The sequence below is a fragment of the Alligator mississippiensis genome, chromosome 2, assembly GCF_030867095.1.
Source record: "Alligator mississippiensis isolate rAllMis1 chromosome 2, rAllMis1, whole genome shotgun sequence".
Taxonomy (NCBI): Eukaryota; Metazoa; Chordata; order Crocodylia; family Alligatoridae; genus Alligator; species Alligator mississippiensis.
In genome coordinates, this window is record NC_081825.1 from 18,779,839 (window position 1) to 18,901,549 (window position 121,711).

General features: G+C 41.4%; 1 protein-coding gene across 8 annotated transcripts; it reads left to right on the forward strand.

The window, feature by feature from the left end:
- Positions 1–4,876: 4,876 nt before the first annotated feature.
- Positions 4,877–117,733, forward strand: NSD2 (nuclear receptor binding SET domain protein 2). Of its 8 annotated transcripts, none has more exons than XM_059721487.1 (23): positions 4,877–5,003; positions 24,191–24,816; positions 52,699–52,864; positions 60,728–60,894; positions 61,480–61,971; positions 72,667–72,811; positions 73,823–73,900; positions 75,393–75,511; positions 78,238–78,319; positions 79,300–79,424; positions 94,585–94,716; positions 96,025–96,148; positions 97,070–97,270; positions 98,552–98,731; positions 99,751–99,907; positions 100,659–100,864; positions 101,560–101,663; positions 102,353–102,622; positions 102,891–103,007; positions 104,854–104,995; positions 105,700–105,806; positions 111,877–112,081; positions 113,835–117,733. In XM_059721487.1, the coding sequence occupies exons 2-23, from the start codon at positions 24,220–24,222 to the stop codon at positions 114,101–114,103; spliced, it is 4,185 nt and encodes a 1,394-aa protein (XP_059577470.1). In that variant the 5' UTR covers positions 4,877–5,003; positions 24,191–24,219; the 3' UTR covers positions 114,104–117,733. The 8 variants fall into 8 exon arrangements, 7 of the variants coding, with proteins under 7 accessions (XP_059577470.1, XP_059577473.1, XP_019334314.1 ...); XM_059721488.1 differs by lacking the exon at positions 4,877–5,003 and adding an exon at positions 5,205–5,439; XM_059721489.1 differs by lacking the exon at positions 4,877–5,003 and adding an exon at positions 5,747–5,826.
- Positions 117,734–121,711: the final 3,978 nt, after the last annotated feature.

Consider the following 121,711-nt stretch of genomic DNA (forward strand, 5'->3'; position numbering starts at 1 on the left):
TGATTCATTTGAACAGAAAGTACATGCAACATTTTGCTTTTAGGAAATACTTATGCTTCTGTCCTGAGTTTATCCCATGTAAACAACACCCTTCCATCAAATCTTAGACTGACAAGGGAAGAAAAACATATGAGAATCATTAAATGTAGGGATCTCATTTATCATTAACATATGCAGAATAAAAATCTGATTCTCCTTAGTAAAATTGCACCCGTAGACCTGAACTGAGTGTAATGTAGTGCAAATATGTCCCTAAGAGTGGGTAGCCAACTTATTTATATAAGTCCAGTTACTGGTAAGTAAGGAAGGCTTTCCATTTGAATGTTTTCTTGTGAGAATCACCAGTATGCTACACCTATCTAAACATACCTTGATGCTTTTTATAGCAAAAGAAAAGATGTATATGGATATACTGGAAGCGTAGTTATGAATTTATACATTCCAGCATCTTTTATAAATCCTACTTGCTACTCCATCTGAAATAATTTTTAATTGGAAGAAATTGTCTGAAAATATGCATAGTTAAAATGCAACAGAAAAATTATGAACTTCAAGAGAAAAACCTAATACGATACTTAATCCGTATTTGCCCATGTCTCATGATTCTTTGCACATCTTTATTTCAGTGCAGGAAACGTTCAAGAATTTAAGCAGTCTCGTATAGGTCTCACCACTCTTGTACTTAGCATAGTTTTTTCCGAGACTATTTTAAAAAGTATTACAGCATCTTCATTGTTGTGGACAGATCTTTTGCAGCACCTTTGAGATAAAATCTTTAAACATCCAACTATTAACGTTTCAATCACCCAATGATTCAAGTTTTCATTACTAAGCAATTGGCACTTAAAACTTTAAGTACTAACTACTTAAACAGCTAAATGCAATCCAAGGGAAGATGTACCATTAAACACACCTGTAAAAACCCACCAGGGTTAAAAACTAGAGAAATAAGAAGGTCAGGTTAGGTAAACAACACTGACACCAAGGCTGACATCCAGCTTACACATACAGGCCTGTTATTAAAAAAAGTAAAAAAAATCTTATGGACTAACAAAGAGCAAAAGGACCCAGTTTGGAAAAGATTTACATGTTAGCTTAACCTCTCACACTGCATGTATTCAGCATGTAAGGCTATGGAAGACTGAACTCGACTGATTTATTTTCATTTGAGGAAACAATTCAAAATTCCATCCAAGGCATACATTTTCAAACCAGAAAGGACTATGAGATCCCCATGATGCACCTACCACAAGCCAGTAATTTGAGCTGGCACTGTCTTCTCTCCTCTTGTCTGGTCTTTTCTTTGACTTTAAAGGGAGTTAACAGCAGAATTGCAGTGTCCTGGGTCAGACCCCAGGTCCAGTGTCACACCTTGGGCTTGGGCCCACGTCCTACAGCTGCACAGGAGGAGGCCTGTGTCACACAGGGGCAGAGAGCAGATGCTGACAGGGAGGGTGAACTGGGTATGAGCAGGGTTTTTTCCCCGTCTCCTTGCAGCCCCCAGCCTTTGAGGCCCAGGAAGTCCTGATTCCAGTGTTGCCAACTCTCATGATTGTTGGCATTGTTCTTAAAGTCTGTGCTTTGGGAATGTGAAAAACTTAGCTCTTTCTTATATATATGCATATAAATATATATGAAAGACAAAAACTAAGGTTTTCACATTCCCAAAGTGTAGGCTTTTAGAACAATGCCAATAATCATGAGTTGACAATACAGATTTTCCTTGCTTTATGTGGATTCTGTATGTGTGAATTTGCTCTTATGCGATGACCCTTTTAGTACCAAAAATTTGTTATATGAGAGGTAAATTCACTCTTATGTAATCGGTGTGGTGAAAGCCCGCAGTTAGCCGCTTTGTGTGGTGCATTGCAGGAGTGATGCGCACCAAAATATAGTTTCCTGTGTGGATCCGTGCTCCTCGCTCGTTATCCACGACACGTGTTTCTGTAGTTGTCATCCCCATGATGGCTTCTTAGTGTCCCGCTAGTTTACCTCCTACCGCTCTTTGTTACATTGTAAAGTGGATTCCCTTTACGTGAGTTCAAGTTATCTGTCGCTTTCCAGGAACGTATGTACAGCATAAAGCGAGAGAAACCTGTACTGTGATTCAGGAACAGTCTAAACCAGTGGTTCCCAATCTGTGGTACAGGTACCACCAGTGGTATGCGTTAACAGATTATAATTTTTTAAAAAATTTTCCATATTCCAATCCAGATTAGCCAAAACAAATTCCAAATCTATGAGTCAGTCCAGAACCATAAGTGGCCCTACTACTGGCAAACATCCTCCACCCCCATCTGGGGCTTCCAACATTTCCAAAACCTTTGGCAGGCATCCTACTCGCAGGCCCAAGCCCACAGGCTTGGGGTTTGGATGCCCCCGAGTTTCACTTGCCCTTAGCCATAAGGCCGCAGAAGCAAGCTAGGGAGGAGTCTCCCCTTTCCATAAAGTGAGTGTAAAGCCAAGACCTTTCCACTCCAGCAGCTAAGTGGGAGGTTTACTATACGTTACCTCAGCAGGCCAGGAGGATAATGGTGGAGGATGTTTGCCAGTAGTAGGGCCACTTATGGTTCTGGACTCTCGCATTTGGAATTTGTTTTGATTAATTTGGCCTGGAATACATAAAATTTAAATAAAACAAAAAAAAACCTTGGCCTATCGAAGGCTCAGATCAAGCGTAGTCTATGCTTCCCTAGCAAGGGAAACACCGTGACCACAGAGGTGGTCTTTCTAGGTGCACCGGGGAAGACTGCTCTCCTGGCACAGGGATAGTAGCTGCCAAGGTGATGTATAGCGAACCTCCTACTTAGCTGCTTGAGCGGGAAGGTTTTCATAGATTCATAGTTTCAGCTTTCATAGATTCATAGGTCTCCGCTTTATGCCCACTTTATGGAAAGGGGAAACTCCTCCTTAGCTTCCCCCTGAGGCCTTACGGCTGAGGGTAAGCAAAACCGGGGGCATCTAAACCCCAAGCAGCGTTCCCTCTAAGCTGCGTGGCGTGCCAGGGGTGTGCCTGCATGGCCACCCAACTTTAGAGGGAATGCTGACCCCAGGCCTACAGGCTTGGGCCTGCACGTCGGACGCCCACCAAAGCATTTGGAAACATCTGAAGCCCCAGAGATGGGGGTGAAAGATGTTTGCGGGTACAGCTTACTCTCACTTTATGTGGGTTCTGTATGAGCCATGACTTTTTATACCAAAAATTCGTTACATGCAAGGTAAATTAACTCTTATGCAATCAGCGTGGTAGAAGCCCGCAGTCAGCTGCTTTGTGCGGTGCCTGGTGGAGTGACAGGCATGAAAATATAGTCTTCTGGGTGGATCTGTGCTCCTTGCTTGTTGTCCGTGACACGTGTTTCTGTAGTTGCCATCCCCACGATGGCTTCTAAGCGTCCTGCTAGTTTATTTCCTACCCCTCTCCCTGGTCCATCAACGAAGCCTTCACCATCCTCTCTTCAAACCAGCTAAACATTCACCACCACCCTGTGCGCGCGTGTGTGCACTGTCTGCTGTTGGCGAGTACCAAAATCGTCTTGCAAAAGCGGTAGAAATGGGTCTGGGAGTCAGTACAGTTGAGGTCTTGGAGTATCCCTATTTGTTACAACGTAAAGTGGGTTTCCTTTATGCGAGTTCGAGTTATGTGCTGTTTTCCAGGAACGCATAAAGTGAGGGAAACCTGTAGCGTGGTCCTGCCTCTTGGACTTGGAATTCGCTTGGGCCGAGTTGGCTTGGATTAGGGAAAATGTAATTAAAAAAAAAAATCCAATGTATCAGAACATTTTATGCGAAGTTTTCCAGGAACACATGTACCTCATCAAGCGAGGGAAACCTGTAGTATGGTTCTGCCTCCCGGATTTGGAATTTGTTTGGGTCAGTTCAGCTTGGATTAGGGAAAAATTAATAATAATAAAAAAATCCAGTGTCTCAAAACCTTTTAGCACAGTTTTCCAGGAACACATAAAGCGAGGGAAACCCGTAGCATGGTTCTGCCTCCCAGATTTGGAATTTGTTTGGGCCGATTTGTCTTGGATTAGAGAAAATTTAATAACCCCCCCCACCCAATGTAGCAAAACATTTTATGCCCCGTTTCCCAGGAACACGTGAAGCGAGGGAAGCCTACAGTATGGTTCTGCCTCTGGGATTTGGCATTCGTTTGGGCCGATTCAGCTTGGATTAGGGAAAAAAATCTAATAAAAATTAAAAAAAAATCCGACACATCACAACACTTGAGGCACCTTTTTCCAGAGATGTATAAAGAGGGAAACCTATTCTGTGGTTCTGCCTCTCGGATTTGGCATTTGTTTGGGCAGATTCAGTTTGGATTAGGGAAAATTTAATTTAAAAAAAAAATTACGCTTTGCTTTCCAGGAACACGCCCCGCATAAAGCGAGGGAAACCTGTAGCACGGCGCTGCCTCTCGGGTTTGGAATTTGTTTGGGCCGATTTGTCTTGGATTAGAGAAAATGTAATTACCTCCCCACAAAAAAACCACCCCAATGTATCAAAACATTTTATGCCCCGTGTCCCAGGAACGCACGAAGCGAGGGAAACCCGCAGCGTGGTTCTGCCTCTGGGGTCTGGCATTCGTTTGGGCGGCTTCCCCTTGGAGTCGGGAAAATGTAATGTAAAATAAATAAATAAATAAAAAAAAATAAAAATAACCCCCCCGCCCGAGGGCTGCAAGCAGGGGCCGGGCCGGCGGCGGCGGGGCCGGTGCTCGAGGCCCGCGCGTGCGGGCGGCTCCGCGCGGGGGGATTTGAACGAGCCGCTCCGGGGCCGCGCGGCGGCGGCGCCCAATCAGCGCGCGGGATTTTTCGCGCTGGTTCTGGCCGGCGCGGGGGGCGGGGCCGTTGCCGCCGTTGCCGCCGCCGCTGCCGCCGCGTCTGGTCGGTGCCGCCGCCGCCGCTCGCGGGCTCCGCGCTGCCGCTCGCCCCGGCCCGGCCCGGCCCCAGGCCCCAGGCCCCGGCCCCGCCGCTGCCGCCGGAGGATGCGCTAGGGCACAGGTCAGTGTCGCGCCGCCGCTCCCCGCCCCCGGGCCGAGCGGGACCCGCCGTTCATCCCCTCTCAGAGCGCCCCCCCCCCCCCCCCCCCCAGCAGCGAGGCAGGCGGGCGGGCGGGCGGGAGGAGGCTGCTGGAGCCGTGGCAATGTATGGAGGGGGAAGCCATGTTTGATTTATTCCTCCAGCAAACACTGGTGCGAGGATCCCTCGGCTCCCGCCCGCCGCGGCTCGTCCCGGACCTGCCTCGCTCTGGCTTTGGGCGGCCGCGGAGCCGGGATCGCGTCCTCCCCGCGCCGCGGGCGGGCGGGCGGGCGCATCCGTTGGCGCGGGGACCCGGCCACGCTGCCCGGCTGCCTCGGGCTGGCCCCGGCCCCGTGGGGCTGCTGCAGGAGCGGGCGAGCCTCCCCCCCCACTCCCGCCCCAGCGAGAAAACAGGCTTGTATGGCACCCGGTTGCGGCGGGAGCGCTGGGCGGCCGTGTCGGGGCGCTGCTGATTTTTATTTTTATTTTCGTTCTTTATTTTTCTCCCCCCCCCCCCCCCCCCCAAGAGTTTCCTGGTTGCTTCTTGCATTCAGATGAGCTTATCGTGATTTTTTTTTTTTTTTTTTTTTAAATGTGAAGGTGCCCTGTTGGGAGTGAGCTAGCCAGGTTGGGAAGGAAGGAAACACGGCTTGGGGGTCTCTCTGGGCATCCTGCACACGGGGTGGGGGGGTGGAGCTGGGAAGTTATTGTCAGGGATTTTGCAAGGTCTTATTTGCAGTTGATGCATCAAGGTCTGTCCCAGTACTTATTGCAATCTTGGATGTGGAGAGCGCTGCTGGATCTGGTAGGTTAAATTTTGGTCTAGAGCCTTCTTGCAGTCTTGAACGTGGAAAGCGCTGCTGGATCTGGTAGGCTAAATTTTGGTATATAGACTTCTCCCAGTCTCTTGAACGTGGAAAGCGCTGCTGGATCTGGTAGGTTAAATATAATAAGTACATATCTCAAATCTTGAACGTGGAAAGCGCTGCTGGATCTGGTAGGTTAAATATAATAAGTACATATCTCAAATCTTGAACATGGAAAGCGCTGCTGGATCTGGTAGGTTAAATATAATAAGTATATATCTCAAATCTTGAACGTGGAAAGCGCTGCTGGATCTGGTAGGTTAAATATAATAAGTATATATCTCAAATCTTGAACGTGGAAAGCGCTGCTGGATCTGGTAGGTTAAATTTTGGTATATAAACTTACTACAATCTTGAACATGGAAAAGCACTCCTAGATCTTAATACATTTAACCTACCAGATCCAGCAGCGCTTTCCATGTTCGAGATTTTATTTGTATATTAAATCTTGAATGTGGAAAGCGCTGCTGGATCTGGTAGGTTAAATTTGCTATCGATGCCAAAATGCTGCTGGAATTTGAACTTAATACAGAAACTCTTACAGATTTGTGTTGCAGTAGGAATTGTGCTCAGGTAACCAGAACAAATCAACCCGAATTAACTCTCCAGTACCATGTAGTGAAATGACTTGACTGGTGGGATGTGCTTGCTTGATAAAAATGCTGTCTTGGAGGGCTAGTCGGAGCTCAGATCCTTAATAGCGTGGGTCACAATTTAGATTTTAGTAAGCCTTGAGGTCACATTTGTCAATAATGTGCTCTGGAATTTATGTGTCAGCGGGGAGCCAGGAGGAGGGTTGATGAGAATCAAGGTTCTTTGCTGATTTATGAGTCTTCAGTGACACCTGTAGTAATACTAGTCCTTTCGTTAGGTTAGAAGGCTACATGTTCAGAAATAAGCAGTTTTAAACGACCAGTAAAACAGCAGTTTATCAAGTGTCCTAAGTAAATAGAAGTGCTGGGGGGGGTGTATTTGGGTGGGTGGTCTTTGATGTGTGGAGAGTAGGGCAACTAGAGGTAACTCTGGGATTCAAATATATCAAACCCCAAATATCAGGATTTTTATAACTCTTCTTAAATAAGTAGGAACTCAAATGAATGGTCATTGCAGAAAAAAAAAAAGTATTGTTAAGAGACTGTTTAGTGTCTCCTGAGGTTGGGACCATAATAAAGATCCAGAATATTATATACTAGCTGTAGCATGCTTATGAGATGCTGGGTTTAATGATATGGGAGTTAACTGGTATTAGGCCTGGAAAGGAAAAATAAAATGGCTAGGGCTCCTCCCCTCCCCCACTCCTCTCCCTTCCCCTCCTGAGGCTTGGGTAGATGGCCACCCCCCCCCCCCCAATGTTAGTGCTAAGATTACATATTAGCCAAAGCTTGCTGATATGGAAAAATGTACTGTTACTTCATGTCATATTGTTTGTGGCCTGTTTTGCTTTGGATATGACTTTCCTGGGACTGGTATTGGTAGGTATCCAAAGCTAGGCTTTATCCTAATGATTGTATTAACATGCATGGAGCCCTGTGCCCATGTGGGGCGCGCTGAGTTTCTTGGGACTCCACACAAGTGTAAGGCTTTGCCTGCTCCACTCAGACTGCTGGACTGAGGCCTTAGTCTATGCCTAAAGAGTTAAAACATGGATATGAGTCATAAACATGGTGGCAGTTTAGCCACCTCCATTTTTTAAAAATCTTTCTGGTGCTTGTATAATTGGAGCACTGTTTTAAATGTTAAGCATATATCTTACACCTAGCAAATTCTGCAGAACACAATAAAGCATCTTTTTTTAATAGGGAAAAAAAATTAAAATCTTCCTTAGAGCTGTGCATTGTGGGATACAAGAGATCTTAGCTGGTAATCCTGTAAACAGCACGCCAACCTTAATATTAAAGAAATCTTTCTAATAGATTAATTCAGTGTTTACCAGAATTGTTTCTGAATAGTGCCGTCCAGGTTTTGGCACTATGCTGATTGCTGTACTATTTTAGTACTAATTTGAATCCCTTTTATTACCTTTCTGTAAATAACAACTTGCTAAGGCAAATAAATGAGAGAGTTCTGTGATTTGGTATGTTTCTTTCCTACGTCAGAGACCCGAATTCATAATTTTGGTGTGTATTACCTTTTGACCAAGGAAGAATGGAAGTGCTGAGGCAGAATGAAGTGGATAACCAAGTCTGTTTCTACCAAACATCTTATTTTCCAGTCAGTTAAGTGGCTTCAAAGCTTATATGTGTGTCTTTACTGAAGTGATACAGCTAAGGATGAGTTGCCAAATGTGGGGTAGAGGGGAACAGTGCCTTAAATTGGGATTTGTATTTTCTAATTACAGGCTCATTTAGGAAGTCAGAGCCCCTTTGGTTCATGCCTGCAGGTAATAGGAAGAGAGTCTTGGTGAGACACTTTAATGGTGTCTGCCTCAGTCTCTTCAGATTTATAGACTATCCATATGTTGCAAATTAAATAGGTGAATTTTATCATTTACTTAAAGTAGTAAATGAATAATTGGAGTTCTTTATGATTAAGAAACATATTGTTGAAGGAATACGTAAGCTGCATAATTGTAAGATGCTTCTTCAACCTAAAGGGGTCCTATCATCTTCCAAATAAACTACTCCCGTAGAAATTGTTATCTATGATCACTACAAGAAGCACCTGAAATAAATAAAATTGCACAAGTATGATAATTTTTCTGCTTTTGGTGACCATTTTGCATTTGACAGAAATGAAAACAATCAGATTAAAATTAGAAGAGACAGTGTAGCAAATGAAATTGCTTTAAACACATTTATTAAATTGAGTGGATTTCAAGTTGTCAATCACCTTTTAGTTGTCAGAATGATTATTTCTTATTACCTTGTTTATCTAGTAAAAATTAACAGTTTTCAAAGTGAGATTGTTATCGTACATGAAATTTTAAGATGGGAGTCCTGGGTTTATTATTAAGCACAGATCATTCTATATTCTCCTTTTGCCAGTCTGAGTGAGTGAATAAAGTACTCAAGATTTCTGAAGAGCACGTCTTTACGTTTGAATTCTCTGTACCTGATGGGTTATAGATAAATGTATAGTACAACATGCATCACTATGCATAGAGGCAAAAAGCTAATGATGAATTAACTTTTCATTGTTAATAAAATAGAATGTCTGAGAGAGAAAAAAGCTACATCTTTCTCTGTGGGACAAAATAGAATAGATTATTCTAAAAAACAATAAATCTTTTAAATATATTTTGTACCACAAACATCTGTAACTGCTGAACCAAAAATAAATTTTCTGCTATTGTGTTTGGCTTTAAAAGAAAGTGTGGATGTTTTTCAGGTAATCCAGTGGAGAAATGGGTAATGCAGCAAATGCAGATGTTGTAGAGTATCTCTTTGAACATTTCATAGGGGTATATACAGGGACAATTGATATATAGTCTGTGAAATTAGACATAATTTGGAACCAAGCAATAAATTGTAGGTGGTTTTGGTAAAGTTATGAGAATTCCCCAGCGCGTGATCGCCATGCTGCCAATCTTTTGGCGTCTGTGTTGTAACTCACTGGGCACATCTAAACAAGACGCTTATGGCGCATTAGCCTAATAACACTGTGCAGTAGCCTGGCGGTTAAAAACCGTTTTAATAGCCTGCCTACTGCGTAGTGTTATTAGGCTAATGAGCAGTAAGTGTCACAAAATAACCATGCGCCAGTGCTACTGTTCAGTAACTCTAATTACAACACATTCAGTTAGTCCTTTATTAAGCAGGTACTAAAATAAATGTGAAGTATCTGAGGCGCATTAATGAACATGTAGGCACGCCCACTATTAAAATGAGGGTTGTTGCTAAACTCCAACTTCTGTGTCTCAGACTTGGAGCTATTTTGTGTTACTAGTCCTTAGCTAAAATTGAGGAATGGCTTCTCCTGTATCTATAGGTGTAGATATAATATGGAGATGGAGGGGCATGAAACACCAGATATTGCAGTCATGATTGTGAGAGCAATGCTTAGCTTGAAAGCTAAGTGCTGATTTTTTTTTTTCCTAACTGCTTACCATCTCATGGTACCCACTTGAGAAATGATGACTAACTTAAATACACAAGCTTTTTTTTTTTTTTTTTTTAAGTCTATTAAACTGCTTTGTAAAATACTCTTAATCAAATTGAAATGGACTTGCATAAAGGCCTTTATAATTATAACCTTCCTGTGTCTGTGGAAGCCAGCTTTAGATTCAGTCTGCTGAGTGAAGCCTTTGCAACAGTCCTAGCTCTGCTGCTTCTCTCAACTGAGCAGACAAAATTCGGGATTAAATCAGTTTTGTAAAATGTGGTGGTCTTTACCCAGCATCAAGCCTTCCTGTGAAAGCTGAATAGCAAAATACTCAACATTTAAAATTTCAAATCAAGAACAGAAGGCATACACAACTTGTAATTTTTGTAATGGATAACTGATCGTTATTTTTAAGTTTTGGGGTCAAGATTCCATTTTTCCTTTGCAACAATTGATGTTTTTCTCTTAGTCGTGATTTAAAAAAAAAATATCCAAGAAGTAGAAGATAGAATATGCCACAACAAAAGTTCCTTCAAATGAGAACAGCTGGGGCTAGGTAAGATCTTAAAGGAGGCATGATTTAAATTGAATTTGAAACTTTTTTTATAGCTGTATATTGATGGAAAACAGAGGAAATGGCAGATGAATAAAAACCATAGTCAATAAGAACAATGCACGTTCATAATGTTTTAGTGTACCACCATGATTGAGTTATTGCCAGCCTTGTGATAATGAAGAGTGAATAGAGTTTTTGCTGGAGTATGGATTTAGGTTATGGAGCAGAGATGTGTGAGAACATACCAGATGATCTAGTTCTGGAACTTACCAGTCACAGCGCAGATGAGTAGAAAACCTGGCTGAACTGACATTTGGGAAAGACCAACTGAGATGTTGTGTGTTTACAGATAAATGCCCAACTTAGTCCCATCAGAAAGTAGAAACATGTTAATGCTAAAGAATCAAAGCCAAAGTAGAAACCTGGTCAGTAGTCTCATAAACATTGAATCTGATATGTTAAGGGGGAAAAATAACTGCTCTTGAATGAGATTTTTTCAATTAGAAATAATGGGCTACCATGTTTTATTGCAGCTTTTTAAGGTAAACTCTAAACATAGACTTGATTATCCAAAGAGCAAAATATTACTGAATAAGATGAACTGTGCATGAGTCAATGCAATATTTGTGTTGGATAAGGTCAGGCAACAAGAAGAAAATGTGTGAACCTCTAGTTGCTTTATTGTTAATGATTGTACATATTAATCACAAAGGGGCAGTTGGAAGAAAGTTCTGAAGAAAACATTTTCCATGCTTGTTCAATAGTACTCGCTTTTACTTTTTCAGTTAACTGTTTCAACAATGTTTTAATTCTAATTGTAACAGACCATTTTAGTAATGGTTCACACTTCCATACCTCCATTTACCCAAGGATCTCAGTGCCTCACAATATCCTTTAAGCTTTTCAACACTTTTTTTGTAGTATGGTAATATTATTACTACTTTTATAGATGCATTAGTAAGTGGAGATACAGAAATTGTGTGACCTAGGGATGTTGCAGATTTCAAAATAAAACCCAAAACTTGTGACATTTTCCAGCCATTGCTCTGTTTCTAATACAAAACAGTCTTGACTTCTGATCATTACATGTCGCTTATTTTATTGCAAAGCAGGTCTTGTGAATCTGAGCTTTTTTTAAATGTAAAACCTTGCTGTATTTATGATCATGGTGATTGAAATTGAAGCACCGGCACAAAATCCAAGAGCAAAAATTTAAAAGCAGGTATAAAATGGATAACCAGAAATGCTTACCCAATCTCTTTACTAGTGGAACTTCCTGCTTCTGGATGTTATGGAATCAAGTAGGTTAGATCAGGGGTGTCAAACTCAACTGACCTCACAGTCCTCAGAGCAGGCCCAAGGGCACTCTTTCCCCTGACACTCTGGATCCAGTGCAGGCAGTGTCTGTCTCAGACTGCCTGGGGTGGGCGCCACATGTGGTGCAGTCTGGCCAGGGCAGGCCCCACATGTAGTACATCGTAGACTGACCAAGAGCGGGTGTAGTGTGTGACTCATGCCTGCCCTGGTTGGACTGCATTGTGTGCAGTGTCCCTTCCAGGATCCGTGCAGCACATAGCAGTGCCCCCCCACAGCTGGTCCTGGATTATGCATCATGTAGAGTCTGCTCCAGGTAGTGCATGCAGTGCCTGTGGGTGCTATATGCAGCATAGGTCCTGGACTGGCTGGGATGTGGCGCATGCATGTCCCATGCCCTGCCCATAGAGGGCAGCACCAAGACCTGGGTGACAGGTTCCATGGGTCAGATCCAGCCTGTAGGCCAGATCCAAAATTAAACCAGTAAAAACTGCATCAGGAGGTGCATAACAGGATTTACTCCCAGAGCATAATCTTGTTCCTTTTCACTTCTGAAGAATAGAAAAATGGTATTATAGGAATTTTCATCTTTTAGTTTAATTTTTCTGATCAAAACTTTTTGTGAACAAATCATGTGAGAATGTGTGTGTATTTTTTTTTTTTTTTTAAACTTGAATTGACTGTTAATCTGTGGTAGGAGATAGGGGCAAAAATATTCTGTGACCAAGGCAGGACATTCTGTATAACATCAGGAGAATAGGCAATGGGATTGTGTGTGGCACAGAAAGCATTTTATGTTGCCTCACGGTTGGGAGGCATGTAATTAAGATATGCCTGTATTGTCCCAATAATTCATCTTTTATATTGTTCATCTTCCTAAATGTAACCTGCTTTGTGGTCTGTAGTTTAGTCTTGGTCTAAAAATTAGTGCTTCTGACATACCTATATGTTGGTCACGGGAGTGTTTTTTTTCAGTGCCAAAAAACTGGTGTACAATCATCGATATCAGTATCTGCATGCTGCTACTAAAAGCACAATTGGGCTAGGTCTGCACAGCTGACTTAGGCTAGCTTAGCTGTGTTGATTAGATGCATGAAAAGATGTGCCCCTTGACATCGTAATAGTACTAGTAGAAGCCTCTAGTGTGGAGGTAGTGAAAGCACAGATTCACCAGCACTTACTCATAGACTACGTAAGAGAAATAAAGCATAAGGAGTGCTCTGACATACCTACAGCTTTGTCAGTATAGCTGTGTCCACGCCAGAAGTGCTTTGTAAGTGTTAGTATACTGGTACAAAGTGAACAGACATAGGTTTTTATTGATATAACCATGTATTCACCAGAGGGTTTCAATGTTACATCTATATTTGTATAAGTATTGGCAAAACTCTCCTAATACAGAAAAGGCCTTAAAACTCACTCGTTCTGCTGTAGTGCCTATTAGAGTTGTCACACTGTGTTACATTAGGGTGCTTTTGGCCTCCGAGCCTGACTGAATGGTTGAACAAATTCCAGTTAAATGGAAAATGAGTGGTTGGAACTCCAGGGGGTATGGAGAAAATTCCTTTGTCATATTTATTAATCCAATTACTGAGAGGAGGGCAGTAGAACTGGAGTAATAGGCACACACATTAAAAAAAATTACAAAATACATTTATGTTGATTAGCCTATTGGGGAGACTGTCCTAGATGTCTTGTGGCTGTAAGCCCATTGCTGTGGATGAGAATTTCTGTAGAGAAGACAGGCCTCACTTTGCACTCCATATGCACACAAGGCTCTGTCCTTATTGGGATTTATGCAGGCACCTTATTTCGTGACTTGTATATTTGTTCTTTCCTCTCCATCCACTTACACTTAAGAAATGTTCACTGCAATTTCACCAAAAAGTCATGTGCTCTTCTTGGCCACATCCAGGCAAGGTGTAACACAAGCAGCAGAGACATCTGACAGATTTAATGTGTTTCAATCTGCTGCAGAGGTGTTTTTCATGGGAATAGTGGGCAAAGTCCTGATTTTGCTGAAGGAATATGTATGGTGAGAAGAGTGATTCTCAGGCTTTTTAGGCTCAAGGTAGTCCTCAATCTACTTAAACCATCTCTCCATAACTTCTGTGAATTGAGTGGGGCACCCCATTTAAAAAACTAACTTATTTACTATAGTGATTACTTCCTTGCTGAGGGGCTGGGCAGTAGGGGCTGAGGAACAGGGGTGCAGAGACAAGCCTGGGCTTCTCTGTTTAGCTCCTCACACTTGACTTATGTTTTCTACCTTGTGGCACACTTCAAAGAATCCCATGGAATCTCAGTGTGCCCTAGCACCCTGGTTGAGAATCACTGGGTTAGAAGGTAGAAAGGAAGTTAAGAGAGGAGGCTTGAGAGAGAAGTGGAAAAAAAGCTGCCTGCTGTATCAGCAGGTTAATTAATTTGAGATTATACTCTTTGTAGGACACATGGAGACTAAGAACACAATAGAGAGAATACTTGGACACCTTGTGGGAGGCAGCTGTCCTATCATTTGTAAATGATCCCTAAGCAACTGGAGAAGCATGTATTATCTAGCCTTTCTTTGCTAAACAGGTGCTGTGGAAAATAAAGGAACCCTCAAACAGAAGTTTGAAAATGGTACGATTGGGGAAAGAGAAGAGCTGCCTCCAGATGTTTGCTAGATGGTATCCTAGATTTCCTGCCAAAGCATAGCTGCTCCCTGCTTGTAGCTTTGGGCTGGAGGAGTTGGGGGGCATGTTGATATAGGAATCTGAGGTGCTATCTTTGGATCCTTTAGTATCTGCTATTTCTGGTAAATGTGAAGCTGCTTTTGCTGTGCTTCAGGAGAATGGCAGTTCTTTGTTCTTCTCTCTTTATGCTTGGGTGTCATGGGAAGACTCCTTTTTCTTGTCATGAAGATGTAGAGCCCCTCTCTTCCCTGTATTTGTTTTGTTGTCCTGCCACTGTTGCGATCCATAACGTTGTAACCAGCAACCCATTTATGAGAATCTACTTTTTCAGTATAGCTTCCCCTTCTATTGAGTGGCAGGAACGTGACATGGACAAGGTTTTAGGAAAAGTTTCTCTTTCTACATTCTGAAGAAATTCTGTTTCATCCCGTCTCTCACTCAGTCCCCCAGCAGTTTTTCTAAATGGCAGCAAAGTGAAGTTGATTAGATTTTTTTTTTTTTTTTTTAAATAAGTATTTGTGTGTGCTACAGCCGCTGAGTAATATGGGTTTTGGCCAAAAAAACTCTTCATTCCCATCAGAAGTTCAGGAACCAGTGATTCTTTCCCTTCCTTTCTCCCCCAGTAAAACAGTTAATTGAAGAACATCTTGCATTTGAAAGCTTGTCTAACTTTATCCCACCTATGCAGTTGGTCCAATAAAATGTATCGCCCTATAAATCATAAAAATGTGGAACCAGAAGGAGCTGTAAGATCATCAAGTCCAGTCCCCTGCTGTGGGCAGGAAGTTATGGGCTCAGGTGAGCTCAGCAAGGTACCTATGCAGCGTCATCTTAAATACCTCCAAGGAGGGTGATTGCACCACCTCAGCTGGAAGTGTGTTCCAGATTTTGGTGACTCTTATAGAGAAGAAGCTCTTTCTTACATCTAGCCTGAACTTACCCTTAATTAGCTTGTGCCCATGGGTCCTTGTCCTCCCTTGGGGTGCCTTCCTGAAGAGTTGCTCCCCTAGATCCTGGTGCTCACCTCTGATGTACTCTTTGGCAGCTATCAAGTCACATCTTAGCTTTCTCTTTCTCAGGCTGAACAGGCCTAGTTCCCAGAGTCTCTCCTTATAGGGCCTATCCATGCCCTTGACCATACGAGTGGCCCTTCTTTGTGCCGTCTTAAGCTTATCCATGTCCTTCTCGAAGTGTGGTGCCTAGAACTTGACACAGTATTCCAGCTGAGGCCTCACCAGTGCCAAGTAGAGGGAGGAGCACCTCCCTGGATCTGTTGGCCACGCATTGGTTGATGCACACAACTGATGAGTTCTGTTTGCCCTTCTGGAAGCCTCACTGCGCTGTGACTCATTCATCTTTCGCTCAGTCATGACCCCCCAGGTCTCATTTAGATGCTGTGCCAGCCAGTGGACCACCACCCATCGTGTAGTTGTGGTGAGGGGTCTCCCTAGCCAGGTGAGGGACCTTGCACATATTCCTGTTAAATTTCATCTGATTTCGTTCCGCCCAAGATTCCAGTCTGTCATGGTCATCCTGGGTCCTGGCCCTATCCTCCAATGTGCTTGTGTTTCCCCACAGCTTTGTATCATCCTTGTCCCTTGCATAATTCCTGGACCGTTGCAGCTGCAGCATCACTCTAGCAGTGATTTTCAACCTTTTTCCATTTGCGGACCCCTTTGGGGATTTCAAATGCAGGTGTCTGGACCCTTTTGAATTGTAAGTGAGTATTCACATACATTTGATTGATCATAGTCCTCTTTTGTGGACTCCATAGACATAGCCTGCGGACCCCCAGGGGTCTGCAGACTACAGGTTGAAAACCACTGCTCTAGCGCTACCATCCGTTTCTCTTTGCATTCTAGTTTGGGAATAAATTACAACTTCCCTGTTTTAGGAGCAAATGAGTGCATACAGCCTCTTCTCCAACCCCCCCCCCCCACTGCACTGGCTTCTTTTTCTAGAGTGTTCGTACCTTGGGACAACTGCTGGTTCCCTGCTCACTAGCCTAAAGCAACACAGTTCCTTCTCTTTAGGTTTGGCAGCTCTGGTATTGCAGAAAAGCTTAATGCAGAGATCTTTAGCCCCCTCCTGGTTCGGGGAGATTTGTGACATGTTTACATTTATTACCTTTCCTTCACAGTAGATTTTGAAATTCTGCTCCCTCTTTTAAAAACTTAACATTGGAACTATATATTAGCTATATTAACAGAGCCCCTTTCAGTGTAGTTTAGTACTTCCTGATACTTTTGTTATACCTGTACTGGCCAGTAGAATCACAATCATACTGCTCAAAGCTAGATCATCCCAGTCAAAGCTTTGTCCAGCTGGGTCTTAAAAACCTCCAAGGATGGAGATGGCACCACCTCTCTGGGTAATCTGTTCCAGTGTTTTACTCAAAAATAAATGCCCAAATGTGCTTACTTTCTCTTCAGGTAAATACAGATCACCAGATTCTGTCTTGATTAAATATTAGGCAGACAAGGTTCTTTGGGTAGATGTGATATCTTTTATTAGACCAACTAATAAAATTGGCCAGATCTGAATCCGAATCGAATACTTCCCTATTTGCGCAGGCCTTATAGGCAGACAGGGTTCTTTGGGTAGATGCGATATCTTTTATTAGTTGGTCCAATAAAAGATATCACATCTACCCAAAGAACCTTGTCTTCTATAAGGCCTGTGCAAATAGGGAAGTATTCGATTTGAATTCAGATCTGGCTGATTTTGGAAGACAGTGATTTGATTTGGTGATTCAGATCACTGTCCCCATTCGATTCGACCGAATCGGAATCAGAGATTCGGCGCTGATTCAGAGATTCGGATTGGCTGGGGAGAGGCAGGCACTGCCAGGGGGCTGCAGGTTCTCCCGCAGCTCCCAGGTGGGGAGGAGCCGCAGGAGAAGCCTCTGTGGGTGCCTTGCTTGGCCCAGCTGCCACGGGGGAGAGCGGTGTGCAATGCAGGTGTGGCTCGCTCTGGGCAGCAGCAGAGCATAGCTACCATGCCTTCATCAGTGCTGGGAGCAAGGGCTCTGCCTAGCCATCGCTTGTCAGCTGGTGCAGGATGCAGGCGCGGCAGCGCTGGGAGCGGGGACTATGCCCTGCTGCTGTTGCTTGCTCCCTTCTGCCTGGAGCGAGCTGTGCCCACATCTTGCTCTGCCCTGGCTGGGCAAGCGGGAGTGGGGCAGAGCCCCCACTCCCAGCGCTAATGCGCTGCCCCCCCCCCCCCCCCCTCCAGCTAGGCAGCTTGGCTCCATCCCAATCCCTCCCTCCCCCACGCCCTTTCCCTCCCTCAACCCCAACAGATTTACCAGGTGGAGGCAGCTATGTCAGCTGCCTGTTTAGTCTATGGCCAAATCTCCAAAGCGGCCAAATCTTTTTCTGAATCAATTTGGATGCTTTGAATTGGTTTGGAGCATTTAATTGGTCTCCTGATTTCAATTCAGGTTTGGAGATTCGGTCCCTGAATCGGGCCAAATCTCCGAATCGAATTGGCTACCGAAGCTTCGCACAGCCCTACTGCCTACGTCCTTAGACCAACATACAACCAACAACCCTTAAAGCATGGAAGCTATTTGGTTAATTATTAACATTCATACAATTTGAATGCTTATCCCAACATTTTAGAATTATTATATATAACAAAGCTAAATGCCTTGCTGTATGTAGCTGTGTTGCTGTTCTGGTTAATGTAAGTCCTTTCTATCAGGTGTGTATAGCCCTTGCAGGACAACTCTTGGGGTTTAACTCTTCCTCCTTTGAGGCAAGCGGAAAATACTTGCTTTAACATTTTGGTAAAATTATTTCTAACTGCTTTTCTTTTATCCAGGTGAAAGTGGATAATGCTGTAGAAAGTTTTTTAGATGCATTGTTTTGCACTTGGATAACTAAAATATAACATTACATTTGTATAGAGTTGTTAGTCACTGGTGAGTCACAAGCTTCTGATTGATAGAGGAAACTGGTTTATAAAAATACTACTGATCACATTTCTAATGTTTCCAAATCTTGTATTTTTCTTGAGGAAAGTCCTTTTTATTAAAATATGCAGTAACTTTGCACTCTTAAGGACCTGGGTTCTGGCTCTTATGTTAAGTCTGTGTTGTGCTATACTGTAAGACATGTAATGCAGATCTTGTTTCATTTGGTGTTCTGAATTTATATGCAAAAGCGTTTGAATAAATAAATGACCAGGATATTCAAATGCAGTATTTATTTAACAAGAAGTCTCAAGCCACCCCTAATCCTCTTACTCATCAATTAAATCACACACATGAGTTAATTTAATACTGACTTGAGGATGGGCACAAATGTTGAATAGTCACAAAATGGATGAGGGAAGAAAAGTTTTATTGCAAAGCTGTTTTTATCTCGTGTCTTTTCTACTCCAATATATATATTTTTACAGAAAACATTACCGCCTCTATTCGCTCCTTTTTGGTTTTGTTTTTATTTTTTTTTTCTTTTCAACACCAGGTGAAAGGCTCATTTGTGGATATCATAGTAGCTTTTACGGATACATTTAAAAAAAATTATCCATGGTTCATTACATGAAGGGCACCTTCTCATCAATTCATCTGAGAAGCAGTTTTCTTGAAGTACAAGTGGTATTTAACAATGAAACTTGTGTTGATTATTTTGCTCCAGCTCTTCCTTTTGGTAGAAATGGATGGAATTTGACTATCCAATAATTTCTGTTGCACAGAAAAGCATTTCTGTGCAGTTCTTGCGAATTAGTCACTGAGGAGGCAAAAGGCATAATACTAAGAAGAAAAAAACATGCAAATACATAATCTGGACACTGAAATATAAGAACATATTTTGAACAGGTGGAATAAGTATTTGACATTTGGTTGTCATATGATAGACACATAGCTATTTATTAAAACTATTTAAAAATATACACAAAGTAAATTATACTGTAACCTGTATATACAGAGCCTGCTGAGGAAGATGGTAGTGGTTGGTAACTGGTTATTTACCTATTTTAAGGTACTAACTTGAACTCATTAGCTCCTACTGCTACTTTTCCAGTCTTCTTTTCCAATCCATGTGGAGCGCTCCAAGCCAGAAAAGAGTTAGCATTTGCACTTGGTGCTGCATCATGTTGTTTTCTAACAGGCAGGACCACAATGAATTTAAACATCTACTCTAGTGCCAAGCCCACTCACAAATACAGCTGCTTCTGGACCTCATTCCTGTAACATTGCTCAGCCAGATCCCTCTCTGCCGATCTTGCTTCACTTAGCATTACTCACATCCTTTTTACGTTAGACTTCCATCCATCTCCCCAAAGCACATAATATTCTTAGATTCTTTGGTGCCATTGACTGTCTTGGATCCTCCCCTTTTTCTTCAGCATTGACTCTATGGCTCCCTCACAGCTTCTCAAATCATTTACCCTTCTGGCTCATTTTACTCTGGTCCTGTCTCATGCTCCTTCCTTTTTTTTTATTTTGTTCCTCGTGTTCCTGCCTTCACTGCTGATTATCTCTGAAGGGATGTCAGAGACCATGCAGAATTTATTCACTCCATGTGTCTTCTCCTTCAGTTTTACCACTTCCCTTACTGGTCCTTTTATATTTCACTTCTGAGGTTAGTGGTCATAGTCTTTGCCTCCTGTCTGCTACTTTTTGACATTTTCCCCCTTCCTATGTTTCTTTCTTCATGTCAGTTGACTTTGAGGGGAAGATAGATCAAACATTGTTTCCCTGCATCAGCTGACACCTCTAATACATGGCAACTAGCCTTCAGATTAATCATCTCTGCATGATACTGTCCAATTTCAGGTACTTGCTTCCCTTGTCTCTGTCACTTCTTATTCTCCTTCTCACCCTGATCTTTGTAACTTCTGGTGCCCTTAACTCTTAGTAGAAATGCGGTCTTATTTTCCGTGTTTTAAACTCCACGCGCTTTTTCCCGTATCTGTATTTCAGACAGTTAGCCTTCTTCATGTCCTCATCAGCTTGACCCCATGAGCCGAACTGTATCTACAACTGCATTCACTAAAATCTCTAGCAGTTGTCTTTGTCCCTGCTTCCATGCTTCCATCTATGATCTTGTGGAAGTTCTTAATTTATCCTTAGTTTTTCTTTATGCATCATTTCAAGTTGCTGGTAAAAAGCAGTTTTGCATTGGTGTCTTCAAAAAACATTGAGGAAAAAAGTCAAGTGTAACTACTAAATAGATTGTAAGCTCCCTGAGAGATGAACTGCATTTGCCACCCACATCTATCAAGAATAGATATTTAATCACAGAATGGTGTTGTCTCAGATTAGGGTTTCACGGTGAACCGTGGGTTGTAAAGAAAACCCCAAACAAACAAACCAACCAGGTAACTAAAAAAAATGCTTAATTGGTCTCCCCCTTTGCTAACGCACATAATTTCTGTATTGGTCCTTTTGTCTCTAGGGGAGGAGAATACAGAGCAAAATTATGTTCTTAGCTTTAATTTGGCATGGGAGTCTTTTCAGAGACCCGTAAAGAGCAACTTTGAACTATCTATATATGCATTCACTTCTTCCTCATTATTTTTAATTTTTTAAAAATTCTCTAGATATTCTACCCTTTTTGATCCGTATAATATTTAAATTTAAATGCCTGTAATTTTTCATCTCTTTATAGACCTACATTCATTGCTAGGTAGGATAAGCTAAGTTAATTGAAATAACTGCCACTTTTTCTAGTTGTCTGGTTTTGTTTATTTCAACTTGTTGTCAGGTGGCTTTCCATTTTTGAGAAATAAGCTGTGAAAATCCATATTGGTTTAAAAGAAAAATGTTAATACTGCAGTATGATAGTGAAAAACCAGACTAAATGGTATTGTAGATAAAATACAGACTTTCTAATCTGATACCTACATAGTCGCTGACCAAATGCTCAGTTAACCACCAGAGGGCGCCAACAGCTTCAGGTATGTAGTACACATTTTTAGATAGTTTTCTATGTAATGAGTTTTGGGATACTTGCTTTATGCTAAGGAAATTCAGCTATTTAAACTACTGCTTTCTATTGTGTACTGTAAGTTTCTTCTAGTAAGAATTTGTGAGGGAATAAATACAAGACTAGTTATAATTTGGTTCCTTGTTATAAAAATAAGGGCTCAAATGCAAATGTTATTGCCATTGCAATAATCTTGGACTTCCTAGTTTATTCTGTAATGGCTATGCTTCCTTGTGTTGATTGATTTGTGTAATTTGGCTGTGATTATTATTACTGTGAGAAGCAATTTATGGTAAGAAATCTGAATCAGAATGTGAAACACTGGGAAGTACTAACTCATACAAAATGGGTTTTAAGGTTTATTTGACTCAAAAGTGGAACCTTAATTTTTAGAGTAGAGTTTCTGAGCTTGCATGGGCTTTGGCTTTTTTCAACCTCTATCTGTACCTCTACAGGCTTTTCCTTTTGGTTGTACTTATTTTATTTCTTTTTTCATCTCCTTTCCTTTTATTTTTAACTCTGTCCTTAGTTTTTCTAAATTCAGCTTCTTTTCACTGAGTGTTTGCAGCATTGTTCATTCTGATTTATCAGCTACTGAATATAAATTGTGTTCACAGTAGTGTTTTGCAAATCGAAGTCTTTCACTCTTTCAGAAGATACCATTGAGAGAATGCTTTTGCATGGGAGCGTGTTTGTGATAATTCATGTGTGACGACTTCTACTTGCTAGAGGGGAAGTGATAGTTTATGGGATGCAAACGCTGCTTTTTTCCCATAACCATAGTTGAATGTAAGATTCTGATAAGTATTTTTTTTTAACCTTCAGAAAAACCCAAAAAACTGTTCACCTTGGCTCCCACCTGACTCTTGATGCTTGTCCCTCCCCCCCCATCCTATTAGGAGGTCATGTGCAGGTAACATCTTGTCTTCAGGCCTATAGTCATTCTAGATCTTCATTTAGACTGGAACAGTGATTGTCTGCTCTGGATTTTTTTCAAGAGCATTATATCTAACAACTACTTTGAACAAAAATTCTTTTTGCATAGCCTTAAATTATCATAGCAAAAATTATGTTAGCTTAAAAAGGAGTAACTTAAAATTGAGACAGGTCAGGGATAACTATATAATAAAACACTGAAAATGGGATTTCAATTAAAAGTATATAAACTGGTCAAACATTACAGCAGATGGAGATTTAGAAAAATAGCTACCTGATACCATGCTATTGTCTGCTGCAACTGTTAGCTGTGGATCACAGGAGGAGTGGCTATTCCCATTGTAGCCCTAAGCAAGGCCAGTAATTCACAAAATAACTGGTGAAGCTGCTAAGGGTATGCCTATTCTTCAGTGCAGAGATTTCTGAGCTAGCTTTAAAACTACATAGAAATAGCCTAGAAGTAGGGTGTGCTGGTATTAGCTTGTACCAACCTGCTGCCTCAACTAGATTGTTGTTGGTATTCAAACAAAATCCTTTTAAAGTTAGCTAGGGTAGCTCTGCATTATCCTGCATACTCAGTCTACACATGCCTGACGTAGCGGTGACCAGAGTGTAATTCAGGTGAGCATCCGTGGAGGGAACTGAGTAAAAAAACAGCACTGACACTGATTTTTCACAAAGTAGTATCAGTTTTCATGCCTAAAGCCAGTTGCTAACTGACAGGCTTTTAGAAGAAAATTCTTGAATAGCAGGGAGCAATTCTATAATTGTCCATTATTGGTTTTCTCGCAGCTTTTTTGAAGCTGTCAGGTATTGGACTGGGCATCTCGAGAGTCATTCTGCTTTGATATAGTCACATAGGAACTTGGCTACTCTGTGGGTAGATGGCTTTATTCTGTTTATTTTGTGATTGGGCAGGGCCTAATGCATTGTTTGAAAGTGTAGATTTTTTTTTAACACTAAAATGGGCTGGTTTAACTCTGGTAATTTTTAGAAATCTGTCTATATCTGATTGTAAAAACATGTAGTTTCACTTGCTTAAGCATCTTACCTTGGTGGGTGAGAAATCGATATTACAAAGTGATGTATAGTCATGTTAAATTTACAGATGAAGTGAGTTTTTGTTGTTTTATGCTTTGAGGAAAGTAATCTTAATTGACATCCATCCAGGTCCCCATAGATGATGTCCCCACCATAAAACTACCACTACAAGTGAAATTAATTGACATCTCTTACTGACAGTTTTTAACTGTAAAGCTTAGGATTAAGTGTGAGGACTGAGCTGCAATACCTCCCTAGGGGTAGTGCTTTGATGGAAGGTGTAGTGCCCATTTGCAGTGCACTGTGAAGAAGCTTCTGCCATGCCCTTGCTGCAGCCATTCAATGAATACATTAGAAACATTGGTCTGTGGGGGTTCCAGTCTGGTTGGCTTTCCTAAAATGGAGGTTGCCAGTTTTTGCTATTAGTGTCTCTAGGTCAAACTTCTTTTAATTCAAAGGCATGGTTTCAAGGTGTAAATGGCTCTGCTTTGTGAGTGGTATGAGCAGAATTTGGGCTGTAGTTGCTTAAAATGAAAACTAAAACATTTTAATTTTGCTCTGTTTGCATATTGCCAAAGCATACGTAGTGAAATTAGTGTGGTGTTGCAAATATAACCAGCAGTTTCTGTGCTAACAGAAACTCTTGTTGGTAGAATGTGTACACTCTTAAAATTGGAATATATTTTTAAGTATAGATTGCAGATTATGCCTATACAGGCATCTTTAACAAGACGCTTAATTACTTTGTGTTCACTCTTATTTTTCTACATTCTAAACATCTTTTCTTTTGTTTGTATTATAGCAGTGTAAGACTGGAAACATCAAGGCTGAATGGACTTTAGCGTCAAAAGAAGTTCTCCACTGTTAACACGAAAAATTAACCACATCAAAATGAAGCAGGTACCAGAGATCCTTGGAAATGCCAATGGGAAAACACAGAATTGTGAAGTGAATCGTGAGTGCTCTGTCTACTTGGGCAAAGCACAGCTTTCTGCCACTCTACAGGAAGGCGTCATGCAAAAATATAACGGCCACGATGCTCTCCCGTTTATTCCAGCTGATAAATTGAAAGATCTAACTTCTCGTGTGTTTAACGGGGAATCTGGGGCCCAAGATGCCAAGCTGCGCTTTGAGCCTCAAGAAATAAAAGGAGTTGGAACACCACCCAACACTACTCCTATCAAGAATGGCTCTCCAGAAATTAAGCTGAAAATCACTAAAACCTACATGAATGGAAAACCTTCATTTGAATCCTCCATTTGTGGAGACAATGGTGCGGAAGTGTCCCAGTCAGAAGAAAATGAACAAAAAACAGCAAACAAGGAGCGGAGAAATAGAAAAAGAAGCATAAAATATGACTCCTTACTTGAGCAGGGTCTTGTCGAAGCAGCATTAGTTTCAAAGACTTCAAGTCCCACTGAAAAGAAGGTACTATTTTTTTTAATTCTTTCTACCATTAATTTAGTAAATTAATTAGATTTAACATTTGCTTGATTTCTTTATACTTAAATACTTGAAATAACACATTCTTTTGAATAGGTCAGTAATGAAGATCTTTTCAACTCTCACCCTACTTAGTACCTTACCTAACACTTCAAATATTAGAGATCCAAAGTTATTCTGTTTTCCCAACTTTGAAATAAATTGAACAATTTCAAAAGACAAATGGTTAGTACAAGTTCCATTTCTTAGCTGAATAACTAAATTGCATAAATTATAACTTTAGCATGTCATATCTAGATATGCCATCAAAGATGTGACACGCTCTTTCTTACAGTTTCAATATTTTTGTGAAATTTAGTTGTTACCGTAGTGTCAAATTTGTGTGTGCGTTTTGTTTTCATTGTTTTTTTGATGTGGACAGTGACATTTGCTTAACTATAGTATATATTGTTCTGCTTTCAGAAGTGAAAAATGGGAAATACCACTTGAGCCCCATTTCCTTTTTTAGTGCAGCTATTTAGGGAATTTTTGTTTTGTATTACTCCTATCACAAGAAAGTATCCTTGTAGTACAGGTTTTATGTTACTCACAAGCTTCTCAATAAGCATTTAGAATAGCTATATGTAGAAACCTGGATTAATACTTATTAGTGGCATGACCAGCAGATAGATGCAATTTTTTGTGAAAATTATGAAATTGTGAAATTTATCTTGCATAAAAATGCTGAATGTTTAAATATCTGAAGGATTATTAATGAACACTTTAAATAAAAAAGGTCACTGCTGTCATGCTGTATTAAAACTGACTTAAAGTAATATTTATACTTTGTTTTCTTCAAACATGTTGGGTTTAAAACACGCAAAAACACAATATTTTGGAAGTTCATATCAATTTTACCATTTTCGTAAGTGTCAGGAAAATAATCAGAAACTATCTGTAATTCAGATGCATACAGGACTGATGATGAACATTAATAAAAGAGCATTCTTAAGCCTCTCCAAATAGCTTAACAAAGGACACTTATATAAAGAAGTATAAAAATATAGGTAAATTACCAAGTTAATTGCAAATTCAGAAACTTAATTTTTAAATTATTACATTTCTCAAAAATGCTGAATTAAAATGATCTTGTGTAACATGAGAAGACAGCCTAACTAAGTGTATAATAAGATTTTTTGGAAAACTGATCTTCAAATTGTGGCCTATAAACAGTGCGATCTGTCTGTCTTGTTATAGCAGAGTCTGCATTTTTTTATTATAGGGTTTACAGAGGCTTTTTTAATAACCAATTACTTTATATGTGTCGACTTCTACACCTTATACAACAATTGTAAACTGACCGTTCCATCCTGTCCTCTGCAGATCTGATTTCTGAAGTCCTCAAAATGTGAGTGGTAGCAAAACCAGAAAAACAAAACGGAAAACTGGAGCCTGAAGTAGAGATGTTAGGAGCCTCATGCCAGACAATGCCTTAGCTCAGTGGTGCTCAGCCTTGTAGCTGGCTAGATGAGTGGCATGGGCCCAGCCTCCGGGCTGGATTCTGTGGGTGGGAGTTGATCTTTTGTGGGCTGGATCCAGCAAGGGTTGGTGTGTTGCAGCGCACTGGTCCCGCTCTGTCCTGGATCCAGCTGTGGCATGACACTGCGCTTTGGACTGACCCCACACTGAATCTGGTGTGACATGGCATGCCAGTGAAATATTACCCAGTGCTGAAGACTTCCGTTCAGATACTAACATTATCTGGTTCTCAGAGCTCCCCACAGGTCCGGCTCTTTGGCAGTGGATTGTGCTAGGAGCACAGAGTAGGGAGTGGAAATCTAAGCAAAAGGGCAGGAGGTAGAAGGGGATTAGGTTGGCATTTGGAGAAGGTGTGGAGCTGAACTTGTGGCACAACTGCCAAAAAGGTTGGCCCCCAGTGGCTTAACAGATGTACACAAGGAAAACCAGTATCAAGATACTGTCTGATTGAATGTTAAAGACATTATTAGCTAGCCAACTTTCTAAGTATAGCCATAATTTATAGCTGTTTTGGCAACCACACACTGGGAACCACTGACCTGAACCTGATAAATATAATTTTTTTTCAATGTATTTCCATATTTGCTTATAAATAGCTGTGATAGAGCTATGGTTTAATTAGTGATGCCGGTACTACACTTTGAACATATAACATACTGCTGCATGAAAGAAGCCAATTTACCAGTAAGAAATTACTCTTCCCAGTATCGCTTTGTCGGCCCACACAAGTGCAACTTCAAAATCTGTTTTTTGCAGTAATTATTAACTAATGTTAGAAAGCAGTATTAGACCGTTGTGAATGCAAACAGGCCCAGATCGTCCATCTGCTGCAAATTGGTATAACTCCAGTGGAGCCGTGTTGATACATGCCAGTTGAAGACTTGGTCCATATCATTTAACCTAAGTTTGTGTGTATTGTTGGCATGCAGAGGCCAGATGGTAGTTATATTTCAGTTTCTTGATGTGGCTGCCCTGGTAGTCCTTGCTCTTATCAAGCCAGGAGTCTTAAATGCTTTGCAGGAACAAACCATCCCAATGTGCAGGAAGACCAGCAAGTATGGTAGAAGACCACCTTGGCTTAGCAGGGAACTCTTCAGTAAAATAATCACAGAAAAGAAGCTTATAAGAAGCAGAAACTTTGGCAAATAACTAGTGAGGATTATAAGGGTATTGCTTAGGCATTCAGGGATGATATCATGAAGGCCAAAGTGCAATTGGAGTTGCAGCAAGCAAGGGATGTGAAGGGGAACAAGAAAGGTTTCTACAAATATGGAAGTAGCAAGAGGAGGATCAGGTAAAGTGTTGGGTCCCTCACTGAATGGGGAGGCAACCTTGTGACAGAGGATGCAGAAAAGGCTGAAGCGCTCAATGCCTATTTTGCCTCTTGTCTTCAAAGACAAGGTCAGCTCCCAGACTGCTGCACCAGGCAGCACAGTTTGGGGAGGAGGTGAGCAGACAACTGGTGAAAGAACAGGTTAGGGACTATTTAGAAAAGCTGGACTTGCACAAGTCCATGGGGCTGGATGGGATGCACTTGAGGGTGCTGAAGGAGTTGGCTGATGAGATTGCAGAGCCACCGGCCATCATTTTTAAAAACTAATGGCGATCAGGAGGGGTCCTGGATGATTGGAAAGGGCAAATATAGTGCCCATATTTAAGAAAGGGAAAAAAGAGGATCCAGAGAACTGCAATTCAGGCAGGCTTACCTCAGTCCCTGGAAAAATCATGCAGCAGATCCTCAAGGAATCAGTTTCTAAGCACTTGGAGGAGAAGAAAGTGATTGGAAACAGTCAGCATGGATTCACCAAGGGCAAGTCAGGCCTGACCAACCTGATTGCTTTTTATGATGAGATGACTGGCTCTGTGGATGTGGGGAGACCAGTGGATGTGGTATACCTTAATTTTAGCAAGGCTTTTGATAAAGCCTTATAATTTCATAGATTTTTAGAGTCGGAAGGGACCTCAATAGATCATCGAGTCCAACCCCCTGCATGGGCAGAAAAGAGTGCTGGGTTTAGATGACCCCAGCTAGATGCCTATCTAACCTCCTCTTGAAGACCCCCAGGGTAGGGGAGAGCACCATCTCCCTTGGGAGCCCATTCCAGACCTTGGCCACTCAAACTGTGAAGAAGTTCTTCCTAATGTCTAGTCTAAATCTGCTCTCTGCTAGCTTGTAGCCATTATTTCTTGTAACCCCCGGGGGCGCCTTGGTGAATAATACCTCACCGATTCCCTTCTGTGCCCCCGTGATGAACTTATAGACAGCCACAAGGTTGCCTCTCAACCTTCTCTTGTGGAGGCTGAAGAGGTCCAGGTACCCCAGTCTCTCCTCATAGGGCTTGGCCTGCAAGCCCTTAACCATAGGAGTGGCCCTTCTCTGGACCCTCTCCAGGTTATCCACATCCCTAGTGCTGCGCCCAAAATTGCACGCAGTTTTGTTGCCCTCAACTGCACATGCTGTACTGCCCTCTACTGCAAAACTTCTCCCACAACATTCTCCCAGGCAAGCTAAGGAAGTACAGGCTAGATGAATGGACTGTTAGGTGGATAGAAAACTGGCTGGAGCATGGGGCTCAGAGGGTACTAATCAATGGCTTGATGTCTAGTTGGCAGCCAGTATCAAGTGGAGTGCCCCAGGGGTTGGTTCTGGGGCCGGCTTTGTTCAATGTCTTCATCAGTGACCTGGAAGATGGCATATAGAGTGCACCCTCAGCAAGTTTGCAGATTGACACTAAGCTGGGCAGAGTATTAGATATGCTGGAGGGTAGGACTAGGATTCAGAGAGACCTAAAGAAATCGGAGGATTGAGTCAAAAGGAATCTCATGAGGTTCAACAAGGACAAGTGCAAAGTCCTGCACTTAGGCTGGAACAGCCCCGTGCACCGGTACAGGCTGGGGGCTCATTGGCTGGGCAGCAGCTCTGCAGAAAAGGGCCTGGAGGTTACAGTGGACAATAAGCTGAATATGAGACAGCAGTGTGCCCTTTTTGCCAAGAAGGCTCATGGCATACTGGGCTGCATTGGTAGGTGTGTTTGCAGTAGGTGTAGGAAAGTGATTATTCCCCTCTGTTCAGCACTGGTGAGGCCCCATGTGCAGTACTTTGTGCAGTTTTGGGCCCCCCACTACAGAAAGGACGTGGACCGGTTGGAGAGAGTCTAGTAGAGGGCAACAAAAATGGGGGGCTGGGGGACATGACTTAAGAGGAGATGCTGAGGCAACTGGGTCTATTTAGACCCAGGGGGAGTCTAAATGTGGGGAAGAGAAGACTGAGAGGGGACTTAATAGCAGCCTTCAACTACCTGAAGGGGGGTTCTAAAGTGGATGGAGCTCTGGACTGTTCTCAGTAGTGGCAGATGACAGAACAAGGAGCAGTGGTCTCAAGTAGCAGCAAGGGAAGTTTAGGTTCGATATTAGGAAGAATTTTCTCACAAGGAGAGTAGTAAAACACTGGAGCAGGTTACCCAGAGAGGTGGTGGAAGCTCCATCCTTGGAGATTTCATTGATTCATAGAAGTAGGGTTGGAAGGGACCTTGTAGATCATCAAGTCCGACCCCTTGCCCTAGGCAGGAGAGAAAACGGGGCTCAAATGACCCCAGCCAGGTAGACATCAAGCCTTCTCTTAAAGACCCCCCCAGGGTAGGAGCCATCACCACTTCCCTTGGAAGTTGGTATCAGATCCTAGCTGCCCTGACTGAAGTAGTGCCTTTGGATGTCTAGTCGAAACCTACTCTCTAACAATTTGTGGCTGTTATTCCTTGTTACCTAGAGGGGCGCTAGGGGAAACAGGGTCTCTCCCAAACCCTGCTGGCCCCCCCCCAGTGAGTTTATAGACAGCTACCAGGGCCGCGCCCCCCCCCCCCCCCCCCCGCCTTCTCTTGTGGAGGCTGAACAGTTCAGGTCCCGTAGTCTCTCTTCATAGGGTCTGCCCTGCTGTCCCCGGATCATGCGAGTGGCTCTCCCCTGGACCCTCTCAGTGCTGTCCACATCCCTCCTGAAGTGCAGCACGCAGAACTGGACACATTACTCCAGCTGTGGCCAGACCAGTGTTGCATAGAGGGGGAGGATCACCTCCTTGTCCCTGCTTGAGATGCGTCTGTGGATATGCACGACAAGGTACGGTTAGCCCTGCCGACCGTGACCTCGCATTGTTGGCCCATGTTCATCTTGGAGTCAATAATGACTCCAAGATCTCTTTCTGCCACTGTGCTCTCAAGAAGGGAGTTTCCCAGCTTATAAGTGTGCTGCTGGTTCCTACTGCCTGAGTGCAGTACCCTGCACTTGTCTGTATTGAAATCCATCCTATTTTTGTTATCCCACCCCTGTAAGCTGTCCAGGTCCTGCTATAATCTGTCCTTTCCTACTAGCGTGCCCACCTCACCCCAAAATCTTGGTATCATCAGCAGATTTAAACAGGCTGCTCTTCACCCCGTCATCCAAGTCACTAATAAAGTCCCTGGGGGACTCCGCTGCCGACTTCCCTCCAGGTCGAAAAAGACCTGTCCACCACCACCCTCTGAGTATGACCCTTTAGCCAATTTGCAATCCATCTGACTGTAGGCATCAATGCCACAGTCCCCTAGTTTTTTAATGAGAATGGGGTGGGAGACAGTGTCAAAGGTTGCTGAAGTCCAGAAAGACTACATCCACGGTGACACCTGCATCCAATGCTTTTGTGACCTGATTTGTAGAAGGCAATCGGGTTGGTCTGACAGGACCTGCCCCTAATGAAACCGTGCTGGTTGCCCTTGAGCATCATCTCTGCTGCTGGCCTATCACAGATGTGCTCCTTGATGATCTTCTCAAAGAGCTTCCCCAGGATTGAAGTAAGACTAATGGGCCTATAGTTGCCCGGGTCCTCCCTCTTCCCCTTTTTGAAGATGGGGACCACGTTGGCTTTCTTCCAGTCATCTTGCACCCGGCCAGAGCACCAGGAGTGCTCGTAAAGCTGTGCCAGGGGCCCTGCAATAACCCCTTCCAATTTCTTCAACACCCTGGGGTGGAGAGCATCTGGACCTGCTGATTTGAACATGTCCACCCCCTCCAGAAGCTCTCTAACCCAGTCCTCCCCAACCTTAGGCCTGGCGGCATTTCTCCCGAGTCCGTCTGGAATCCTGGTGGGGGAGTCCCGGTCCCTGCACAGGAAAATGGAGAATTTGTTAGAGAGATCTGCTTTCTCCTCTGGTGCAACCACCAGATTGCCAAGCATATCCTTCAGGGGCCCCACATTACCCGGTGCTTTCTTCATTCTCCCTATATAATTAAATAAGGACTTTTTATTATCTTTGATCCTTGACGCTAGCCCTAGCTCCGTATCTGCTGTAGCTTTTCTAACAGCCCCCCTACAGACCCGAGCAGCGAAGGTATACTCCTCTTTAGTGATAGTCCCTCCCTTCCACCAGGTGTACGTCTCCTTTTTGGCAATCAGGCATTCACGAATGGTTTTTAAGACTAGGCTAGACAAAGCTTTGGCTAGGATGATCTAGTTGGGGCTGGTCCTGCTTTGAGCAGGGGGTTGGACTAGATGTGACCTTCTGAGGTTCCTCCAGGCCTAATTTTATATGTTTCTATTATCCCACTGGATTCTTTATTGAATGAAAATTTCTTTGAGGATCATCAGTTTTCTTCTGGTGGCCTCAAGTAAAAACATGTTCCCCTCCCCTCCTTCCCCCCAAGTAATTATTTAGTGCCCTTTCCTTACTCTGAGACTATGAAACTTCTTACATTTTTCAGGCTTTGAGCACAAAGACAGCCTATTTACTATATGTAGGAGGCTACCTAAATCACAGTGGAAGTGTGATGTGTAGTAGCTCTTAATCTTAACCGTGCTCTTTTTGCCGTGCACTCCCCTCCCTGCCCGTCCCCACCACTCATTGGTGGAGGCGTCCTGTGGTCCTGCTGCTTGCTGCTGATCAGCCAGAGGCAAAAACCTCAGTTTTAAATATGCTACAGTTTTTGCCTCCTGCCGCTGATTGGCCAAGGTGCCCCGGGAGCCCCAGTGCTAGTTGCTGATCAGCTGGGAGTCAAAAACCACGATATACTTAATATCATGGTTTTTACCTCCCAGCTGATCAGAAGCAAGTAGTGGGGCCGCCGGATCCGTGGCAAGGTGGGGTGTGTGGCAAAAAGGAAGATTGAAGGAGCCCCTGTGCAGCGCACTTCTGCCGCAATTTAGGCAAGTCCCTAACTATATGACTTAAGCATAAGTCAGCAAGAGGTAGGAATTGAAACAAGGGTTACGTAAGAAGTTAGTATTAAAGCGAATCATTACAGTAGTGGAACAGCCAAGCTGACTGTTAAAACATGTAGGAACTGTGGAACTTCGAAAGCAATTTCTTTAGTGAAACAGATTTTTTTTTTTTAGTGGGATGAGCCATACTTGGAACTTACTTATGTCCCCAAACTTCCAACAAATAAAACTGATACATGTGTAGTCCTCAGTTGCCTCCTGTTCTGTCACAAGAGTTTACCTCATTCTTTGGCACCCAAGTATGCCCAAGTCTGTGCAGTGGTACTAAGCAAGGAGTGTTCTCGAGTGGTCTCTGCTACTGCCCACATGGAACCTGTTTGATACCTGGAGTCAGTGTTGAAATATTACCCAATGCCGAAGACATCTGCTCAAATACTAACAAGCTGACAAAGGTCGATACAGACTTTTTCAGTACTGCTTGCCTCAAAAGTAATGATAGTGATGGTTTCTGCACCAGACAGTGTAACATGAGGTAGATCTAGAGGTGTTAACCTTCCTGGTGTTCCTGGCATGAACATTTTCCTAGTAGTACCAACTGCAGATATTTAGAACTATAATGCCAAAATAATTTTCTAGATTGCATTGTTGGATCCCTAATTTAGTATCTCTATTGAAGGTAGAATATTGATTCTCTTTTTCAGCAACAGATTTTAAAAGTAGAAGAGGTTCATTTCATGCAGAGCGTTCTATCATGTCATCCATATGCATGCAGTAAAGAACCCAAGGCTTGTGGTTGTATAACAAATACAAAACTTATAGATAGAGACCATCCCTTCCCTTCACTTTTGTATGCAGTTCTCATTCTTGACAAGACTGGGTACCCCAAGGTTTCCACGAGGCTGGAAACTAGCTTTCTTGCCTCCTGCAGTTACATCTTGTTCTCTGGTCTAGCAACAGCTGACTCTCAGCAAGTGTAAGTCACTGGAGAAGCCTGTTGACTTGCTGTGCGTGCGTCCACTGCTATCATTATCTTCATCCAATGAAACTTTGGTCTGTTCCTCTTCTTTGCTTTTTGACTGCCTCCTTCACTGAGTAGTAGAAATTTCAGAACTCCTATCAAGATAGTATTAGGGAAGTCCTACCATTGTTAGAAAGTGCATGTCTCTTTGCTGGACAGAGTGATAAATGAGGTGCTACTAGAACTTACATACCTCCTATGACAGATGCTCACCTTTTTTGTATATAACAGGTCCCAAATAAAATATGTACCTTGTTGCAGAAATGCAGAATAAAGAAAAAGATCTTTCTTTGAAAATGTAAGGAGCAGCTTTTTCAATATGCTGGGGAAGAGAGTCCATAGCCTGCAGCTAGGGTGCTCCACATGCAATACTGCAGCATTTTCTCTCTTCACTTGCAGTTACTATATTTCACTGTTTATAGTGCCACACCCCAATTTTCAGCAGCCGGATTTTGGAAAAAAGGTGTGTGGTGTATGTGAGAAAATGTAGTAGAACAGGGTGTTGCACTGTGGGCCTGTAGTCCAGACCTTTGTCAGAGGGCTGATCCAAGACCCAGAGATCCTGGACCAGCCCAGTGTGCTGCATGCAGCATGTGCTGGCCCTGGCCATGTGCACTGCACAAGACGAGCCAGTTGGGAACATGCTGCATGGGGTGCCTGCACTGGATCAGCCCTCTGTGCTGGACTCCAGGCCAGTCCAGCTCCAGGTCTGGCACATGTCCTGCATGGAGCATGTGCCCTGGACTGGCCCTTTGCATTGCACAGGTTTGGGGTCAGCTTATGTGATGCACAGCATCAGAGCCAGGGCATGCATTGCATGTACCACACAGGCCCTATCTGGGAGCATGCTGGCTTGGGTACATGGAACTGGTTTGTGGGCATGATCCAGCCCACAGCCTGGTGCCACACTCTTCCTCCGGCCCTCTGGGCCAGATCAGTTTGATACCCCTGCAGTTGGTAACTTGTGATATGTATATAAGGTAGACAAAAGAAACGTTCATTCTCTGGGATGAGCTTACCCCACGCTTGGATCTCTTGTAAGTCTCTCAGTTAAGTTTCATGACGACTTTTAAAGAAAAGACATGCTTTAATTTTTTTTTCCAGAATGAAAAGCTAGTGCTTTACTAGCCTGCATTTTAGGATTGGTGGTTACCAGGAATTCCTTTATTGCATACAAGCATGATTACATATATAGAAAAAAATTAGGTGTGAAGCCTTTTGCCTTACTGCAAGAGCTGTAAGAGGAATTAAAATCCCTAATGAGAGAGGGTCAGTTAATAGATTGAGCTTCTTTGTAGACACTGCTTTATGCAATAGATATGGCCAAGTCAGATGATGAAAAGGCATAATGGTTATGATCCTTAGGGATTTCCCAAAGAAGTAGACACTGCTAGAGGATCTTCTTTTTGAGGCTTGTGAGCCATTCAGTAATAACACAAGTAAGTTGTTACTCTTCAAAGGATTCCTGAGCTATTTCTAAATTTCTGGGTGTTTACATGTCACTGCTATAAAGGAAACGTATCCAAAGCAGTCTCTTACCTTTTTGGATAATCCATACCAAGGTTGTCAGAACTTCAAAGGAAGAAAGTGATTGCGTAGACTTTCCTGTTCTTCAGGTACAAGGCACAACTAGCCTATCTTGAGAGAGACTTTGATGTTTTATTCAACAACTGCTTAAAACCATACCTCCAGACTATATCTATCACTATTTTGGGGACTGTTGACTTTTCAAGATACTTGAAACAATATTACTTGGACTTGGATCCTGGAAATCGTCATGATACGTACCTGATAGGTACCTGATCCAGTTTGGGGTTTACTATTACTTGTTATGGATCACTCTCATCAAAGGGTGTTAGAACAGGATGTTGAGTCTCTTGACTCTGGGAACGTCAGGAGTTGTGCACTTCTGTTTCAGTGGAAAAGGACTTTAGTTGTTACTTTTTAATTGGTTCAGACTAGTGACCCTTGCCTTAATAATCTAATGTCTAGATCCTTGGGACTAGTTCATTATTGTTCTTGATGCTTATTTCACCCAAACACTGAGAAATACCAGAGGTTTCTATTGGAAACTTTTGCTTTTTGCATTTTCAGCCCAGGACCCTGAGAATTTTCATGAAATGCCTTGTAGTCTGATGTACTCCTTGCATCTTTTAAATACAAATTTATCCTTACCTTGATTGATTTTTACAAGGGAACTCAACAGACAAAAATATTCAGGATATTCCACAACTGTTGGCCACTTTGGAACTCAAGATCAGTGAAGAGAAGCTATCCTTGGTGCTTATCCAAAAAAATGTTTGTAAGAGCATATCTAGACTCAACAGCAAAAGCATGTGTGTATAGGTATTTGACCACAAAACCTTTTTTTACATAGTACTCTGAAGATTTCACCTTCACAGCATGTAAATGGAATTGACATTGCTTACCTAAAAAGTATATCATTATCTTGATGTGCCAGTCCACATTCCTCCAGATATCATAAAATAATTAAATTGGTGACAGAATCCCAATCAGGTGCAACAGTTTTCTCAAGGACAGTAGTGAGAGGTTCTTCCAATCTCCCCTGGAGAGTATCTCTGTACTATTGTCTCTGAACCAGCGTCAATCTCAAGATTTGTACTCAGGAGAGGAAAGATAACTTCACACAGTGCTCTCAACTCAAATTATTCATTAGGTTTGTGTAATATTCTTTTGATCCCAGGTAAAATGATGCAGGTGATGCTAGCTGGTGAGAGTTGACACCATGAGGTAGAAATAAAAACTTTCTGCTTCTGGGAGGGCTTGAGTCTGGGATTTTTTTTCTGCTTTCATCATTCTTTGAACCCCGGTTCTGAGCTGTTCAGGCCCACTGACCCCTCCCCTACCAAGTATATTATAGAAATTTAGGAGTTTGCAGTAACAGTCCTGATAATACTAGATTGGCCCAGACACCTCTGGTTCCTGGTCTTCATGGGACTTTATATTCATCTCTTAGTAATGATGTTCCTGAACAATAGGAGTATCTTCCACCCAAATCCAATCTCCATTTCCATAGCATGGAGTGTCCTCCAGTGGGGTGCTTGTGTGGGACTCCTGTGGCCTTGTTTGGTCTCTGTCAGTATTATTTTGATGCTTTGAACTCTTGGCATCATGTTCCTTACCAATGTCTTTTGGTAGCATTCTTACTAGTGGTCACACAGGATTGTAGGTTAGTGTACAGTGGTAGGCTGTCTAAATACTTTTCATGGAGAGAAGGCTACACTTAGCATAAAATATTAAATGATGTCTATGGTGGTTGACTTCTGCCTAATCCAGATTATATCTATCAGTGTTTTTCCTTAAATCTCATTCCAGCCAAAACAAAGTGAATTTTTCACTCGGCAAGGTACGTAGGACCATCTTCTTGTACCTACAGTACACAGACTAATTCAGGGTTTTACTTCTGCTGCGTTTGCTTGTTTGTTATGGGGAGAGAGGTCGATGCTAAGAACCCTGAACCCTTTTATTTACAATGATACTGAAAGTGCATCTTGGACTATATTAAGATATGCCATCAGCTAGGTAGTATAGATTTACCAGTTCCACTTGAGCCTATGTAGCTTTTAGAATCATCCTCATTATGTTAATATGTAGAATAGATATTGGAGATCCATAAATATTACCTACAAAACACCATTTCCTGGGAAAGGCATCAAGATCGGATGCATTTTGGAATGTGCTCTTTGTTAGGATCCAGCTTCCTGGTTGAACAAATACAGAATCATAGGAAGTTAGGGTGGGAAGGGACCTCAGGAGGTCATCTAGTCCAACCTCTTGCTCAAAGCAGAACCGTCCCCAACTAGATCATTCTAGCTAAAGCTTTGTCTAGCTGGGTTTTGAAAACCTCCAAGGATGGAGATTCCACTACCTCTCTGGGTACCTTGTTCCAGTGTTTTACTATCCTTCTAGTGAGAAAATTCTTCCTAATATCTAACCTAAACTTCCCTTGCTGCAACTTGAGACCGTTGCTCCTTGTTCTGTTACCTGCCACCACGGAGAACAGTCTAGCTCCATCCTTTTTCAAACCCCGCTTCATTTAGTTGAAAGCTGCTTGTGAAGGAGTGAGAGAGAGTGAACAGAAGCCCGGAGGTGTCTTACTCCTTCACTATGTTTGCCCTTTCCAATCATCCAGAACCTCTCCTGATTGCCATGAGTTTTCAAAGATGATGGCCAATTGCTCTGCAGTCACATCAGCCAACTCCCTCAGCACCCTCAGGTGCATCCTGTCTGGCTCCATGGACTTCCAGCATGACTCCATGCACATCCAGCTTTTCTATATAGTCCCTAACCTGTTCTTTCACTACTGAGGGCTTTTCCCCTTCTCCCCAAACTGTGCAGTCCAGTGCAATAGTCTGGGAGCTGACCTTGCCTATGAAGACTGAGACAAAAAGGCATCGAGCGCTTCAGCCTTTTCTGCATCCTCTGTCACGAGGTTACCTCCCCGATTTGGTAAGGAACCCACATTTTCCCTAATCCTCCTTTTGCTACCGACATAGTTCTTGTTCCCCTTCACATCTCTTGCTAGCTTCAGCTCCAATTGCAGTTTGGCCTTCCTGACTTCATTCCTGCACGCCTGAGCAATGCTCTTATACTACTCCCTAGTTGTTTGTCCAAGTTTCCGCTTCTTAAAAGCTTCCTTTTTGTGATTTAGTTTACTGAAGAGTTCCCTGCTAAGCCAAGCTGGTCTTCTGCCATACTTGCTAGTCTTCCTGCGCATTGGGATGTTGCTCCTGCATTCTCAATAAAGCTTCTTTGAAGTGCAGCCAGCTCTCCTGGACTCCTCTCCCCCTCATTCTGGCTTCCCAGGGGATCCTGCCCATGAGTTCCCTGAGGGAGTCAAAGCCTGCTTTTCTGAATTCCAGAGTCCTTACTCTGCTGCTCTCCATCCTTCCTTTCGTCATGATCCTGAACTCGATCATCTTGTCGCTGCTGCCCAGGTTTCAATCCACTACTACATTCCCTACCAATTCTTCCCTGTTTGTGAGCACCTGCAGGTCAAGAAGAGCACGGTCCCTACTTGGCCACTCCAGTGCTTGCATCAGAAAGTTGTCCCCAGTACTCTACAAAATCTTCCTGGATTGCCTGCATACTGCTGTATCGCTCTCCTAGCAGATGTCAGGGTTATTGAAGTCCCCCATGAGAACCAGGGCCTGTGATCAGGAAATATCGGCTAGCTGTTTGAAGAAAGCCTCATCCACCACTTTCTCCTGGTCTGGTAGTCTATAGCAGACCCCCACCACAACTTCACCGTTGTTGCTTTTCCCTAACCCAGAGAGTCTCAACAGGCCTATCTCTAGTTTCATACTGGACCTCTGAGCACTCATATGGCTCTTACATAAAGAGCAACTCCTCCTCCTCTTGTCCCCTGCCTGTCCTTCCTGCACAGTTCGTACCCATCCATGACAGTGTCCCAGTCGTGCGAGCTCCCGCCACGTCTCTGTCATTCTGATCACGTCTTAGTTCTTTGACTGTGCGAGGACTTCCAGTTTTTCCTGCTTGTTTCCTAGGCTCAGTGCATTCATGTACAGACACCCAAGGTAAGTAGTTGATTGCCCTAATTTCTCAGGAAGTATGAGAGCACCTCCCCTGTTGCCCCCTCCTGCTTTCTCTTCCTCCAGGTCTCCCATTTCTCTACTTACCAAAACTTACCTCAGGGCTTTGGTCTCCATCCTCTGGCGAACCTAGTTTAAAGCCCTCCCTTTTATAGTTTTAAAATCACAATGTTCTGTACTTTTTTGTTGGAAATGTTATGTTCTCTTTATTTTACACTAATTACTGTATTGTTCGAGTGCACATTTTTGGAACATGTTGCAATGGGAGGGTATTTTGATTGCATGCTGTCTTAAGAGATACCGTATGCTTTCTGCTGTGCAAAGCGTAAAATAGTGTTGCTGAAATTTTTCAAATGGCATATGCTGCAGCTCATAATTTAGCAGACTGTAGAAATGGAAGGACAAAACTCAAGTGAGGTAGCTGTAAGAAAATGGTTTCCATATTTGGAGAAGAACTTTTAATTTCTGTTTCAAATCTATGATGGAAACGTTCCATATTTTAGATAACAGGTTGTATCTGTAACCAATTGAATTTAGCCTAGACTTTTCTATTCAAACCTTATTTCTAGACTGATGAAAAAGAATTGTATCCCTGTAGACATGCAGTATTGCCATGGTTTCCAAGATACCTGCTCCTGAAGGATTTGTGCAGTCGTCTTTGGCTGATTTTTGAATAGGCAGAACTATGTTCTAAATATAGAAGCCATTAGTCAAATTCTACTTAATTATTTGGATACTAAATATTGAAAAGGCGGGAGGGGAGAATAGAAAAAACCCCTGAAATGCAGACAAATATGTTAGAATTTGGCAGCTGTTTGTTTTAGAGTCCAGATTTGAGTATTGTTCTGCTTTTAAACGGCTTATCTGTATTGTAATTTTGTACCCAAACACAGATTGGCTCACACTTTTACCTCTCCTCTTTTTTTCCTCCAGTTCTACAAAGAAATCAGATCTTGTATAATAAGTGCAATACCTTGACCTACTAAGAATCGGATGGTAAAGAGTCTCAGTCACAGCAGGCATACTCGAACCCTGTTCCTTAATGCTTTTTTTATCTTCTCTTTTGGAAGCAAAAATTCTTATCTCTACCCTTGTTTACTTGTTATTGCCTAGTTCCTTTTCACATTCCTTCTCTTCTTTTGATAACCAAAACTTGAAGAAGACCCTTTAATATAACTGCATTAAAATTGCAAATGTTGGTTGCTGCTTGTAGTTCAGTATCATATTTACGTAACAGGAATCTCTCTTTGGGCACGTCTATATTTCCAGTCCACATAAGTTGGCTTTTTTCTTTTTGGAGTTAGGGTATCAGGTGTCTTCAGAAGCTATGGTGTAGCTCTTGCTGAACTTGATGAGTTGGCTTTTTTGTAGTCTTGCAGCACTGTGTGCTCAAATGTTTCCTTACTTCTCTACTTCCTCTTAACCTTCCTGTTCCATAATGAGGATCAGGGATCAGGTTTCCTCTTTTAAGCTTCATCCAACCACAGTCATTTCTGGTGGTCACACTCCCTATTTATTCAGCAGAGAATTTCATTTTTTTTCCATCAAGCCTCTAGGTAAGCATCCTCCATCACCTGATCTTCAGTAGTATCTCTTTCTGCTCTGCACTGCTTTTTCTTTTATCAGCAATCTTGCATGTTTGCCAGAAAAGGAGTCTGTTAAGCTACTGAATTTTTCTGGTTTGGGTTGCACCATTATGAAGACCCCTTTCCATATTTGTTTGATGCATAAAGGCTTGTAGAGCGAACCTGCTGCCAGTCATTTTCATTGTACTTCCTTTGTGTGTACAAAGTAGGCAAGACTAAGTTTCTGAATTTTTGTGCAGATACTGTGCAGGGTTCTGCTTCTTTTCTTTCCCATCTATACAGATTTTTCAGTTTTATAAAAATTATAACTATTTTTACAGTTCTGTAGATTTTTACAGTCAGAAAGGACAATTACTTAGTCTAATGCACCTACATACATACCATTGTCTCTGAAACGCTACCTAGTAATTCCTGCAACAAACTTATAATTTACAGTTGATATATAGTAGGGACTGGCTATATAGCTGGTGACTGGCTGCTATATGGTGTTAGGTGAGCCAGACTACTTCTGCCCTTGACATGGTGGCATCAGCTGTGGACCTCGGCAGAGCTTCTTCCACAGTGGGCAGGCAGCATTATCAATTGTGGATGATGTGGGCTGATGATGCCACCCACCCAGCGTGGTGAAAGCTCCTGCCTAGAGCTCTGACCTAGAACCTGCCAGCAGCATCAGCTGTGGACCTAAGCAGGAGGTGCTGCCATGTTGGGCCAGGAGACAGCCTCTTTCTCTGTCTCTCTTCTGTTTCTCTCCCCTTCTCTTCTCTCCAAAACCCGGCCAAAGCTGTAGCTTGCCAGGAGCCCTGACACTCAGCTGTGGGGACCCAGGCAGGAGCTTCTGCGGTAGGTTTCATGTCAGGACTCTGGATTCTGCTGGCTATGCCCACAGCTGAGGCTGTCAGTCACCTGGTGCGCCAGGAGCTCCTGCCTGGGTCCACAGCTGAGCGTTGCGGGGAGCTACAGCTTCTGTAGGGTTTTGGAGGGGGGAGGGGAGGGGAGAGCACAACAGAGGAAAAGAGAGACAGAAAAGAGGAAGGAGAAGAGAGAGGGAGACAGAGATGGATGTTGCGCTTGACAGTTCCCCAGAACTCATTAAGTGGCCCTCCAGCTGAAATAATTGTCCACCCATGATATACAGCATGCATTTCAGAAGAATATTCAGTTTTGATTTAGAGGTTGTCTATGCAGCTGCATGATGGGTCCTGGGAAAGATGGGACCCTCCCCTCCTGGAAGTCCAGAGGCACTCTCTAAACCTGGAAGTTCACCAGTAGGGCTGGGCTCTTTCATGCTTGTCCCTAGTGCCTGCTGTCAGGCCTGTCAGTAGCTGAGGATTGAAGATTGAGCTCTGGAGGTGAGTCCTGAGCAGCCTTTCTGATGAGCTTCAGTCTTGCCTTGCCTATGGACTCAAGTGGTGGGGAGCACTTGGTTGACACTACCTTTGCCATAAGGTTCTATTGCTGTGATACAGACAGACTTTTCAAGACCCCAAAGAATCCCTCACATGTGCAGTCTATAAATTATTTGTCCTTTAATTCTCCTTGAGTACATAACCTCTTAAATACAGATCTTGCCTTGTTTTTGTACCATCCTCTTGCTTTTGCACGCTTTTCCTATATATTAATGCAATAGCATATTCCCATGTTATACCATCTTGTTGGAATTATGGGTCTCTCCTTTCTATTTCAATTTACTTTAAGTAGGCTGGCTTGAATTAATTAAATGCAATTTAAATCACCACTAAAAAGCCTTTAGTTTATCAATTTTAATCAACTTTTCCCTTTGCCCCTTTCTTCAGAAAATAATTTTAGTACATTTTAACTGGTTGATATATAGATATAGATTTACAAGTAAATGTAGTCTTTACACTGAATTTAGAATTTGTTACCTAGGAGGATATACTATTATTATATACATTTATTTAAGCAAGTATATACTTTTAATATTTTCAGATTGGATTAATTTTACATCTTAGTGCGTTGGAAAATGGTAACCGCTGATTTACTAGATAATTAACGTCTTGATTATGACTTGTCAAGGAGCTGCATTATAATGATAACTGGAATTTCATTAAGTACACAGAAGTATATAAAATGACTGAATGTTTTAGATATGTCATCTTTTCTTATTAATACATGTTTCATATAACAAAATGATTTAGTGAATGGTGGGATTAACTGTTGAATAAATTCAAACTGGTTATATTTCTAGTTAGCATAGGACAAATCTCAAGAGTCTCAGTGAAAGTTTGTCTTTTGAAAAATCTCTTAAGTTACTTAGGTTGGCCTTCCAACTCCTTAAAGTTTAGTGGAGCTCATAGCTTCTCTTCCTTATTTTTATTCATAGACTGGAAGAGGCAAGTTTTCCTGCTTTTTCAGCTCCAAAGATATTTTCTCATTTGACTAAATAAAAATCAAATGGAGACTTTTTTTCTGTCTGCAGAGGAGGCTATTGCCATCAAAAGATTATTCATTATTTCAACAAACTAGTTCTTGTTTTGAATAATTGTCCTTGTTGTCAGTGTGCATGCACCTTGAGCATCTCATTGGAGATTCTTTTTTCCCTTTGGCCTACCTAGAGGATGCACTATAGCGCCACTTCTCATGTCCAATGCCAAAAGGATAAAGGGTGGTGCATACTACCTGCTTCTCAGTTTCTTTCCAGTTTTTTTCCTTGCTTACAGGACAGAGCATGTTTCTTGCCTTTGTGGTCTTACAAACATTTCAATACCCTTCTATTTGAAGGACTTCTTAAAATTAATATAGCTTTCTGCTTTGTTGCTGGTGTTTCTTTCATTAAAGAGAATTATTTTTTCTCAACTTGTTCTTTTCCTTTATTGGGGCTTCTGCCCTTTTTGAGCCTTCCCTCATGTCACAGTTGCCTTTTTCTTTTTTTAACTGCACTAAACGGCACTGCTATCTTGGGCTGTCAGTAAACCACTGTATTTAATGCAGGCCTGATTGGTTCCTAACCGTGTCCTCATGGTTCTTGCTTTTACAGTGCAACTTTACTGGCCTTTGGCGTTTCTGGGCTCCCTCCTTCCTCCACCAATCCCTCAAGCTGGAGGATAATTCAGGTCTCGCATTGTTCATTTTTGACATATTAGGTCTCTTTGGGCAGCCACTTGTTAGGTACTGAAATTGAGAGGACTGTGATCCAGATCTGAGACAGGGTTATCCATGGAAACTGATGTTGTCTGACTATGCCTCTTCTTTTTTCTCCATCAGATGAATTTATAGGGGCTTTTAGGACCTGATATGTTACAAGGTCCAGATCCTTCAAATGCCTCTGAAGGTTCTTTGACTTCCTCGATACTAACTGGTAGTCCATATCATAGTTTAGCCTGCAAAGGTATTCTTGCTCAAATAGCAAGGTAGGCAGGGAGTCTGCCTCTCCTATAAAGACATGCCACATAAAAACCCATGCCAAGTTCCCCTTACGCTGTCTGTTGTTGGTGTCAATGAGAAAGAAAGGCAGTTGATCTCAACCCCAAAAGAGACAGCTGAAGAGTTTGGACCTGCTTGGAAGAAAATCGTACATTTCCATTAGTCTCCAGTTCAGAATTGCAAATGATCAGACTCTTTTTGTAGGTATAATTTTCAGGCCTATGAGCAAATTACTAACGCTGTGGACTCCTTGTTGTAGAAGGGCAAAGGGTGTGCGGTTTGCGGTATCACAAACTGCACATGTTGAATATTAAAATGTGCCCTGCACTGCAAATTTGCAGCGTGGGGCCAAAATTTAAAAAGCAAAACAAATAAAAAAACTAGCACAAAAAACAGTGCAAAACATGCACAACAGGCATGTGCTGGTACACACGGAGGCTGGGTCATTCAGAGAAATGCTTTGGCTGTTGGCCTGGCCTCTGTGCTGCCTGACTGTGCCCCTGCTGCTCCAGGCCACCAGGTAAGACTGTTGGGGCCAGCACTGGTGCTGTCCCCAGCAGCCCCTGCCTGAAGAGCCAAGAGGAGCTGGGCAAGGGCAGTTTGCCTGTCCTGCAACGAAGGACAGGTGCAGGAGCATGTGCCACAGTAATTTGTGCAGCTGCAAGTGCATGCCCCTGTATGTCTGGATGTGGCCTTAAAGTTTATTTAGCAACTCCTTAGAGGAAATGAAAGTTTGTCATTCCACTCATGGATATTTTTCTTTCCTACTCTGTTGCTTCTCTGCTGACGCATAGATCCTTAGAAATACCCAGAAAATGTCAACTATTCTTTAAGTACAAACATTTCACAGCTGCATCAACTTTTTTACCATACATTTGAGGCTACAGGCAAGGTCTCTGCTGGTACAGTTCAGAGAGACTGTTTGTCCTGTGCAGTGTTGACCTCCTTCCCTTCCCTCCCACGACCTTTCACAACTGCCTGGCCTGCTCACAGTCTCCATTGGCCCTTGTTTCTTCAGATCAATGGGTTCTGGACACTACCACAATGGACTACAGTCCTATCTTATACTCTTACCAGTTATATCACACCATTCAGTTTTGCTACCTGCTCCAAATTGCTTATGAGTTTCTGTGACAGCAGGAGGTGCTCTAGCTGTTAACTTTGAAGGCAGTAGAAAAGTCCTGTCACACTTAGGAAATGGGTTTTGCAGTAGTCCTGTACTTTTGTACCCAGTACATGCCAGACTCCACCTGGGGTGCATGACAGATGCCACTCTTAGATTGGGGGGCTTATGGCAATGACTTTAAGGCATAGGCTGTCTGGACACCAGACGAGGCAAGATTGAAAGTAAGGACAGTGATGAGAGCATCCATGCCTTCCTCTGTTATATTCAGGGGCATAGAATCATAGAAAATTAGGGTTGGAAAGGACCTCAGGAGGTCATCTGGTTAAACCCCCTGTTCAAAGCAGGACCATCCCCAAGTACAACATCCCAGCCAGGGCTTTTTTATACAGGTCATGCTAAGTAACATTATCATAAACTTTTTCTTAACAGGAAAAGTGGGCCAGGTACATCCTTCTGTGCAGGGAAAATGGTCTTCCTCTGATGCTGCCTCTGACATCAGAAAACACTTGTTCGTGGCGCACCTGCCTCATCTTCAGAATCCCAAGACAGTCAGTCTCAGCAGAGTTGTCTCCCTATACCAGGAGTGGGAGGTTACGGGCTTGGTTCTTTGGTCCATCTTAGCAGCTTAGAGTAATCAAATAATAGACTTGCTTGTATCAGAAGTCAGCAAGAATTTCCAGTTTTCCTGCCCCATTGAGATTTTGTCCAGGTTCCTTGCCAGTACCTTTTGTTATTCTGTCATCAAAAACCCTGCTGGATACTTTTCCATCGAGACTTCTGAACCCATGGGTACTTGGTGAGGTGAGGCAGAACTCAGTTCAGATAACCCTGGTAGCCTCCACATGGCTGAGACAATTTTGGTGCCAGGAACCTCTGCTGTTTGTGAGCAGCCTGAGGGCTCTGCTTTTAATCCTAGATCTTATCCATGAGAAGGGGAGAGTGATTCTTCCAGATATGAACCCCCTTTATCTCCACGACCAAGTTGTAGGATGGCTCTTGGGGAAGGAGCCTTGTCTCTAACAGACATCCTTCTGCAAATCATTGCATAAGTCCATCAGTAACAGTAAAAATGGAAATGATCTACTCAAGCAAACAAACATACCCATTGCTATATTTTGCACACAAACATTTTGAAATTAGTAAGTTTGTGCTTTGGGTGGTCACTTATAATGCTGTGTTATTAAATTATAGTAGATAGTCTGATTGTGGGCATGGCTGAATGTTTTTTTTTCATGGCTCCTGCTGCTGCTGCTTCCACCCCGGGAGGGCATGTGGGGGTGCCCCTGCATCTGCACGGGGTGGGTGGGCTGCAGTGGGGAGGGCTGTGGGCTCCTTTCGGCAGGGGCTGGGCTTGGGAAGGGGACTACGGAGGTGGCTGCAGCAGATTTCGTTGTAGCTCTGCTCCCAGTGCTGCCGCACGCACCTGGTGCAGCCTTGGCTCTTCCTGCCATGTGGGTGGAGGTGGGGTGTCGAGCTGGGGCTGCTCCGGGCACACGGTAGCACTGGGAGTGGAGCTATGGTGAAATGTGGGGTGGCTACAGCCCCCGAGCCCAGCCCCTGCTGAGAAGAGCCCAGCGCAACCCGGGCTGCAGCCTACCTGTCCAGCACAGGACTAGGGGCACATGCCCCCCTCCCCCTCCCCTCCCTGTGCCCTCCTGGAGTGCAAGCAGCAGTGGGAACCGTCCCCCCCCCCTCCGAGCCCCGGCTCGGTCCTGTGCCCCGCTCTGCCCCGGCTGGGCAGCGCCTGCCCTTGCCCTTTCCCTCATTGCAGGGGGTGTTGATCTGCCCCCTCCCCACACACCCTTCCTTCTCCCACCTTCTACCACAACAGACTTATCAGCTGCACGCAGCTGTATCAGCCCATATGCCTCTTTAAATATTGGCTATTGGTATCAGCACCCAAAATCTCTATCAGTGCACTCCTAGATAGTGCATCTGCTACTCCAAGGTATGTGGTTACTGTACTTTTTTCTTATCCATATACTGAGTTTGAGGAGTGTGAAGAAGTATTTGAAAAAAGTGGTAGGAAAGAGGGAATCTAAAACCATTGCGTTTACTTTTGAGTTCTTTCCTGTCTTTCATCCAGTCTAGCTGTTTCCTACAAAAGCTACCCTTTAAAGTAGCACAATTACAGTGAAGCGGAAAGCTGTAATGAAATAGCTCCCAGTTTTCCTTTGTGAGAGAATATACTTAAAAGCAACCCAAGCACTTTTCAACCGAAAGGCTTCTTTAAAACACTCAGTGAGGGGGTGAAGGAGATCTCTGCTGGCCCTCTGACAAACTCTGCAGCACTTTCAGAATAGAAGAGGCCCCCATCATCCTCTTACCTTTCCCTCACCTGTCCTGTTATATAATTCCCTCCAGCTCTAGTGGGTCAGAGAAGCCAATGGTACCCTTTCCAAAGCAGAAGAGAAATAATTATGCCTGCTATCTTTTTTTCCTCTCAGGAGAGAAGGTCATGGCATTTTCCTCTAGTGCACCTTTCTGTCTTCCCGTGTCAAGAGATAATTGACAAACTAGCTAGCAGTATTGATGGGGAGGGGGACATTTAATTGTGGCTTAGCTCCTCGTTGTCAGGAAAGCTATGGGGCTTGACCTGATATCTGGCACAAAGCAGAGGTGTTCTGACACTAGAGTTTGATGTTTGCTTTTTTCTCTTGGCTTTGGTAGAAGTACTAAGACAAATTTTTGAGCAGTAGAGCCCATGGGGAGTGTTTAGAGCAGCCCAGTCTGTCTTAGTAGCAACATTAGGCAAAAATCTCTTGCTCCTAACCTGGAGGAATCAAGCCCCTCCAAGGCTAACATGAGAAACCCCTGAGGGTGAAATATCTAGCTAGATAAGGGAACAAGTAAGAGAAGTACAAAATAATGAGTTTTTTTAAATCTGTTTGGTTTTCAATTTACAGCAGCTTTTCTTTAAATATAACCAGGGGCATCAAACTCACCTACACAGACCAGATTTGAATGCAGTGGCAGCCTCAGAAATTAATGCAGCCATCACTCCCCTTCCCCACCCCCTCAGCTGCCACCAACACACATTGTCAGCTGGGCTTGCTGGCATTGTCCCCTCTTGCCTAGGCCCCTCTTGGAGCCCAGTGGGCCTCGTGCCACAGCTGTATGTTTGATACCCTCACTTGAAACAGTGCAGAGAGTACAAATGAGTCGGGTGTAAGCTGTTTTTTGTTGCAATTGCTAGCATGCTGGTAGGGAATTGGATGGTGCATTAGTGTTAGAATACTATGCAAAATGAAATTAATAAGGTTGGAAATTAAGGGCTAAATCTGCGTATATGACTTTCTTCTAGTATTCTTTAAAATTTAAAACAAGTTTCTCTTCAGTATTTCATTGAATCAGTTATTAAAATTGCCAATTTAAAAAAAAAAAGGGTTTTTTTTGAAAAGCAGATAGGACATATACACAGTTCATCGCCATTCTCATGATATCAGTGAAACAGGAGTCCACGGAAAGACCTGAAAAAAAAAAAAAAAGTCACCTTGGGTAGTAGTGGACTTATAGTTGAAATATTCCTTTCCTTGCAGCAATGTAATCACCTGAATACCAGATTCAAGCTAAAATAGTATTAAGCTAAAATTGTTCAGTTGAAACTAAGTTACAGAAATGGCTTATGCCAGAAATATGTATTGTGACTTAGGTTACTTCCTACAAGAAGTGTTACAATGACGTACTTTAATACAATATTTTGTCACTGCTGCATTCATGAATTTATTTTAAACAATTTAAAGTTTAGCTACAGTGAGCTGTGTAGATCATGCGATAGATTGGGAGTGGCCAGCTTCCGATTTACGGGGAGAGGGTGGCAGAGTGGGGAGAGGCCAGAGTGGCACTTGGAGAAGGGCAGGGCTTAACTTGTGGCACGCCTGCTAAAAAGGTTGTCCACTAGTGATAGACACTCATGTGCTTCTCATGGGAGTCTTGCGCCTTTAGTCTGACTCATGCCAGAATTCTTGGCACTTTTTCGCCCTTAGTATATATAGAGGTGCCTTAGAAGAGCCAGATATTTCATGTAGTTAGATTACTAGCCTCCCTGTGAAGATAAGAGGTTGCAAACTAATCAGGCATATCATAGAACAGGGATGGGCAGCCTGCAGGCTGGCAGTGGACTCCATTTCCCAGCAGCCCCTGCCCGCGTGGCTGGGGCTGGTCTTCATGGAGATGCCTGTGTTGTGATGGTGCAAGGCTGGGGTTGCCATGGAGACCGCCCCCAGCTATTCTGGCAGGATGCAGAGCAGGGTAGGGGTCTTCTCCGGAGCCACTGGGATCTTGCGGCAGGAGCAGCTTGGTCTGGGGCCAGGGCAGAGCTAGTATCTGCAGTCTGCATGCTCTGGGCAGGGGTGAGCAGGCAGGGGATCATGACTCTGCCCCAGCTCCTGGTCCAAAAACAGCTGATTGTCGATTAATGTCAATTTTCCTTTTATCGGTACTGATCTGGCGCACCTCTAGAAGACAGTCCAGCTCCCCTTCAGGTAGTTGAAGGCTGCTATTAAGCGCCCCCTAAGTCTTTTCTTCTCAAGACTAAATAAGTCCAGTTCCCTCAGCCTCTCCTCAGAAGTCATGCACCCCAGCCCTTAAACCATTTTCCTTACTGAATGTAAGCAGAATTGTAGCAGGCGGCTGTGTGAGACCACACAGGTGCACCAGCTGGTTGTGAAAGCTGTTCTACCTTAAAACGTGCCACTTCTCTGGTCAGCTGCATGGGACCCCAGCTGTGCTCCAGCTGATCCACAGAGCAGCGCCTTTTGAAGTAAAGACCTCAGCAAGCAGCTGTGAGTGGCTTATTCTTAATTTGGCAACCTGCTGCAAACTATGTGGGTTGTGAACCACCCAGATAAGAAGAAGCTGAGTTTGACTGAGCTGCCACTTCATTCATCTCTCTGAGCATGCTTCCCTGTAATTTTCAGGTTCTGCTTAACTGTTCAGAAGAGTTTTTTGGTTAATCCCATTTTGAAAGATTTCCATTAGAAAGTTTCCAGTCTTCCAAGATTTCCAGAGTTGAATCATGCTCACAGGAAACTAAAACTGACCAGCTTACACATCTGTAGGAGGACTGGAAAACTTGATAAATGAGTGTATAGGACCAGAGAAAAGAAGGGATGTAAGGACCTCAGGCGATCTAGGATCCTCCCAGGGCAAATGTCCATCTGAACTGCTTTTGAAATCTTCCAAGGCTGGAGATTTCTGCAGCTTCTCCAGGAAGCCGATTCCAGTGCTCTTCCCCCTCACTAGAGATTTCTTCCTAATAGTGAACGGAGGCTTTTCCCTGCTGTAATTTAAGACCGTTGTTCCTTGTCCTTTCCCTTGCGGCCACAGAGGAAAGTTTGTCTATTTCTGCTTGACTCTTGGTTCTTGTTTGACACATAGCCCAAAAAATTGGTCCTAAAATCATCCAAAGAAGCTGACTCGAAAAATGAGTAACCGTTTCATAAGTAAATGACAGCTTCATGTTTGTTAGGAGCAGCTTAAAAAAATAGGGGAAGACCTTTCTTCCCATAATTTATAAGATGTAGACATTGTTTCCTAGTTGAACATCTTTTAACTATTTGTTTTGAATATCATAATTGCAATGTGAATATGATGTTTCAGGGTGCTTTAATGTTTGTGCTCAGGGTCATGCCTTATTAATCAGCAGTCTTTTGAGATCATTTACTCTTTTTGAGGAGCAAACATTGCTTTCTTGAGTCATATGTCATTCCCTGGCCCCTTATGCTCTCCAGGTCTGTTATCCCAGTCTGCTTTTGTCACATAACTAAAATTAACTTTAAATATGCAACCTATAAGTATTATTAGATGATTTATTTCTTATTGTAAGTTAGTTAGTAATACTCAGATTTTTAAAGTCAGAAAGTACTATTATATTACTGCCAGATATTGATACTATTAGATAATATCCGAAAACTAGCAATATGGATCAAAATGTAAGTAGTTTTTTTAAATTGCATCTGTAACACTGGATATAAGAATGCAGTGCAGTAATTCTGTGCATTTTCTGGTGATAGTGAATATAATCATAAATATGAAATTCTAATGAAGTAAAAATAAGGCACAGAAATAAACTATCAAAATAATTTGAATGAAGGTTGATGTCTGTGTTACTGGACTCTGCTTGATCTAGCAAATCCAGAATCGTGCATATGTGGTAAGAGAGGAAGCATTTTTTTTTTTCATTTGAAGTACTTTGCAGTTAGCTTGGTAAAGAACCATTAAAATGGAAATATTGATATGCTTTTCTAATTTTTTTTAATAGCTTTAGAATTTTAGTTGGACTTTTGCAAGGCTTTTATTTCCAAAGCTGTCGAAAGTGATTGATAAAGGGAAACAAACAGGTTTCTGTCATATATCCATCCCTTGACAAATGCATGTAGTTTGAAATGTATGAGGATGTTTCTAAAATAACAGGTTTTGAAATAATACAATTTTTGTGTGCCATGCTCATTTACAACTATGTAGAGAAGTGGTACGGACCAGTAAGCAATGAGTGCATTTCACAATGCTGCCTTTGGTGTTTGCCACTGTTGTGTAGTTTCCTTCTTGGTTGCATACATATAGCTTGGGCAGCCATTTTGCCATTCGGTTGCCATTATACACCCACATTATCCTTGGGTTTTTACTAGTAACGTAGTAAGTAAACTCTTTTTTTTAAAACCATTTAATGCAGGAGTCAATCTCTCCCTAGGCCCATGGTCAGATTCAGATCACCGGGGCTTCTGGGCTGGAACCATGGAACCTGCAGCAGCTGCAGTGGGTTCACACTTGGGCAGAGGCACATATCTGGGGGCATGCACCACTGCAGGGCTGTATTTGGGTGGCACTGCATGGGGAGGGGAGGGCCTGCTGCCGCCAGGCCATATCCATCAGGGGCCTGTATTCTGTGGCAGGCCGTACTCTTCGCTTCATGCAGTCCAGATGGAACAATTCTGCAGGCCATGTGTTTGACTACCCTAATATAAAACATTTTCATTAATACTTTAGTAACATCTTATACAAAGGAAGACCAACTCTTTCACCTGTACTGCCAGTTAAGGTGCTGGAGCTCACAGTGGACATCCCAAAGAAGATCCAGCAAAATGAAGGGGACACCAAATATGACCCTGAACTGATTTATAAAGGTTAAAAAGAACAGGAATGAAAGGAGGAACATCCTCCTCCCCATTAGGACAAGAAACACAATTTAAAACAATTTTGCAAGCCATCTTTTGAATGCAAATGAAATACTGACCATTTACTCTTTTGAGGAACAAACATTGATTTCTTATCTGCCATACAATTTCATCCCCCCCTTACCCTACTTTCCAAGGCCTGTTGTCCACATTTTGCCTTTGTCAAATAACTAAAATTTACTTTAAACATAATAATTTAAACAGTATTAGATAATTATTTCTTATTTGATGTTAAACAATCAAGGTACAAGATTTGAAGGGGAAATATACTAAGTGGTTTTTTTCCTTTCTTTTTTTCTCCAGACTTCTGTGAAGAGAGATGCAACTCAAATTACAGTTAAAGAAGACAAAGTCCATCTATTGAAATACAATATAGGGGATCTAGTCTGGTCAAAAGTGTCTGGTTTCCCATGGTGGCCATGTATGGTTTCAGCTGATCCTGTTCTTCATTCCTACACTAAATTAAAAGGTATGTTTCAGTTGCTGCAAACATCTTTCCTCCTTTCAAGTGTGTGGAGATGTTAATTTCTGGGAGATTCAGAACTTTATTAAGTACATTCTGAAATCTTGATATGTTAAATGAAATCTTCATACCAGTCTGTTGTCTAGAAGGTGATTGAAATAGTTTTCACTTTGTGGTGGCCTCATATAGAGTCTTACAGTAATTAACTGCCAATGGCTACTTTGTCCCTTTTTTAAAAATCAGAACTTTTTTTGAGACCTTTATATTTCAGGGTTTTTTTTTTTTTTCAGGGGTATTGTAGATGAGTGCATTCAATGTAAACTTTTCTAAAAGCTTATTAATAGCATTTTAGAAATGATAAATGACTTAAGTTTCACTGGTGGTTAGTAGGCAGACAAGGTTCCTTGGGTGAATTTGATATCTTTTATTAGACCAACCCAAATAGTTGGAGAATAGTTATTAAGCAAGCTTTCGAGTTCAAAAACCCTTCATCAGGCTAAGGAAGTTTCAGCAGTTGGTGTGTGCTCTTCCTGGATGGAATGAAAAGCTTGCTTAATTGTGAGGGTGGGTGCAGCCCACCCTCACCCTGCACACAAATTTGGGGGGATACATGCCCCCCATGCGTCCCCCAGGGTGCGTGCAGCAGTGAGGAGCTGCCCCGCCCCTTCCCTGTCCCCTCATTTCCCCTGGACAAGCCACTTGCAGTTCTGTCTTGCACCCCCCTCCCTGGCTAGGCAGCACCTGCCCCAGCCCTAGCCCCACTCTCTCCCTCCCCATGGGAGCCTCTTTTCAGCCTCCCACACCCCTTTCCTCTCCCTCCCTCCCTCCCTCCCCCCCCCATAGACTTACCGGCTAGACAAGCTGTGGGGCTGCGTTTTGGCAGTTGAAGCAGTATCGGCTGATATGGCTGGTTAATAATCTGTATTGTCCAAAAAAAATCTTTATCGGTGCACCCCTACTCTCTAGTTAAGATTGCATATTATTTTTCATTGTGGCCCCAGGTTTGGCTCTTCTCTTAAATCCACGGATTTGCTAGCCTCAGAACTGATGTGGAAGTAAAAGTTTTCTCTGGAGCTTCAAGTAAATCTGAAGGGGTGGGGAGGGTCCAAAAGGGTGAGAACAGGAGGATTCAAGGAGTGTGAAAAAATTGTTATCGTTTTTTATCCCTCTTTAGCAAGTTATGTGTTTTTCCTCCTTATTTCTAGTTTATGGGGAGTTCCCAAGCTCAGGTCTTTGTCCAGTACCAAATTTTAGCTGATTCAGCTACATTTGAAAAACCTGATGTTTCTATGGGGCATCCGTGCTATCAAGTTTATACGATATGAAATCGTTCCTAGAGGAAATCATTTTATACAGAGAGAAGATCTGGTCCTTTGTTGTACCAAGAGAGATCTTGAGAATGTAAACTAAGGATTAGGAAAGCATGCCAGTGAAAAAGTTTGTTCTTTTTGTGTAGTCAAGGAATGGTTTTCAACTGTTTGAGACTCAAGGGCCCCCTTCAAAACTTGTTGAAATGAGGTGCCATTCAGTTCACAAAACAAATTTACTTATTACAGTGCTTACCTCCTGATTAGGTGGTGGAGGGGAGAGAACCAAGTTGAAAATCTTTTCCATTAAAAGTACAGAGTCTCTTACATGCACAGCCCTGGCAGATCATGCCAGTTATCCTGTTTCTTCTCATGGATTTGAGTGCGCTAGGGATCACATCTCTCCCTTGGTTTCCTCTTTGCACCTGTGAGAGTGGGACAGAACCCAGCAGTTTCCTGACCCACTACTATGTTTAGCAATATAAACTCGGTTTTAAGGGCTCACCTTGACAAAGCTTGTCTTTTTTGTCTTGTTTTTCACTGATGAGATGGCCCACTATAAGTCATATTCCCCACTGACATTTCTTCATTGTTAGGCCAAGTGCTCTGCCCAAACTACAATATCTTGTATCAGTCCTAAGTTATTTGCATCCAGTCCATGGTAGTCTGATAATAGACTAATTCCACAAAGAGCAAATGAAAGAGATGTCTTCTGTATTGGGGTAGTCACATCCTGGTCATGTGCTCTGTCCACCGTATAGCAGGATTCAGCAGCTTGTGGCCTTTGGACCAGATCTGGCCTGCAAAGGTCTGATGCAGTCCACATTTTACCAAGGGCATGCCAGTCCCTGTGTGTTCCAGTCTGTTTTGCTAATGGTTGCTGATTTTGATTCCTCAGCCCTAATCTATCTAAAGGGCTGGTTTTCCCTCACTGCAGCGTCTGTTCACTATCACTGAAAGGACCAGAGGGAAAAGGTGGCCTGCTGGTAACAAATTATGGCCTGCATTACTAAAAGCTTGTTGCCCCCTGCTACATGGTATTGCTGCTCAAAGAAAAGACACACCTCTGCATCTATGCTGATGTACTGTTTTCTGGGGATAAGTAGAGATGGGTCTTTCTACCAGGAATGGAGACCGGGTAAAAGTGCCTTTCATGACATTTTGCTTAAGTTATATTAGTCTTGCTGGAGACTGTTGCATGTGTCCAGCAGCTGATCCCAGTCCATGGATGTTAAAGTATTCAAAGACTGTCACATTGCAGAGACCCTGGAATTGACACTATATTCATGCAAGGGGAGTACCATAAAGTTTTTGGCATGTTGAGCAGCATAGGTTCTGGTCAGAATAGCTTTCTGTGTCAGTGAAAGGATCCTGAAATCAGGTAGATGGCTCTGGCAAACTGTATTCTGTTCTTTGTACTTCAAAGTGAGAGATACCAAAGAACCTTGAAGTAGCATTGTAGGAAAGAAGAGCTGAAAGGGACTTCACAGTGCCATCTCGTCCAGTTACCTGCTCAGGACAGAACCATCCCTGCCAATTGTCTTTCCAATCTGCTTTTGAACATTTCTAGGGGCAGAGAGTTCACAGTTTCTCTAGGCAGCCTGTTCTGGTGCTTGAGCCTGTTCATAGTCTGAACAGTTAATCTCCAGCCTAACTTTCCCCTGCTGCAGCTTGAGACCATTTCTTTGTCCTGTCTTCTACAGCCACAGAGAAGGCTCATCTCCATTCTGTCTTTAAATCACCATACAGGTGTTCGAAGACTGTTATGACCACCTGCTTTCCATCCCCCCAGCCTTTCTTTCTCTAGACTAAATAGCTCTTTCAGGCTGTCTTAGCAAGCCATGCTTCGTAGGCCTCCAGTCATTTGGATTGCTCTGGACAGGACTCTTTCCAGTCTGTCCACATACTTCTTGAAGTGTGCCCAAAACTGGGCACACTACTCCAGATAAGGCCTCACCAGTTCTGAATAAAGCAGAAGAATCGCTTCCTGTGGTTTGCAAGTGACACTCATGTTAACACAACCTAGTGTGCTGCTGGCTTTTTTGCAACAAGAACACATTGTTGGCTCATTCAGCTTGTGGTCTGCTGTGTAGGGATGGCCAGCCTGTGGCCCAAGTGGCATGGGCAACCTTTATGTGAGACACGCAGCAGATCGAGGGCAGGAAGGACAGCAACAGATAGGGAAGGGAATAGAAAGCAGAGGAGGAGATTGTGCTCCCTGCTCTGAGTAGGGAGTAGAAAGCAAAGCAGGTGTTTGGGGATCAGAGTGGCAGTCAGGGAGGAAGCTGGGTTACTTTGTGGCATGCCTAGCAAAAAGGTTGGCTCCTACTGGTCTACTGTAATCCCCAGGTTTTTCTTTGCAGTATGCAGTTGTTCCCCAGTCTGTATTTGTACATGCAGTCATTCCATCCCAAGTGCAGGACTTTGCACTTGTCCTTGTCAAGCACTTCTGTGTTCCAGATCAGGGCCCATTGTGTTGGCAGCGCATGGGAATTCCAAGTTCGGACACACGCAAAGGGTATTATTTCCATGCGTTTGCTAGAGAGAGCTGTAGTATCAGGTCCTGTTAGTAATATACAACTTTCTTATCTGGGAAAGGATCGCTCCTTGCCTGCCAACTCCTGCAGGATAGCAAGAAGAACCTACAAAAGTTAGCAGAAGAGCTTGATTTCTAGAATGTATTTACCCACTGCCATGGATTCGTTAGACTGACCTAAAGGTAGATGGCTGTGCCAGTTGTGATGAGGTGAGCCTCATGGCTTTTAGGTGTCTGGCATACACGCACATCACAAACCACTATAGGGGACCTGCACTTTGAGGAACTGGAGTGTTTTAGCTGAAGCGCTTCATCCCCCTCAAAGGCTCAAAAGCCATGCTATATACCAGGACCTCATATTAAGCTAAATAAGTATTAGCAGAGGTATGTGTCCTACCTCACACATCAACAGCCAGAGTACTTTAGAAAGGACCTAGGTATTCCAGAAGACACCTGTTTTATATTTCTTCAACAAACCTGTCTCCTCTTAGAAGCAACAGATTTGACAGGAGCATAAAGAGTCACTTTCCTGCCTTGCCTTTAGGACACCACTTACCTTTTTCTGCTAATATTAGGCATTGAAGTCTTTGCCCAAGATCTGCCCTATTTATTTTTACTCATTGCTTCTACCTATACCTTTTTTCCTTATTCTCCAAGGTGGTTCCACTGCTTCATGCCACGCCTTCTTCTGGCATTTTCCCCCCCCCCCTCCCCCCAATAGAGGTCCCTTGTTTTATCTAGATGGGGGGGGGGGGGGGGGTTGTACCAACTGTTAGACCTCATGGTAGAGTCTAAGCTGTCATTTTTTAACTTTTTGATGAACAGGCGCACATTTTTTTTGTTTAGAAGACAGAATACAAGGGAAGAGGCTTAGATTTCTGCTATTTCTTTTATCCTGAGGAATAATGTGGGTTTTAATCCTGTCCTAGACCTGGGTATCGTGGAGCATGTGTTTAGATGGTCTAGGATTTGTGGTGGGTTCTGATCTTCGGTATAAGTTACCGTCATTTGGAATTCTTTGAACTTAAGCGCCTAAAAGTAGTAGCAGCCCATCTCAGGAGAGAGAATATTACTTCTGACTGGATCATTGGCTGACCAGTGATCCAGCTGTGGATGTGTCCCCCAGGCCTCTCCTGTATGCTTTTGTCCAGCTCTCCGGATTCTCAGATCAAATGAGACACTCAAGAGCATCCTGATGATCTTCCTAACTGAACATGGTTATTTTTTTACTGAGTGGTCTTCCTGCTGCTGTTGTGCAGTCCAGAAGAGTAACTGCATTGCAAACACTTGTAGTTGATCCTTCTTGCACAGCATTTATATTAATATAATAGGGCTAAAACCTCACCCAAAATTTATTCCAGGGTAATCTTGGGATTTATCTACATCAATCTCTGTGGTTTCTTCTACAAGTGATACTCTGCATCCTGAGAGAAGAGTTTGCACTCTGGATATTTCCAGATCTTATTCCATTGAAAAAACCAAACAGTTCAAATCAAATCAAGCCACCCAGTTCCTGTATGTCTCTCTCTCTCTCTTTCTCTGGCCATTATAAATGTCAGTCTGTCTCATCTGTTTAACAGTGTGTGGCAGTCCAGTGCATCTTGTTTTCTTCATTACCTTTCTTACTGAATATCACGGCTCACTCCATCATTAAGTTTAGAGAACTGAAAACACTGTCTGGTTCATAAATATGTTTGTCAGAAGTGTAAGGTGATCACACAAACTGTGATACTAGTCTTTGTTAGCATTTCATCTTGGATTTAGCCACCAAATCAGAGACCAGTTTTGGGAAAGCAGTACTAGAATTCCTGTTCAGTTCATGTAACTGAAACTCTTAATTTCACCTCTTGACAGACACCCCAGTATGATCCCCTTCTAGATAAAACAAGGGACATCTGTTATAAAAATAATAAGGAAAAAGCATCCCTGGTGTGGAAGGAGGAAAGGGATGGTTGGAAATAATGAGTAAAAGAAACAACCTTTACTTAAACTACAGCAACCATGGACCATTGAGATGTAATCAGGTGGACCCCATGACCTGCTTTTTCATTTCTACTGTTTGTACTCCTCAGCTGTTGTACGCTTTCATTTGGAAGGGAAGCAGGGGAAGGTTGCAACCATTTTATCCTTTGACTTTATACAAGAACATGAGGAGGCAAAGGAGAGGGCGAGAGTGAGAGTGTGTGTGTGTGTGTGTGTGTGTGTGTGTGTGTGTGTGTGTGTGTGTGTGTGTGTGTGTGTGACTAATGGACAGTTGCTGTTCAAAAGACTCTATTTTAGTGTAGATGAGGTATGTGTGAATGCGCAGCTGTTTCCACAATGATGTTGTGTTGAAGAACCATGGTTTCTTGTAGAATAAATAACCATTTTTCCTGTCAAAACTGAAGTTAAGACAAAATATAAACTAACAACAGAAGTGATGGCCATCAGAATAAGGCAGTGGTGCTCACTCAACCTTCTGGCCCCATGGGCTGAAAGAGTGGTGTGAGGGCAGTCCATACCAGACCCAAGACCATGCATAGCCAGATCCAGCCACACATTGGCCTGACCCTGCATGTAAGGCATGTCATCTGGCTTGCGGGACTCCCCACAGGTCTGGAAATTTGGCAGCAGGGGAGCTGCAATTAATGATGCTACCATGCCCCTACCCCCAGATTTTCAGACCTTGAGGAGACCTACAAGTTGGATGCTGTGGCCTTGTCAGGAGTACAGGGAATTTCAGAATTTCTTTTGAGTTTATGCCAAACCTTAACCTGAGTTAGGAGTGGAAGACATCAATACAAGCTCATTAAAATCTTAAATTGTTGGGATAGGATGGTGGAGGATGTTTGTTAGGTATCTCAGGCATGCTGCATTTCCCTCTCCCTTTCCGCATTTAAGGTTCCTCATTAATGTTGGTATTTCTTATCCATAGACTTAAAGCATTCCCTCCTCCTTTCACCAGAGCTTAGAGAAGAAAACCACCAGTGATTTGGGGAGTAGGGTTGGAGGATATCTCACTGCAAGTCTTTTCTGTACCTTGAAATAAGAGACTTGACTAGTGTGCCAACAAGTTTGGTTAAAATGAAGGTGGTGGAATAGAAGATACTTGTAAATGGTTGGTGTATGCATTTCTTTTCAAGAATACTATCATATGCAAAATCCAGGAAATTTCAGAGTTGAAGTGAAGTATATATGATACCTAAGCTTTGAGAATGTAATCTTAACTTTGAATTAGTTTTCTAATGCAGCTTTTTAATTTGACTTTTAATGTGTTTGAAAGTTAGCGTACACTTACACTGTTGACAGATGATTGTGATATTAACTTCAGGTTTACATTTTTTATGGAGAAACTTGCTGTTCAGTCCCAACAGGCAAATTTTTTCTTTATTTGAACATATTTCTACTTTTAGTTTCCAAATATTTATTTTGGGTGACAGGAAATAAGAGGCTTTCCAATCCCTGCATACATGATCCTCTAAAATTTAATCAAAATAGCAGATGATTTGTAGCAGAATAAACATTTTAACATCCTTATTGAGAACCTAGTGTCCGACTTATCTCTGTATTTGAATCGAATGCCAGTAAAAGAGCACTGTTTATTTCCACCATTTGGTTTTAAAATGCATTAATAGAACCTGGAGTCCTATCTTAATTTTAAAGCTAATTGCTTTGTCCAAAATTCCACAAGGAGTCTTGAGTAAATCTGGGAATTGCATGTAGATTTTTCTTAGTCATAGTCCAGTCTTTTGAGCATAAAATCCTTTTCCAGAATAAATGCTCATCAGAATTATACTGTTTTAGAGGCTGGGTTACCTAGGAACTAGGTTCCTGTTTGGGTGAAAAAGGGTAACTATTCATTCCTTTGGCTCAAAATTTCAAAGGTTAGGTCAGTGAAGAATTCCAACTCATTAAGCAGATTTACAGAAGGAAAATTAGCCGAACTGTATTTGTCAGAGTTCCAAGTACAGTAATTTACAGAAATGTGAGAGTATTACTATCCTAAAAACTAAGCCATAACTCACAAAATGTATTTTTAATTTTCAGGACAGAAAAAGAGTTTTCGTCAGTATCACGTACAGTTCTTTGGAGATGCCCCAGAACGAGCTTGGATATTTGAGAAAAGCCTTGTGCCATTCAAAGGAAAAGACCAATTTGAACAATTATGCCAGGAAAGTGCAAAACAAGCCCTCACAAAAGCAGAGAAAATAAAGGTAAGAGTCTTCCCGATATGAACTTGTTTACAGTTTTAGTTATTATAGAACTGTTGTTTGCTACACACTATCAAAGGGATAATCTAGAAAGATTTGCCGGCTTGTTAGCGTAGAGAATGTAATTGCTTAGACATTACTTGTTAATTTTGGTGCGCACAATTTAAGCAATTGATTCATCCATGGCAAAACATTACTGTATTTTCCCCATATACCACACACTTTTTTTCCCTCAAAAACCAGCTGCCGGAAATTGGGATGTTCATTAGGTGCAAGAAATGTGATGAGAGCAGATTCTGCTGTATATGGGGGAAACCAAAAGTAAAATCTGTAGCGATCCACAGGGAGCTGAACAATGAGCAGGCTCAGCTCCCTAGCTGCTGCTGCTGCTCAGTTACTTTCTACAAGGAAACATCTTACTTTCCTTTATTCTATGTATTCCTTTATTCTTTTTTATAACAGAACCATTCAAGCATAACTCACTTAAATATTTAGAATAGAGAGATAATATATTCTTGTTTTGAATTAATGTTAGTATTTTGGAATCGAAAGTAAGCAAGTTTCTCAAATCAGCATCTCTTCTTGCAGATGTTAAAGCCTGTTTCAGGGAAACTGCGACCCCAATGGGAGATGGGCATAAAGCAAGCAAGTGAAGCACTAGGCATGTCAGTGGAAGAGCGGAAGGCCAAGTACACCTTTCTCTATGTTAGAGATAGACCTCATCTTAATCCTCGAGTGGCAAAAGAAGTTGGTATTGCTGTGGAACCTTTAGAGGAGATAGATGAATTGTCTTATGGAAATGAAGGAACCACTCAAAGTCTGAAATCAGTGAAGGAATCTGGCATTCCCAACAAGAGAAGGAGAAGGACATCAAAACTGCCTGCAGCAAATGATACTCAAGAAAGTAATGAGTCGGGGACTAAGAATACTACACCCCAAAAGGCATCTGAACAGGCAGAATCCAAAAGAGGGATAGGCTCCCCTGTCACTAGAAAGAAAACTGCAGCATCCACTCCACGAAGCAGAAAGGGAGATGCAGTGTCTCAGTTCTTGGTCTTTTGCCAGAAGCACAGAGATGAGGTTAGTACTTTTGAGCTATTACATGGTGTTCTTGACTGCTGTTGTGTTCTGTGTGTGCAGAAATCTTCCTTTCCATATCTGACAAAATACCTGAACAGTCAGTTGTATATCACTGCAGGATCCAAAATAGATTAGGTGTTTTGTACAGACATACTATGACATAGTCCTTGTCTCAAAAGACCGTACAAACTGAAGACAAATAGGTAAAATGTAATGGTGGAGGCCAGGAAGGAATATGACATAGAATAGAGTGATTTATAGTATTACATCTTGTTAGTGCAATTTCCAATATTTTTCCTTCCATATACAATTACCAATTAACCCTTCATTTAGACACTGTTAGTTGGGTTTTTTGCATTTTTAAAAAATATATAAATATGTATGTTTATACTTTTTCAGCTAACTTTGTGTCCTGAGTGTCGTGTGTTGTCGTGTCGCCCCCCCCGTCTGTCCCCCCCCCCCCCCCATTATCACCATTCTCTGGAGCCGATTTATTCAACATAAGAACTGCCATTTACTGGGTCACACCATAGGCTCATCTTGCACACTATCCTGTGTCACAGTGGCAGAGTAGATGCTGAAAGGGAGTGAACAGAATATAACCAAGGTTTTTTTTACACTGCTCTTCTCTCAATTGCAGCCTCCAGCATTTAAGCTCTAGGAAGTTCTGATTCGCAACTAATTCTCATGCTTAATAGCTACTGATGTGCCTTTCCTCCAAGAGTCTGTCCAATCCCTTTTGGAATTTAGCTAAACCATCAGCTTCCATAACATCTTTTGGCAATGAATTCCACATTTGAATTACATGCTGTGTGAAAAATAACTTCTGTTTGTTAGTTTAAACTTAGTACCTACTAATTTAATTCTTATGACCTCTAGCTCTTCTGTTGTGAGAGAATAAATAATAAATCCCAGTTTACATTCTCTTTACCATGTACTATTTTGTAAACCCTTATCATGTGCCCCCCCCCATCAATCAATCATTTATATTCTAAACTGAATAGACCTAGCCTGTTTAGTCAAACCCCTCTATACCACTAATCATCCTTGTTGTCCTTCTTTGTATTTCTTCCAGTTCAGGACATAATGATATTTTCCGTTTTATTTATCATGACATATTCCCCAGTCTTCCAACTTCCAGAGTTAGGGAACTCTGTGTCCCTAATTAGAATCTCTTTTTCCACCCTTGGGAAACAAATTACAGTCTTTTAAAAGAAACCCTCAACTGGTATCTCTCCATGGAGGTAGCCATTTTCTAATGGTAGGGAGTCTACTAGGACAGGAATTATATCCTTCTGGTATCTTCCTAATTCACTCTGGACAAGGATAGCCCCGTGTATTTAAATGGTAGTATTGTCCTGTCCCATAGGAATTATGCATGTAAAGAGAAAAATCTCTCTTTTAGGTTTCAGTCCACTGCCTTAAACACTCCTTTTCTTCCTCCTCCTCCTCCTCCTCCTCTTCCTCATGCATTGTCCATTTTGGGTGCTGAGTGAAGTATGGGCCCTGTAAAACAAAGAGCATTTTCTCCTGTACTTTCTCATAACACAATATAGGGAGATCAAGGTAAAATTACCCTGGTGGCACAAATCCTGCCACTTTCTAACTTTTGAGTGCTTGACTTTTCCTTAACATTCTTTTAACATCATTATTTTAATAGAAATACTTCAGCTTTAAAAAAAAGCTGTAAAACCAGGTTTTATCCTATGTAGTTATATTGACCAGTCCAGTTCACAGTACTGGAACTTGAGTCCAGAACCTTTTTAGAACTTGCTTTTCCTCTCTGTTGTCATGTTAGTAGATGTGAACAGGACACACACACTTAGCTGATAGCTTAAGCAATTCTTTGCTAGACAGCCCAAGAATACTGGCAGTCCACTTTCCCAAATCAATACCTACCTGTATTCTCTTAACACCTAGCTTCTCTAAATAATCCCTGGCCTATTCTCCACTACTGTATCTCCTTGTCTTCTTCCCTGGCTTTGCTCTCACCTGCAGTCATCACCTGGTAACTGAATATTCATAAAGACTAAAGTTAAAAAAAAAAAAAAAAAAAGGCATTAAATACTTCATTTCTCTCTACACCTGTAACTAGGTTGACCTCTGCATTCATTAAGCAATCTACACTTTCTTTGGTTGTCCTCTTACTTTTGACATACTTGTAGATTCCCCCCCCTTTTTTGCCTTTTACATCCCTTTCTTGTTGCATCTCAGATCATGCCTTGGCCTCCCTGATTGTCTTGCTGCATGCCTGTGTGATACCCTTATACTTATCCTTAGTAACATAATCAAGTTTCCTCTTTTTGTAGGATTCCTTTTTAAGTTTTAACTCATTGAAGAGATCACTATTTAGCCAGGCTGGTCTCCTGTTGCACTCTGTTTCATCACCTTAGGATAGCTTGCTGCTGCACCCTTAGTAAGGCCTTCTTAAAGTTCAGGAGAACTGGCTGTGTACTCTTCTTCCTCTCAGACTTGCCTCCCAGGGGATCCTGCCCCCTCCCCCAGTTTGTTAAAGTTGTCTTTTCTGAAGTCCAGTGTCTTTATTCAGCTGGCCTTCTTCCCTTCCCCACCCTCCTGATTGTGAAATCTAGCAGTTCATAGTCTGTCACCCAAGGTGTCTTCCACCTTCATATTCTCAACAAATTCCTCCCTGTTTATGAGCAGCAAGTTGAACAGCTTGGACCCCACCCCTCTTTTCCCAGTTGTGTGCTGATCTTGATGATGCATTTTCTTCTACCGGGGTCTTTACCCTGGACTAGAAGGTTCAGTGAGAATATCCCCTGGGACCCTGCAGCTCTAATATAGTACAGGACTCAGTAGCATAAGTAGGGCTGGGCATGAGGGGCACCAGCCCTGGGAGATGATTATGATGGCATGCCAGAGAGTTTTCCTCACAGCAGATGTAGTCCTGTGCCCAGTCGTGTACCTGGGGTGGAGAGAAGCAAATGGAGCCCAAGGGGCAGCTTCCAGGAAGCCCATGCCACAGAGCTGCTGTGGTGGACTCTTTCTCTGCCAGGACTACCCAGGCTCTCTGCATACAGACAGCAGCATCAGCTATGGTAGCAGTAGCAGTTGTTTCCTGTGCAGAGAGCCTGGGCAGGTAAGACTTCCCTTCCACTGTGGTCAGCTTACCTCCACCACCACCATCTGCCACCCCAGATGCTGAATGAGCTTGCTGTGCCTCTGCCAGGACTATGCTATTTTGTTCTATATTTACACAACTTAGCTTCAAGAGTTAGATCTCTGGGAAAGCATACCACCTGCACCTTGGTTTTTTGATAGAGGTCATGGATTCTGTGTATTTACCGTTTAGCCTTATAATCTCTTCAATAAATTATTAAATTCAGAGTTTTAAATGTTTATTTATAAAAAAGAAACTTTCATTTAAATAATTCTTGAAATTAGATGTCAGTTAAATATTTCATTTAAAAATAGGCTTTATCAACCTGGAGATGAGATGCCATTAAATGTTAAGTTTATAACTGAGAGCCATTGTGATACTTTAAAAATTACATAAGGTAAAACGAGGAGACATTAGGTACTTAGTTTTGTTCACAGACACTTCTGTGAAAACAGTCACCCTAATATCTCACCATCTGTTTGTAATTTATCTGCGATCGATGAACAGTCTTTGATCTATTGGTATGTCTCAGGATTTCATACTGGTAACCAATAGTAGAAGCATCTGAATGCTTCTTATATAAAATAGATTGCAACAACAAAATCCTTAGTGAACTTCAAGGGGTATGTGGTACGTTACTTTTGGCCTTGGCAGGGATGGGGAAAGAGGGAGGACACTCTATAGGTAGACTTACCTGTTTGTTTTTTAAAATAATTATTTGATTTTTCTGGTGGATTATTTGGAGTATTAAGGGGCTGCGATTAGAAAAGTGTAATCTTGTGATAGAAAGAAAAGTTTTTGCACTTATTTTCTTGGACTTCATGATCTGTATTGGCCCAAAATGTATAGAATCATTGAAAATTAAGGTTGGAAGGGATCTCACTAGGCCATCTAGTTCAACTCCTTGCTCTCAAAGCAGAACCATCCCCAACTAGATCATCTCGGCCAAAGTTTGTCTAGCCAGGTCTTTTAAAAAACTCCAAGGATGGAGATTCTGCAACCTCTTGGTAACTTGTTCCAGTGCTTTACTACCCTCCTAGTGAGAGTTTGTCCTAATATCTAACTAAATTTCCTTTGCTGCAACTTGAGACCATTACTCCTTGGTCAGTCATCTGCCACCACTGAGAACAGTCCAGCTCCATGCTCTTTCGAACTCCTCTTCAGGTAGTTGAAGGCTGCTATTAAATCCTCTCTCAGTCTTCTCTTCTCCAGACTAAATAAGCCCAGTTCCCTCAGACTCTCCTCAGAACTCATGTTCCCCAGGTCCCTAACCATTTTTGTTGCCCTCTGCTGGACTTGTTTCAATTTATCCATATCCTTTCTGTAGTGGGCGGTCTAATACTGGACACATTATCCAGATAAGGCCTTGCTAGTGCTGAATAATCACTTTCTTTGATCTGCTGGCACTGCTCCTGCTAATGCAGTCCAGTATGCCATTAGCCTTTTTCGCAACAAGGGCACACTGTTGGCTCATATTCAGCTTATTGCCCACTGTTTCTCCTAGGTTCTCTTCTGGACAGGTGCCTCTTACCCAGTCAGTCCCCAGCCTGTACCGATGCATGGGGTTTTTCCATCCTAAGTGCAGAGCTTTGCACTTGTCCTTATTGAACCTCATGAGATTTCTTTTTGTCCAGTCCTTCAATTTGTCTAGGTCACTTTGAATCCTAGGCTTACCCTCCAGCATATCTACTGCATTCCTGTATCCCCCACGAATGGCAAAATCCATGAACGCAGTGACCGCTGCGGGGGGGGGCACGGCTCAGGCAGTAGCAGGAGCCTGGTGGTAGCAAGCTCAGAGCTCCCAAGGAGCTCCTATAAGTGTATAACGTGTATTTAAAATGGGGGTTTGCATTCACAAATCTTTGAAACCGCAAATGCCGAACCTGAGAACAACTAGGGTTTCCTGTATTCAGAGTAGGTGTTTGCACTGTTTCTGGGGGGAGTCTATTCCAGGTTCTAGAGACTCGGATGGTAAAGAAATTTGTCATTATGTCCAGTCTAAAATGGTCTTCCAGCATTTTGTGACCATTAGACTTTGTCTTCCCTTAGGGTGCCTTGGTGAACAGATGTTCTCCCAGTTTCTGATGCCATACCCCTTATATACTTACAGGCTGACACCAAGTCACCCCTGAGCCTTCACTTCTCCAGGCTGAAAAGTCCCTTGCCTCTAATAAGCCTCTCCTCATAAGGCCTGTTCTCTTAACCTCTAATCATGCATGTGGCTCTCCTCTGGACTCTCTCAAGCTTCTCCACATCCTTTCTAAAGTGTGGAGCCCGGAATTGGATGCGGTACTCCGGTTCCGGCCTCACCAGGGCTGAGTCAAGCAGGAGGATGACTTCTTGGGTCTTTCTTGAGATGCATCAGTAGATGCAACCCAGAGCTTTATTTCCTTTGCTGGCTGATGTTCATCTTGTGGTCAGTCATGACTCCCAAGTTTCAATCATGACCACCAAGGTTGTGGTGCTAGTGAGCATGGGTATGATATGGATTTTTTCTCCTGAGGTGGAGCACCTTGCATTTCTCTGTGCTGAATGTCATCAGGTTTTGATTCACCTATCTTGTGAGCCTGTGCAGGTCAGCCTGAATTACGAGCCTATCCTCTAGCGTGACTGCACTTCCCCATAATTTGGTGTCATCTATGAATTTAGCCAGTCTGCTTCTGATGCCCAAATCCAGATAACTTATGAACACATTAAAGAGTACTGGTCCGAGTATTGAGCCCTGGGGGACGTCACTGGTCACCATGCACTATATTGACTCAGTTCCATTGACTATCGCTTTGTGGGTTCGACCACATTGGCCAGCTTCCTCAGCACCCACAGGTGCATTGTGTCTAACCCCATGGACACATCCAGTTTTTCTAAATAGTCCCTAACATGGTCTTTCTCAACTGTTGGCAGCTTGCTTTCTTCCCAAACTGTGCTGCCAGACATAGCAGTCTGGGATTTGGCCTTGCCTTGAAGACTGATGTAAAAAAAGGCATTGAGCACTTCAGCCTTTTCTATATCGTCAGTCACTAGGTTGCCGCCTCAGTTCAGAAAGGGGCTCACATTTTCCCTGATCTTCCTCTTATTGCTGACATACTTGTAGACACCCTTCATGTTATCCTTCACTTCCCTTGCTAGCTGCAACTCCAATTGGGCTTTGGCCTCCCTGACTTCATCTCTGCATGCCTGAGCATACTCTTGTACTCCTCTTTAGTCATTTGTCTACATTTCCACTTTTTGTAAGCTTTCTTTTATGTTTTAGCTCACTGAAGAGTTCCCTGCTAAGCCAAACTGGTCTTTTGCCATGCTTGCTAGTCTTCCTGCACATTGGGATGGTTTATTCCTGTGCCCTCAGTAATGTTTCCTCAAAATACAACCAACTCTCCTGGACTCATTTCCCCCTGACTGGCCTCCCTAGGGATCCTGAGCAAGTCAGAATTGCTTTTCTGAAGTCCAATATCTGTACTCTGCTGCTCTCCATCCTTCCTTTCCTCAGGATCCTTAACTCAATCATTCCATGTTGCTGCTGCCCAGGTTGCCATCCACTACTACATTCCTCACCAATTCATCCCTGTTTGTGAGCAGCCGGTCAAGAAGAGCATGGCCCCTGGTTGGCTGTTTCAGCGCTTGCACCAGGAAAATGTCCTGGATTGCTTGCATGCTGTTGTATGGCCCTCCCAGCAGATGTCAGGGTGATTGAAGTCTCCCATGAGAACCAGGGCCTGTGATTTGAGAAGCTTTCACTAGCTGTTTGAAGAAAGCCTCATCCTCTTGTTCTGGTAGTCTGTGTAACAGAGCACACACTGTGCTCTGTTACTCACAGGGGTGTGGGAGCAGCAGACTGGTCTGCAGGTGGCTGCACTTCCAAGCAGGCACAACTGCCTGATTGGGAACAGGGCCTAGCTGTTGGTGATAAAAGCAGGCCCTGAGCCGTGGAGCCAGCAGTTTGCTGCTAGCAGCCAAGGGGAGAACATCACCTGCCTGGAGCTGCTGCTCATGTAACATCTTGGAGGTACAGGGAAAGAGCTATGGGGAAGGTGGAGGCTCCTGGTCTAGGGATATGACCTAAAACTGCACCCTGCTGGGGCTGGCTGGTGTGGTGGAGCTGCCGGTGGCGGGGCAGTCTCCAGGAAATGCCACACCTGTGCCTCTCCAGTGAAGGGTGAGTATGAAGCACCAGAAAGCCTCAGCCCCCACTGCCTTGCAGGTTACCCCGTGGAGGAGAAAAGCTAGGGGAGCACACCCCAAGACAAAGCCCATGTTACTGTGTGGAGCCTGAGGTAGGGTCCTGGTCAGGTGAAGGGGCCCGAGACGGCCCGGGTCCACAGCGAGGCCTGAGGCATATAAAGGGAGCTGGGTGTGAGGCTCCAGGGGGGTGGGATTATGGGCCCCAAGAAGGAGTTGGGTGTGAGGCTCCAGGGGCAAGGGATTGAGGCCCAGTGCAGGCAGGGGACTGAGGTCTGGTGTTGGACAGGATGAGGACCATTGTGGGGGGGTGAGGGACCAAGAGGGTCCTGAACCAGGCAGGGAGCCCGAGGAAAAGGGAGGGGCTGGGAGCCTCGAATGAGTGAGATTGTGAGCCCAGTGTGAGGGCATGGGAGTGAGAGTCCTAACATGAGGCACTGGAGCGCGGGTCTCGGCATGAAGGCACAGGATTGTAGGCTGGGTGTTAGGCCATGTAATTTTAGGCCAGGTGTTAGGCCATGGATGCCATCTGCAAGGCATGGGGCACAGTATAAGGGGAGGTTTGGAGCCGTGTACAGGCCCTTGGCATCAGGGCAAGTAAATGGGCAGCCTCTTGCCCAGTTATCAACTTGCAATTATTTCATCTAAGTGTAGGCAGCAGTTAGCTCAGAAACAAGTGGGTGGACCAACAGCTCTACCGGCCCAGGATGCCCACTTGTTACAGTCTGTAGCAGACACCCACCATGACCTTGTTGTTCTCCCCTCTGGCCCTAACCCGGAGGCCCATCAGGCCTATCCCCCATTTCATAGTGGAGCTCAGTAATCATACAGCTCTCTTACATAAAGTGCAACTCCTCCTTCTCCTTCTCCCCATGCCTGTCCTTCCTGAACAGTTTTTACCCCCATCCATGACAGTGCCCCACTTTACCTCAAGGTTTTGGTCTCCATCCTCTGTCGAACCTAGTTTAAAGCCCTGCTCGCTAGGTTTGTGAGCGCGTCTGTGAAGCTGCTTTTCCCTCTCTTCATCTGCCTTACCTCCTTCTCAACGATTTCATCAGAGAACTGGGAACCAGTTAGGAGGTGCCTTGATTTCACAGCCTGTGGCTCAGAAACTTTTCAGATATTCTAGCATTTCTGAATAGGTGGTAAAGCCAAATTTAAGGGTGACCGAGTGGAAAGTAAATTAAGACTCCTCACCAAAATGTTCTTTTCTGATTCGTTCCAATTTAATTTGATTATTTTTATGGGAGGAATCTGCTTACTGCTTTTACAGCTGCTGATGCTTGTTTCTTGTTTGGTGTCTTGACTGCACTGCCTGGGTTGAGGAGCGAATTCACTATGCAAAATGGTTTGCTAGCTGTGGCTCTGCTATGTTGTTTCGTTACGGAGGAATAGAAACTCCCCTTTTGTCTCCTCTACTGCCGTGGCACGGTTCTTGAACAGTTTTTTTTGGGCTGCTGGCAAATGGAATCCAGTGTGTTCTGCACAGAGTTCGAACTTTCTGCCTCTGCAGTTCATCTGGCATATTTTATTTGGGAATCGTGGTGGTCTTCAGTCAGTATGAAGGGAGTGGTGGGTGGCTTTGTCCATGCATTAATAGCAGTGGATGGCAGAGGATAATCTTCCACTAATCTGATCCACTGATTTTTATAATCTTGCACTAATTCAGCAGCACGTTGGCCTTGAGTTTGTGTGGCTTGTTTTCAACTTATCCCAAGTTTCGGTGTCTTTGGGGATATAGAGCAGTTTTGGTTGCTCACTACCTGGCGGGTAGCAGGAAAGGTTCTGGGTTTTTTTTGTCTGGATGATTTAGTGCATGGACTGGGTAGTGGCATATACACAGCACTTGCAATATTCATTTGTGGACCAAGGAGAATGTATTTCTAGTTTCATGTTTAGGACCAAAAACTAGAATGAAGGATCCCTTGGTTTTCACGAACATCATAAGATTAAGTATTATTGTGTCACTTGCATTGTGTGCAATAGCAAGGTTGAATCACAGAAGACAGGAATTTGGGGGGTTGCAGTTACAGTGTTGGCTGGTCACTCCAAAATCTTGTAGAAAGTTTTATAGGGTTTCTGCCTAAAAGTCTGTGTACCGTTGGGAATACTAAGATTATCATGTCTTTACTTTGCAGATCACATTAACAGCCTTGCATGTGTTTTTGTTTCTGGGATGAGCAATCTGTTGCATCAGTAATGGTTGAGAATAGAACTACTACTTTGGCATTTTCTGTTGTATTTTGGGGCCAGCCTTTGGTCTGATTAGAATCTTCTCTAGGGACTTACTGTTTTAGGGTAGTGTTGGAGGTGGCATTGAACCATATCTTGTTGATGCAGTGAGGGCAGATAGTTTATCAAAAATACCATGATGAATGGTGCCGGCTCTGTTGGTGGTTGACCTTACATTCAGCAGCAGGAAAATTCAGTTTGTAGATTTATTTCTTTCTCTCTAAATAATGGCTTTATTAATTGGCTTCAGGGTATCATGCTTTTGGGTTCACGTGGAGGTCCTGTGATATCTCATCAACTCTGTGATAGGATTTGGGTTGGCACTGGATAAATTGGCTTCTAGATTCTTTGAAGCTACTTCTGTTTGTTCTGTAGATGCCAAGGGTCTGGGAGTTTTGTGCTGTGCTGTTGCTCTGAAGAATGACATGATTTTAAACGCATCTGATTTTAATTATCTACAAATATTAAAATAGGTTTTATTTTGAAATTCTATATCAGCTTTTTCTGTTTTTATTGAATGGACTTTTTTCCCCAATGTGAACAAACAAATAAGGGCTATTATGTTATCCTAAAGGTACTTGGTTCCTCTTGATATTCAAATAAACTATGTATATATTCTACGTTTTTTTTAAATACAAACACAGTTTGAGATACGTAAAAATATATAAAATGATCTGGAAAAACATCTATTGCAGATGTTGAAAACAATATAGCTATCTGCTAAAGTAGATCTAGTTGTCTTTTGATTTAAAATGAATACAGAAAGGCAGTGACTTGTCTATTCCAGTGTTGTGTGTCTAATTTCTTTTATTGTGGTATTCATTTGAATATTAATTATGAAATTACATGGCTCTTTTCAAAGAATACATTTTGTCATAGGCTTTGTTCTTATCCAGTTTTCTGATTGTTTAAAAAGCTGTTTACTTTTAGAATAATCTACTATACTTCAGAATTATTCCTAATTTAAAATGATACAAGATTCTAAAATTAATTAATAAATAGGATATGCAGAGAATCTTCTAATCTGTACTCTTAATTTATTTTTTATGGGCACAACAGAAATGTTATGCATTTCTGTATGTGTCAAGTTCCTACTTAAAGCAGTGCAAGTATGCTCATTGTTCTTTAATGTTTATCTCTTTAATATAAACCCTATTTTGCATGCATAGGTGGTTGCTGAACATCCAGATGCTTCAAGTGAGGAGATTGAAGAACTGCTTGAATCGCAGTGGAACATGCTTAGTGAAAAACAGAAAGCTCGCTATAACACAAAGTTTGCCATAGTGACCTCTCCCAAATCTGAAGAAGACTCTGGTAAACGTAAAACTGTGCTAGTGTACTCTAACTAAATTTGATATATACATAGTGGTGTTTAAACTAAGCACATATTTGAGACCTGTAGGGAAAACAGCTTTCACTGTTTTCCAGTTTTAATTCTTGGTGTTTGTGCCAATAGCAAAAGAATGCCAATGGTTAAATAAAAGCAACCCATGAAGTCTACATTTCTTGCTCATTGTCCTGCAAATTGTTATATGTAAACCTTCTACTGTTTAGAGATTGCTGGTTTCTCATTCTTCTTCTGCCTATAAGCAGCTGCCATTATATCCACTGCCTGTTAAATGTGGGTGGTGGGAATGGGAAGATTGGGCATTTTTATTAATGTAAATTTGAGTAAGTTCTTATAAGAATAGTTAGAGATGGTTTATAAAGTGTAATCAATACTACCCCTTTTCTTGATATATTCTTCTAAAAGTACATTACCTCATTACAAGCATCAGCTCAGGAAGCAAGTATTCCAAACTCTTTCTGCATCTTTCTTCCATTTGGCATTTTATTGTGCTGCTCAAAGCTTTTAAGACAGCGTTCAGATTGCAAGATGACATTTTTTTGCTGTTGGCTAGGATTCAGAGTCTTGAAAAATAGTTTATTTAAATTTTTGCTATGATAATTGGAGATTAGACAGTAGTTTCCTTGAAAAATAGGAACAGAGGGAGCATGACATTTGCGTGATCCTTCTTAAACCAAATTAAATTATAAATGTGGTTGGTATGCACAGTGCTTTTACAGCACTATGGGAGGGCCTGCTGTGGAAGTATTAGAAACCACCAGGTGCTGCTTTGGGCAACAAAAAGAATGAGAGGGTGTTTGAAAGATTGTCCGAATTGGAAAAAAAATGTATAAAATGGCAGTCAGTTCTGTTATATTTCTTTGTGTGTGAAATAACATCATTTTGTGGAAAACTGACAAAAGTTTTTTATTTAATTTTTAAGTGTCAAATATTTGGATATCAGTTTAAAAAAAACACAACATTCTGTATCTCTCAAGGTTCATCATTGAAGAATATTGGAGAGACCAAACGTAAAGTGTTTCAAGACTCACCTAAAAGGAGATCAAGATCCAGAAGTAATTGAAATTTGTGTTGTGTGGAATTAGTTCTTCATTATAAGTAGCTATTGAGTGTACCTCTTATGTAATCGCCCACATATCATAACCTCTTTATTTTCTCTCAGATGTTGTCTTCCTTGACTTTAGAATTTTAATGGATCCCAAATTAAATATCTAAACACTGTAGTGCTGAATTTTGTTCACCTTCCTCAGTGTCATATTGCGAGAAATGTAATTGGAATTGTACCTGTATCAGATGTTTCTAGTCCATATATTAGTGTACGTTTATATATAGTTTTCTACAAATGAAAGCATGTCAGTTCAATCATTCCCCATTTAAACCCTGCCACCCTAACTTGCAAAAATATTTTTTTTAAACGCTGGCTTTCTGTAAATAGCAGGTTCTCCTGGACCCATTTCAGTCTGTTTGCAGATTCAGAGCTGCTTTGAATTTAAACTGATAAAAAAACTTATAGCCATTAGATATGGAAAAAAAATGACAAGTAATACTTCATTTTAAAGCTGCAGCTTTATTTTAAATATTTACAACAAATGTTTCCATCAAAACAGCACATTTTAGCTGTCGAGCAAAATTTTAAATGTTAACTATAAGAAGATTGTTCAGTAAATATTTGTGCCCTGGGGCTCTGTAATCTCCATATTAAAGATGGTCTATAGCCTCAGTACTGGAGTGTCTGATATTAGAAGTGTATTAGGTATCATTTCATCATATGAAACAACTTCTTACCCAATTATCTGTCTCTCTGAGGTGTAGTGGATATAAACTATAGCTAAATCTGCTAGATGGCTATATAGCTTAGTCACTGGGATTTTGTATTTGAGTCAGCTGTTTGAACTTTTACATTGAATTAAGCAAATGAATGGTTAAACAACTTGTGAATTATTTAAGCAGTTCAAAATGATCTTAGTGAATTGAGTGGTAGTTTCTTGTTCACAAAACAATTATGGTCTTCTGTTTTGATGATTACACCTGTTACATAGAGAATTAGAAATTGCTATGCCAGAAAAGATCAGTGGCCTGTCCAATTGGTGATATCCTATGTCTGACAGAGACCCTTTAATACATGTCTCTTGTACCTTCATTTATATTTTTGGGAGAAATAATTAAAGAATGAAGATGACTCAAAAACTTTGGTACAGTGGTAAGACACTGTTACAAAGAAATAGGACAGTTACAGCTGTAGGATATTCATATTTTATTTGACGATGTGAAACGAATTTGAGACGATCTTTACTCTAGTATTTACTCAGAAAAATCTTCCAAATTGATTACTTAGTAATTAGGAGTTTGGATGCATTTTAGAACTGTTGTTCAACAATAGAAATTGGACCCTAGCCATCAAGAAGTTTATCAGATTTGTTAATGGTAACCATGTTTTAAAAGTAATGACTGAAAGAAAAGTAACTTAACTAGATCAGTTCAAGATAATTTCGAAGTGGGCTTTAGATTATTTTTCATGTAAGTTTCCCCCATCCCCCCCATTCCAAGGTAACTTACATGGAAATAAAAGAAAACAAAAAAAGAGGACAAAGGAACCAACAGAAGATTTTGAAGTTCAGGAAGCACCTAGGAAAAGACTCAGGATGGATAAACAGAATAATCGGAAGGTAATTATATTGTTGGTTTGTTTGGGTTGATTATAGCAGCACCACTCACACTGCTATAGTTAAGTTTGTCAGCATTTCCATTTTGAGGATTTAGTATTTACTCTTAACTGTATCAGATCAAATTTCCATAGATTTGTCTGAGGGGCATTGAAACTTAGCGTGTTTAATCTTGAGGTAGAGACATCTGAAAAGGTATCCTTATGGGATACTTATTCTTAACTTAAAGTATATGCTGAAGATGGCATTGGTAGGAACTCAGCCTGCTTTCAGTAATACTCTTCCTTTATTCCTTTTTCATGCATCAAAATTTAGACATGTATTGGAGAAGGTTGTCTCAATCAGATGCTAAATAAAGCATAAAAATACTGAAAAAAATATTTTTAAGAATAAAAGTTAAATCTATAAATCCTTTTCAAGGCGACATGTTATTCTTACTCCAATCTGTTAGGTTTGGAAATTGCCATACGTAGGACAAATTACTGTGGTTCAGATTTCAGGCTTTTAACTGTGGCTTCTTTTCATTCTGACTAGTTTTTGAGGCTTGAATTATAATTTCTTTAAATGCCGTCTTTAAAAGCTTTCCTAGATCGCTAAGAGAGCTGCTTAGTTCATATGCTCAAATGCTGTAAACATTCAGGGTACATCCTTAACTTCATATAAACAGACCCAGTGAACTCAGCAGGATTATTTGTGTGGAAAGTTAAATGTGTGGAAGTATTTATTTTTTTTGGATGTCTTTTGCTATATAAAAACCTGCTGTAATGTAGTGTTGTGAACCACTGGCGAGGAGGCTGTGGGTCCAATGGTTAAGCAAAAGGGAACTTTTTAAGTCAGCGGTTGGCAACCTGTTAAGGCTGTGGGGTGGATTGACCCAGTTCGGGTCAGAGGAAGCTGGGCGCTAGGAGCCAGCCCCGAACTCTACCTTACAGGAAGGCTTGTCACACTTCTGTAAACAGAAGGTCCCATACCTTGGAGGATGGTTCCTTTCAGGCTGTTTATATATGAATTGTCTTTTGCCCTTTCCCTCCTTTCACAGACCCAGAATAGCTCCGGCTATTTGCTCTATCACAATAAGCGACTTTAAAATACCCCTTTAAAATCATTTGGCTGTCATCTGCCATGACGTGGTGAAGAGCACTGAAGTTTTCTCCCTTCCATTTTTCACCCTTGTGGCAGGCTTTGATTAAACTCTCCTGGGGAGTGAGAATCCTTAAGATTACTCATGAACTTTTACTTCTTGCATGGGAACAGCATGTAACTATTAACCTTTTTGTGTCCTTAGTTGCTGTTTATGGAATTTGAATGCTGCAATGTAAAATTACTGGGTGGTAATTCATACTCCTTTTTGATAAATTATTAGGCTCGTTGATATCACTTATGGTGCATGTAGAGCACATGTTAGCACAATGGACAATACATTAAAGACGTTTTAATTTACAACAAAAGCAAGGACACATTCCATTATGAGTGAATCTTACTTTGTATTCTCAATCATCTCATAAAGCGTGCATCAAAAACATATGAACTTGATGGGTCTATATACATTTATAAGTAATCATTTATATAATCTTTGTAGAAGTCAGAAAAGGTATAGTTTAGCTTATGCATAAACAAACTGCTAATGATTTCCACTAAAGTCATGTATATTTTGGGTTTTGTTCTCTTCTTTTCCCCCTTCCCTTACTTCTTCCCTCTTCTCCCCTCCCCCCCCCCACCTCCCCCAGACAGAAGAAACCACATGCACAAGTTGTTTCCTTGTAGCCAGGCCTTAAGGTATCCTACAAGTGAACAATGGAGTGCCTGGGGAAAACTTTAAAATACCAAAAATCCTTTTGTAAATATATATATATAATTTTATTACATCAGTTATCAGGTTCTTCCATAATGCCACTGCTATTGATCAGAAGAGCAGCATATAAGAAAAAGCAATCAGGGCTACCATTTAGGTGGTTTTCTACTTCAATAAATCCATAGATAAGAAAAGAGACTGTGAGTGGGTCTGTTGCTTAAGCCAGTAAGGAAAGTGTCTTATTTTGACCAGATGCATGTTCACAAAATCCAACAGCTGATGTAAATTCCCCCAACATTTTGATCTAAAACCTTTTATGACAGATTTTTCTGTCAGAAGCAAATTCATACCATTTTTACATTCCCTTTAAAAAACAGTGTTTTATAATGGAAATGCTGGCACAACATTAACAATAGTAATGCAAAACTGGCACTGCTATAGGTAGTAAAGTTGAAAACAAGGATCTGAGGTTTAACATTTTGTGCAGAGGTGATCTTCAAATTTATATATTTTTGCTGCAATTTAATGTTAGTAATTTTAAAGATTCTAGCTTGACCAGTATAGACAAAAGAATGATAGATTAGCTAATGTAAATGCTTTATAAATGGAGATTCCCTTTTCATGATGTGGTTATCTTCAGATACTCATGTATTTTAGTTTGGGATGGATAAGCGGGACATTGGCATATTATGTTCTTTAATTTCTTTTTGTTTTGTTTTCTGGTTTTGTTACCCTCTGCTGTAGTTGGTTTTGAAAAAAAATAAACATGACTAAAATGGGAACCTTGCATAACTTAACTACATTAGAATACAGAGCAGGATATTTGCAGAGACACTTTCTTTCTAATAACATAAATCCAGGAATAATTACCACCTTATTCCAATCACTCATAAATTAGGAGTTTTTTTATTTTTATTTTTCATTTTTTTTGTGACAGAGGGAGACAAGCAATGACAAAACAGCAAAAACAAACTCTACTAAGGTCACAGAAACCTCCTCTTCACAAAAGAACCAGTCAGGTAATGTGGTCAGAATAAGTTTTAATTTAACTTTTTCAATTAAACCATTTATACTAAACAAGTTGTCTGAGACAGCCAACTAAAGTTTGCTGGACCTATAATGAGTTACACCTGTAAAACCCCAAGTTGGGGGGGCAGGGGGTGCATTCTTTTGCACTGCTACTGTTTTGCAGCAACATATTCAATTGAAATTGTGTACTGCTGATTTTAAAGCAGCAGTTCACAAGTTCACCATTTGATGGCACCAAATAAAAACTATTCCCCAGTGGTATCAAAGAGCCGCAGTAACAACCCTGTTGTACAAATGCATAATTAATTACACATTTATTTGATAAAATAAGTAAAGCAACAGTCAAACTCTTCAGATCATCTGTGATCTGAGATGCCTTTTAAAGGATTTGGGAAGGCAGTGTGGAGAGTGAGAGGGAATTATAAAACAGAAGTGTACAGTGAATGGTGCAAAGAACCGATTTGTTAATGATTTTACAGGTTTAAGATAACTTTTATAAGTATGCATAAATACACCTCAGAATGAGCTGAACTTAATATCCATGGTACTTGTTGCCATTTTTAATTTAATGTATCCACTTTCTCTGTATATAAATGTTTGTTGACAACGATTCAGATTTCAGTGCTATTTAGGCCTTCCCATATAGTGTTCGTCTGAGCAGATAGCATCTGTCCATAAGGTCGTAAGGCACAGAGTATTATAATTTAAAAATAATTTAGCAAACTATTTGGGGGGATCTTTAACCGTTCTTACTATATATTTGTTTAATAGAAGACCTCTTTATTCTTAAAAGCATAACAAAACCCACCATTGTTTCAAAACTAAATCTATGTTCACTCCCAGTACTATGTAGGTGACCAGAAGACCTAACTGATTCCTTCCCTTATCAGAAGGACTTTTTTAAATGGCTTCAGGGAGATAACGTTTTAAAGTTCCAAACTTCACTTTGTAAACCAAAATTATTTTACAGCAATGAAAAATCTGTCTGATGCATGTAAACCACTGAAGAAGCGAAATCGGGCTTCAGCAGCAGAATCTTCAACTCTTGCTTTTAGCAAGGGTTCATCTCCTTCAGCTTCCTTAACTGAGAATGAGGTAAAAAAAAAGTGGTATTCACACACAGTCATTTAGTTCTAAAAAATGTCAGGTGTGAATCTTTTGCTTATAAAACAAACAAAACAAAAAAAAAATCTCTAACATTGGTGCTCTAGACGAGTTACAGTTCTGACCTTCTGTGTGAAACCTGTTAATGTGTGCATTGCAAATTCATTTATTGTAACAGGATTGTCCACGTTGGGGATGTCAGATATTACTGTGGTTTTTAAATGTATCTACCAACAAAGTTTTAGAATTGTAAACTTTTCATAGAGGCAAAGTAAAATTCCAGTGTGTTCTGTATTTTCTTCTACAGATTTTATGTAAGTGTTGACTACATTAGTTACATTATGTAACTTAATACTGTCATGTTGCCATAGCTTTTATATTGAAGCAATTTGCTGATCCTCTATATTTGGTCTTGAACTTTCATGGACAATTTTACGAGCAGAACCCCTTAAACTCACACTAGCTTTTAGTCTGTTTGTTGAAGTACTGTTTCTCTGTGATGCAAGTAGCTTCATTTCCAGTATAGTTAAACAGGCAGTGAAGGATGTATCTTTTTGATACTTACTAATCATAGTCTTAGGCCTGCGTATTTGGTACTGTAATGCTCTTCGACTGACATACAATAAATGAAATGTATGTATCAGAAGTGTATTAATACAATAAATGGAAACCATTCTCCAGGTTATCTGTACTGTTAAAAATGATCATCAGCCAAAAACAGCAGCACAAGAACAGCATGTACATGCTGTATTGAAATGGGGATCCAGAAACATAGTTATTAAGTCCTGGGTTAAGAGCCAGAGGCAGAAAGCTTCAACATCTAATGCTAAAATGTTATATGTAGAGGAGTGTAAAAACACAAGTGTATAAGATTATGAAGGAAGGTAGTGATGTGTTGCTGAACATAGAAGACATCAATCAGGCTGTATTATCACCTCCTCTGGCTTGGTTTTGGTGAAAAACTACAGTACTTGTCTACCATTCTGACTAGTACAAGATAAGTACTTAGATTATGTTCTGTAAATGACTTATTTTCACAAATTGGAACGGCGGCATATTAAATTATGTATATGGCTGAATTAATTAAATGTATTACCAGAAAAAAAAGCCTTCAAAAACTACTAGCTTGGGAAATAGCCAAGTAATATAGTGCTAGTTATCATTTTCTTCCTGTCTTACCAGCTTCCACAGTTGCAGAACAACTGTTGAGGCTTTCTTTCTAGTGGCTGTGTATGTTTTGGATCTGACTACATAGTTCAACTCCATTCTAAGACAACACTACCAGGCTTTCTGGCTTTACATTTATATCCCTGTATATAGTAATTTCGGGGGGAGGAGAGTTTCTTCAATATCTAAATAGCGATTTAAAATCACATTTCATAAATCCTTTTGTGCAAAGGCTCAATCTTTACAAACTTGAGGAAAATCAGAGGCCAAATTCTGCTTACACATAAAGATGAATGTGAGAAATGGTGCATGCAGGTAGAACCTCTCAGAAATGTTGGCTGCTAACAGTGTACGCTGCCAGTCAGCAAATGAGTTAGGAGGGAAGGAGGCAAATTAACATACACTATGCCAGAGTTATAGTTAGAGAATACAGGGAAGTGAAATGACTTTTGTTTCTAAGGGAGGTTGAAAATATCAAAATTTCTCCTTGGCATATCCTCTTAAAACTCTCTCTTTACAAAGAGTAATTATTTTGAAAAGTAGCTTGACGTGAGCTGGTTCCTTAGTTGGTCAACACTGACTACCTTTTTTGTCAACTGAGGATCCGATCCAGTGTGATTTCTATAATAATAGATATTCTGCCATTTAAATATGGCAGGTGTTTCTGAACTTATTGCTGATGCATTCCATCAAATAAAGCAAGATGTAAATAAACTTTGTTTTTTGTGGGTGGTTTTAAAAAACATTTTTTCTCTGTAATGTTACTTAGCACTTGTCTAGATTGCCAAATGTGCATGTGGCATGAGGTGTTCATTTGGAGAAAAGCTTTCTCCTTGTTAATGAAGGGAAGGGATTTTTAAAAATAAATAACAAGCAAAAGATGTAATGAGCAAATTGATCTTTGTTTTCATGGGACCGTCTTGCAAAACTAGTTGAATAGGATACAGTTCTTGATATTAAATATGTTTGATCATCATCTTTATATTTCTGTTTGTGGTCATTTTTATACCACTTATCTGTTATCTTTCTAAAGAAGAAAAAAAAATAATGCACATGGCTCTACTCCAGTGATGTTTGACTCATTTAGTTGCATAGGGATGGTCCACAGACTCCTTATGGATCTGGAAATTTTTCAGTGGAGCAAATGGTGACAAAGTTAATTTCCAGACCTGTGGGGAGCCCCGTGGGCTAGATAACACCAGCTTGGTCACTCCCGCACTACTTGTGTGGGTGAACCCACACAGGCATATCTGCAGTGCAGTGAAGTCAGTTGCTGGTCCCTGATTCTTATCAGGAGATGAGCAGGTGTTGGTTCTGGAATGCTGACACACTACATATTACATAGCATCTGATAAAGTGAGCAGCTGCTTACAAAAGCTTGTGCCCCTCTGAATTGTTAGTCTATCAGGTGGCCACTCTGCCCTGCCTTCTACATATTATAAGTTGGGGTTTGTTGGAGACTGCACAAAATTCTTGCATGTTAGCCCAATGCTGCTGATTTTTATGAAGGAACGTATTTTAGTTTTTAAAAGAGAGAGAGAGATTCACTAACCTGGTATTTCTGACAATCTCTTTGAAACTTTTAAGTGCTGCTTTTATATTTTGGTGGAGGAAAAAATCTATGTGAATAATAAGGCCAAAAGTTTCAAGTGATTAGTTTGGTTGCCTAACTTGGGGGGGTGGGGGAATAAAAGACCTTATTTTTCAAAGGGCATTTAAGATTTTGTTAAAGGGTAGTTAAGCGTTTGATGCTTCTTAAAATGAAGCTCTTTTAAGGTGTTATAAATTGGGCACTTAAGATTGCTAGTTGTTTTTGAAAGCTTTTGGCTGTCACCAAGAGAAACTTAAAGTACTGCAAAAGAGTTAAAAATTAACACACACAAATCAGTGCATCAGAAATACTATTCATTCACCTAATTTTTAGGAGAAAGTAATTAAATTTTCCATATGGGCACTTGACTTCACAAATGCTTCCCCTCTACTATCTTATGTGAAACATGATTATGTTTTAAAATTGAATTCTTAATGGGCAATTTATGATAAAATAAAACTAGAAGGTTATTAAAACGCTACCAAATCTGTAGATAAGGACAGAAACCTTGTATTGCATATATCACAACCCAGTATAACACCTTAGTAGTCTTGTGGTCTTTGTAGGAAAAGATCTAGGCATTTGATTTCATTTTTAGAGAATAAGGCAAGAGGTAACAGATTTCATTTTCTCTACAGCAAAAATTGAATGGGTAGAATAAATTGCTTGGTAATACAGGTGCCATTTTAGTGTAAACAGTATTTTCAGTTAATAAAAGATTTCACACTACCAGAAATTCTAGATTATTTGCTCACTTCTTTGGCTGTGTTCACGATAGCATCTACCTAGTTCAGCTTTTCAGTCAAACTTGGCAGATAGCTTTCAAAACAGTATCGGTATCATAATTGCATTGGATAGGTATTTTCCCAAGCATTGGTTTAGAATCCACATCTTTAATAGAGGGGGGGAAACCAATCTCAAACATGAATATTTAAAATTCTTAGCCAGGCTTTCGTTGGGAACACCTGTGAGAAGAAGGAATTTGAGTAGACCAGAACATAGCTGTTTACAGAAGCCTGAGGACGAGCCTGTGGAATTTTAACATAATTCTCCATCCTCCTATAGAGAGAATTCTTACTTCTTTCTATAACTTACAGTATCAAACAAGCTGGATTGTTACTCATAAGTACAACTTCTCCTGTTTACAATGTCATCATAATCCAAGATACCTACTTCAAATTGTACTCTTTTTGCATACACTAAACTGTATTTCTGTTGCTGTCAGTTTGTGGCAGATCTGTTATCATCTGTTTTTAATGGGGTTAGCAAATACACACACAGTGAAGAAAACAGACCTACAGTCTTAACACCAAGGTAAGATATTTGTTAAAGAAAGCAATCTTAATAAACCATGTGCAACTTGTAATTAAAACACCATATCAATTTCATTTGTCAGCCCAGGAATCTAATTTTGTTACAATATACAAGTAAAATCCTCATAATAAAATGTTATAAAAAACATAAAAACAAGCGTCCAAAAATAGCAAAATCCTAAATGGTAAGAAAGAAAGCAGGTGGGATTTTGAAGAATTTACTGTCATAAGAAAAGTAGTTCAAGTTAGTTTTCCAGGCTTGCAAAGTTATTTCATGCTTCTGGCACTGTTTCCCTAGGTTCTTCTCAAAAACAATGCCCTGTTCAATATGTAAGAATCATCTAAAATGACCAATTATTTTTAAGCCCTCCACAACTTTTTTTCCAATAAATTATCTAATGTCTGTTTCTTGTGTGCACAGAACTAAGACTTGTAACAGTTGGGATGAACTTTTTCCTTTGTGGTTCAAACCACCAATCAACACAACTAGTGGTATAATTTTGGGGAAACATTTCAAGTAATTGGACTTCAGTGTCTTACTACATAGCATCACCAGGGCCTACAGTAGTTGAGGAGACTTATATATTGCCCACCATATTGTTACTGCTTTGTTGGGATGCTTCCACATTCACATGAAAAAAAGTTCTAACCCTGAATATTTGTTTGATAGCAACATATTCTACACAGAAATTGAGTTTCTTGTGTGTTTGTTTTCTTCTTTGTAAACTTAGACTTCAGAGCAGATTCTGTTTATTGCATGTTCACAAACTAGTTTTTATTCCACCTCCATCACCATGGAATCTTGAGTATTCATAGGCAACCAATAATGTTACATGTTCTTATAGTTTATATTCTAAGTATATTCAGAAATGCAAAATATATCCTTATTTCAAACGTCAATCTATTGCTAATGATAAATGTGAAACATGTCCCAGACTGTCTTTTTACTATTATAGTACTGTGTACACTTATGGCACCATATATTTAAAGAATAATATACCCAGTCTAGCATTTTGGGCCAATACATCATTCTTAAGTTCAGGAACATCATATGTTGAAATAAAGGAAATGTTAACTGTAACTCAATTGGCTCTGTCAGTTTTTCTGTCTCTCTCTCCAGGTGCACAACAGATCCAGTCTATTTTGTCATTTGTATGTTGGGTTATGTCTGATTTCTCATATCTGTTGTACTTCAGATTGAAAAACATCTATAGGCAAACTGTCTTAAAAGGCAAAGAAACTGTTAGGTAGCTTACCCTAGAAAGAAGCTTGAAGGTTACAAGGCCTTTGGAGCACTGAAATGAAAAGCTAGTAGTACCTACAAATCCTGGGTATCTTAACATACCCACAAAAAGAGGGTGGATGTCTGATAGAGGATCCCAGTAAAATAGCTCATTTCTTGAGACACCTTGGAGGCTGTGGGTAATGGTTGGGAGGACACTAGTTCATGGGCTCCCTGTTTATAATCCTGGCATAGAAATCATTGCTTTTATAAACCAAACAGCAGGATCAAATGGTATTTTTCTGACACACCTGGCTTTTTAAAAAAATGTTTAAATACTTGTAACTTGTAAAACACAAGGATTTATACATAAACATCACTCTGGCTAGCACTACAGCACAGGTGGCCAACGTGCAGTATGTGCCTCGGTGTGTGGCATGCAGGGGATGGGGATAAGAGTGCCACTTGGGGGGCGGGCACATGCTTTATTTGTGCATGCCAGCCAAAGAGGTTGGCCCCCACTGCTCGGGAGCACTGATTCCAGAAGTCACAATGCTGAATGTAACAGAATGGAAAAGTGGGTGGGTTAATTTTTTTTTCTGATATTGGAACTTCCTTTAATTTATTGGATAACTGCATAAACACAACATAACTGGGGATTAACTAAATGCCCTGAATACAAAATAAGACCAAAGCTGGATGCTTTCTAGTGCTTGGGAAGTGCTGTTGAATATTCAAGATCTTGATATTAAATTGGATCCATTTTTATAAGTGAAAGAATAAAGTAAGCATTAAAAGAAACTATTTAACACTTTTTAAAAGACACTTAAGAAATCTGAAAGTAATGTGGCTGTGGGAGGGGGTTAAGTTTGCCTTGAATCTGTCTATGTATTTTAGATGGATTCAGTTTTGCTTTGAGCATTATTAGATTAAAATAGGGTGGCTTGTGTCTGGGAGTTTGTCTAAGTAAAGGAAATGGGAAGGAAAGGGTCATAGTACTAACACTAAGCACAGAAATGTGCTCAACTCTTTCTAGCTCTGCATTTGCTAACACATGGTAAACAATATTCCACACTTGGCTTCTCCTCCTTAATATTTATATTCTTGCCTCTGCACATATTGACCTCATTCTTGTCTATTTAAAACTATATGATTGCATAAAAAAGAAGATATGGTAAATGAGACAATGAAGAGGGTGCTATAAAATCCTTAAATTGGTAGAGAATTAATTATCAGTCTAGTGCAAAAAACCTGTTATGCCTTGCCTGTCTAGCTCACTTGTTTCAGGATCAGCTGAGCAAAGTAAATCAGATTGTCTTGTTTTCCTACTATGACTGTTTTTTAATTCTGAAATCGGTAAATTGACTGTATACAGCCTTACTTATTTTGGTGCCTAGACTTTCTGAACCCCTTTTTTTCTTTATACTTGCAGTAACCGATAATTTTGCAAGAGCCTTTTGGGGGTTTTACTTTTATTTAATTATTATTTTTGGAGAGTAGTCTCTTAAAAGTAGAGAAATTTACAGAAAAATCATGCCAAAGGGCTTTTTAAAGGCCATGCGCTGAGGAATATGCATGTATTCCTACATTTGTTTTTGCATTAATAGAATTTTCAGAAATAATTTTTAAATGCTGAGAGGTGTGTTTTGTTTTTTTCCTTCCCTTTATCCAAGTTCAGCCTTCTTACTTTTAGTGTAGCTGGAAAGCCAGGTCAGCTGTCAGCCCATTTAATTCTTTTTTTTGTTTTGTTTTTTTTAGAGGAGAATTCAGTCTCATCTGGGTATGGAACCTACATTACCACTTTTAGAGAACAGTGGTGCTTCTGTGTGTTGAAGCAAGCTATAGCTCCCTACTAACCTTAATTTTGTAGGGTGGAAATGTAATTGCAGGTGATTAATAAGGTATAGTGAATTGGTTTGGTTTTCTGATCTGCTGATGTTAAATACAATGAATCTGACATAAAATACTTAGTACAAAAAATGCTTTGATAAACAAGTCTAAAAAAGATCACATTAATATTTAGATAAGGTGCCTGAAAGGTATAAGAGAGATTCCCATGTGCTAATGTTTCTCCTGTCTCTTTGGAAATCTTTATGATTAAGTACACACATCAGAATTGTAGCATGCGTCTGAGAGTCTTACAGTCAGAAAGAATTGAGAAGCTAACGTTTGTCACACAAGCACGATTGTCTGTATTTATTCTTTCCCCATAAGTAACCCAGCAAAGAGTTTAACTGAAAAAATGAAATTTTAAAAACACAAACGTACAGGCTATGTGCACATATACAGGCTAACTTGAATCACTTTCTTTGCAGAGTTCTTGTGCTATAAATCTCATGTCAACCTGTAAAGAGAAACCCCTGTTTCCTCAATCTTCCCTTCTCCAAAACAGGCATATGTGCACATGGTCATCTATTAAACATCTGTTTTCTCCAAAAGGAAACTGCATTGTCCCACAAAATTGTTTCCTTTTTCTTATAAGTCCTTTGAGGTTGACTTGCATTAGTAGGTATATGCCTCCTTAAATCTTCTGGGATGAAGCAGTACAGAATTCAGTAGAAAATAGTGGACCATCATCAATAAGGTTTTGCTTATAGACAAGTATAAACCAAAATTCAGGGCTTGTTACTGCTCTAATTCTGACTTATGCATCAAATACTGCAGCTATTCATAGTAGATGTAAACTATTCTTGTTAATAGGGAAGGAGTGGTGAAGATTTATTTTTTTTCATAGAATTTTCCTCAAAGCTTGTCTGCCATTTGTCTAATTAAAAGATTATTCTAAATAGCCTTTGGTAACCTTGTAAACCAGAGGTTGGCCACCTTTAAAAATGGTGGGCTGCCTCTTGTGACCCAGCTTTTGCCAGTTCCCTCTGCCTCTGCAGGTTGCTGGTTCCCTCTGCAGTGCCCTCCTGGCCTACTCTGCTCTGGGCTCCCTTGCCACTGACCTCTGGCAATTTTTTCTAGTGGCGAAGGGGAGCCACAAATCTGGCAACACAGGGTGATGGAGGACGCTTCAACACAGAGCAGGTGCTCTGGACACGAGGGGATTGACAGCATGCGACAGAAGAATGCATAACAGAGAAGGTTGCTTCCCCCCCACTCCCCAACCACTGTACCATTGATCTCTGCTGCTGCAGGCTGTAGGTTTTCAGTCCCTGTTGTAAAGGGTTGTAAGGTGCCTACAAGATGCATTCCCCTCCCTCCCTCCTGGCCCATAAAACAACAAAACACTTAAAACATGGTGTCAATCTGCTCTTTCCTACAACAGTGTAAATCCGGAGTAACTTGAAAAAAAATGGTATAGCACTAATGGGTGTAAATGGGGGGAGGGGGGAAATCAGGCCTATTGATCTTAGTTACATAAAATCTCTTTTTTTTTTTTTTCTCTCTAGCTTGATCTAACTGCCAGTTATTAAACAGAAGGCAGGGAAGATGTGCACTTTATAGACTAAATCAATGATGCATAAGCTTTTCTGAGCCTGAGCTCACTTCATCAGATGTTGAGGCTCACAAAACCGTATGCATCTGTTTCAGTTTATCTGTAAGGTTCATCTCCACCCTGTTTTCTGCTCAACTCCCCCCTCCCCCCCCCCCCCCCCCAAATGTTAAGAAACGGCACATGTCAAGCAGAAGATTTTACAACTGAATCAAAATCAGGTACTTTGTTTGACTTAATGCCATATGCTTTGTCTAGACTAGAAAAAGGAATACAAAAAAGCAGTCGAGGCAATCACTTTCTTAATTTTCTTCAGCTGTTGTGTATTGGTTAAGTGAGCAACGTATAACGGTTAGTGTACACAAGGGGTTATAAGATTCTCTTCAGGAATTGAGCATGATTTTTTTGTCACTCAAATTACATAATTGAGGTCACTTATATAGGCACTGAATGATGTTCTAGAGAAAAATCGTGGCCCTTTAAAGTCAATAGCAAAATTCCCATGGAGTTCAGTAAGGCCAGAACCCTGCTCCATCCCCTCGGTTTCCAATGAAGAAGCTGTAGTGGAGGGAAAGGTGGGGGGAATCACTTACTGACTGCTCTGACAAGTATAAGGGCTGATTGTGCTTGTACTAATACACATGTTGCCACCTAACTTAAATACACCAATGAGAAACTCATTCTCTTTGCATTCAGTTAATTGTGCACAAAATATTCAGTAAATTACAAGACTGCAATCTTATGGATGCAGTCGCACTGAAGAAGAAACCTTACCATTTTTATAGTAAATCTTTTAAACCAAATTGTACATTGATTTTTAGTTTTGTTACTTCTTTATAAAAAATAGGAGTATACATGTGCAGGGCACTATTAGAGTAAAAGGACACAAAAGGAAAAGGCTGCCCATATCTATAGATCAGGCTTTTGTGCTGTTGTAAGTGGTTGTTACTCTGACTCTTGAACTGAACATTGGAAAGAAGTTAATTATACACAGTATATACTTTACTTAGGAGGCTGCTGATTTTCTTTACAATACTGTGCTCAGAAGGGAAACGCCAATAAGTAGGACACGTGCACTTAAAACAAAACCCTGTACTAGTTCGGCAGAGCATGGCTGTCTGGAAGCTTGCAATATGAACTATTTGCTTATTTTGCTATGTAGTATTTACCAGACACAATTAAGCTAGTACTGTCCTTAGCTTGGTTTAACCCCCTGCATTTCATACTGATTTGTAATTACAGATTTGCAAGTTATCCTGAGTTTAATTTTTAAAAAAATTGCAGATTAAAAGTACTAAAAAATTCTTCTGGATCCCTTGTGAATCCAAATCCTTCCTGCACCATAAGATATCACTTACGAACAAAACAAAACTGTCTATCCTGGGACTCTGTGGATGTTCTCTATGTTGTCAAGTCCTTAATAAATTATCCTCTCGAAGAACATTTTCATGGAGGGATTTTTTTTTCCTGTTGAATTCTTTTACTGCCCTTCAGCTCTCGAGGGTCACACCTACAGCAGGCAGATGCCTTTCTTCATTCTTCACACACTCCCATATATTTCCATCTTGTTTGGATAACTTTGTGGGGAGGGAGGAGAGGTGTTGAACTCATGGTGACTGTCTTGGGGCAGAATAAGAGCTAAAGGTGATGAGAACAGAAATATTACAAGGGGTTTGATAGCAGTGGATCTATTGTACAAGTTTCATTGGGTGTGGTTGCTGGACATGATTGTTAGGCCTACCTCCCAGAAAGGCACTCCCAGAATAAGTGTCTGCCCCTAGTAATGGCATGGGTGTTCTTTCATAGTGACAACCATAGTCGGGCAGTGGTAGTGAATAGGATATAGCTGTATATACACTCTTGTTCCTATACAGCATAATGGGGTTGGAGACGAGCTTTGTGACCTAGAGTTACTGGAGAGTTTACTTTGCGGATGTGGTTAAGGGTCATGCTTGGCTGAGTGTTTCATTAGGTCTGTGCAGCTTTTTTTTTTTGAAGTTCCCATTTGAAGCTTCTAGTTTCATATAATTATAGAATTATAAAACAGTTGTCATCTAGTCCAACCCCCTGCTTCAAGGCAGGCTCAGTCTTGCCTAAACTATTGCAGACAAATGTATGTTTAATCTGCACTTAAAAGCTTCTGGAGACGGAGGGTCTACAACCTTCCTAGGTAAAATGTTCCAGTGCTTAAGTACCCTTATCATGAGAGAGTTCAAAGCGTAGCAGCTGCATTCTTTAAATGACTACTGAAAAACGCAGTGCGCTGAAAATACAGAGGTCCTGGAGGAGGGAAGAATAAGTTGTGGCAGACAGTCCATCTTTAATAAGGTGCACAACGGGGATGAAATAAGCTTATGAACTGTACTATGGACAAAAAGTAAAAGCTAACATTTCAGATCTGTTGGGGTTTCACACAATGTTAATTTTAAAGAAACTGGGTTACAAGTGAACAGGGAATCCCCTTCTTTACGCTATGTAGTTTAATGCAAGATGGGTAGTTAATAAGATTAATATAGTGTCAGGTTTGCTCAATGTCTAAGGGCTCAGATATAGCAAAGCCCTGTTAAGTGGATACTGTAGTGCCACTTCATGCCCATCCTCTCTGGCCATGTGTATGAGTCTGCAGGTATTTGGTTGGTAGCATAAAAAGCCTCTTCCCCTTGTATACAGGTGTCCTGCAACAATACTAGATTGGAGAGTTTCTGTCTTGTGTGAGAGTCCCAGGAAAGGGTTAAAGTGGTATTTGCATTCATATAGACTGGTTGTGCAGTTGCCATACTTGAAGTGTTTGAGTCCATTCCTGCAGTTGGATATTCAGAGCTTGATTCTTCATGATGACGCTAATAATCATATCACACCAACAACTAGTCTGAGTGTCTGTACTAGTTTCTAGATTGAGATCAGCGTAGAAAAATTCAAATGCTTGTAACTAACATATTTGTGGTTAGAGATGATAATCGGCTAATGTTGCCCTGGCTTAAAGAAAAAGAAAAGGAAACTGGGGAAGGTGGGAGATTATTTGTTTTCACAAGAAGGTCCTGATGCAGCAGAAGTTAAGTTAGTCTTTAAGACATGCTGTGCAGCTCCTGCTCGCTCTCTCAGGTTGGGAAGGCTTGTTGGTGATGAGGGGCTTTTGTAGGGGAAACTAGTAATGGGATATTTTGTGGGTTTTTTCTCAAATGTGATTTTTCTTTTTAATTGTTAAAAGCAATTAGATTCGGTACCAGAAAGAAAAATCTAATAGCTCCTGGCTGTTTTGCTGAAAATTACCATTTTTGACTAGCTTGTAATGAGAGCATAATAGCTCATGGAAAAAAAAATTGAGTGCCAAACATTTCAGTGCTTGTGCTACTTAGCATTAATACATGAAAGGTTTAAGCTTTGTTAAAGTGTGTTAGATTATTTAAACCAGGATGGAAACTGTTTTGTTTTTCAGCAAACTCCAATACTGCCTTTCTCAAACTGCCACTTTTCAGCAAGATGGCTGCCACTAGCAATACACTCAAATTCCGTTTTCAACATAAAACTGTATGAAGCAGAGTATTTTCCAGCTCCTTTGAGATGAGGTACATCTCCCAATATCGACTGATTTGCTTTGCTCACAATTACAGACTTTCTTTTAACCCTTTAAATGCTGGCACTTTTGAAACTGCCAACAAAAATGTTTTTGCATCTTTTGAAATAGAGAAAAATCTTTAGTATAAGTGTAAAACAAAATATGCAGCATCCTAGTAGATTGATAGGATGCTTTAAAATTGTGCTATTACGTAGACAGAATATGTTTTTTGTATAGAGGCAATATACTTGGACTTGAAAGTTTAAAAAGTTCTGTTCTATTTAAAAAGTTAGCGTTACACAATAGCAAAGCAGTTGTGAAAAAGATTTAAAAACTGGGTAACTAATAATCTCAAAAACAAAAAAATAGTAAATAGGGTATTAGCACTGAATGGGGTCAGGCTTTTCAGAGATCAATAAAATGGCTTGATGCTAGTCAACACTTTAATGCTTAATAAATAAAATCATTTCTGGTAAATTTGCATTTGACACTAAGGTCAGTAGAAATGTAAATGAAGATAAGGAAGTAATTCAGAGCAGTCTGGATTGTTTGACAGGTTGTACTGTTCCAAGAAAACATATTTTAAAGCTAAATGCAATCTAACTGGAAAGGATTTTCTGGTCACTGGACAAGCAACTAAGCATGAGCTCCCAATGTGATACCATGACAGAAAGGCTATTGCAATCCTAAACTGTATGAGGGTGGTGAAGGTGCAGAGAACCCATACAATCTATTTGAGAACTAGAGACAATGTCTTGGGGATTTAAGAAGCTTAGTCTGTTTAGCTTATCAAAAATAAGACTGAAAGAACTTGGTTACTGCATACCAGCACTGGGAGAAATTGTTGGGTACTAGAGTGCTCTTGTACTCTAGAGAGATAGGCATAGCAAAAATCAATAGCTGGAAGCTGAAGGTAGACAAACTCTTAATGGAAATAAAGCAGGCTAGGGCTAGGTACAGACATTCAAAAAGCCTGAGGCAGAATCAGTCTAAGTTATGTGATTTTTCTGTAAGCAGTGTAGTTTAGATTGATAGCAAACAGAACACACATCCGCTCTTTGGGGGTCGGTGGGATGGGACGGGACAGGGAGGATACAAATCTTAGACTGTGTTCCACCATTTTTAATCCAGTCTGCATGCTGAACTTCTGTTCTGTTATGGGTATAGACTGGTTTCCACCTATACTGGTAAAAGTGTAATGTCTGTCTCTGGCCAAAGGAAGTAGTGGATTTTCTTGATGTCTTCAATCCAAGAACTCTGGAATGTATACTTTAAATACAAATCGAGTGGAATACAGGAGTGAAACTGGGTAGAATTATATAGCCTCTGAGATATGAGTGGTAAGACTAGGTCACTTAACGGCTTCTTTTGGTCTTAAACTCAATGAATAAGTGAAAATTACCTCCCCCCCCCTTTTTTTTTTTAATCCATTCATTTTAAATTTCCATAACTGGGGTTTTTGGACTTCAGTTTCTTGAAATTCCCTGTTCAAACAATAGCCTCCTGATATCTGTTAATCAGGTTGCGCTTCGTTTAACTACTCAAAAGTTAACGTGAGCATATTCAAACACCTTTCTCCCCTACTGTCATCCACTGGCTTTTCTGTCCATTGCTGTATTTGGCTCAGAGATTTTTTTTGTGTACTTCTGTCATTTTAAATAAGCTCTTTTCTGTCTACCAGGTTTCTTTCTACCTTTAGCAACCCCTATTCTATGAAACTAAATGTAGTTTTAAATAACACAGAAGCTCAGGATTCGTAGGCTGAACGATGTGCACCTCTGAATTCACAATTTTAGCTTGCTGTGATTTAGGGCCTAAATGGGATGAGTTTCCAGACTATAAGAATAAACTATTTCGTGATTTTAGTAGTCCCCTGTAAAAGTAATACTTTTCAAACTTGTAGAACTTGCAAACGGATGCACTTAAGATATTTCCATCAGTGTAGACAGAATAATATTATGGTTTTTCATAAATTTTAAATCCATTAATTTTATGGATTTCCCTTAAGAGACTTGAACTGGGTGTTGAGATGCATGCTGCTGGTTAGGGGGACAAGTATCTATGGTCTTCAGTTTCAAATTAAGTGTTGAGCTAAAGTGGGATTGAAATCCAGGCTCCGTAATACTTTCGTTGTAGAGATCTCCAAGGACTTTTATGCACATTTAGGCTGCACTGTTATTTTGGTTTGGCATCTAGATTTTTTTTATGTCTCTCTTAACAGGAGAATTTTGCAATCTTTGTTTAATTAGAACTTACTGCCTCATCCTCCTTGTGGATTTCATTGCTTGTTAGAGTTCCACAGCGGGGAATATGCAGAGGCTACCTTGGGAAAAGAAATTACCTCCCAGTGTTGTCCCTGGCGAGTTGCCCAGCATTTCACTTGTGTGTTCCTAAGACTGAATCAAGGCAGTTGGGGATGCTGTACCCTGTTACTGGCTAGATCTGAAGTTTGCTCTGTTTTTGCAGTCCCAGTAATATGCTGACATCATTCTTCAAAGAAGTACAGTCATGGAAGTATGTCTCTGTTTCATACGCAACCCATCCATTTTTGGTCATGGGATACACAACATATTGGCCATCAGCTAATTGCAGTAGAGTGCTGGGTCTAAAATAAAATGTCATACGGAAATATTGTGAGGTTTTATTTATATGATTTGTTTAATTTGTAAAAACAATGATTGTATAGTTCTTTTTACAGGGTTTCCACAAGCACATACCTGTAGCTCTAACTAAAACTTATTAGAGGTGGAAAGGCAAGTAAACATCAGAAAATCTTAGTTTAGATCTGCATCTCTATGCTTCCTTTACAGTGTTGGTCCCTATGTATATGCCATGTTATCTAATGTATGCATTTAATCTTTAGGTCTCAGATGGTCAAGGAGATGAGCGGTCGGAGTCTCCCTATGAAAGTGCAGATGAGACTCAGACAGAAGTATCTATATCATCTAAAAAATCTGAGCGAGGAGCTGCAGCAAAAAAAGAATATGTATGTCAGGTGAGAGAATAGTTGGAGCTGTTGTTCATTGCTCCCAGATTCATTCCTGAGATGCTTGTAGAAGATAAAGTTGTTTAGGTAGGCTTAGTCCAAGCCTGAGTTATTTTACATCTCTCAAGGAAGGAATGGTGTAGTGATTGAAGACAGCAGTTTAAATTTGTGTCGTTTCTTGGACCTGAAGTGGATCCACTTAGCCATGCTGCTTTTTAGGTAGCAGATCTGTAAAATGAATGCAGTCCCTCCCTCAAACAAATGCTGAGAGGTAACTAATGCTTTATAGTTAAATCGGTGAAGCAAAGATTGTCTCCACTATTTGTAAAATGGCAGTGGCTAACAGTGAGGTGGCCCTGCTCCTGATTTGCAGCCTCTGGATATTATCATAATGCAAATAAATAGCAATGCTTGCAGTAGTAATGGTGTTCATATGGTTTCTTTGTTTTAAAATTAATTGTAGCTTAGGAAATGAAGTAATGCTATACGTTTGTATGTAATGGATCAAACAAGAAAATTCTCCCCAGCTCCTTGCAAATAGTGCACCTGAGATTAGATTTATTTTAACATGCTGGTTAATCACTGAACAAATGGTGCTCCATTGGAATCTGACTATTGTTAGCTGTGCACATGCTAATTCTGACAATTTAGGCATGAGGGCTGCTTACAGATGTGGGAACCACACTCTGCCCCAAAGCTTTACTTTCAGTGCAGCGCATGCCCAGAAGAGACATCATATTAGTTTGACCCAGCTCACCCAACATCTATATAGATCACATGCTTCAGCAGGGCTTTTTGGCATTTTTATTTGATAGCTGATTGGATCAGCTATTAGATAAAAACACCAAAAAGCCCAACTCAAGCCTGATCTATACAGACATGGGGGAGCCAGGTCAAACTGACACGCTTCCTCTTTCAGTAAAGTGCTGGATTTTTTTTCACATCTGCCAGTGGCCAAAATGTCCTTTCCCTAACTAAGGGAGAGAAAAGAATGCTTTTTATTTCATCCTATTATGGTAATTTAAGATAAAAGAGAACTTGTGTAAAATATTTTTGTTAATATTGGTCTACCTCATTTAACCTTGTACGTACTGTTTCTTGTATCATACGGGCATGTCTCTGGTTTATTTGGAAATAAAGTGATCTTTTGATACTTGTAGAATGATGTTGCTTTCCTTTGCATGTAAAGCTGTTTGATTTTAAGAGTAATAAAATGGTATGTGAGGGGAGAGGTTTATGAGAGAAGGAATGGAGAAAGTCATTTCTCCCACACGCATATATTTTTCTTTAACACTCAATACTTTTCTGTTGGAAAAGCTGTGTGAAAAAACAGGTGATCTCCTGCTTTGCGAAGGAATATGTTTTGGAGCATTTCATGTAAGCTGCCTCGGGCTGTCTGGGAGACCAGCAGGAAAGTTCATCTGTAGTGAATGTACATCAGGCAAGTATTGTTTCTTTGAATTAAAACAAAACACTGTATTGAGATTTTTTTTTTTTGTCCTAGCCAATCCTGTTAGGTCAGAGTACGTATTTCTGAATACCTACCATTCTTCTGATGTCATGCAGCATGAGAACGCATGTTTTTCTACCTTAATGTATAAGTTTTGAGAAATCCAGGTGTCAGGTTTTTCTCATCAAAGACCTCTTGCACTAGGAACTGGTTTACTCTATGCGTAGTAGTTGTAATATGTCCAGGATATTTGTCATGTTTAATCATGGAAGATTCAAAAACTGTCACAGATTCAAGAAATCCTCAAATTAAGTGAAAGCGGTAGGGAAAAGAATTCTTTCACTTTTTTTTCCCCTTCTCCCTCTCTCTAGTTTCTGCCTCCAGTGTCTTTTTTTCAGTCCACTTATTTCCGTAAGAAATTTGCTTGTAGCCTGTAGCTATTAGTCTCCATTGCTTCTGATCTTGTAACAAACTACTATACAGTAGTGGTGATACTTCAGTGTGACAGAAAAGATATTGAGCACCTGTTGACATTCTCAGGCAGCAAACCTGCAGAACTTTGTTACGGAAATGCTGTGTTCCAAGATAATGGAAGTTCTCGTGGGCTCTTAGTCAGGTGGGCCAGCAAGAAACTTAGCAAACTTTCTCACGGAGTTTGTGCATCTATCTGAAGTTCTGCAGGATCACAGCCTAAGCTACTGATTTACTGTTAGAGAGAGGCTTTTACCAAGTCAGTGATCATACGAAGATTTGATTATTAAACATTATATTGCATTGGGATTGTATCTGGCATGTTTTAGGCCAGATTGGTTAGAAGATCTTTGATACCAAAAATTGTAAGTCAAAATATGGCTTAAGCACAGAAGCTAGAATGAAAATGTCATGAATTATTTTTATTGTTTTTATCATTAGGTGTGCACACCTGTTTTGTTTGTAAGGAGAGAAAGGCAGATGTGAAACGATGTATTGTATCCCACTGCGGAAAATTCTACCATGAAGCATGTGTAAAAAAATTTCATCTTACTGTGTTTGAGAACAGAGGTTTTCGATGTCCTCTCCACAGTTGCTTGAGCTGTCATGTTACTAACCCCTCAAATCCAAGAGTGTCAAAAGGTATTGCTAAGCTGTTAGACATCTAAGGAAAAAAGTTTTAAGCTGCATTTGTTAAGCTACAGCTTAGTATTGCAGAATATAAGGAATAAAATACACCTCTGCTAATTCAGCTATTTGCCTTGCTCTGTCCATTATACTTCTTTAGTAGGAGGGTTCTAGTTGTAATGAAAGGGGCTTTTTTTACTGAAGCCTGAGTTTGTTCATTATATGGTGGTTCTTAATATTTATAACTTTTTAAACACTGAGTGAAAATCCATGTGGCTTTTTAATTTTTATTCTTATATAGATAATATAATTGCATTCCCATATTTCTGAGCACTTGCCAGTTACTAAAAAAGCAAACACCCCCCCCACCCCCCCACAACTTGATGCAACATGCTTTGAAGGTGGAAAAAAACAGGATTCTTTGAAAAATGTCGACATGAGAAGTTTTTATATGCTTGGTTTTCTGTACTTTTTTTGGTTCCTTCCTAATTCAGAACCACTCAAGGAGGAATGCTTTGCCCAAATTAGAAAAGTGATTGAAGAAGAATTAAATGGGCTGAAAATAGCAAGACACAATGTGCTGCTTTTGTTACCGTTTCATGCCCTGTTCTTTCCACACTTTAGTCCCATTCATAGCAATTGAACCATTCATACAAAATAAGTAATTATTTAAGAGTAGCAAAATCTGGTCCTTTAGCATGTGTAGATTGCCAGTTGCAGTTATGCAGACGTGCACACAATAGTATGTTACCTGGAAAATTGTTTAGAGTAAATGCATAATTATCCATCAGCATTAGAGGGGATTTTTTTAGGTTTTTTTCTAATTATACTAGCAACAGTGCAGTACAGAACTGTTACCAGTAATTACACGTGGTATCTTTCTAATGAAACTAAATATCAAATGTAGGTATGACAAATAAAGAAGAGGATGATAGGCAAGTTTATCTATATATGTCTATAAAACTTAAGTAGTGCATTGAAGCTCTATTTGTACTTATTTGTATGTATACCTAATTTTCTAACAATTGAACGCATATTGATTGATAAGCAGAGTTGCAGAAGGCTTTCCTGTACTGTTATAAATATATGAAGATCAATACAATTAAATCTCATTTTTAGCAAAAAAACCTGCTAATTAATTATTTTGGCTGAATTCAAATGCACCTGTTTTGAAGCTGTAATAGCTGATACACTGTCTATATGTCAGCAGTGTTATAGAGTATTAAAATGCATTGTTTGGATTAAATTTGCAGAGCAATCTGAAAGATAAATACTAAAGTATTGTGCTTTTGCTAGGCAAAATGATACGGTGTGTTCGCTGCCCTGTGGCTTACCACGCTGGAGACATTTGCATTGCTGCAGGCTGTGCTGTGATCGCTTCCAACAGCATTGTGTGTACCAATCATTTCACAGCCATGAAAGGAAAAAGTCATCATGCGCATGTCAATGTGAGCTGGTGCTTTGTGTGCTCAAAAGGTAACTTGATGGAAAGCTCTTTATTACTTTGCTGTAAGCCTCATCAACATTTAAATGTGTCTTTTTTTTTTCTGTTTCACCTGGATTTCAGTAAGATCTCTAAATAAAAATGCCAAAGACATGCAGAGTCACTTCAGGTTTCATCAGATTTGTTGAAGATATTAAAGTATCTGGTGATTAAGCAGACATTTATTTTAAAAGAATGTCTTTCCTTATAATTCTTCTGCCTATCCTACATCTGATTTAATTGCGAGCCAGGGAGGCATAATGAGAACTAATTATGTTCCTTCCCCTGTGTTCAACATACTGAAGCCTTTTGTATTTACTTTCTGTTAATATATATGTAAAAATATAAATATTTTAAGAGATGCTTTTGGCTTAGTTGGAAAACAGCAAATTAAGCCAGTATTAGTTATTGCTGATATGCTTCTAATTAATGGTTTTTTGCTTTTACATTCCGCAGTAAATTTTATTACTTATTGAACACAGCCCTGTGCGCAGAGCTGATTAGAACATAGAGAGACAAACTACCTGACCTGCTGACAAATTAAACACACATTGTAGAAGCTTATTAAGCCACAGCTTGCTTAACTTCCTACTTGATAATTCATGCACACAAAACAGTGATCTCATTCCTCTGCTCAACAAAGATTTAATGAAAAAATTCTGTGGAGGCTCGTTTTTATTAAAATTTCACATCCTGTGAAGCATTAGCATAAATTAAACTACAGTTGTTAAACTAAAACGAACCAATTACAATTTGTGATGCATTATCCTGGCTGTTTTGATTGTTGGTTCACTTGCTAATTTGTATAATATAGTAATCTGAGTCTTCCAGTCAATGAAATTAGTTAGATTTGTCTTTGGTTTTTACATACAAATGAGTGATAGGTCTTTGTTACCAATCAGTATGTTTTAACTAGTTTGAAGACTGCATTTATAGTTACATATTATAGAGATTTAAATCACACTGAAATGCTAAATTCCTCCCCCCTTCTAACTTTGTCTTCTTTGTGCAGGAGGTAGCTTGTTGTGCTGCGAGTCATGTCCTGCAGCATTTCACCCAGACTGTTTAAACATTGAAATGCCAGATGGTAGCTGGTACTGCAATGACTGCAGGGCAGGGAAGAAACTCCGTTTCCAGGATATCATTTGGGTCAAGCTAGGAAATTACAGGTCTGATGAATGCACTTGTAGCTCTTATATATGGGCTGGATATAACTGGAAGAAAATTAATTTGTGCGTAGAAATGTTTGGAGGTTGCTCCCCTATGCAACACCCTCAGTTTCAGAGATATGTTCAAATAGTTGTGTGTATAATTTTTGTAATTGATTACATTTGTTTCTTTTTCTGCCTGAGGGATTAGCCATTCAGGTGTCAGCCTTTTAAACTCCACTGGGACATTGGCAGAACTGATATATGAGTGGTGCCACACTGGAAGGTGACACCATTCTTGTGTAGTGTAGACAGTCATAGTCATGTATGGTTGTCCACAGACAGAACCTGGTTTTGCTAGCCAGATGCAGGAGGGGCTGTGTAGCCTGATTCCTTCTTCTGGTTTTCAATTTTCCATTAAGTCAGTCAGTTTCTGCCCATTGCCTGGAACTATTATAATTTTGGAATTGGTTGCATGCAGTGTCCAAAAGTAATTGCTGTATAGGGAGACAGAGAGAGATGTACCATCAAGCAAATGTGAGGCCTCACCTTGCTTATCCAAATTCTTTTTCTTGTTTAATGAGTTTAAAAAATGGTAGGTTTAAAGCTGTTCTACTGTTTTGTGTTGTCTGGTGACTTGCTTTCTTAAATCTGATTCTAAGCAGCACTCCATCTACAATGTTCAGTCGTCGTTGTTGATTACTGTTGCTAAACTGTCCTGTGAAGAAAGGATTTGACTAAACTGCTGTATTTATTTGTGCTCCTATGATAGATGGTGGCCTGCAGAAGTTTGCCATCCAAAAAATGTCCCCCCAAATATCCAGAAAATGAAGCATGAAATTGGAGAGTTTCCTGTGTTTTTCTTTGGTTCTAAGGATTATTACTGGACGCATCAAGCTCGTGTATTTCCATATATGGAGGGAGACAGGGGGAGTAGATACCAAGGAATTAAAGGAATTGGAAAAGTCTTCAAAAATGGTACAACAAAGCAAAAATAATGTGTGTGCGCGCGTGCTTTGATTTCTAAAGATACTGTACTTGAGCCCGGAACTACTTTATGTAATCTTGTCTTGCAATCTAAAAGAGGAAAAAACGGTTTTGTGATTCAGAATATGAGTCGCTACCGTTAGTTTGGATTGAATATTTGGGTTTCATTACTTCTAGCAGCATATAGGGTAAGCTAGTGATGTCCAACCTTTGGGCCCTATTTACCAAATGAGCAGTGCAGGGTCAGTCAGCAGGCCAGACTGAGTCCATGGGGCTGGGAGGTGCACTGGCTTGGGCCAGCTAGATCCTGCTGAAGTGCCATGTCATGTGGCCCATGGGGCTTGCACATTTGGCATTAATTGCTACCATTTTCCACTGCCAAATTTCTGGAGCTTTGGGGAGCCCCATGGGTTGCATCACACAGCTCTCCAGGCTGGGGGTTGAGCATTCCTGGTCTAAGCAATATGTTGGTATTTTTGCCTGTCTGGAAAACAATCAATGAGCGTAAATACTAGTCATGTTATAAGAGCTGTAAAGGAATTTAGTTAGTCAATTGACATCTCTATTATCGAGATGTGTAAACCAAGTAGAAGGAAAGTGAAGGGACAAGAGGGGGGGAGTGTTACTGGGTTGCAGGGAATAATCTTTCTCTAGGTCCTAACAATGCAAGTGTTTTGTTTTTCCAGCTTTGCAAGAGGCTGAAGCTAGATTTCGAGAAATAAAACTTCAGCGAGAAGCCAAAGAAACCCAGGAAAATGAACGTAAACCACCACCGTACAAACACATAAAGGTAAGGACAGGTGTCTTGTAAGCCACTCACTTCAGCAAGTTCTCTGCTTCAGGGAATTCAGTCTCAGTTGGCCAGTTTATCATAAACTGGATGCAGATCTAACCTTCTTCTGCAATGGAGGGAAAATAAATTTTAGCTCATCTTTGGCAGAGTGTTGCTGGAAGGCTTCACAGGAGAAGAATGTGTTCGCGTAATGATATGAATTAAATCCAGGCCTTTGATTGACATGCTGTGAAACGGAAGTGGTTCCTGGGCAGGCTAAATAGTTCAGCCAGCACACAATGATTTTAAAGCATTTTGCATAGATTCCAGGGATCAGGTTGAGCTAGGGAGAGATGAAAAAGAAGACAGTTGCACTAGTGGCAAGAGAATAGAAAGAACACCCAGAAGAATTTTCATGGTGCTAAATGGAAAATTACTTCTAAAAATCTTGAGGAAGCTGCAGGATTTAATAAGAATCATGAAACAGAAAAAGGGTCTGCCACTGAGGTTACAAGAATCAGAGTGTATAATGTCATTTTTTTAAATTAGAGGAAGGAAGAGAAGAAAGCTATTTTCCTTTTTTTTTTTTAGTACTTCATCGTGTTGAGATTGAGGTGATAGCAGGAAGATAATAACCTATGATGGATTCACTTGAAAAATCAGGCTGTTTTAGAATAATACTTGGTCTATTTTTATGTATGATTCAGGTGAATAAACCTTGTGGTAAGGTTCAGATTTACACTGCTGATATTTTTGAGATTCCCAAATGCAACTGCAAACCCACAGATGAAAACCCTTGTGGCTTTGATTCTGAATGCCTAAACCGGATGCTGATGTATGAATGTCACCCACAAGTTTGTCCAGCTGGAGAACGCTGCCAGAATCAGTGCTTTACCAAACGTCAGTACCCTGAAACAAAGATAATCAAAACGGATGGCAAAGGTTGGGGTTTGGTTGCCAAGAGAGACATAAAAAAGGTATGGATTATAGCCCTTTCTAGTTCCACATTATGGCATTCATTCCTTTTAGGGATTAAGATTCAAATCTGTCTTTTGTGTAAGTGCAGTGTAATTTTGAAATAGTATTTGCCCAACTGTGACTCTCTCTCTCTCTAATGAAGTGGAGCTCTTAATTCCCCCCTCCCTGCCCCCTCCTACCCGTATCCCTCCAAAGAAAGAGTTGTTAACCTGTGGCACTGTTAGGTTGGGTTTATTTCTTTACTAGCAATGCTCTTCTGTCCTTCAGGGAGAGTTTGTGAACGAGTATGTTGGTGAACTAATTGATGAAGAGGAGTGTATGGCAAGAATCAAATACGCACATGAAAATGACATCACTCACTTCTATATGCTCACTATTGATAAGGTACAATATTTTAATATTTTTCTTGTCATGTAATAATGTGTTTATTATTTAATAATACATTCTGATAAACATTTGACTTGCTTTCTTGTGGAAAAACGGTGCAGTAACTGATAGGTCCAAAGACTAAACTGTCTGATCTGCTTTGGTTTATCATCTGTTCACAGTGTTTTTCACTCTCTGTGACTTCTGCATTTCAACACTTATCTACAAGGTGATAAGCATGTCAGAAACACCTATGGTAGAATCGTGCAGATTGCAGTTGGCTGCACTTGGCTGTCTGTCGTCAAGTACAACAAAGATAAGCATATACCTGATTAAAATAGTGGGGAAAATATACACTTATTTGATATAGCAAGGAGACAGTTGGAGTACACACAAAACAATAGCACCACTATTAACAGACCACTTTTATTAAAAAATGAAATGGCTTGGTGGGAAATTGTAATCTTGAGAGCGTGTCAGTATTCTGTCCTTTAAATCTGTGTTTTGAGCCATCTTCATTTCTTTGTTTGTTCACAGCAAAGTTTAGATCTGCAAAAATGACCCCATGCTCCTTTTTGTAGAAGCTTTTCCCTAGTGTTGCCGACTATAAATGCTCAGTCCTCACCGTCTTCACAATGCATACGAGGATAGCATTCTGTGTCCTTGCAGCTGCTGTCACTATTTCTCCTGTTAGCATTGTAAAAGGAATAGGTCATTGCCTGATGGAGATCCTGCCATGACCAACCAAGTAATTCAGTAAAGGATGAGAAAACACTAATACAGTATGTTAAATAGCAGTCCTGGGGCTCTGGAACTTGTAGCTGGTAGCTGACAACCTCTGGTCAGTAAGGGTCAGGTTTTTTTAAATAAGTCTGCTCCTTTGTGTGCCTTGTTTGTGCATGTAAATGACCATTAAGCCTGTATGGCCATCTGCCAACAGAGTTACTTGATTTCCAGGCACATAGTCATAGTAATTGCACATGTGCAATGTCAACTCACCCTAAATTCAAGAAGAAACTTTAGTAAGGTAATTAAAACACGTTCTGCTTGTAATATGTTGCTTTTAGAATAACCACTGCATGCCACAAACTCTAAATAGTTTTGCTTTCCAGTTCAGCAGAATGCAGCATCAGTTATTCATCCAAGGTCCAACCCCCTAAACATTAACTGTAAATCTGTTATTTGTCCCCAAAGTTACTGTCTTTTCCCTCAGACACACAGTGGTGTTGTTTTTCATGGAGATATGGAGAGGGCTGCTAAACAGCTGGTCAAAGAATCAAATCAAAACTGAGAGCTATTTTCAAGATTTTATTTTTTTATTATGTTTTCTGGCTTTGAAGGTGGAAAGAGGTTAAAAGGCAGTTGCATGTAGGGTTGGACTTTCTTAAAGACTACTTACTAAAAACTTATTTGGGTTTACACAAGGATAAGCTAAAAAAACCAGCAAGGAATTTGTAATGCCTGCAAGTCAATAGCAAATTGACCAATGCCATTTAATGTGTTACTTATCAAAATAAATATAATAAGGTTTCAGATACAGGAAAACTGATTCATTTAGGTTTTATTATTTTTAGGGTATTTTTCTTTTGTTTTCTGAACCACTTGCTCACAAGAAAGCTTATCCTGCCATGTGGCTGTGATAAATACTGTGGAAGCGTGAGCTAGATCATGGTATTGCTTTGGGAGCGTCCATTCCAGTTCATATGAGGCGCTACAGTTTTCAATACAACAAGTAAAATGGAGGTACTTATATATTGCTGACTGACAAGAATGTCCATGTCTTTACATGTTCATATGCAATTCTGGAAATTACGTATTTTCACGAGAGGAAAAAAAATCATTCTCTTACTATTTTAATTTTCAGGATCGTATTATTGATGCTGGTCCCAAAGGAAACTATTCTCGTTTTATGAATCACAGCTGCCAACCAAATTGTGAGACTCTAAAATGGACAGTAAATGGAGATACACGCGTAGGCCTGTTTGCTGTGTGTGATATTCCTGCAGGTATGTGAATGTCTGGGGTTTTTAATATGAAATGTTAAACCTGTTGCCTGTCTGCATCAGATAAAAATCAGTGCAGGCCAGTTCTGGTGTGATTTAACTGATTACTTTTGGCACAAAGTTCCCCGTGGAACTCAGTGCATTCTCTCTTCATAGAGAGGAGAATACCAAGTTTTTCTTTTTCTCCAGTAAATGTTTTCTTACTATTGAGCCTTAGACAAACCTTGAAATGGCTGCTTTTTGTTCATCTGATGGAAGATCCTAGAGTTACTACCTATATTGAGTTCCTTTTCAGTACAGCAAAATATGGTTCTTCAAAGAATTTAAAACATATTTAAGACTAGGTGTAGTGAATGGGCATGCCAGGTAATTGCAGGGAGCAGGTAAAGGAGAACAGAGGAAACAGTATATTAAAAGAAATGTTTTTTTCTCAGCCCTGTGCATATAGAAGATTTTAAGTTAATTATGTAAAAACATATTTGACATAAGAGAAAAATGAAAAGCCTCTGCTGGATATGTACCTAATAATGATCAGTGCTTGTAAAGGATGGAGAGACCAAAGTAAAAATACTAATCGCAGAGCAAGTGCTAAAATGGGCAAAGCAGAATAGAATACTTATTTGTGGATTAGTGCTGATTGTGGATAGTCCTTACCTTGTACTTTGTTTAATAAAGGGATATGGTAAACAGTCTTATCTCTTACTCAGGGACAGAGCTGACTTTCAACTACAATCTCGACTGTCTGGGCAATGAAAAAACTGTCTGTAAATGTGGTGCCCCAAACTGCAGTGGATTTCTTGGGGACAGACCAAAGGTATGTAAAATATAGCCTGAATTTAAAAGTACCCTTCAAAACTAAAAATCCTGTAGCTATTAAGAGAAAAAAGTTACAGGTTTTGTTGTTTTTGGGGGGGGTTTTGAGTGTTAGTGAAAAATTATAATACCTGTAGGAAAACTTCAGTAAATAAAGCAACATGTTCTGAAAATTATCAAACTTCTCTGACATTACAGAAATGTTACTGTTAAGGGTGAAAGATGCATCATGTATTGCTGCAATTATTCTGGGAGGGGAGAGGGGACATTGAGGCCCTTGGCAGACGTGCAGTTAAAGGCACAATGGTATTCGCATGTTCCCCACAATCGTGCTTCCTGCCATGCCACACATGAATGACAGGAGGCATGACTGTGAGATCAAAATCCTGCTCAGTGCAAACAATTATGATGTCATAGGGATAACGGAGACCTGGTGGGACTCCACCCATGACTGGACCACGGGGATAGATGGCTATACCCTGTACAGGAGGGATCGTGTAGAGAAAAGGGGTGGGGGTGTAGCTCTCTATGTTAAGGAAAGCTATGCATCCCTGCAAGCCGATATTGGCGACCAGGGTGGACGGCTGGAGACCCTCTGGGTTAAAATCCGTGGGGAACACGGCACAGGGGACACAATGGTGGGAGTCTATTACAGACCTCCCACCCAAAGTCCTGAGCTTGACCAGGAGTTTGCCCAGGAACTGGCTGAGGCAGCTTGCTTCAGGACCATGGTTGTCATGGGTGACTTCAATTACCCAGACATCTTGTGGGAGGATCGCTCAGCAAAATCTGAGCGGTCACAGAGCTTCCTCTCGTGCGTGGATGACCTCTACCTGACTCAAGAAGTCTATGGGACAACAAGAGGCAAAGCGCTGCTCGACCTGGTGCTGGCTACTGGGGAGGACCTAGTCGGCGACCTAGTGATCGATGGGAAGCTGGGTGACAGCGACCACGAGCTGATCACCTTCACCATCCGCCAAAAAGCTGGCAAGTCAGTCAGCAACACGCAAGTCCTTGACTTCAGGAAAGCCGACTTTGACAAGCTCAGGAGGTTTGTCAGTGAGGCCCTAACGGACTGTGACCACAGGGAGAGGGGAGTTCAAGAAGAGTGGTTGCTCCTCAAGGGAGCGATCCTCAATGCCCAAACTAAGTCTATTCCATCTCGGAGGAAAGGCAGCAAGAGGGCACAGCAGCCCCCCTGGCTCTCCAGGGACCTAGCAGGCCACCTGAGGCTAAAAAGAAAGGCCTACAAAGGATGGAGGATGGGAGTCACCTCCAAGGAGGATTATTCTGCACTGGTCCGGTCCTGTAGGGAGCTGACCAGGGGAAAGCCAAGGCTGCAACTGAACTCCAGCTAGCTTTGAGCATCAAGGACAATAAAAAGTCCTTTTTCAGATACGTGGGGATCCGGAGGAAAAGCAGGGGCAACGTTGGACCCCTGCTGAACCAGATAGGGCAACTGACACCTGACGCCCAGGAAAAAGCTAACCTATTAAATAGGTACTTTGCGTCGGTCTTTCATCAGCCCCATGGGACGCCCATGCCTGCTACAGGGCCGGGAAGTCCGGGTGAGGGTGATCCCCTGCCCTCCATTAATGCTGACTTCGTGAAGGAACATCTTGAGAAGCTGGATACCTTCAAGTCAGCCGGCCCTGACAATCTTCACTCCAGGGTACTCAAGGAGCTGGCGAGCATCATAGCCCAGCCTCTAGCATGGATCTTTGAAAACTCTTGGCGCTCTGGTGTAGTGCCCGAAGACTGGAAGAAGGCCAACGTGGTGCCTATCTTCAAGAAAGGGAGGAAAGTGGATCCGGCTAACTATAGGCCCATCAGCCTGACTTCTATCCTGGGGAAGATCTTAGAAAAGTTTATTAAAGAGGCCATCCTTAATGGACTGGCCGACGCCAACATCTTAAGGGATAGCCAGCACGGGTTTGTTGCGGATAGGTCTTGCTTGACCAATCTAATTTCCTTCTACGACCAGGTGACCTATCACCTGGACAAGGGAGATGAGATTGATGTCATATATCTTGACTTCAAAAAAGCCTTTGATCTGGTGTCCCATGATCGTCTCTTGGAGAAACTGGCCAGTTGTCGCCTTGGGTCCTCCACGATCCACTGGCTGGAAAATTGGCTCCGGGGTCGGACCCAGAGGGTAGTAATTGATGGAAGTTACTCATCGTGGTGTCCTGTAACCAGTGGGGTCCCCCAGGGCTCTGTCCTTGGACCCATACTGTTCAACATCTTCATTAATGATGTGGACACTGGAGTCAGAAGCGGACTGGCCAAGTTCGCAGATGACACCAAACTTTGGGGCAAAGCATCCACACCAGAAGACAGGCGGGTGATCCAGGCTGACCTGGACAGGCTCAGCAAGTGGGCGGACGAGAATCGGATGGTGTTCAACGCCGATAAATGCAAGGTTCTCCACCTTGGGGGAAAAAAACCTGCAGCATCCTTATAGACTCGGCAGTGCTTTGTTGGCTAGCACTATGGAAGAAAGAGACTTGGGGGTCATCATTGACCACAAGATGAACATGAGCCTGCAATGCGATGCTGCGGCTAGTAAAGTGACCAAAACGCTGGCTTGCATCCATAGATGCTTCTCAAGCAAATCCCGGAACGTCGTTCTCCCCCTGTACTCGGCCTTAGTGAGGCCGCAGCTGGAGTACTGCGTCCAGTTTTGGGCTCCACAATTCAAAAAGGATGTGGAGAAGCTTGAGAGAGTCCAGAGAAGAGCCACACGCATGATCAGAGGTCAGGGAAGCAGACCCTACGATGACAGGCTGAGAGCCCTGGGGCTCTTTAGCCTGGAAAAGCGCAGGCTCAGGGGTGATCTGATGGCCACCTACAAGTTTATCAGGGGTGTCCACCAGTATCTGGGGGAACGTTTGTTCACCAGAGCGCCCCAAGGGATGACAAGGTCGAACGGTCACAAACTACTACAAGATCGTTTCAGGGTGGACATAAGGAAGAATTTCTTTACTGTCCGAGCCCCCAAGGTCTGGAAGAGCCTGCCACCGGAGGTCGTTCAAGCACCTTCATTGAACACCTTCAAGATGAAACTGGATGCTTATCTTGCTGGGATCCTATGACCCCAGCTGACGTCCTGCCCTTTGGGCGGGGGGCTGGACTCGATGATCTTCCGAGGTCCCTTCCAGCCCTAATGTCTATGAAATCTATGAAAAAATTTCAAATAAAGGTGTTGGACCCCTTGGGAAGTTTTGAATGGAGTTGCGGACCACTTTACATTGCAAGTGGATATTCACATACTTTGATCATAGTCATCTTTTGCCGGGCCCCTTAGACATAGTCTGTGGACTCCCAGGGGTCCATGGACCACAAGGTTGAAAACCACTGGTCCAGTTCCATCCAGATGCGGCCTCACCAATGCTGAATTAGAGGGGAATAATCACTTCCCTCAGTCTGCAGGCCATTAGCTGTTAGCTTTCTTGGCAACAAGGGTGCACTGTTGGCTCATATTCAGCTTATTGTCCACTGTAACTCCCAGTTCCTTTTCTGCAGAGCTGCTGCCCAGCCAGTCGGTCCCCAGCCTGTACCGATGCATGGGATTGTTCTGTCCAAAGTGCAGGACTTTGCACTTGTCCTTGTTTGAACCTCATGAGATTTATCTGGGCCCAATCCTCTAATTTCTCTAGGTCTCTGAACCCTAGCCCTACCCTCCAGCAGATCTACTACTCCTCCCAGCTTCGTGTCATCTGCAAACTTGCTGAGGGTGCAATCTATCCCATCTTCCAGGCCATTGATGAACAAAACTGTCCCAAAGACTGACCTCTGGGGCACTCCATTTGATACTGGCTGGCAACTAGACTTCGAGCCATTACCACCTTCTGAGCCCAATGATCCAGCCAGTTTTCTGTCCACCTTACAGTCCATTCATCCAACCCATACTTCCTTAGCTTGCCTGCGAGAATGCTGTGGGAGACTGTATCAAAAGCCTTGCTAAATCTAAATATTTATCACAACTGCTGGTTTCCCTGCATCCACAGAACCAGTCGTCTTATCATAGAAGGCAATCAGGTTGGTCAGGCATGACTTGCCCTTGGTGAATCCATGCTGACTGTTCCTAATCATCTTCTCTCTGTGCTTAGAAACGGATTCCTTGAGAGCCTGCTCTATGATTTTTTTCAGGGATTGAGGTGAGACTGGTTTGTAGTTTCCAGGATCCTCCTCCTTCCCTCTCTTAGAGGGCCACTATGTTTGCCCTTTTTCCAATCATCCAGGACCTCTCCCAATCACCATGAGTTTTCAAAGATAATGGCCAGAGGCTCTGCAATCACATTGGCCAACTCCCTCAGCACCCTCATGTGCATCCTGTCCAGCCCCATGAACTTGTGCACATGCAGTTTCTCTAAATAGTCCCTAACCTGTTCTTTCACCACTGTTGGCTGCTCACCTCCTCCCCAAACTGTGCTGCCCGGTGCAGTAGTCTTGGAGCTGACCATGCCTGTGAAGGCTGAGATGAGAAAAGCATTGAGCACTTCTGCCTTTTCCACATCATCTGTCATTAGGTTCTCTCCCCCATTCAGTACTTATATCTAGAAATGACCTGTGGGAATTAACTTAGATTTGTTTAAACATTATGTTCCTGGTGCTGGTCACATGTAGACATTGGAATGAAAATCTACTGTGGAATTGAGGGGACTGGCAGAGGAAAGCAAAATCAGATTCTTAACCATGGCAAGACTGTCCACCTTTTCAGGAATATGGTCCTTGACACTGCTCAGTGACTGGTCCTTCAGAGGGAGGATGTGCAATTGCAGAATATACCTACTTACATCTTTTTAGAAGAGGAATAATCTTACCTCAGCTTGTCATCCATTTATGCACTGAACCAGGAAAAAAATTGTAACTCATCTCTATAGAGCTGTCTGGATTGCTAGATAAAGTATGCTTATTTGAGCAATAAGTTATAATAATATTGCAAATGCAAGACTACATCCACATCCTGAAATAATGTTGTCAATGACAGTTAACTGTCTGTGTGTAAAATCTCCATGTGATACAGTGACAGAGACCTAATAGAAATATGTACCCTCATCGAAAGACAATTCTTGATAGAAGAAGGTTCTTTAATTTAGACCCACAACTAATAATAAGATCCAGCAAATATAAGTTGAAGTTAACCGTCCTTGGAGAAAAATGTAAATGCCTAACGGGATACTAAATCATTGAACACTAGTATACGAAACCATTGAAACAAGGGTTTCTCCATCACTTGACTCTAGAGTGAATGCTTTTCAAACAGGATGTTTTCGCCCAACCAGAACTCATAGTCTTGATACATGGAATTCGTGGTTCTACAATCTGTATTTTTCAAACCAGGCTGTAATATTCCAATAATCTCCTTTTACTTGAAAATCTGAAATCTTTCTAACTTGTAGTGTGACTAGAGCTGTGGTTAATTAATTAGGTTTTGTAATTTATTAGATCATTTACTTATATTTCCTTCACTGTTTTAGACATTGAGATTGACAGGCTAATTATAAGTGATTTTTTTTTTTTGTGTTAAAAGATATTATTCCATCTTGGTGTTACCTGTGTTAGTGAGCATTCCTCCTGCTCTTGTGCATCAGGGGTTGCGTGGGAGCAGCCAGCAGGCCTCTGCTTACAGCATTTTTTGCTTGCACTGGAAAACATTTGCTTTCTGAAATATTTCTATTTTCTGTCTGATATTTTTCTGCAAGTAGAAAAAATTGACAGCCCAAAGACTGATGGCCTTTATCTACAGGATATGCACAGCATAGGTGGCAGTGAGCAAGCTTCTTCATGCTAGCAAAGTGTTGTTAGCTCTGATCTACAAGGATATCCTCTAGGGACTAGAATCTGCCCTGGTCTCTATGTTGAATCAAACTTAAGCTTTGCTTGTGAGACTGCCTACATGGCAGTCAACACCAACACAGTTCCCCTGGGAACTGGAAGCACTAATTATCTTAACTTCTTCTACCAGGAAATTCTTGTCGATTGTTTGTAGGCTTCTTTTCTCTCTCAGTGAAACATCTTAATTTTTCTATTTTTTGTTTTTGTTTTTTTAAACTAATTTCCCGCAGAATTCTTCCACTAATGCTTCAGAAGAAAAAGGCAAAAAGACCAAAAAGAGAACGCGGAGACGTAAAACAAGAAGTGAAGGAAAGAAACAGTCTGAAGACGAGTGTTTCCGTTGTGGTGATGGAGGACAACTTGTTTTGTGTGACAGGAAATCTTGTACTAAAACTTATCATCTCTCCTGTCTTGGTTTGGTGAAACGTCCTTTTGGTGAGTGGAGTGTATGAAGTGGTGGGGACGGAAGCTGTTTGTGATAAAAACCTGTGCTGAAAATGTGTAAACCAATAGATTACAATAATATTTGCTTATCACATTGCATCTTTAAAAGAATTCTTCCTTAAAATTGAGGAAGGTTCTTATTCTTCAGGGCGTAATTTATAAATATGGCAAGAGTTTCTTTTGAATAGGGAGACCTATTATTCTTATCCCTTTCTATTCAAGCCAGGCACTTAAGTCCACATCACTAAATTAGGGTAGGGGTATTCATGTCAAGCAGAAGGCCTCTGGCACCCAGAGCCCCTTCACCAAGGCATGAACAATATATGAAATGCAGTTCCGTTCATGGAAGAGTCATGAGACTCATGATTCCTTTTTAATTCCCCGACTTGTTTTAACTTGGCTCAAAAAGGAAAGAGACTCTAAGTACAGTAGTCTGCTGCCTAGACTCATTGTTGAAATTTCATGCTCCCCTCAGTAATGAAGTGCCCCCTTCTCCAAATGTATGCTGCTGTAATTGGAGGAGTATAATCAAGCTGAGCAGGTTCTTGGAAGATGGCTTGCCATACTCCTTGTCATTAGGACCTGTCAGCAACAATGACTTGTTAAATCCATATACTTCTAGCTGTTCTCAGAACCTTAAAACCCATCTGGCTTTTAGTCCCTGAGTTCATTGGCTGAAACCAGGAATTGGATGTTGATTCCTCCGGCTGATTGGTGTTGAAAGAAAATGCTGAGATACGCATTCCTGTAAGATGATCTTTGTCCCGGGCTTTCCTTGAGTTATTGGTAAAAGCACTTTGTATTGGACACTACCAAAGATGTTCACCTTTCTCCGTCATTTCGGTTCACAGAAAGGGCATGGAATGATGCCAGCGGACTGGGACTAGCTGTGGCCGAAAACCCCACGATGCTGTGGGCAAGGCTCAATGGCACCTTAAACGAAAATAGCCAACGGGTCTGAAAAGATGACAAAACTAAATACTAAATTTGTAACCTCTAAGATAAATTTCCACTGCCAGTTCAGAGTTTTCTTGGAAGGGAGCAGTGGGCACTTGCATTTTTTGTGGTTGCCTATGGTGATTTATGAATAATTGAGCGGCTGAAGTTGCAACATCTTAAGATATCCTCAGGTGGCCTTCTGAGGTTATTTATAGGGTATATATGCAATTACAAGGACTTTTTATTTAGACAGGTTCAAGGCTGCATGGATCCTACAATGAGAATCCACACAGATAAGGTTAAGAGAGCATTCACTCTTCTCTTGGTACTACAGAAGAAGCTCTGCTTATAGTTCATTTTCTGTAGTTTGTTGCCGTTCAGAGGTCAGAAGCTGTTAGAGAAAGGAAAAGACAGGCAAACATAAAAATGTGACCAATACAAGTAAATTTGGTACTGTGCAATAACATCTGGAATGGGGAGAGATTGGAACTCATTAGAAAATATTTCAGGGAACTGAATTATTTATACTGACTTGATTTGTGTTGTATTTAAGTGGTAAAGGGTCAAGCAGTCCATATAAAGTAGTCTGCTCAGCTTATCTAGAGGAATGGCATCACATTTAGCTTTCAGTGGGTCTTTAGCCAGAAAAATTGCTATTCCCGCTTACACTTTTTATAATTATTTCTGTGCTTTTTAAAGCAGACATTAACTACAAAGCATTTCCTGGCCTTTTTGCAACATGAAGCTTTCTTCTCATAACTGAAAAGAAAAACATTATTTCCTCTGTTTTTTTGTTCGATTGCAGGAAAGTGGGAGTGTCCGTGGCACCACTGTGATGTGTGTGGCAAACCTTCCATGTCTTTTTGCCATTTCTGCCCAAATTCTTTCTGCAAGGAACACCAAGATGGGACAGTACTAAATTCTACATTAAAGGGACAGTTATGCTGCTCTGAACATGTTCTTGGGGTAGCTTCTGTTGCAACTCAGAAGACTCGAAGACACCCCAGAAAAATGACCAAGTTGAAGCGCAAGAGAAGACAAAGGACCAGATGGATGAGAGCTGAATGCAAATAGTAATGGACTGCAGTATCTACTGCCAACACTATCTTGTAGATAAGTTGTGAATAGGGCCAGGGAAGGACATGGTTTTACATATATTCTGTAAAGGTTACATTTTGGGAAGGGATGCGGAAGCATTTTTTGTTTTTTGTTTTTTTTTTTTTAATCCACTGAGCCAACCACAGCAGACTTCTGCTGCATCTGCACTGATAACGAACTGTGGCATACATAGTTCAGAATTTTTCAGGACAAACCAAACTTATTATTCAGCATTACAGTTACACTTGAATTGTTACGAATGTATAAGGTTCCCTCCAATATTTTTCAAGTTGGAGGTAGGTTAAATCAAAGCAGGTAGGCACATTATAAATGTAGGTTTTGAGATGGTATTTGCCATCCAGCAGATGTTTAAAATAGTATATCCTTGAAAGAAATTATTAGGTGTCAAGTTTTTTGGTCTGTAGTCCCAATTTATATCTGATTGCCTTGAGTGAATTGTTGAGCAAGTATTTGAGTGCCATTTACAACCCAGGTGCTTATCTGATTATAATCAACACACTTTTTAATTTGTTCTTGCTCTTATAAAATGGTTGTCTAGTTGTTCTTAAAGATATTTTTAATATCCTTCATCAAGAAGTACAGTGAATGGTGAGAAAAAGCTCACCTGTCCTAGAGAGGGAAAACCTTATAAAAGATTTTTTTTCTATACTGTTTTTTCCTGTATTTCATTTCAGGTAAATAGAAATACACTTGATCTTACAGAGTTGACAAGTCTGGACTCAAAGGGATATTGTTTTACAATCTCGGCCCAATATTTAGGATTTTTATGTTCTTAATAAAAAAAAAATCTTACAACACCTAATATTAAGAGAATAGTTCATTATTTTTCTTAAAACCAATAAAAAATTTCACAGGCAATCATTTCTTTGCACTCAATCCAAACCTTGCAGCTTTGTGATAGTGCGAGAAATAGTGACTTGATAGCGAACTGCAGAATGACAAGTCAGTAGAAATTATTTTAAAAATAAACTGGAATTTTAAAGAAACACAATTATTAAAATAATAAATGTGACCTACTTGTCCCTTTCTAAATAACATTTATAAACCGACTGCTTGACTTCAGGAACAGACTTTGTAATTCCATTCTCGTTGAAGAGCTCAGAAATTGTTTCAGTAACACTTTTATTTTCTTGACCCCTGTTAGGTTCCAGACTTGCAGTGTGGTGCATATACAAGACTTAGGTTTAATGGAAATCACTGTAGAACTAGGAAAAAATGGTGAAGGAAAATATCTTAAATAATTTTGCTTCCCATTTCCTACCTTATATGTGTAATTGGTGTGCAGTGAGGCAGTGTTATAAACCAGTTCTGACTTGTGCAGTCATTACCTACCCCATGGAAACACAATGTGGGCCTTCATGACCATTTAATAATTTGTATATGTTCTAGCTTAGTGTGCCTTTAATAGTGCAGAAACTCTGTGTAGGTTTTTTTTTTTTTTTTTAAATGAAGCATAGCTATATTATAAAGTGTATATTTTTTCAAAGTATTTTTCAGGGTTTAATTGCAGTTCTAGTTATTTGAATAATTGAAATCTTCATCTGTTCCCAGTACACGAGAATGTTTACTTTTTTATTAGATTTTAATTGCAGAAGTTCTAAATTGTACCATTATTCTGTGCTAAGAACTGATTTTTTTTTAAATTTCTTTTGTAATAGAGCAACTGCTTTGTTTTGTGGATCAAAATTTTATAAATACTGTTCGAAGGTGTGTTCTTCCCTTTTTCAAATAATCCTGGGCTGAAAGTAGACAGTTCACTATAGGAGAGTGTTACATTCGTTAGCACTGTGACATTTCTACTTTTGCCAGATTAATATACAAAGCCTTGCACATGTGGAAAAATTGTGAAGGTTTCTGAAGGATGTTTGAGGGGACTGTTCTTATGTCCTAACCTTCTTACTTGCATTGCCAAGGCTAAAGCATAGCCAGGTACCTGAAATCAAAACCAAAAAGATATTTTGTATATTTTTTCAGCGTTGGGGAAGGGAACCTAGATATTCTTTTGAAGGGAGAGGGAGGGGGGGAAGCAAAAGCAAAAATGTTTTTCCTGGTCACTTTAGAGCAAAATGAAGGAATTTGGTATTATCAAGACAAATAGCTCAATATTTGTTTGGATAACATTCCCTGTGAGGATGGCTTTATAAAAATAATTTTAAAATAAGTTATTATGAAATCTTACCTTGACATTTTAGTATTTTTAAAATGTCTGTATTACATTTTTACCTTGTTCATAGCTTTGTACCTCTTCATCTTGCTGTAAGAGTTCCAGTGCCTTGGAATAGTTACAGACTGGTTTCTAATGGGCAGATATCCACGTCAAAGAAATTACCATATAACTGGTGGTAATTGGCACCATGGCTGAGATCAGCAACTGCATGATCATGAAATATGAAACCTCCCACTTCACTTCTAGGTCAGGACTACAGCATTTCAGCATGGCTGCATGCACTACAGTCACCCATGCTGTATTTGTTTGTGGGAAAATAAAGACTTCAGTCTCCAGGGCTATCATTCCCGTACTTTTCTCATGCACATTAAATTCACACATATACCTTTGGAGAGTGGTTTTCTGCTGGTTATATGTGACTATATTTTTCTGCTTCCTTCCCACCTAACCAAGAATTCTAAAATGTTTGGGCCAACAGTGACATACATCCTTGAGAAGAATAAATTATAGGTGTGTGCTTAAAGTTAGCAAAATTAGTTGAAAATCCAGCTTCTGTTGGTCATCTCTCTTTTTTTTTTTAAATTGATAGCTTAAAAGTAAAGACCAAATTTTGTCTCAGTTCAAAGCCCCTACAGCCTGTTAGTTTAGCAGGATTGCTTGAAATGTAATTTGATATAATTTAGTACCTGATTCAGGAGAATTTGGATTTCTTTTTTCACTGAGACTTCTACACTTTGTCTTAGAATGAGAAGAATCTGCTTTAATTGAAAAAGAGCCATGTCCACATTTTCCTTTTCCACAGGTCAAATACAGTGGAAATATTCCTGCTAAAAACCAAAGTGTCTCCTGTAAAAATGACACAATAGCTTTTAGTAGCCATCATATGTGAAGATTGGCCATTTGCTTGTAAAACTTTATAAATACCAATTGCAACCTAAATAGGTCATATTAAATTAAATCAAAATGTTTACTTATTGTCGTATCCATCAAATTATGGCTATTTTTCTCTTTTTGGTTACTTCTCTTGTACAAAGTTGGTATAAACTAGGTAAATCCCAAATATGCTGTTGCTTCCTGATCAGATGAGTGAGCATGGAAGTGATAGTTTCAGGTAAAAAAAAAAATATCAGAAGTTTTTTCCTACACTTCGGAAAGAATAATTAAATTAGATTGCAGCTTTGTTTTGTAGTTTGCAGTCATAGCCAGTTTTTAGGGGAGTATTTGAAATACTTTAAATACTGAAGTTATTTGGAGAAGTATTAATGGGAATGCTCTGCGTTGCTGAGTCATATTATTCCTTGTCTGACCCTTTGAAAATTGTGGTGTCTTATTAAAGTTCGTTCCTAGTTATCTTATTTTGAAATTGCCAGTTTTTGTTTGGAAAATGAAATAAATAGTGGGTTTTATTCTTACAGTAATTATTTAAAAGTGAAACAGTAAATGTTGTGCAAATACATCACTTTGTAGCTATATTGATGAGACTTAAAAATACAAGGATTTTTATCATGAAAATTTGAGGTACGGGGTTTTCTAAGTGGTTGGCTGGAATTTCGACTTTTTTAAGCTTCATTTGTAAGTGATATGTTTATGCTTTCAGACTCTGCTTTCATGTTTTTTTCTTTAGCAAGTGGTGGCAATGCAGCCTAACATTCTCCACTGTAAGATCCTGTTTTCAGTTGCTTATCACTTGCCACATTTTTAACTGTTTGGGCTGCAGTTTTCCATATCAGGCCAGAGGGTGTTGTTAAAGTTTCAGCAAAAATACTTAGGTGGTTCCAAGAACAAGATTGCCCATGTTAAAATATATATTCTTAGTTGTTCTGTTAAGGAGGCCTGGTGTCCCCAAGGTCCAGAGAAGGAGCTTGACATTTGACTTGGATGTTGTTTCACAGATGGATTCTCAGAAAAATCTCTGAAAATTGTGTCTGCTGAACTTGCTCCAACCCAGAGCCACGGGGTCTGAACAGAAGAATTTGTCTTCAGTAACTGCTGCAGGGGGTAAGAGGGGAAAGACATTAGGCACAAGGGCTAAGTACAGAGGTCCAAAACACCAGAGGCAAAATTGATTCAATCTTGCAGTTTTTTCTAAGTTGCCTAGATTGAGCCAGTAACAAACTGAACTGCCCAAGACAGGGCAAAGCCTGCATTGGCCCAGGCTAGAAGCCTGGGAGTGCTCGTGCACCACCCCTCATGGCCAGGCTGCCTAAGGCTGCTGAACCAGCAGCCAAGGCCTGATTTGCGGGGGGAAAGCACCCACCAGGAGTCCTGTCCCCACCTCCCAGTCAGGCTGGGCTCATGCCAGCCCCAACCCTTCCTCAGCTGTCGGCCTCTGAGCCCACTCCCCAGCCCAGCTCTGAGCTGTGGGCAGAGCCCACCGGTGGGTGCTTTCCCCTCCGTGCCAGGCAGATGTTGACTGGGGGGCAGGCTAACCTCCTCTCTCCCTTTCTCCCACCCCTCTCGGAGGTGATAGCTAGGGAAGGGGTGGGGCTGGGGGATCCCAGCATGGCTCAGAGCTGCAGGGGGGCAGGTGAGAAGCTCCTGGGTGGGGGCTTCCCCGCAGACCCCACCTGGAGGAGCGAGTGCCAGGCAGGAGTGGGGAGATGTATATTCCCCACCTCTAGGAGGTGGAAACTGTGGAAAGGGTGGAGCTGAGCCAATCCCTGCCCGACTCACTAGGCTGCAAGGGGAGCGGGGAAGCAAAAAGCCACTACCACCGCAGGGGCTTTTCCTCTCCTTGCTGTACTGCCTTGGGGACAGGGGAGCCCAGACAGTAAGCAGGCTGGGAAGCTGAGGCTTGAATGCCTCAGCTCTGTGGCAGCTGCAGATTGGGCTGGCCTTGCTTTGTTGGAGCTGACAGCACAGCCCAGGACTCCAAAGCATCCTGGGATGCTGGGGAACTGAGAGTGAACTTGATTCCGGAAGATTTGAGCCAGAAGTTCCATAAACCAGTTTAACCTAAATCAGTTAAGTCTGATACTACATCCATCCAGGTTTATCTTAAACCAGGCCATTTTGAAAGCAGTTAATGTGCACTGAACTTCTGTTCTGTTACAGGTTTAAACCAGTTTCCAATCCCTTACATTGTTTCATGTGTAACTTTTGTCCCTCACCAAAAAGTGAGAACAAGGAGACATTCCATATCGTCTTAACGCCTCTCCTGAACATGGGCATCACTGCAGGTGGAGTTCCCTGATTCCAGTGCAGAGGACCCATGCTCCCTCCAGATCAGTGGTTCTCAACCTTTTTTGTACCAGGACCCATTTGTAATTAGAGATGCGCCAATATATCAGTCGTATATCGGATTAGCACCGAAAACAGGAAAATAAAATTATTGGCAGTCAGCTTTTTTTGCCTGATAATGTCACCGATAAATGCTGCGCATCCAGCTGGTAAGTCTGTGGGGGGCAGGGGCATGGGGGTGGGATGGGGTGTGAGGAGGCACATATCAAGACCTCCATGGTGAGGGAGGAAGTGGGGCAGAGGCAGGCGCTGCCCAGACAGGTTGGTGAATGTAACTCAAGGGCAGGGTGCAGGGCAAAGCTAAGGGCAGCATATGCAGGGGTGTAGGGGGGTGAGGAGAAGGAGCAGCTCCACGCCGCTGCGTGCATCCCCAGGAATGCCGCCAGGGTACCGTCATGCACAAAGCTGGGGGGAATGGCATGCTCATGTGTCCCCCAGATTTGTGCAGGGGGTGTGGGTGGGCTGCTTGCTGTGGGCTTGGGGCCAGGGGCTGCACCATCCTTTTCCTGGTGGGGGTTGGCTGCACTTGGGGCGGGTGAGGGCAGGGCAGGCTCAGCTGCACCGAGTGGGCAGCATCACTGGGGGGGGTTGGCTATGGGAAATTTTGGGGTGGCCATAGTCTCCCAAGCCTCCCCCTAGTGCTGCTGCTGCCCACCCCATACAGCTAAAGCCCGCCCCGCCTCGAGTGTAGCCCCAGCCCAGCCCCGCTGCCAGGAGTCTGATATAACCCTTGGCCCCAATCCTGCAACAGGCAGCATGCCCTTGCCCTGCATACAAACCCAGGGGGACGCATGCCCCCCATGCCTCACCCAGTGTGTTCATGCAGCAGCGGGGAGCCACCCTCCCTCCCCCCTCCATGCCTCCTGGATGAGCTGCCCATGGCTCTGCCCCATGCCCTGACCTAGGGTTGCGTTTACTGCCCTGGCTGAGCAGCACCTACTCCACTTCTTCCCTCACCATGGGGGCCTTGATCTGCCCCCCCGCAACACCGCTTTCCTCTGCTACGCCCCTTCCTCCCCCACAGAGTTACCAGCAGGAGGCTTTTCTCCAAACTGCCGGGCTGCATTCCTGTAAATCTGTTATTGGATTGGTATTGGCCAATATGGCTATTGGGATTGGCCAAGAAAATCATTGGTGCACTCTAATTTGTAAACATCCAGGGCCAGTCCCGACCCAGTGCCCCTTACACCCAACCTGCTGCCCCCACCTGCAGCCCCCCACTGTGTGGGGCAGGGGGGGCCCAAGCAGCCCCTTGTAGGCTGGAACTCTGCCAACCTGCAAGGGAAAAACCAGTTTTCCATGTTTTTCTCCTTTAAAGGAGAATCAGTTTTTAAAGTTTGTTTGTGACCCTTTCATATATTCTTGCGTCCCACTTTTGGGTGTGACCCACAGGCTGAGAAACACTGCTCTAGACCAGTGATTCTCAACTAGGGTGATTCAAGATCCTTTGAAGGGTGCTGCAGGAAGTGTGAGGAGGTAAGTAATGTGTTAGGCCATTCCTCTAGGACGGGGTTGTCGGGATACTTGGAAAGGCACTAGGGGGTGTGGGCAGGCAGGGACAGAGGGCTGCTACCTACCACCCTGTGCCACTGCCTCCCAGAAGCAGGGGCGGGGCAAGGATAGCAGCGCCCCTCTGCGAGCCACACCGGTGCTGCCTGGCCAACTGGATGTGGGGGAGGAGAGCAGAAAGTCCACGTGTGGCGGTGGTGGCTACCACCCACCACCCCACGCTGCTGCCACTCTGCATCCCACTGCTGGGGGTACACTTACTAAAAAAGGTTGAAAATCCCTGCCCTAGGAGGTAAGCACTGTAATAAATAAATGAGTTTTAAAATAGCATGCCACCAAACACTTCTCTAGGTACAGGAGACTAAAATAGAATGAGATGAAAAACATGAAAGAGGAAGAGATGTAAGTAGGGGCCAGATCAAAGTAGGAGTGAACTGAGATTGAGTGAGGAGCAAGATAGGGGAAGACTGATACCAGGTGAGGAACCTTCAAGGAGGCCCAGGGTTCAGTAAAGGGAAGACCAGCTGTACAAGGGGCCTGAATGCATTTGCTAAGCTGGAAGCACAGGATAAGAAGCAAAAGTTGCTGTTTTTCCATGGATGCGCAGTTAGAAAGGGTCCACTTTAGCCAAAACTACACTGCCCTTC

Bases quoted from the DNA above. Each gene is read 5' to 3' on its own strand.
- NSD2 (XM_059721487.1), top strand. From the start codon at position 24,220: ATGGACTTTAGCGTCAAAAGAAGTTCTCCACTGTTAACACGAAAAATT. The intron at 101,664-102,352 runs GTAAGGACAGGT...TGTATGATTCAG, and splicing joins CACCGTACAAACACATAAAG to GTGAATAAACCTTGTGGTAA. The intron at 102,623-102,890 runs GTATGGATTATA...TCTGTCCTTCAG, and splicing joins CCAAGAGAGACATAAAAAAG to GGAGAGTTTGTGAACGAGTA.